Consider the following 141,662-nt stretch of genomic DNA (forward strand, 5'->3'; position numbering starts at 1 on the left):
GTATTGCCATTAACAAGTAACTTGCAATCCAATAAATGTCAGTGTGGCTTTCAGTTAATTAAAGGAATAGATATTATATAGTAACGCAGGGTGGCACTTAGATCCCAATTGCCACAGTCTGCAATTTACAGTCTGAGCTTTATTTGAAGGAAACCACAAATAATGACCATTAAGCTGTCAGCCAATGGACAGGAGATCACATTAATGAAATTAGATAAGGCGAGCGCTGATCTACACAGCCATCCAAGAGACGAAGAGCCCGGAAAAAAAGGGTCAGGACCAATTAACTAACAAAACAATGCAGGGCCCTGCCGCTGTCTTCTGTGTGACGTCTGTGTGTCTGTGAGCCGTTGACTTCTGGGATGATTTGACTTTCTGGACCTCTGTGTGTCACTTTAACCTCCATGACAAAGAGAATCTCAAATCCTTTCATTCACATGCAGCTGTGCACATAGATGCATACATCTTGCTGTTAAAGAACTAGTTCTGTCATCATTCACTCGCCCACATGTCATTTCAAACTATTACGACTTTCTTACTTCGGTGGAACAGCAGGGAACGTTTGAAGTATGTCTGAGCAGCTATTTTTCATAAAAAAAATCTTCAAAAAGGACTTCCAATGCCATAAACACAGAATAAAAGTAGTCTATAAATCATGATTTATGCATAAATTACCATTCAGAAGTTTGGAATAAATAGGATTTTTAAAATAAGTCTCTTCTGCTCACTAAGGCTGTGTTTATGTGATTAAAAATACAGTAAAAACAGTTTATTGTGAAATATTATCAACATTTGAAATAACTGTTTTCTATTGTAACAATATTTTGAAATGTAATTTATTTCTGTGATGTGATTCTTAAACCACTAATAATAATCATAATATTAATAAAACTAAATATTACGGACCACAAACTTATTCTGATGCTGCCACTTTGGTCTCTTTTAAAACTTGATAGTCTCTTGCCATTATGCTTTGTATGGAAAGAGCAGCTTGAACATTCTGTGAAACATCTTTTGTGTTTCACAGAATTAAGTCAATCGAATGCATTTGAACAACATCTGGCTGATATTTTTTATTTTTATTTGTTTTTTTGAGCTATGCTTTCCAGCCCCTTTTTTTTACACCCCTTTCCAGCCATGAAAATGCCACATAGCCCCCATGTTTACATGTGAAACAAGTCCAGGGAGTCAGCGCTTGTTTTGGACCGACCCTGACTCTAGAACACACAGCCTTGTATTCCTGTGTATGTGCCCCCCGGCAGAATGCCATGGCTGGCACTAAATTAGTGATTAGGGACCCTCTCCCCCCTCTCCCGCCTCTCTCCAGAGACGCCCTCAGACTGGACAGCTGGATGCATCAAGAACTGTCACCTTGTCAGGGAAAGTTTTCTCTCCGTCCGCCAAAACTTTCGTCAGTCCGTCAGGCGGTGGTGAGGGGCCGTGTGCTTCCAGTGAAGACGGATCCAGGGCGGGTGACATTTCTGACGGCTCCCCCTCAAATGAGCATCTCTGCTGCTGTCAGTGCAAGCCTCGCCCCCCGGCAATGACTGTCAAGCGACATGCTCACAGCCGCACGGAGAGGGAGCCTATCACTGGCCACACACACACACACACACTAGCGGTTTTGTTGATGACTTCTGTGGTCAAATGTTTACGCCGAGCAGGCTTTAGGTTACAAGGCTAATCATGTGATCTGTTGCAAATGCCTTAACCCTGGTGAAGCCGTTTTACTGGAAGCACTTTCACAGGGTGTTAATTCCACACATCTCTGCTCGAAAGCTTGCCTTTTGTCTTGATAAACGGCCGAGATGACATCCGAGAAGATATTCCTTCCATTGTCATGCAAGTTTAAGAGTGAGACGGACAGCTAAAGAGTCTAAACTCAATATTCAGCATAAAGACACATTCTGAGACACATTCCAGGTTTAACTGAGATTTAAAGGGACAGTTCAGCCACAATTAAACTTCTGTCATCATTTAATGAGCCTCATGTCAAAACTGTGTGAATTTCTTTAGTAGAACACACAGAATAATTCGTTTTGGACCACACAATGGAAGTCAATGGTAACCAAAATTTTCGGTGACCAACATTCTTCAAAATATCTTCTTTTATGTTTCACAGAAGGAAGCAAGTTATACTTCACAACTCATATTTTGGAACAACATGAGGTTGAGTAAATGAGTAACTAATGACAGATTTTTATTTTTAGTGAATCCTCCCTTGAAGCTCTCTTGAATGTGTCTGTCAGTTACCGCAGAAATTATCTTGACAGTTGCAAACGGATTGAGAATTATGGAGGATTTAATATAGCAACATTTTTAAGAAACTGTTAATTATTTTCTCTGTGAAGTTAGCTGAACTGTCCTCCAGTACTACTTTTCTAGGTGGATGAATTTCTAAATTACTAGTCATGAGTTACCAATGTATGTATGTATTTTTGGCCGTTTGCATTTACTTGCCTGTATCATGTCAAACTTACCAGCTTTTTGAAACTGAAAGACTGGATAACTTCATACTTTAGTGTATTTTGATGTTTATATCACATTCTTAAATAATAATAATAATAATAACAATAATAAAAAGATGAAAGCTAAACTAATGTTCTCTTGTAATCAGCATTATGGCACAATTGTTAAAATGTCTGAAACATTCCTTTAATTCAAAAATGAACAAAATATAGGTGTCTATTAAAAAGCATATTTGGGGATCTTGTTAATGGTTTATTGATTGTGAATTGTTATAGTTTTCAGGTTGCTATGATGTAATACTGCCCCCCAGTGTCTATTTACTGAACTAACACATGTTTTGTGAAATACAGCCTAAAACATAAGGTCTATCCCCTCTTCAACGATGTGTAGAAAGTGATCCTCATAGCTGACCAAAAGCACACATTAACACTGAAGGATGGGATACAGAACAAGTGTGTATGTTCCATTAATGTTTGAAAACATTTTCAAATTCTTGAATATTTATAACGTTTTTTTTTTTTTTTTTTTTTTTTTTTTGTCACATCTGTATTTGGACCATTTAGCAACAATTCTCACAAAAAATAAAATAAAAATAAATAAATAAAAACCTTTCTCTAGATCAATATTCTTGATGTTAGCCTAAATAATAATAATAATAATAACAATAATTTTACATATCGATGATTAACAATAACTACACTTGTTATGCAAGATAGATAGATAGATAGATAGATAGATAGATAGATAGATAGATAGATAGATAGATAGATAGATAGATAGATAGATAGATAGATAGATAGATAGACGAAGGTTTTATATGTGTGAAGGAGCGATGCATTACTTCTGGAACAGGAACAGTGTCACCCCGAGAGTCAGATCACAACCAGAAGGAGATTTAAGACTTAACATATAACATAAAACTGTTATTATAGTAGTTGTGGTAATTCCTCTAAAGGCCTGTCGGATGTAGGATGTATATTCAGACTTTAACGCCAGCAGAATAGCTCACTGTTTTCTGCAGCAAGCAGGCTGAAGTGCTCTAATGTGGGACATTTTTTGCATTTCAGATTTCTGTGAGATATGTGTAGCCAAAACATTAAATCCACACCTAAAACCATTTAAAAAAAACCCAGGATGTGTCCTTAATAAATCAAAAGAGTAAATGCAGATAAAGAAATTATAGACATATTAGCTCTTAGTGCAAGTCGTCTGAGAAAATCTGCAGCTTCCACAAGTGGGACATTGGTAAGTCTATGATAAAAGGCCAAAATCACCTTTCATGTAGAACAGTTAGATTGATTAAAATATAAAATACATAGTTTATACATACAATGTTATACTTTTTTTTGATGGACAAACATTTAATAAGCACATTAGGCCAAGAAGTAGCAGGATTGTTTTGTTTAGAATGAATTTATGCTCCATAATATCAAGTTTGTCTTTTGGGCCGTCTTCACACAATGTGCTTCCAGTCTGATGATTCCTCCAGCCTCATTTATGATTGTACATTTGAGAGGTGATGTGATTTTGATCACATGACACCACGGCTTTGGTAACCCAGAGTTTCACTGGCATTCATGTGTTAATGGGGGAGCTACAAACACCAAACCTTAAGTGTCCCACTTTAGGTCAATTCACCCGTGTACTCCATTCTGATTATAGCCCCCCAAAAGACGGTATATAATAATAATAATAATAATAATAATAATAATAATAAATACTACAATTATGTATTTATTAAGTAGCATACCTATGTGCATACGTGCTAATTCATATGATTGTGCTTTATATAGGTAGGTTACTGCACACATGTAAAAACATGATGTTCAGCCATTTCAGTGCCACCTTGTGGTCGATTCACGAAAAACGTTGAAATATGACCCTGTTGATAAATAATGTTTAATTTTACTTTTCAGTTTATATTAGCCCCTTATACCTAAATATGATGAACGTCTGCTGCATCCCAATAAAGCATTTCAAGTTATGAGGGTCTCCTTGTTGCAAGGCCACACAGTAACTTTAACACTCTTCTGGCTGAAGATTGCAGGAAAGATATATTACATGTTAATATTTCCTGCATCTGTTCAGGGTTTTCTTCGCCTGTGGCCCAAGACACTACAATAAGCTCCAGTTTCCCCGCGAGAGGACAGAGCAATTGAAGAATGGACGGATAATTCCTGCCACACGAATCTAATAATAATAATTAGATAAAAGCAATAATATGTTTTGAATCTTAAGCAGTGCATACTAATCTTTCTTTGGAAAGTTTGAGTGTATATTGTAATGTTATATAAAATTGTGTAGAGTTTGATAAACGGTCAGACTTGTAAACTGTATGTACAAAACGCAAACATATCGCAGGAGCAGAAGCCTCATAATATCAGATTACAGCTGATCACCGTGTGAATGAATGACGCGTATCATGTGACGTAGCATAGATCCGCCTTCGTGTGTTCAGTTAGGTCCTGTAGGCCAAGATAAAAGTCAACAGATTTTTGAATTAGAAATTTAGTTATACGACATTGCTTGAAGCGCGCATAGTTGCTATAATGTCTGGAAGAGGTAAAGGAGGTAAGGGACTCGGGAAAGGAGGCGCTAAGCGTCACAGGAAGGTTCTCCGGGATAACATCCAGGGCATCACCAAACCCGCCATCCGTCGTCTCGCTCGCCGCGGCGGAGTCAAGCGTATCTCCGGTCTGATCTACGAGGAGACCCGCGGTGTATTGAAGGTGTTTCTGGAGAACGTGATCCGCGATGCTGTCACCTACACCGAGCACGCCAAGAGAAAGACCGTCACCGCCATGGACGTCGTGTACGCGCTGAAGCGACAGGGACGCACTCTGTACGGCTTCGGAGGATAAACTCATCTGTACACTCACAAACACCCAACGGCTCTTTTAAGAGCCACCCACATTTTCAGAAAGAGCTGTATTCATAATGTTCTCTGAAGTATTTTGTGATCAATTTAAAGTGTAGTCCAAGGTTTTTTTTAAGGTAAACATAGCACACTAGATTTTGTCTTAATCTCGAGAATTGAGTAACGTTACATCCTGTTCTTTCCAAACATTTATTAAATTGTGCACAATAGTATGTAAATAAAACCGCGTTTTTTTCGTGATCGTCAGCCCAAAAAAATTGAGCGGGAAAATCAGAGACTCATGTGTGGGGGAGGGGTGCTGGAAACATTCAAATTTAGAAGCCTGTGATTGGTGGATGTGTCTGTCGAGCAGGCCATTTCTAACCAATGAAATATGTTTTCTCCATTCGGTGTCCAAAAACACCCAATCAGGCAATCTCAACACAGACGCCTAAATTAGCATGAGCTCTCCATAAAATACCCAGTACGCTACCAAACGGAAAGCTATTGTGTTTTTTCGACACTTGTATCATGCCTGAACCAGCGAAGTCTGCTCCCAAGAAGGGTTCCAAGAAAGCGGTGACTAAGACCGCGGCTAAAGGAGGAAAGAAGCGCAGAAAGTCCAGGAAGGAGAGCTACGCTATCTACGTGTACAAAGTGCTGAAGCAGGTTCATCCTGACACCGGGATCTCCTCGAAGGCGATGGGGATCATGAACTCTTTCGTCAACGACATCTTCGAGCGCATCGCCGGTGAGTCGTCTCGTCTCGCTCACTACAACAAGCGCTCCACCATCACCTCGAGAGAGATCCAGACCGCCGTGCGTCTGCTGCTGCCCGGAGAGCTGGCCAAACACGCCGTGTCTGAGGGCACCAAGGCCGTCACCAAGTACACCAGCTCCAAGTGAAGCGTGATCTGACTCCGACAACCCCAACGGCTCTTTTAAGAGCCACCCATCTTTTCAATTAAAGAGCTTTATGTAGTTATTTGTGGTGGGTTAAATAAATAAACCCAGAACTACACGTAATTTCTTTCTCAACTCTTGAGGAAACAAAGGATCAGATATGTTACAACTGCTACTATGAGTTTAGTTAACGCTTAAACCGCTTTTGGTCTTTAACGTAATCAGGCTTCTGAAGAATAGAAAGAACAAAAGAACAGTATTTGCAATGGTTTACAACTACACAAGTCTTTACTATTATAATTAAATGCATCCTTGCTCAATAAATATTTACATGTTCACACCCAGCACATTAGCTGCTTTCTAAACACACAGACAACTTCACAGACTCAAAGTTACCAAAGTCATAAATTTAGTTTAGATTTGTAACTTTTGTAGATTGGCAAACAAAACTCCTTCAGATAAATGAGTGTGAGGATTTGAAATGTTAAAATGTGTTCGGTCCCTGGCCGTGTCGTGTGGCTGGACTGCTGCAGTCACTCGGAGACTGAGAAATCAGAGAAATTCAGGAAAGGTTAGAAACGGAGACTAAAGTCTATCAAAGCGTCTGCTGCTAAAATACTTCCTCTGTCAAGATTCTCCAGGTCAGCACATGCTCATCCAGCAGAGGTATTCGTTACTCTCTGTTGCTCAAGACGTTTTGTAACTTGTCAGAATGGGTTCATCAGTTGAGACACAGATGAGTGGCAAAACATCTAGAACAGGGTTTCCCAAACACGGGTTCACCTGATGAAAAGTCAATCATTATATCACATGTAACATTATAATATATAAATGGGGCTGCATGATAATTGCAATACAGTTTAAGGAAATTATTAAATAAAAAGTTGCGTTTTAATTAAAAAAAAAAAACTGTTTCAGAGTGAAGCTAATTAACAGCCACAAAGTGAAAATAAAACGTACTTAAAAAAAACTAAAACTAATTATATATATATGTATTATTTGTTTTAGTTTATATATATATATATATATATATATATATATATATATATATATATATATAATCTACTTCAGATGTCATGTGGCTATTAAATGTGAACATGTCATTAATTATTGAAATAGTAACTTAAAATCTCAGGGGGTACCTTGAGCAAATATTTTACATCTAAGGGGTTTGGCAGACAACAGCAACAAAAGAGTTAAGAAACTACTGATTTAGAGAAACAGATCCAGCTTACAAAAATAACTTTGTTAGACATCTGAACAAGACTTTTTAAACTCACCTTTAACAGTCACGCTAAGAAATACATTTGCGAAAAAAAATAAAATAATTATTGTTAAAATTGTGTTCCTGACACCACACTGAGCAACTTCTCAGTTTTTTTCCAGGTGACCCATTCACTAAGCAGATACACAAGTCAGCTAGCCCATTTAGGGTAACTCGGCATGAACTAAAAATTATGATGCATTAATGGAATTTTTGCGTATTTTAAACTGTTTATTTATTATTTTTTATAAAAACCATTGACTGTTTAAAAACATGGACGTAGTGCCCGTGAAGTCACCCATAGACTCCTAAAGAGTGTTTTTGAAGCTCAAAGACTCCGTCTGAGCAAACCACCTGTCACTCAACTTTAACTTTAAGGCTTAATATAATTTAAATGGATGAGTTATAAAAAAAAAAAAATCACCCCCCTCACAATTGTCATGAAGGGCAAAATTAACTATATAGACCAAACTCATTTTTTGCACCAGGCTGTAAACATGTTGTATAAAATGTAAGGTAAAAGGCAAAGAGTCAATGCAATATAATAGAATAAATTATTGATATGATGTTCTGTGATATGCAACAAATCATTGGTTTTTGTTCAGATAAAGGAACAACTTCATCTATGATTTTGCGCAGTGCTATTTAGTTATGATCGTGTTGCTGAGTATAGCTTGCATTCAGTTCATTTTACCCTAACTGGTCAACTCAACCAAGCGGTCGAGCACATTTTCTCACTATGTTTCTGCCATTTAACTAAATTTACTGTTAGGAGGTCTAGAACAAGGAAATCCAATTAAATTGTTTTAATCTTAATTTTTGACGTAACTTGCAGTTAGTGTTTGAAGAGAGGCGTTACATCAATACATTCCGGTTTTGTCGCAGCTTTTCAGCAACAATATATTTTTTCTGCAGTGCCACACCAGTGGATATAATTGCCATTACACACTCTATTCATTGAGAGGTTTAAGGACAAACGGCCAAAAATGGGTTTGGCGAGTTTTAATTACAGTAATTTGATCGCAAAAAAGGTCAACAGTGCGGTTACAATGCACGTTAAAGGGTTAAATACACTTTCCCTTTTTCTGGAGTCATTGTGTCTGCACTCCAACAATGACAGAATCTGCAACATACATAAAACAACTCCATCTACAAAATGATTTTCTGCTGATCTTAAAACAAACCGGTTTGCTCCACGTTATAAAAGACCCAACATGTTTTCAGTTTCGTTTTAGCCTAAATGATTTCGTTTTGGCTTGTCGTTTATATAACTTCTGAAAGGCCTACATTTAATTCTTGTTCTTTTCTAAATACTGTTAATTGAAATGATTTCTTGTGGAGTGAGTGGAACTTAAATAGCCTAGCTATGTTTACAGTTTATTATAGTGTTTGTAAACATTTCACATTGGGATTAGGCCTATTTCTGAATGAAATGATAAAATGCGACGACTTACAGGTGACATGATTTTTTTTTTTTTCTCTAAAAAACACAATATTTTATATGCATACCTGTAGCATATTTTAACCATGAATCAAGCCTTTTTTAATGTTTTTAACTGATTGTATTAATCGGTCAAAATTCTTAATGTTTAACCGGTTAAAATGAACATCCCTAATGTGACTAATCTAAAAGACTGAGACATGTAAGATTACCTTTATTTAAGTCACCTTTATTTATATAGCGCTTTAAACAAAATACATTGCGTCAAAGCAACTGAACAACATTCATTAGGGAAACAGTGTGTCAATAATGCAAGATTATAGTTAATGGCAGTTCATCATTGAATTCAGTGATGTCATCTCTGTTCAGCTTAAATAGTGTCTGTGCATTCATTTGCAATCAAGTCAACGATATCGCTGTAGATGAAGTGTCCCCAACTAAGCAAGCCAGAGGCGACAGCAGCAAGGAACCGAAACTCCATCGGTGACAGAATGGGGAAAAAAACCTCGGGAGAAACCAGGCTCAGTTGGGCGGCCAGTTCTGCTCTGACCAGACGAAACCAGTCGTTCAATTCCAGGCTGCAGCAAAGTCAGATTGTGCAGAAGAATCATCTGTTTCCTGTGGTCTTGTCCTGGTGCTCCTCTGAGACAAGGTCTTTACAGGGGGTCTGTATCTGGGGCTCTAGTTGTCCTGGTCTCCGCTGTCTTTCAGGGATGTAGAGGTCCTTTCTAGGTGCCGATCCACCATCTGGTCTGGATACGTACTGGATCCGGGTGATTGCAGTGACCCTCTGATCTGGACACAGACTGGATCTGGTGGCTACGGTGACCTCGGAATAAGAGAGAAACAGACTGTGATGTAGTTCGGCTCAGTTATAAGAAGGAAGGAAGAAGACAGGGGTCGGCTTGAAGCTGGGACTCTTGTTTTATTAACAAAACCAAACAATGGTGCGCACCAAGCGCGATCAGCGTGATCTTGCACAATAATACTCAATAACTCAGACTTCTTTTTGTCGTCACTCCCAGCATCACCCACGAGGTCCCAGCATGTCCCTCTCTCTGTCGCGCTCGGCTTATATCCGGTCTCTCCACGCCAATTACTGAAATCCGACACACATGATCATCATTTGCACTTGACATACTTACGCCTCGCTCTGCTCCGTCGTCTCTCTCCCGTTACAGACTCTGCCATACCACGCCCCCCTCGCCACACAGACTAATATTAGCGTAGATGCCATTCTTCTAATGATGTAGCAAGTACATCGGGTGTTATGGGAAGTGTTCCCGGTTCCAGTTTACCTAATTAATGCAGCCTTAAAATCCTTTAATGGATTTGGATATAAGAAGCATATTAGTGTGTTATGTGTAAGCCAGGTTAAAGAGATTGGTCTTTAATCTAGATCTAAACTGCTAGACTGTGTCTGCCTCCCGAACAATGTTAGGTAGGTTATTCCAGAGTTTAGGCGCCAAATAGGAAAAGGATCTGCCGCCTGCAGTTGATTCTGATATTCTAGGTATTATCAAATTGCCTGAGATTATAATGTAACAAGAGCTCATTCAAATGCTGAGGTGCTAAACCATTCAGGGCTTTATAAGTAATAAGCAATATTTTAAAATCTAAACGATGTTTGATAGGGAGCCAGTGCAGGGAAGGGAAGTCGGAAGTCGTGGGGGAAGTCGTGGCCTAATGGTTAGAGAGTCGGACTCCCAATCGAAAGGTTGTGAGTTCGAGTCCCGGGCCGGCAGGAATTGTGGGTGGGGGGAGTGCATGTACAGTTCTCTCTCCACCTTCAATACCACGACTTAGGTGCCCTTGAGCAAGGCATCGAACCCCCAACTGCTCCCCGGGCGCCGCAGCATAAATGGCTGCCCACTGCTCCGGGTGTGTGCTCACAGTGTGTGTGTGTGTGTGTTCACTGCTCTGTGTGTGTGCATTTCGGATGGGTTAAATGCAGAGCACAAATTCTGAGTATGGGTCACCATACTTGGCTGAATGTCACTTCACTTTCACTTTCAGTGTTGACAGGACCGGGCTAATATGGTCATACTTCCTGGTTCTAGTAAGAACTCTTGCTGCTGCATCTTGGACTAGCTGTAGTTTGTTTACTAAGCGTGCAGAACAACCACCCAATAAAGCATTACAATAATCTAACCTTGAGGTCATAAATGCATGGATTAACATTTCTGCATTTGACAATGAGAGCATAGGCCGTAATTTAGATATATTTTTTGAGATGGAAAAATGCAGTTTTACAAATGCTAGAAACGTGGCTTTGTAAGGAAAGATTGCGATCAAATAGCACACCTAGGTTCCTAACTGATGACGAAGAATTGACGGAGCAGCCATCAAGTCTTAGAAAGTGTTCTATATTAATACATGCAGAGTTTTTATGTCCTAAAATTAACACCTCTGTTTATTTCAGAATTTAGAAGTAAGAAATTACTCGTCATCCAGTTTTTTATATCGACTATGCATTCCATTCTTTTTTCAAATTGGTATGTGTAATATGTCTCAGTTCGTGTGAATGAGAAGGAAGGAGTTCGGGGTCGGCTTTCTGAGGCTCGTGGGTACTTTATTCATAAAAAGAAAAATGGAAAACGGCGCCACATGCGCACGCACTTCAAATTACTTCATTACTTCTACAAAACTCTGCAACGTTGATTTCCTGTACTTCCTGTTCTCTGCTTCTCCGAGTCCCCACAAGTCCTCAGCTTTCTTGCTCTTCGTCCGTTTCCGACCGGAGTAAATATCACCTCCCCATGCCAATCACTGCAACGAGACCCAGGTGTCAGTTGTTTTGCACTTAACACACTAACCGCCGCTCGTCTCCTCGCTCTCTCTCCCGCTGAACCACGCCTCCCCCGCCACATACCCCTACTACCCAACTCTGGCTGGGGAGCCAGCACCGGACGGTCCTCCCCCTCCACCTCCTGGGAGAGGACAGCGCCCAGCTCCCTCTCCGACGCATCAGTCTACAACAGAAAAGTTAGGAGAGTGCAGGAGCGGCCCACCACACAGGGCAGCCTTAACCTGGGTGAAAGCCTGTTGGCACTGCTCCGTCCACTGGACCGTATCTGGTACCTCCTTTTTTTAGTAAGGTCAGTCACGCCTGTTTCACATATAATCTGTCTGCAGTGCGTCTGCAGTCCGAGTGCGTTACGTAAGTGGTGCTGAAGCAACACGGACTCATTGTGCTTTCACACAGGATGCGTTTGCAGTCCGCTACTGATCCGCGGCTGCTTAAGCCACAAAAAACAACATTTGTCCATTATTTTGATATCAAATCATGTAAAAAAAAAAAAAAAAAATCAAAAGCTTTTTCAGCATTGTGATACTCTTTCATCACAGTACAGTAACAATCTTTCATAGACATATTTAAATTTAAATATAAACAACGTATTTCTCATGCATTTGACTGTTAGGTTTTTATAATACATTGCTGAAACAAGCTGCAACACATTTAAACACAACATTAGCCTACTTTTCTTGTTAGGATATCACAAACATTTAAAATTAAAACTCACCACTGACAGAAACAGTCGACTCTCGTGCCTTTTGCATTTAAATCTTTATTAGACGCAATCCAACAGGTCTTAAATCACTTTGTTTTTCTGCCTCTATAAAAGTGCATATATAATGTTGCCTTGTTTCTCTAAAGTTGCTCTTTTTCTTGTTTTAAATCTAGTCAAAACCCATGTGTTGCGTGTGACACACAGTACAGTAGGCTTTAATTAGTATACATTTATTGTGAAATGACTGCATGTTCATTTTTACCGCGAACAATGCGCTGTCACTTTAATTCAGCGCATGCAGCACAGCAAAAATAGACTCGGTACGTAAATGATCGCTGCACTGCTGCAGACGCACTGCTCCTGGAACGCATTAACGGACCGCAACCACGTGCAGTGTGAACGCTGGAATCCGTTAACATGGGTGCATAAAAAAGTACGCAACGCATACGCACCGCAGACGGAGTATGTGTGAAACGGGCGTCAGCGGGCTGGTGAGGTCCGAATAAACAGGAATAAACCTTCTGTAATATCCCGCCAGCCCCAGGAACTGCCTCAGCTCCTTTTGGTCTTAGGCCTGGGACAAGTTGCAATTGCTGCAGTCTTATCAATTTGGGGACGCACCTGCACATGGCCCAAGTGGAAGCCCAGATACCTTCCTTCAACCTGCCCAACTGCGCACTTCTTCAGGTTGGCCATTAGCCCCGTCTGTCTCAGCACTCCGAGGACGGCCCTCAAATGCTCTATATGCCGCTGCCAATCTCCACTGTATATGATGATATCGTCCAGGTAGGCAGCGGCATAGGCAGCATGGGGTCGCAGAACTCTATCCATGATGCGCTGAAACGTGGCTGGGGCACCGAACAAGCCGAAAGGAAGCGTCACAAATTGGTGTAATCCAAATGGCGTGGTGAAGTCTGTTTTCTCATTGGATATGGGAGATAAGGGGATCTGCCAATATCCTTTTGTTAAGTCCAATGTCAAATAAAAACAAGCAGTACCTAACCGATCAAGCAGCTCGTCCATCCGCGGCACTGGATATGTGTCAAATTTTGACACTGTGTTTACCTTGCGATAGTCCACACAAAATTGCACAGAGCCGTCCGTTTTAGGAACCAAAACTATCAGGCTCGCCCAATCACTGTGGGACTCCTCGATTACACCCATCCCCAGCATTGCTTCTAATTCTGTCTGAACCACTTTTTTCTTGTGTTCAGGTAACCTGTATGGCCGGCTGCAAACCACCATGCCTGGCTCTGTCTCAATATGGTACTGAATCAGATTAGTACGACCAGGCAGGGGTGAAAACACGTCAATGTCAATGTCAATGTCACCTTTATTTATATAGCGCTTTAAACAAAATACATTGCGTCAAAGCAACTGAACAACATTCATTAGGAAAACAGTGTCAATAATGCAAAAATGATAGTTAAAGGCAGTTCATCATTGGATTCAGTTATGTCATCTCTGTTCAGTTAAATAGTGTCTGTGCATTTATTTGCAATCAAGTCAACGATATCGCTGTAGATGAAGTGTCCCCAACTAAGCAAGCCAGAGGCGACAGCGGCAAGGAACCGAAACTCCATCGGTGACAGAATGGAGAAAAAAACCTTGGGAGAAACCAGGCTCAGTTGGGGGGCCAGTTCTCCTCTGACCAGACGAAACCAGTAGTTCAATTCCAGGCTGCAGCAAAGTCAGATTGTGCAGAAGAATCATCTGTTTCCTGTGGTCTTGTCCTGGTGCTCCTCTGAGACAAGGTCTTTACAGGGGATCTGTATCTGGGGCTCTAGTTGTCCTGGTCTCCGCTGTCTTTCAGGGATGTAGAGGTCCTTTCTAGGTGCTGATCCAGCATCTGGTCTGGATACGTACTGGATCCGGGTGACTGCAGTGACCCTCTGATCTGGACACAGACTGGATCTGGTGGCCACGGTGACCTCGGAACAAGAGAGAAACAGACTAATATTAGCATAGATGCCATTCTTCTAATGATGTAGCAAGTACATAGGTTGTTATGGGAAGTGTTTCCGGTTCCGGTTTACCTAATTAATGCAGCCTAAAAATCCTTTTACGGATTTGGATAATAAAAGCATATTAGTATGTTATGTGTATGCCAGGTTAAAGAGATGGGTCTTTAATCTAGATTTAAACTGCAAGAGTGTGTCTGCCTCCCGAACAATGTTAGTTTAGGTTATTCCAGAGTTTGGGCGCCAAATAGGAAAAGGATCTGCCGCCTGCAGTTGATTTTGATATTCTAGGTATTATCAAATTGCCTGAGTTTTGAGAACGTAGCGGAGTAGAGGATTATAATGTAAAAGGAGCTCATTCAAATACTGAGGTGCTAAACCATTCAGGGCTTTATAAGTAATAAGCAATATTTTAAAATCTATGCGATGCTTGATAGGGAGCCAGTGCAGTGTTGACAGGACCGGGCTAATATGGTCATACTTCCTGGTTCTAGTAAGAACTCTTGCTGCTGCATTTTGGACTAGCTGTAGTTTGTTTACTAAGCGTGCAGAACAACCACCCAATAAAGCATTACAATAATCTAACCTTGAGGTCATAAATGCATGGATTAACATTTCTGCATTTGACATTGAGAGCATAGGCCGTAATTTAGATATATTTTTGAGATGGAAAAATGCAGTTTTACAAATGCTAGAAACGTGGCTTTCTAAGGAAAGATTGCGATCAAGTAGCACACCTAGGTTCCTAACTGATGACGAAGAATTGACAGAGCAACCATCAAGTCTTAGACAGTGTTCTAGGTTATTACAAGCAGAGTTTTTAGGTCCTATAATTAACACCTCTGTTTTTTCAGAATTTAGCAGTAAGAAATTACTCCTCATCCAGTTTTTTATATCGACTATGCAATCCATTAGTTTTTCAAATTGGTGTGTTTCACCGGGCTGCGAAGAAATATAGAGCTGAGTATCATCAGCATAACAGTGAAAGCTAACACCATGTTTCCTGATGATATCTCCCAAGGGTAACATATAAAGCGTGAAGAGTAGCGGCCCTAGTACTGAGCCTTGAGGTACTCCATACTGCACTTGTGATCGATAGGATACATCTTCATTCACTGCTACGAACTGATGGCGGTCATATAAGTACGATTTAAACCATGCTAATGCACTTCCACTGATGCCAACAAAGTATTCAAGTCTGTGCAAAAGAGTGTTGTGGTCAATTGTGTCAAACGCAGCAATAAGATCCAATAAAACTAATAGAGAGATACACCCACGATCAGATGATAAGAGCAGATCATTTGTAACTCTAAGAAGAGCAGTCTCAGTACTATGATACGGTCTAAATCCTAACTGGAAATCCTCACATATACCATTTTTCTCTAAGAAGGAATATAATTGTGTGGATACCACCTTTTCTAGTATCTTGGACAGAAAAGGGAGATTCGAGATTGGTCTATAATTAACTAGTTCTTTGGGGTCAAGTTGTGGTTTTTTGAGGAGAGGCTTAATAACAGCCAGTTTGAAGGTTTTGGGGACATGTCCTAATGACAATGAGGAATTAATAATAGTCAGAAGAGGATCTATGACTTCTGGAAGCACCTCTTTCAGGAGCTTAGATGGTATAGGGTCTAACATACATGTTGTTGGTTTAGATGATTTAACAAGTTTATACAATTCTTCCTCTCCTATAGTAGAGAATGAGTGGAACTGTTCCTCAGGGGATCTATAGTGCACTGTCTGATGCGATACTGTAGCTGATGGCTGAATGGTTGCAATTTTATCTCTAATAGTATCGATTTTAGAAGTAAAGTAGTTCATAAACTCATTACTGCTGTGGTGTTGGGAAATGTCAACACTTGTTGAGGCTTTATTTTTCGTTAATTTAGCCACTGTATTGAATAAATACCTGGGGTTATGTTTGTTTTCTTCTAAAAGAGAAGAAAAGTAATCGGATCTAGCAGTTTTTAATGCTTTTCTGTAGGATATGTTACTTTCCCACCAAGCAATACGAAATACCTCTAGTTTTGTTTTCCTCCAGCTGCGCTCCATTTTTCGGGCTGCTCTCTTTAGGGTGCGAGTATGCTCATTATAACGCTTTGCAGGTGTACTGCACTCACGGAAATAAAATAAAAGTGAACGATCAAAGTTAATCTGATAAGATTGATCGATAATATCAGAAATATGGTGTGAATTAAGTTATATTTTACCACTTTAAAAAACAGAGAGTGATAGTAAGATAAAGATTCTAGAGAAAAAAATAAAATAAAAACAGCTACACGGAGCTACAATTTGCTACAGAAGGCCAACAGGAAGTAGAGAAAACACTGTCCCAACATAGGAGAATACATCATGCTATGTCTGAATATGCCATGTGTTGTACATCACGATTTCAAAATAAAAGCCTTTTGCCTGTGGCCAAATATAAAAATTTAATGGATTCAGACATTGTTTAATCACGCTGTAAAGGTAAACGTCACGAGGCCGTTGGCGCCCTCTGCAGGTATTTGTTTTAATACATAATGTGCCATGTACTTACATTATGTATGTTGTTCAATACAATCATGTATTTTTTTTTTATTTGAGCCAATTATTATTGCCTCATTGTTAGTTTATATATAAATAATCTTTCTACAAACCTTGTTTACTTAGGTTAATAAAAAACGTCAGATTACTCAGTTGTCAAAATAATCCGTAGATTACTTGATTACCTAAATAATCATTAGTTACAGTCCTAGATTAGTTAAAATATTTTTTAAATACAACTGCTTTTTACTTTTTGTAATTAAAAGACAAATATTTTGTCATTGAAAATTTCTTAAAAATAGTATTCAAATATTGTCTTGTTCTAGTGAACCAAGTATCTGTATTTTGTCTCATCTCATTAGCTAAGTGTATTGTTACACATTGTCGATAAACAGTGATATAGCTCATAATTTTCCAAGTGTATGATGCAGCTTTCATTTCTTCAGGGCAACCATCTATTCATGAAGAAGAAAATCAGTTTGAATAAAGAAAGCGATAACTTTGCCATAGTATCCTTTCAAATGTTAAAGTTGCCACAGTCACTGCTTGCTTTGCATGTGCTGCCCCTTCAGAAAAAAAGTTCAGGCTCAGGATGTTTTTTTGCTTTTACTCCTGGATAAGTATATTAGCGTTCACAACACCACACAACAACGTTCTGTTTGTTATTAAGTGTGTGCTGTCATTTTGTTGTTTGCCATTTACTCAATTAGAGCTGAAACAACGAATCGATTTAATCGATAAAAATCGATTATTAAAATAGTTGTCAACTAATTTAGTCATCGATTCGTTGCTAAATAACTTTTATTTGCCGTAAGCGGCTCATTTCGTGCATATTTCAAATCTGCAGTGACCAAAGTGTGGCAGTAATGAGCCACCGGAGGTTTTACTCAGCCAGTACAGCTGGAGAAGTAGCGAATAGCCAATAGCTGGCCTCGTTTTATGTCACGTGCTTCCCGAACAGCGTCTCTGCAGCATTTAGCGGGATGTGGGAGACTGGGAGTACTTTACTTTGAGCCTTCAAAAAAGAAGAGTAACCTGTAAACTCTGCACTACTGAACTGTTTAAGGGGACGTTCACATATCGCGTCTTTTGCGCGCTCAAGTTCGTTATTTCCAACACCGCACCGCGTCGAGTTAAAAACATCTCAACTTTTCAGAATGCTGCAAGCGCATCGCGGGTCATGTGACAAGAACTAACCAATCAGCTTCATCCTTTCCCGTAACAACGTTAAAAGCTCAGTCAAGATGAAAGGAACAGCTGATCATAGCTGTATATGGATTTCCATTTTGAAATAAATTTAGTAGCAGAGCTACTGCAAGCGATTTTTAGAGCTGCAAATCCATTTATCCTTTGCTGAAATTTCCGCGTCTTCAAGGAGAGAGCACGTCATGGTTGCTTAGCAAAGGCAGACGCGCTTCTGCCAGAGCGCTTTGGAAAGAAGGAGAAAGCGGCGTGCCTAGCGTTTTCCACGCGTTTTTAGGCACGATATGTGAACGGCCCCTAAGACTTTTATTTGTGCAGATTCTCCAGTACAATGTTGTTTGCAAATGTTTAGTCGTAAAAGCTGATAACATTGCTTTTTAACAGTTAACAATTAAAGCTTTACAAACATGTTCTGTGATCAGTTTGTCGTTTAACAGTTCAAAATTCAGCCGTGCAGCCTAATTATGACTGAATGAGAGAGGTAAATGTTTAAAGATATTTGAAATGCACTTTTTTTTCTAAGTATTCACTGCTCTTTTTCACACAGCAGGTTTTTTGTGTGTGACTGTCCAATTTTTTTTTCTGGACAACCTTCTGATGGATTTTACTTTAAATTGTGATTTCCATTCAGGTTTCATGCCATTGGCACTTTTTTCGAAGGATTGTTTACAATTTCACAGCAAAAGCTATAAAGCTGTTTCCCAGTAAATAATAAAATACAATGCACTGCAATTTTATTCTGTTTTATCCTTCTTCTTCGTGAAAATATGTTCTGAAAGATTCCTTAATAAGCTTCGTTCGGGATGTTAAACTACTTTAGGAGCTCTAAGGACTGCCATGGTGAAAACATTATTTGAAATCTCCTTGTGAAAGAGTATGGGTCAGTGTTCTGATTGCAGAAGAGTTCGACAAAGGATTACAATAAAACAACTCCAGGTTTATTTTTGATTAGGATATGACAGTGCAAAATTGTTAAAATCTCTTAAAAATCTATGCTGAAGGATAAAGACCATTTATTAATAATTTACTTGGGGGAAAAAATGGGAAAAACTAAAATATAAGTACATAAACCGATTAATCGTAAAAATAATCGACAGATTAATCGATTATCAAAATAATCGTTAGTTGCAGCCCTATACTCAATACCTTTAAAGTCAGGTGGACTCTAATTGGCTGTCAATATTTTTTATCATTCATCAGTTAGAAAAATAATTCTCAAAGTGATTCCAAAAGCTATCTTTCATCTGTGGCGTTATTATTATTGCTGTAATGTGGACTTTGCTGTTCTCATAGCATTAGAATGATAATTGCAACTTCATAGTTATCGTTTAAGATGCACCAATGTATCAGCCATCAGTATTTATCAGATGTTTTTTTATTTATTTATTTAATTTAATGCCATCAGCAATAAACTAGCTAATATACCTTAATGCATGTTCTTTAGAACTTTGCTAATGCAAAAGCATGATCAAAATAAAATGTTTTAATGATAAAAGTTAAATAAGTGGGCAAGTGACATATACATTATATCGGTATCTTAAGTGTACAATTGTTGTTTGTTAAAGATGGTATCAACATCGGCCAGAGTGCATCCCCGGTCAACGTTGTTGTGGTTGTTTTTGCTATCTTTATCGTACTCGCTGTGATTTTAAGACTACAGTTTATTTCAGAATTAAATTGCAACTTTTTTTATTTTACAATTCTGACTTTTTTCTCGCAATTTAAAAAAAAAAAAAAAAAAAAAGTCAGAATTGTGAGAAAAAAAAGTTGCAATTTAATTCTGAATTTTTTTTATTCCGTGGTGGAAACAAAAACCGAATTGTGAGATGTAAACTTATTCTTACAATTCTGACTTTTTTTTTAATCACAGTTTTCAGAATTGTAAGGCCGGTGACACACTGGCTGCGTGGCGTCTCTGCTGCGTGCCAGAAGCGTCCCAGAAGCGTGGCAGATGCTTCGCGTTTTCTGTGTCTTTACACACCAGAATCGTGCCTGACGCGGCGCTGGCGCGCTGCTGCTGCTGTAGGTGACATAGCGGGAGACCACCGACAGACCAGGCTCTTGTCTTCATGACAACAATATCAACTTTTTTTTACACACCTACGCCTACTGATAAAGGACACCGTCAACAGTATTGACGGGAAAATGGACAGGTGAAATATTTAAAAATTGATAATTATTTATTTTTAAAATAACATTTATATCTGAATTTCTATCAACCTACAGACATTTAAAAATCAAAATGTCATGAATTAATATGTATTTGTGTACAAAATTACATAAACATATTTTCCTATTATATTTTGCCTGGAAACGCTTCCAACACGCGCGCGTGTCACGGTAAAAATAGGCGTCGGTTCTATTTCTAGCATGCACACGTTTTCCGCGCGGCTCGAGCCGCGCCTGAGGCGCGAGTCTCACGCAGGCAGTCTGCAAGCTCTAACCTGTTAACATGGGAGTCGAATTAAAAACTGACACGCCACGCGTCTGAGACGCTTGCGCCACGCATCCAGTGTGTCGCCGGCCTAAGACTTTTCTCAAAGTATGTGAAACAACAGTGTAAACTTTCAAAATTAGTGTGTATACTATCTACATTATAACACATAGTCCACACGGTGGAAACGGCATCATTAATGTGGTAGCATTCAGTTTTGAACATTACCTAGGACTCACAACAGTACTGTCTATTTTAAGGGAATCAAATGATCTCTCTGAACACTGCAGGTACTACAGCGCCACCATACTGCAGATGTCTGGAGTACAGAATGATCAGATGGCCATCTGGCTGGCTTCTGCCACAGCCTTCACCAACTTCCTGTTTACTCTATTAGGCGTGTGGCTCGTGGATAGGGTGGGCCGCAGGAAGCTGACTCTGGGCAGCATACTAGGTGATGATTCAGACACAGCCATGAACACAGGTTCTGACTAACAGACTGAAGTATGTAGTGCTGTAATGGCGATGTGCTGTGAATCACTCAGGTACTGCTGCAAGTCTGATGGTTCTCGCTGCGGGTTTCATGCTTACGGCTCAGGCCTCTCCACCCGTGACCTTTCACCCCAATGACCCCTCCCTCCACAACTCCACCTGCATTACATATGGGTGAGTTTTGTCTTTTAGTAGTCTAGATTGACCTATGTATTTTTACCAGAATAAGGACTATGCAAATAAGAAAAAATAAAAGACAATGAAAATACTATACAATATATTTGAAGATAAGTATATGCAAATACAAAAGTAGTTAGAGACTGTAAGAGACTTAATTATATCATCTAAAATACGCTGCTGAGCTCTTCTGGCTTTTTCTGTTTCTGTGGTAACAGCAAGGGATTATGGGAAGTGTAGTTATTTAGCGGGACTTACACTATTAATCAGTAAATCACACTTACTTGTGGCTCTTACTGAAGCTTATATATTCGCTTAAAGGGATATTCCACATGAAAATGTTGTGAAGTTATATAGTAGTTTTAGTGTGAGTAAATGACAGAATTTTCATATTGGTGTGAATCTCTTTAACAATCTCTGAGATGTGATTTTAAAGGTTTATATGTAACTGTTTATTAAAATGAATCTCTCTGTGGAAAAATGAAAGGGATTTTTTACTTCAGGAGTCTGACAGCCGCGCTCCATAAACTCTGGATGTATATAAATCTAGCGCACAAGTGTGACTGGAGTTTGTTTCTGTCTCTACACTGAAGGTTCTGTGAATCCTGCATGTTGAATCCAGATTGTGGTTTCTGTTATGGGAAGAATGGCACAGTGGTGATTGAGTCCTCATGTATGCCTGTGGATGCGGCCAACACTGGGGCAGCTGCAGCGGGCAGGTAATACATCTATAGATATCTCTGCCCTTGTGAAAAGAAGTGCACTTAATTGTATTGAATGTGCATTTGTAGTATACTTCAAATTTTTAACTTGCAGGTAGGGCTGCATGATTATGATTAAATCCTAATTGTCGATTATTCACTTGAAATTGTGATTATTAATTACGATTATCACATTTTACACTCAATGAGGTTTATACCAATGTTTGAAGCAACTGCATTCCATATTTCTATATAAAAAATGAACAAGCTGAAAACTCTGAAACTGAAAAACTTTTATTGCTTCTCTGAAGCATTAAGCCTCAAATGTTAACTATACAGGTGCTGGTCATATAATTAGAATATCATCAAAAAGTTGATTTATTTCACTAATTCCATTCAAAAAGTGAAACTTGTATATTATATTCATTCATTACACACAGACTGATGTATTTCAAATGTTTATTTCATTATTAATTTTGATGATTATAACTGACAACTAAGGAAAATCCCAAATTCAAAATTAGAATATTACTTAAGACCAATACAAAGAAAGGATTTTTAGAAATCTTGGCCAACTGAAAAGTATGAGCATGTACAGCACTCAATACTTAGTTGGGGCTCCTTTTGCCTGAATTACTGCAGCAATGTGGCGTGGCATGGAGTCGATCAGTCTGTGGCACTGCTCAGGTGTTATGAGAGCCCAGGTTGCTCTGATAGTGGCCTTCAGCTCTTCTGCATTGCTGGGTCTGGCATATCGCATCTTCCTTTTCACAATACCCCATAGATTTTCTATGGGGTTAAGGTCAGGCGAGTTTGCTTGCCAATTAAGAGCTCTGTGAACAGCCAGCCTCTTTTGCAATGACCTTTTGTGTCTTGCCCTCCTTGTGCAAGGTGTCAATGGTCGTCTTTTGGACAACTGTCAAGTCAGCAGTCTTCCCCATGATTGTGTAGACTAGACTGAGAGACCATTTAAAGGCCTTTGCAGGGGCTTTGAGTTAATTAGTGATTAGAGTGTGGCACCAGGTGTCTTCAATATTGAACCTTTTCACAATATTCAGATTTTCTGAGATAATGAATTTGGTACTTTCCTTAGTTGTCAGTTATAATCATCAAAATTAAAAAAAATAAACATTTGAAATATATCAGTCTGTGTGTAATGAATGAATCTAATATACAAGTTTCACTTTTTAAATGGAGTTAGTGAAATAAATCAACTTTTTGATGATATTTTTGAGGTACCCATTTCAACCGCTAGCTTACAGTTTCCATAATAAGGAATGGGTTTTTTTTATGCCAAAGTGCACTTCTTTGCTTATGATTTATAAATATAATTTTAACCTAAATGTTCCATTAAGTCTCGTCTTGTTCATGTTCATTGAGGTGTTCCAATGGCACACAAGAGAGTTTAGGTGTATTCTGGGCCTATAACTATTGCCCAACATCTTACTCCTGGATTGTTCTGCTGGGTCTCATTCTGTATCTGGCCTTCTTTGCCCCAGGTGAGAGTTCACTCAGTTCACCGGAGCTTAAAGTAACTGTTAATGACCTTAAAGCTTGATGTCTGATGTGAGGTTGTGTGTTGGAGCAGGTATGGGTCCTATGCCATGGACAGTGAACTCTGAGATCTATCCGCTGTGGGCTCGGAGCACAGGGAACGCCTGCTCTGCTGGAGTCAACTGGATCTGTAATGTCCTCGTGTCCCTGACCTTCCTCCATGTGGCCCAGTTCCTGACATACTATGGTACAACACAGCACACACACACACAACCCTGATCACCATAACAGTATTTACTGTACAGATTCCCAGTGGTTTGTACTCACTAGGCCAGAGACGTCAAACTCAATACCTGGAGGACGGGATATCTGCAGAGTTTTGTTCCAACCCTGCTCCAACACACAAACCATTGCCTAGTGGTTAGAGAGTTTGACTCCTAACCCTAGGGTTGTGGGTTTGAGTCTCGGGCCGGCAATACCACAACTGAGGTGCCCTTGAGCAAGTCACCGAACCCCCAACTGCTCCCCGGGCGCCGCAGCATAAACGATGCTCACTGCTCCGGGTGTGTGTTCACTGCTGTGTGTGTGCACTTTGGATGGGTTAAATGCAGAACACAAATTCTGAGTATGGGTCACCATACTTGGCTGAATGTCACGTCACTTTCACTTTCATGTAGTTTTCAAATAAGCCTGAAGGACTTGATTTCAGATCAGATGTGTTAAGCCTGGTTCACACGGCAGGATAATTAGGCCGATTTTAGCCCCGATTGACACCTTCCGACAATCTTAAGGATGCTCCGATTATCGTAAAATAATCTGATCAGATATTCCTGCCGTGTGTGGTGTGTTAAGACTGCTCTTCTCTGCTCGGAAGGACGTCGGGACCGCTCCGATCTCAAATCGGGGATATCCAACATGTTGGATTTATTTGGCCCGATTTCATCTCGTGTGTGGTGTCCCCCGAGGACAAACGATCACGCAGCTTGTGGACTGTGGCGTGTAGCCAATCAGAAAGCGAGGTGACGAGGTGGCGAGGAAGTACCGGGAAACAAAATCAAAACAGCTGGCGGCATGGCGCACCAGAAAGTCCGGTGGACGTCGGAGATGGAGGACTTTGTCTCCACCTCTTTGACCATCGCCTTTTCTTGTTTTTCTTATGTTTTTTTTTCGGTTACAAACAAAGCACAAATTATGGCCACTGCATCCTCTTCGTCCGCCATGATTATTTACTCTGAAGTCACATTTGATCTCGAGGGATTTTGCGAGATTTCCCGTCTGACCTGGGAATGCTCGGGAGTCAAATCGGTTCGTGTGTGATGTGTTGATTTTGCCGTGTGGCTGCACACCACACACTGTACGACCAACACTGTTAGACCCGGGATTTTTTTATCGCCGTGTGTGGGGTCTCTCAGGTTTGGAAAATCGGCCGACAATTTTAAAATCGTCCCGTGTGAACCAGGCTTTAGAGTTTGGGTTGATGCAGTTGCAAGGTTGTTCTGGGTAGCTATGCATTCAATAGGGTGTTACAGTATGTAGTATGTCACCATGTATGGGATTTAAATCCTGCCATGATTCAAAACTGAAAATACAGTTCTGAAAGGTTGAAACTAAGTGTTCGAAAACTCAAAATCTTACAAAAAAAAGTTTTGCAAGATCGAAAAATAAGATTTGCAAGCTTGCAAAATGTAAAAAAAATAAAAATATCTATGCAAACATTTTGTTGTTTTTGAGATTTCCTTCTTCAGAACTGCAAAAAAAAAATTACGATGTTGTGCAAAGAATTTTTCAGAGTTTCAAATTTGTCAGTGTTCTCCCACTGTATTAGATTGTTTTCCAGGTTTGAAACCTTGTAAATAGTGATCTGAAAACTGGTGTGCGAATGTGTGAATTTTTTTTTTTTAAACTCTGAAAACAGAGCTTTGCAGGCTTGCAAAGTGGTAAAAAAATTACATCTCTTCAAACATAATTTTGTTTTTGAGTTTTCCCTCTTCAGAAGTGCAACACTCTTTTTTATGGTGTTGCGCAATCATTTTTTCTGAGTTTCGAATTTGTCACTGTTCTCCCAGTGTATAGTTTGCTTTCAAGATTTGAAACCTTGTAAATAGTGATCTGAAAACTGGTGAGCGAATAGGTGAAAAAAAGTTTTGAAACTCTGAAAACTGAGGTTCGAAAGGGCGAAACTTATTACATTACATTAGCACTCCTATTGCACCCACTTTGCGGAGATACGCCCACACAGTTGCGAGCTTGCGTCTCACGTGATTTGTGGCAGCGTTGTCACGCAGCTCTGCTCTGAAACTCTGAAACTCAGACTGAGCGAAAATGAAGCTTCGCAACCTCGCAACTAAAAAAAGCCTGGAGGGAGGGCCTTCTGCTCTTGGCCAATGCTTTGCTGTCTGCTGACGTACAGTCCAATCACAAGTCGTATTTACTGGAAAGGTGGGCTTGACCGACTGCTCCGCCAATGACAAAAGCGCACAGGATACGCAAAATAAACGGTCCTAAAATTTAAAAAAAGGTTACCGACTTGTCGCTGAAATTCACCATACAATTGCCAGTAGCCACTGAGTTTACCACTGATAGACCGGCGGTGCATCAGTATACACACTCACCTCACTTTCCTCAGAGAACGACTCACTTTCCTCAACTCAGTTTCATTTTTGGGGGGCGGGGGGTTGGTCCTGTAGCTAATTTCACATAATGATTACAATGATTTTTTTTGTGCTGGTAGTAGGCTAGTGCTTGCACCTTGTCTGGTTTAGGCCTGTCATTGATAAATAATGATGACAATAAAAACGCCAGTAGGTGACAGCAAAACCATGGTTTTAAGTAGGCTATTTATTGAATCGTTCAAATCAAACTTTTCGTTCAAAACGGCTGATTCTATTAGAAAGGAAACAAAAGAGTCCTTTTGAATGGACTGTTGAATCTATGGCTCACTTGATTCGTTGAAAATCTGATGAATTCAAGGAACAAAACACCGTGTTAAGGGCCGTTCACATGTCGCGCCTAAAAACGCGTAGCTTTCTCCTTCTTTCCAAAGCGCTCGGGCAGTTGCGCTCCTATGCACTGTTGTAGCTATAAAATTAATAGCACATTTGTGCTCGCGCACGTGCTGATACTCAATAATCAATGTTCAATGAATATAAACGTACACCATTTTTTTTCATGGCTTAAATTATAAGGACATTCTAACTGTATTTATTAATTCTAACAAGCTTCATTGCGCAGTAAATACTTTTGGACTCTTAGGACGTGTTTTTGTTGGGTTTTTGCAAAGTCGGTGACTCAAAATGTCAGCTCTGTCCTCTCTCAATCCGTCACAAACAGCGTATGAGGACAATGGAAGCAATAAAAAACAACAAATATACAAGTGCTATAACAAGTCTCAGTTAGCTTACATGTAACAAAGGATTTTAAATAATATAATAAAGAAATACTGATAACAGATAGAATAGAAAAAGAATAGAGCAAGCTAGAGAGGTCATTTTTTGCCTTTGTTAATTGTATAATAAAAGAAAACCGATAGAATACAAAAGAATAGAAAGCTTAATATTATTCTTTTTTTTAAGAATAGTGAGTGTTAAAGTTAGAAGGTCAAATACATTTGGAAGAGATGTGTTTTAAGCTGATTCTTGAAGATGGATAAGGATTGAGTACAGACAATCCAGTAAAGATTTACCCAAACGAAGGTCTGAGACTACAGAATATCCTCAATGCAGAAAGCACTCTCTTTCACCCACACACAGTATCAATTTTAGCATGTGGTGCAGAACAAATAGTTTATCATATGTTTTAAACATTATATATTTATTATATATATATTTATGTTATATATATATAAGTGTATATATATATTATATATATATATATATATTTTATAATTCAGGTTTATTTTTTATTATTTTTTACAAACTATAGATTTTAAAATAAAGTCTCAATACAAATAGCCTATAGTGATGTCAGTTGTAAACTCAGTGGCTACTGGCAATTGTATGGTGAATTTCAGCGACAAGTGGGTAACCTTTATTTTAGAACTGGACCGGGACGGGACCGCCTTGTGGCCAGAAATCTGTGCATTCTCTGTTTGCGTATCCTGTGCGCTTTTGTCATTGGCGGAGCAGTCGGTCAATCCCACCTTTCCAGTAAATACGACTTGTGATTGGACTGTACGTCAGCAGACAGCAAAGCATTGGCCAAGAGCAGAAGGCCCTCCCTCCAGGCTTTTTTTAGTTGCGAGGTTGCGAAGCTTCATTTTCGCTCAGTCTGAGTTTCAGAGTTTCAGAGCAGAGCTGCATGACAACGCTGCCACAAATCACGTGAGACGCAAGCTCGCAACTGTGTGGGCGTATCTCCGCAAAGTGGGTGCAATAGGAGTGCTAATGTAATGTAATAAGTTTCGCCCTTTCGAACCTCAGTTTTCAGAGTTTCAAAACTTTTTTTCACCTATTCGCTCACCAGTTTTCAGATCACTATTTACAAGGTTTCAAATCTTGAAAGCAAACTATACACTGGGAGAACAGTGACAAATTCGAAACTCTGAAAAAATGATTGCACAACACCATAAAAAAGAGTGTTGCACTTCTGAAGAGGGAAAACTCAAAAACAAAATTATGTTTGAAGAGATGTAATTTTTTTACCACTTTGCAAGCCTGCAAAGCTCTGTTTTCAGAGTTTCAAAAAAAAAATTCACACATTCGCACACCAGTTTTCAGATCACTATTTACAAGGTTTCAAACCTGGAAAACAATCTAATACAGTGGGAGAACACTGACAAATCTGAAACTCTGAAAAATTCTTTGCGCAACATCGTAAAAAAAATGTTGCAGTTCTGAAGAAGGAAATCTCAAAAACAACGTTTGCATAGATATTTTTATTTGTTTTACATTTTGCAAGCTTGCAAATCTTATTTTTCGATCTTGCAAAACTTTTTTTTGTAAGATTTTGAGTTTTCGAACACTTAGTTTCAACCTTTCAGAACTGTATTTTCAGTTTTGAATCATGGCAGGATTTAAATCCCATAACCATGCAGTTTTCTAGTTCTTGGTGGTTACTTGTATGTTTTGTGTTGAATGTATGTTGTTACTGTATGTGGTTGCTGGGTTGGTTGGGATTGTTGCTTGAATGATCTTGGTGGATGCTAGGGCATTATTTTGTCGGTGCTAGGGTGTCCTGGGTGTTTGTCAGGCAATTTCTAAGGTTGCTAGGTGTTCTGAGTGTCTTTAAACGTGGTGTTATACCGTTGCTAGGTTGTTGAGTTGAGTAGCTGTGCATTATATAGGGTGTTGGGGTTGTTACTAGAGTGTTGCTTAACCGTTAACGGGGTTCTAGTTAGGTTGTTCTTTAAGTATGTTTGGATAATAGCGTCTGCTAAATGATTAAATGTAAATCTAAGTGTACTGAGTGGTTGAGAGGGTGTTGCTAGAGGTTGCTACAGTGTTCGGGTTGTTGACAGAGTTGCTTTGGGGTTGATAGAGGGATCAAGGTACTGTAGGTGGTTGATAAGGCGATCTCATAGTTTTTAGTTTTCAGATTTCTTTGGTGATTTCAAATATGAAATTTAATAATAAGCGTAGTGAACAGTTTTGAAAAATTGGATGTTTCACCATTCAAAGAGATGGGAGTTGCACTTGCATCCCCGAGAGGTGTTTCAAAGATGGCCGCCGAGTGACATGACTTGTCTTAAAAGGACTTTGGTTCTAGTTGGAAAATTTCTAAGGAGTTCTGAGTGTTTAATGTACATTGATATGCAGTTTGTAGAGTTTTAGGTCTGGGTGGTTCAGTTTCAGTTCTGGGTGGGTTGACTGCATGCTTTTATTGGTTGATGATAATAAGTTGTTGTTACAGTGTTTGAGTGGTAGCATTTGGGTCATTGGTTCTGATACCAGGTGGGAAGTTACTAATGTGTTTTGAGCATGTTGTCATTCAGTTCTTAGGTTTTTCTGAGTAGTTGCTATGCACTTGATGGGATGTTTGGGTGGTTGCTAGCGTGACGCTCTAGGGTTGCTAGGGAGTTGCTAGGCTTTTCTAGAGTTGTTACCAAGGTCTTCTAAGTGTTTTTGGTGAGCTGAAAGAGCATTGTTTTGGGGTTAATATGGTGTTCTATTTGGTTGTTCATGGATAATTTATAACCATAGCACAAATGGTGAGTACAGACTCACCGATGCTTGATACTTAGGTTTAGGGGTTTGTTCTAATCAAAGGAAGCTAAAACCAGCCTGGCCACAATTGAACAATAATCAGGAAATAAATAATCAGAACATTATCTACATGTATATGTGGACTATTGCCAAAATGTGTCTATAGAAAATGAGAAAATGGTATAATTATTATTTATTTCAGTGTGAATGTCTCTTTTGCCCAGGTGCGTTCTTCCTGTACTCCGGCCTGGCTCTGCTGGGCTTTGTGTTTGTGGTGGGCTGTCTGCCGGAGACCAAGGGTCTGCGTCTGGAGGAGATCGAGCCTTTGTTCGGGAGACAGCTGTGCAGCTGTGGAGCCGGCGGCACTCCGAGCGTTCATTACACCCGGGTAAACGGAGGAGACTACCGCTCTGAAGAAGACCTGACTGATGATGAATAGATACTGATGAAGATGATTCATGGTGCGAGGGGTGCTGTGGTTCCCATTCCAGAGATTCAACGTTCTAGTTGACTCGTATCAAAAATGTAAACGTGTCAATTTAATTATGTTGATGCTTGATAAGCACATGAGATATTTCTGCGGTGATTATATTTGCACATGTACAGATGAGTAGTGTTAGAGACAAACGTGTTGTTTACTTAAGTAAAGGCTGTCTGGCTTCATGAGATCAGGAAGTGAGATTGCTATCCAAATAAGTGCTCTGGAGTGCGACCCATGTGCATACACTTTATTATACTATTGGGAGACAGAGCAAATAGAGTTTGATCTTTTCAAGGTGTACAGAGCTTTACGTTCATCTTCTAGAACTTCTGTTACTAACCTCCGAATGAATGTTTTACACAAAAGTGAAAATAATCTCATGATTAAAACTCCTTAAAACCTTAACTTTTCTTTTTTTCTTTAAAGCCCTTGTGCCTCACATTAAGATTCCTTTTAGACACACGCTGTCTGACCCTGGAAGTAAAGGAATAATTCACTCACAAATTCTGCCCTCCTCCTCCTCCTTCCAAACGTGTGTGTGTGTGTGTGTGTGTGTGTGTGTGTGTGAGAGAGAGAGAGAGAGAGAGAGAGAGAGAGAGTAAATAATGACAGAATTTTCATTTTTGGGTGAACTATCACATTTTGCTTCCATGCAGTGACAAAAAACAAAACAAAAAAAGCAACAAACTGCTCATAAATAATGGCAGAGTTGTGGCTGAACTATTCCTTCAGGTGGACTTGTGATGTGGTTTGAGGATGCAGGCTTGTGGTGGTGGAGACTGATGATGATGATGTAGATCTGGTATTGTTGAATGAAGCTGGCAGTGTTTGATATTTTAGCCCCGTTTGGAGTTGGGAGCTCTGCACTGTGCCACTTTGGAACCAGAGAGCAGAATTTCCTACATTTCAGTGAGTATCCGTGATATCAAGAGTGTGGCTTTTCAAGATTACATAACGCTTTATTATGTGTTTTCATTTTTATAAACTGGGGAACAAGTTAAAATAATTTTCTGCTGTAACTGATAGATTTTAGTAGAGCTTCCGTCTACTTTGTGTTGTGCGGAGAAAAAACAACTAATTTTTTTTAATACTAAATGTTATTAAATGTTTTTTTCCGCTGCAGTTGGAGTAATGATGACCTTGTATGTGGACTTGAAGATTAATTTTATGGAAATAATCAAACTGTAGAATCACATGATGATTTTACATTATAAAGCAGCTTCGTTTTGTGATGTTTTTTCTACTTATTTAGTAGTTTTGATATCTTTTTCTCTGGCACTACACTCTAAACATTTATGAACCTAATGATATAGATATTATAGTTAAGACGGACAATTATTAGAGAATGTTTTACAAAAATAAAACCACCTTTCTACTTAAATATATCATGTTTAATTCGGTGCATTACTTGATGTTTCTCTGTGATTAGTGGAATCATACACTATTTGTTTTTTCAGTGTACTTTTCTCATTACTTCTGTTCTCCGTATCAAACTGTCAATAATTGAGGCAGTTCAGTCACATTTAATGTTTAGATGTTGTTCCTGAGAAGACTTTGAAGCTGAAATTGCTGATGATAACTGTGCAATGCTGTATTTGTAGATTTTCAGATGAATAAAGTTTCTGAAGCCGGTTGTGTATGTCTCTTGTAGAGTTGTCTCGGCTCCGTCTGGCTGAAACCTGTTCAGCCTTGTCCCAATCTGACCCTCTTTGACATCTTACCCCTCATTTAGACCAGAGCTGGACACTGGTCCACCACCCTCTCATTCAGTTTTCTCAGTTCATTTTATTAGATTTTATTCACTTTGCTTAAAATCATCTAAATTTCATACTAGGCTTATTTTATGGTCACTTTTACATTTATATATTCAGCATGATACAGTCGCGGCCAAAAATATTGGCACCCTTGGTAAATCTGATCAAAGAAGGCTGTGAAAATTCAGCTGCATTGTTAATCCTTTTGATCTTTTATTAAAAAAAATCACAAAGATGTATCCTTTCATTGGATAATAAGAATTTAAAATGGGGGGGAAATATCCTTATGAAATAAAGGTTTTTCTCAAATACTCGTTGGACACAATTTTTGGCACCCCTAGAAATTCTCATGAGTAAAATATCTCTGAAGTATATTCCCATGATTCATATTCACAATTTTGAGCACTCCAGCGTGATTATAAACATGAAATTATCCAGCCATGGACAACAGAAATATAGAGGAGGGAAAACAAAGCCCAAATTCCCTTAATCATCCATCACAATGAGAAAAACCAAATAATATATTTCTGATGTGCAGCAAAAGATAATTGAGCTTCACAAATTGGTGAAATGGCTTTAAGAAAAGAGCTAGACCAGTGAAAATTCCCATTTCCAATCAACATAAAATGTTACGAAACTGCCTGGAAGAGGACGTGTATCTATATCGTCCTAATGCACGGTGAGGAGGAGAGTTTGAGTGGCTAAAGACTCTCGAAGGATCACAGCTGGAGAACTGCAGAAAATAGTTGAATCTCGGGTTCAGAAAACTTGTCAAACAGCACCTACATCATCACTTGTTGCTTGGAAGGATTTCAAGTTTAATCCAAAGAGCTCATCCAAAAACAAACTAAAGCATATTTAGTTATCAGACATGACTGGAACTTCAAATGGGACAAACCTAAAAAACAGCAAAAATGGGTCACTGAGCACAAAACCAAGCTTCTGCGATGGCCATATCAGTCCTCTGAACTGAACCCTAAAGAAAATTAGTGTGGTGAACTGAAGACTAGGAGAAGCTGGGAATCTAAAGGGTCTGAAGTGATTTTGGATGAAGGAATGGTCTCTGATCTCTTGTGAGGAGTTCTCTAACCTCATCAGACATTAAAGGAGAACATTTAGACCTGTTAAACTGGCAAATGGAGGTTTCAAAAAGCATTAAATAAAACGGTGCCATTGTGGCCAATGTGTATTAGAGAAAAACATTTCATGATATTTCCCCCCATTTTAAATTCTTAATATCCAATGAAATGTTATACTTTTGTGATTTAAAAAAAAAAAAAAGCTCAAAAGGATTAACAATGCAGATACATTTTCACAGGCTTGTTTGATCATATCTACCAAGGGTGCAGATATTTTTGGCCGTGTCTGTCTCTCTCTCGCTCTCTCTCTCTCTCTCTCTATATATATATATAAATAAATAAACATGCACCCAGGCTGCTGTAGTGATTGCTGCAGGCGTACATTTTAATTTTTGATAAAAAAAATTGCTTATTGCTTTTTTGATTCTGTATAACATTTTCCCCCACTCAATTAAAATGTAAATAAAAGCACAAAAATAACAGTATACTAAACAATGGACTGCAGATCCCAATCAATTTGTTGCAGCTGAACATCTCATGCTTTCCCTGGGAAATAAACCCACAAACTCAGTTCCTGATTTCAATTTAAAAAAATGATCTAAAAAACATGTATGGTGTAACACCACACAGTGCCTTGAAAAAGTTGTCCATATACAAAAACTAAAGCATTTAAAAAGGAACTATTGAAGGTTCCCAAGAGCAGAGTGGCTTCCATAATTCGTAAATGGAAGAGGATTAGAACAACCAGGACTCTTTCATGTTAATATCATGGAAACAGGGCAATAACAGGCCATGCATACTTCTCAGTCTTTAACACTTTAATGGGAAAGCTAATAGATGTCTCGCTCTCCCTCTCAACCGATAACTTGATAGATGAATGCACTTTGAAGACACACACTTCATTTACCAGAACATTTTCTTAAAAAAAAAAAAATAGCAAAGCTTTAATAAATGCTTGTAAGACATAATGCATTCACAGACAGCACAGTGACATCTACAAGTGCTTGGGAATTTAAAAGCATGCATCTTAATCTTACTTTACATAATTGATCATAAATAATGCAGAATACATCTATAAATGTAACTACAACAAACATGAAATAAAACCCACTATAACCAAAAGACAAAATTACCACACACAAAGAAGTTAAGAGAAAAGTGCACCAGCATCCAGTGAACATTCTGCAAACAGAAATGGATTCAGCATTTCTTGTCTTCTAATGGACTTCATTTCTGAGTCGACTGTAGGAGGTGTGACCACCTTCATGTAATCTACAGTAGTCCTGCCCCACCAGAGCCCTCTTTTTGCACGGCTGACCCAGCCGAGTGATACCGCTGCACAGCAGGCGACCTGAGAAAGAACTTCACAAAAAATAAAAAGGTTTAACACTGCACTTGTCTGAGGTCTCTCTCATCTGACATGCGTGAGGTCTTGAATCAGGTGTGTTTGATTAGGAGACATCTAACATGTGAAGGGTTGGGGGTTCTGCAGGACCAGGATTGGGAACCACTGGCATGAAGGGTCAACTATGAATTGGTTTTGACTTTAATAAGACTGTTTTAAAGGATACCTGTTGCTGGCAAGTGAATGGTTGGGGCTTGAGCTTCTGGGGTGGTTCACGGTCTCCAGCACACCTACTAGGTTCTTCTGAGGAACATAGTCCAGCATGGCCTGCCAATCAGACAATGACTTCAAGAACAGGCTCAAAGAATTGTGCAGTTTGCAATTCAGTTTATTTATTCAATGCATTATTAATATCACAGTTAGTTAGGGGTGGGGGCGGGGATCGATTTACATATCAATTGCGATTCTGCCAATTCAAATTGATACACACTGTTAACAGTGATCCAAGAATTGGTAAAACTGTAGTATAGTGAACAATTCTCAATTTTATTTATGTACTAAGAAGTTTGTCTCAGGGCTGCATTGCTTTATTACAGATGACTGCTACTCATGTGTAATAATTGCAGTCAGTTAACTGAAATGGGAAGAAAAAATAAAATTACATTTAAATCAGTTTTTTTTTTAAGACCAATTACATTTCCTATTTGATTACAGTTGACCAAGTAACAAAACAGAGAATCAAATCTATGCATAAATTGAATCCAACAACAACTCACTGCTCCAATGCTGTGGCGACTCTTGAGAGAGTTCATGGATTCAAATGACTGATTTAATCTTAGAGTTTGTGTGGATTTATTTTATTATTCAAACCTACAACCTATGTTGAATAAATGCAGGAATTTCCCTCATTGTAAACTTGAAAGCTGCGAGAATTATTAAAACCATGCGACACATAGTCCCCCACAGAAATTTAGGACCTGATTAAATATAACTCTATTAGGCTTTACAGAGATTTGAACTTTTTCAGAAAAGTTTTTAGGCCTGGAAATTGTTGTTTTAAAATCGCATGTTATCGGCATTTCCATGTTATTCATGACCTTACAGACCCTATAAAAGCAACGGATGCACGCTCTTAATCACTTAAACTGGTCCACCAATGTGATTGCGCGAGTGCTCCGTTACCTGTCCCTTCTGTAATCGCGTGCCGGATCCGTTACCCCGCTTTTTTTCCGGGACCTCACAATTTACAAATTAAGCACTGGGTATACTGTCCATGTCCAGAAAGGTAAGAACCAGTTCACCAAATCGAACTGAATCGTTTTAAACGGTTTGCGTCTCCAATACGCGTTAATCCACAAATGACTTAAACTGTTAACTTTTTTAATGTGGCTGACACTCCCTCTGAGTTCAAACAAACCAATATCCCGGAGTAATGCATGCACTCAAACAGTACACTGACTGAACTGCTGTGAAGAGAGAACTGAAGATGAACACCAGCCGAGCCAGATAGCGAACAATAGACTGACTCGTTCACGAGTCAAGAACCGGTTGCATCGGTTTTCGGATCACCAGTAGTTTTTTCGGACAGATCGACTCGGTTCACCGGTTCTTTTGCGCTCGACGTAATGGCGTCATTTGCGATGATTGCCCTTGATTCAAGCCTTCGGTTTACCTGGGCTCATAACACTAGCACAGAATCAGTTCAGAATCAATCACCAAAAGAATCAGTTCGGTTCAGACGCCCTGTGTGTCAGTCTGCTTCACGCTGAATCACACATGCGCAGTGTCATCAGCTCCTCGGTTCTCGAATCGGACGCGTCTGACAGAAATGGTTCTTGACTCGAGAATGAGTCAATCGTTCGTTCGATATCTGGCTCGGCTCGGTGTTCATCTTCAGTTCTCTCTTCACAGCAGTTCAGTCAGTGTACTGTTTGAGTGCATGCATTACTCCGGGATATTGGTTTGTTTGAACTCAGAGGGAGTGTCAGCCACATTAAAAAAGTTAACAGCTTAAGTCATTTGTGGATTAATGCATATTGGGGACGCGAACCATTTAAAACGATTCAGTTCGATTTGGTGAACTGGTTCAAAAAGATCCGGTTACATCGAATGATTCGTTTGCGAACCGGATATGACAAACTGCTTTGTTTTGATCTCTCTCACAACAGACACGGAAGCTGAATAAAGTCGTAGTTTTTGCTATTTTTGGACCAAAATGTATTTTCGATGCTTCAAAAAATTCTAACTGACCCTCTGATGTCACATGGACTACTTTGATGATGTTTTTCTTGCCTTTCTGGACATGGACAGTATACCGTACACACAGCTTCAATGGAGGGACTGAGAGCTCTCGGACTAGATCTAAAATATCTTAAACTGTGTTCCGAAGATGAATGGAGGTCTTACGGGTTTGAAACAACATGAGGGGGAGTTATTAATAACATAATTTTCATTTTTGGGTGAACTAACCCTTTAATCTGTCAATGGAGGGATAGAAACCTCTCGGATTTAATTGAAAATATCTTCAACTGTGTTCAGAGGATGAACGAAAGTATTGTAATGTAATTACTTGCGTGAGTAGTTTACATACAAAGTCAATGGAAAGACATGAATAGAGGCTAAATTCATGCCAGGTCGATGCTTATGATGCGAAATGAGTGATGAATTTGAAGTGAACACACAATACTTGATTCTTTCACGTCTTCCGCTCAAGTAAAAAAATGTCAACTCGAGCGGTAAATTAGCCTGATGCATTCTCACACAAGACCATCAGCGAAGAGCAGTTGTATCAGAAAATGGAGGAGAAAATTATTGTAGCCATCTGGAGTTGTGTGCGGCTCTGTATGGTGCTGTGAACCTAGACATGTCTGCGTTTGGCTTTCTGGCATTTTTGGGACTTCCACAACAGGTACCATGGTTGATTACTGTCGGGATGTTATTTCACATCACTCGAAGCGAGCAATCATTGTGGAAAAAACTATGATAGTTGTTTTAACCTGTTTTTGTGGAAGTCCCAAATATGTTGAAAAGCTAAACACAGACATGTCTGGGATCGGGGCGCAAAAAAACTGTGAATTTCACCATCTTCTCCAGGAACTGTGCCTGGATGACAGCCGCCTCCAGCGCCGATTGGCTTAACCTTTACGTGAAAATACATCATGCAAATTTTACAAGATTGAGGCGAATATAGGCAAGGCAAGTTTATTTATAAAGCACATTTCGTACACAATGGTAATTCAAAGTGCTTTACATAAAAGAAAGTAAAATAATCATGACTAAATTATATAGTATGTGTTTGTGGCAAATGCGTTGTGCATTTTGCATTATCCACCAAAAATTCTCCTATATTCGCATCTTTGAATTGACTCTGTATGTACTTTGTATCTACTTGCGCAAACAATTAAATTCGCATTTGGTGTGAACCCACCATTAGAGGATCGGAACAACATGGGGTGAGATATTAATGACAGAATTTTCATATTGGGTGAACTGTCCCTTTAAGGAATTGAGGTTTATGTATCACACCTGATATATAAGTGAATCGCTCTTTGTTTTCTTGTTGATGTCAGCACCCAGCTGGATGAGACATTCTGCCATGTCCACATCACCGTCCTCACACGCTCGGTCCAGCAGCGTGTACAGGATCTCACTGTCCGCCACCATCTTAGACAGGCACAGGCAACTCATTCCCTGCAGCTGAAGCACAACAAAGTCTAGGGTTAATCAGGGGTTCTTGTCTTGTTTAAGAACTGTTGGTTTAACTTTCTTACTGGATCTCGGCGCTGGTCTGTTGTACTTTCCTGCAGGATCTGGAAGATTTCTTTCTCGAAGGCTTCTTTCTGCAGCCATGCTGCGGCACTCGAGCAGGTGTCCAACAACTTCCACACCGCCCGAAGACCCTATCGACAAGAACAAACTGTTAGGGAAAACCTCAAAAACAACAAACCTTTTGACTTTGAACTGGTATTACTATAAACTGTTTTGAGCTACCTTTAGAAGCATGACAGTGTCCTCTTTGTGTTGCCGTACAGAGCTGACCAAAACTGAGGCCAGTACAGGCACCACCATACGAGAGAGCTTCTTCTTAGAGATGAGGTGAAACAGAAGACTAAGGCCCCAGTAGTGAACTTCTACAAAGGGTGAGGATTTTCAGTTAATATACAGCCGGGCGATGCTTACATACTCAACAGAGTGTTGCAGGGATGACATTTGTGTAGGCTAATATGCAGAAAACAAGTTTTTAGCACTCCCAGTTCCATGATCCTGAAGTTAATGGGTTTTTTGTTAAATGCTTGAAATACGGTGTGTGTTCAAGTTAATAGACAATAATATACACAAGTAATACCGCATTGTGATTTTTAAAATTTAATTAAACATTAAATATCATCACACAATATGTGTCACAAAAGCGCAATGAACATGTCCGTGTAGCACAGAGTGTAAGACAGAAATGCATTCTGTGTGATCTCCTGAATAGTGGGTGGATTTGGGGCAGAATAAGCACCCCCAAATGTCGCCATTCAAAAGTCTGCCTGGGATTAGAAGCAGAGGCATGGACTCACCGCGCTCCTGTGGAAACATCTGCAGCGTATGAAGAACCGTATCTATCGCTCCCTGCTGGCACATGAGGTCAACGGCTCCAGAACAGTCAGCTAGCGCCGAGAGCACACCAAGTCCACACTCCTGAATCTCCTCACTACTGATAAACTAAACACACATCGCAAATGAAACACCCACTACATTTACAGTACTTCAAAAAAAAAAAAAAAAAAAATTGCAGTATTGGGATTTCAATTGTTGACTTCCATTGAAAATTAGCAAGGAGAAGTGAAGGTATCTTAAAGATATATATTAAAGGAACAGTTTAACCCAAACAATGAAAATTCTGTCATCAGTTGTGGTTCTCGTCCTCATGTTGCTTCAAACTCATTCAAGATTTACGTTCACTTCATTCATCAATAGAAATAAAGAGGTTTAATTTTCTGTCTCTTCATTTAAAGCCTAATCCATCAAACCTTTCAAGCTTCAAAAAGAGTTTAAAGACACTGTAAAAGTAGTCCATAAACAGCAGTTTAGCCGTGAAAGCATACATGAACTTCTGTTTCCCATATCTGATTTGTTCTGTGTGTCCATCACTGTTTATGTGTATTAAAGCCTAAATTAAAGCGGATTAAATCGCTCAATTCATATGGACGACTTTTACAATGCCTTTGAAAGCATTGACATTTCGGAGGAATGGACAGAAAACTCTCAGGTTTCATTAAACATATCATCATTTGTGTTTTGAGGATGATTACAAAAACATGACTAAATGATGACAGAATTTTCTTTTTTAATGTACTATCCCTTTAATCTTAATCCATTTTCAGTTGTAAAAAGCACAATTTTGTGGCGATACGCTAGTTGTCTCTCCATATTAAGCAAAGATTCTTGAAGACACTTCACCTTTATTACGCATTTTGGTTATGCTTTCCTTTAGCATTAACGTCCATGCTGAATTACCCAGCTATTCTAGCTTGTAAGAAATGTACCCTATTAAGTGCCTGTAGATAGACAGTGTGAGCTCCCTCTAGTACACACTGGTTCTTCAGCACTCGCAGGGACACGTCCACCGTGTCAGGATCCGCCACCGAGGTGCCATGCTCTCTTAAACTCCTGTCTGCACACACAAGAAGACATTATAGATGGAGGCACCTTTTCTGTCATCATTTAGTCGTGAGGGTGGAACAATATGAGGACGAGTAAATATGTCATTTTTTAACTATTCCATTAATGAAATAAAAACACAACTCTTGTAGATTCAGCAGACTGATTTCCTACCTGGACTGAGGAGAACTAAACTGGCTCTGAGACCCTCCAGCTGAACTTCAGGAATGAAGTTATGTGTCCTGAGAGCAGTCAGGATCTGACCGAGCATCAGGGTCCCGTCATCTAGACTGGCCCTCCTGGAGTGACATAAAATTAAGATTCCAGCTGTTTGTTTTTGTCTGTCATACATCACATATGTTGACGTCGTGTGTGCTTACGCTCCCTGGAAGAGTGTGTGAAGCAGTTTGCAGGCTCTTTCACACACAGCGCTGGAGTTTGCGTGTTTCTGCATCAGATGCACAATGTTGACATGAATGCCATGTGACAGCAGCAGGGCCCTTATCCTACCTGAAGTACATAAACACATCTACTACTTAGTAGAGATTTTTAAAAACATACTTTTTATATTTACTCTACACCCACACGTCTCTGTAAAAGATGCAATTTTTCATTGTTTTGTGTAACTCATCTCATCTCGTTGCATGTATCTAAGAGTGAACTGAAGAGAAGTGAACTGCTGAGCTTACTGTGGCGCTGTATTAGTGTGAGTAGTGTACAGGAAGCAGCTTGGAAAACCTCCACACTGGATGAATGCAAAAGCATGGCAGCCATGATGAGAGAATGAAGGGGAGGTCTGTGGGACGGAAACAAACCAAATCTACATAAATACGACATCACAGCCTGAGCTCATTAACATAAGACCGAACAATAAATTTAAATATCATCACATATTCAGTATTCAGCAACATAAGACCTGCCTGATAAGAACAGTTTTAAGAGGATTGCCAATCATAACTAAGGACATTTATTTCAATAATATTGGTCTCCATCTCTAATTATAAGAGGACTTTTGGACAAAACATGCTACAGTAGATTGCACAGAATATGAAGGAATGCTAACCTTCCTTCCAGTTCCACATGGTTGAAGGAGTTGTAATGAAGCAGCAAGCTGTTTAAAGCCCAACATACAGTTTCCTGATTGGACCAAGAGAGAGAAAAAGTTACATATTCACTAAAGTAAAAGCAAAAGAATGAGTTGATAAGATCATTTCTGTATTGCAGGTTTCAACATGTGCTGTGTCACCTGCACTGCAGGATTGTCAGCATGTCTCTCTAAAGCAGTATAACAGGCCTCTCTCCAGATAAGCATTTCCTCCCCTTGGGTGGCTTCTTTCTGTTTTGCCTCGTCCTCCTCCAGCCCTACATTTTGTACAATACACTCGGCTGAGTGACAGAAAAACAAAACATTAACACAGAGCCACGCACATGACACGCAGGCAGAAAATAAATCAAATAAAAAACATGACACACAGCGGAGGCAACAAATCAGGTTCATGATTTTTTTTAGGTTGCCTTTTGATCAATCAAATGCATCCATTCCTTACTAAATAAAATTATTATTTTTTCTTATTTTTTAGTCTTACCCCAAACCTTTGAATGGTAGTGTACCACAAAAAATATTATTTATTAATAATCAGAAATCAGAGAATCTGGCGCAGCAAATCAGCATATTAGAATGATTTCTGAAGGATCATGTGACACTGAAGCCTGGAGAAATAATGCTGAATTTATGATCAAACTGAATGTTTGATCTGGAATAAAAACTGTTGAAATAAAACACTTATTTTTAATTGTAATAATATTTCACAATATTACAGTTTTATATCAAATGAATGCAGCCTTTGGGAACACAAGGGACTATTTTTTTTCACTCTATCCTTAATTACCTCAAGTTTACTCTAAAGAATGAGCACTTTTGCCGAGTCACTTTGCCAACATCAGCAGAAGGGCTTTTTGGGTTAGTTTGTGGCATAATAAAAATAAAAACATTATGTAAATGAGAGCGTCAAATTGGACATACACTGGTCACTTAAAATAACCAGGTAACACTGTCAGTCATGTATTCAAAATGTATGTCTGGAAAATAACAATCATAAAAATAAAAATAAATCATAAAAAATAGGGTATTGATCCACCTTATATATGGGCTCTAAGGGATCCAGTGGAGAGCCAGGTTCTAAACATATATAGTACTATCATGTTCATTTTCGTGTTCATATTGACTCACCGAGTGCGCTCAGGCAGGAAAGGCCAGTGGTCTGCACTGTGGCATTCTTAGGATAAGAGACACATGCTTTCACCACCACCTTATGGACACCATTCAGCACCAGTATGTTATAGTAACTCTCTGTTAAATGGCAAACAAACATAACATAACTAAAAAATAAACCACTTTCTAAAAGTTATGAGAAAAGCATAATTTCATCATGACCTTTGACCTGGGCCCACCTGAAGTAAATTTCCGTAACAGACAGCAACCAGCCTCCTGTATGGGCAACATTTGACTATGGTGGCTGGTGTCTCTATATTCACGTTCCGTACAATAGAATCACCAATAACTAGAGCACTTTCATCAGGTTTCTCAGTGGATGCATCACTGAGTGGGGAGAACCTGTTTAATGTTTTGATCGGAACAGAAGAGCGGTGTTTTGACCCAAGACTACGCTGCCTCACCGTCACCCAGTTGCCCTGCTGCTGGGGCTCTGTTTCCGGAACCGAACAATGTACAGGAATCCCTGAGCAAGACGCATCCAAAGCCGTATCTAGAGCCCTAACATTCTTACTGTCCTCAATTAAAGTTTGGATGCGTGTCTCTAATTCTGAAATCTTCTCTGTCAGCCTAACTATTTCCCTGAATTTATCACATGTGAATCCCTCATCTGCGACAGAGATAGATAAACTGTACATGTGGCAAGAAGTGCAAATAACAATAGCAGGAGAAGCCATCACTCACCGTGCTTGATGAAATATTCTTACCACAGTTGTTTAATGAACTTGTGGATAAACATGTTTCATGAAGTTATGAATGGAAACGTAACCTATGTTTTTTCTCAATTGAATGGTCTCGTGTGTGTGATAATATCGTAAGTAATATATTTAGATCAAGTGAACAAATTATGATGAATTTGAGCTCGTTTTAATCTGGAAAATTTTCTGAAAAAAATGACGTATGATTTTGCATGATCTATGAATGTTTCATGAAGTTATTAATAAAAGCGCAAAGTGAAACTAAAGTTATTTGTCGTGCTGTGCCTGTTGGGTTTGATGTGTTATAGCAATATGAGTAATATATTTGGATCTCATCCATGGATTACAGTACCTCTGGACTCATTTTAATTGGGATAATTATCTGAAAATAATGATCTATGCATGATTCCTGAAGCTATGAATGAAAACGAAACCGAGCTGTTTTTCTTTGCACCCTCAGTGTGCCAGTCTGCTTTCATGTGTCACAGCTCTATGAACGAAATCTGTCGATCTGATCAAAGGATCTGTGCATGTTTGGTGAAGTTAAGAGCTAAAGCGGCACGGGACTGAAACCTGATTTTTTTTTTTTTTTTTTTTGCTAAGATACATTACCTAATTTTTTTCTGTGTTATAGCTTTATGAAATATATATTTATATCTAAATGATGTTTTATGGTGAGTTTCAACAGTTTTTAATCTGCAAATAGTGACGTGTCTTTTTTATGATATGGCATATGCTTTTTTCATGAAGTTATGAGTGAAAAGCCTACATGATAGCTACCATAGATTTTTGGCTAAACTACATGTTTTGAACACAGTTTTATGTGTGTTATAAATCTTTAGATATAAATGACAGATTTGACAGATAGTTTTGGGCTCTTTTTAATCAGGAGAATCTGCTCTAAATGATGGTGCATAATTTTACACTGAAATCTTGTTTTATGAAGTTACAAGTAAAACGGTGACATCAATAGGCCTATTATTATTATTATATGGTTCTGGGGTTGACTTCTTGTACAAAACTCGCTCCAGTTTATTCAAAGCCTCAAACAAGTTCTCAATGGTGCGACTAAAAAAACTCTGAGGTCACACCGGTGCAACGAGCCATTCAAGGGGAAAAAAGTCTCTGCCTCTGAAGGTCTCCCTGTGGTTCAACAACAGACACTACAATCCTGCATTTTAGCCTGAGCCCGAGCCCGACGGGCCCCGACCTTTTTTACCCCCTCGAGCCGGGCTTCGATTGTTCAGATGTGGGCCGGGCCTCCAGCCTATTTAGACTTCTTCTTACTTTTATATTTTAGACATTCATCAATTAGCAATGAAAAAAACTTGCTGCGCTGGTGGAAACAACACGAGACCGTGAAGCCACGACTGTAAAGAGCGGCTCGACGGTGTTTTGTGTCCCGCAGCAGCGCAGCTGAACAGTTCTGCGTTCAAATAATAGGCTTAAGAAGAAGATATTTTAATTATTTACTAATAAACTAGTGTTTTCTGAATCTGTGTCACAAGGATGAAGTTGAAATCCCGCCTCGTCATCTCCTCATTAGACGCGCCTTTAGAGATAAGTACATCTTTATGGGTTATGATTATAATGAAAGAGTTTTTTTTTTTGGGATTTGTTTTATTTCGTTAAATAGTTATTTAAAGCGTTTTATATATATATATATATATATATAGGCCTATATATATATTTTTTTTTCGGTTCATTTTTGTACTCCTATTAAAGACAACATGGCAGAACGAGCAACTGTTTCGTTGATATTGTGTGGCAGTTATGAATAATGTATTACTCTTACCTTTACGAGCAAAAATGATGGCATATCCACGGGAAAAAATGCAAGTGATCACGCTGCCGTCTCCCTGTCCTGAAGCATCTCTACACAAACTATCACAAACTATTGGATATAGCTTACATTATCTGGGTCTAACGTTTAAACATTGTCATATGCTTCAACTGTTTTATATCTATAGATTTTATTTTAGGCAAGTCGTGATGATTTGAGAAGGCTAAATTGATCAAACATAGGCTCACTGTCTGCCACTGGCAGCTTGGTCATTACTTAAAAAACCCTAAAACTTATATTTAACAAACATAAAATGTTCCAAACGCTTTTCTAAATTAACTTAAATTATGAAAAAATATATAATCACTTTGCTACAAAACTTAACTATTTTAATAGCTGATCCAATAAGCTGTTTAGGGACTGTTCACCAGTTCAAATCAGACAGGTTTGTCTGATTTGTCCCATTTTTTCAGACACAGTGGAAGATCTGATAAGAATCAGTGTAGAGGGCCAAGTCTGGAAGATTTTGATGCTAGAGAGAGTGTGGCCAGCTGGATAAGCCAAGGCCAAAGATCAAGAAGGCCAAACTACAGGAGTTGGCCATCTGAGGGGCATGTGACTGCAGTGGAGGATAGTCCATAAGACATTGAGCCATGACATGTTCAGTTTGAAGCCCTTAAAACCCTTAATTTAGATTTTCTTTTTATTTCATATATCTTGAGATGTTTTAAGTTTAAATTCCACCTCAGTGAAACACTTTAAGCACCAAATCTTTTTTCAGTAAGTTACCTTTCTTGTAGAATTGTGCTTCAAATAAAGAACATTATGTTGACCAGATTGTTAGTTAATCATAGGCTACAAGTCAATATTGTTTATATGGACAGCTGTTTAAAAAAAGTGGACTTGTAAGAAAAAAGTTAGGTGCACTAGTGTAACAAGTGCAAAAAAATAGCCTAGAGCCCTGTTGTTTTATTCTACTTCATGAGACCTTTCAGATGACATATGGCACATGAGTATCCGAGTTGTGTGATATTTTTATAAATATTAGAGTACATGGCAAAATTATTATTATTATTTTTTCTCAGCAAATAACTTGGCACTATTTTGGAGTTGATCAACATGCTAAATGCATTGTAATGCTCAGACTCTAAGCTTTCAAATGATATCTATTTTTTCTTGATTTTAATTAAGCAGTTTGAAAAATATGATTAGTAATACTGATGCGATGGGGGGTTGGGGGGGTTCACGGTGGTATTATAGCCGGCAGGCAGCCATATCACCCTGGAGCCCAAGACCGGTTTCCCACTGAAGCTAAGCAGGGCTGACCCTGGTCAGTACCTGGATGAGAGACCTCCTGAGAAAACTTGCTGTGTGATGGGGACACTGTACTGTCAACAAGCACCGTCCTTCGGATGAGACGTTAAACCGAGGTCCTGACTCTCTGTGGTCATTAAAAATCCCAGGATGTCTTTCGAAAAGTGTAGAGGTGTGACCTCGGCATCCTGGCTAAATTTGCCCATTGGCCTCTGACCATCATGGCCTCCTAACAATCCCCATATCTGCTGATTGGCTTCATCTCTCAGTCTCCTCTCCACCAGTAAGCTGGTGTGGGGGGCATTCTGGTGCAATATGGCTGCCGTCGCATCATCCAGGTGGATGCTGCACACTGGTGGTGGATGAGGAGATACCCCCTTGTCTATGTAAAGCGCTTTGAGTGCCTAGAAAAGTGCTATATAAATGTAATTAATTATTATTTATTATTATGGTGGGAGTAGTAGAATACTTCTGTTGTCCTGACCCTAGTACAAGCTCTCCTTCTAATCCTGAAAGTCTTAAATGCTTATGTCTTATAACATCACCTGTGTACCTAATTATTGATTGTCTGATGAGTGTATAATCGCTGAACAAAAAGATGTTTCAATAAGTGCCACCTGCTGGCGATAGCTGTAAATGTAAGCACAATAAAAGCTGTTGATTACTAAGATGATTGTTTTCTAAAGACAGATATTGATTTCAATGGTTTGTATCTTAAACCTGAATTGATTGCTTACCTCCGTTGTAACTATTTCCCCGACACAAATGTTAATGCTTGATGCTAACTTAAGTCTTATACTATCACCAAAACATTTGAAACAGATACACTTTAACTTACCTTATTTATGTCCTGAGATATTGAATATCAAATAAGACGGATATAAATAATTTCTCTTGAGCACTAAATTTTTTCTTACATTTTTATCAGTTATTTCTCAGTAGGAGAATGTCCAAATATATATATATATATTTTTTTACTGAAAGTCAGAGTTGAGCAGTAAGTAGTTACTAATAATTTAGTTATTTTAATAATATTACTTTTGCAGTAACTAGTAGTGTAACTAATTACCAATTATATTTCAGTAATAATTTTACAGTTACCATCCATAAAACAGATTTGTTGCTTTACTTCTAACCCTTTAAGAGTGACCACTATTAAAGCTAGAATGTCCACTAATGTGTTTATTTATAAAAAGGCATGAGTGGTAAAAAAATAAGTTTTTCATAAAACTGAAACAAATATATTATTCCTATAGGCTATACAAAAAAAGAAAAGAAAAAAAGACAAAATAATAAGGCTGAATAAGCTGATCTATAGCATGTTAAAATTCACGTGTATTTGACCCTCTTGGCCTTCCATACATATCAAATATATAAAAAAAAAAAAATCAAACAAATTACATATTTTCAACAGTCTATGATTTTGAGCCATTATAGTGCAACATTGTGGTCACTAAGTTTGAGTGTATATTTTAATGTTATATAAAATTGTGTAGAGTTTGATAAACGGTCAGACTTGTAAACTGTATGTACAAAACGCAAACATACCGCAGGAGCAGAAGCCTCATAATATCAAATTACAGCTGATCACCGTCTTCTTCTTCTTCTTCTTTTAGAGTTTAACTGGCGGTTGGCAGACCAACTTAAGGTGCATTTACCGCCACCTACCGGATATGAGTGTGGTCGTCGAGAATAGTCAGAGGGAATTATTCACCTATGCGCATTCTTACGATATAAATATTTACATATTAAATTCGGTAGAACAACCCCGTATTTTTGAGAAACCTCATAACTTGATTTTTAACACTTTTAGATACATCTCCTAATAGATTAACTAAAGTAAGCGCTTTCCCTTCTTTATATAGGACTGATGTTAAACAACTACGCTCTTCCATGTAATTATTACACTCTATTAGGACATGTTCAGCTGTTTCTGGCTGTCCGCAATAATCACAAACTCCTGTCTGATGTTTCCCTATACGGAACAAAGATCTATTGAGACCTGAATGGCCAATCCTTAAACGTGTCAACACTGCCTCTTCTCTCCGACTTCCATCCCTAGATCTACCCCCTCCCACATTTCTTTGCACACAGTAAAGATGTCTGCCAGTGTCATTACTATCCCACTGCTCTTGCCACATCCCAATCACTTTTTCCTGAATAATAGATTTTCCTTCAGCTTTGCACATAGGGACATTGATGTTAACCACATCCAATTTCAAGGCCTGTTTAGCTAGAATATCCACCTCTTCATTTCCATCAACACCTACATGGGCAGGGACCCAAACAAACTGAACACAAACATTCTCACTATGCAGCTGAAACAACATATGGTATATTTTGTATAATAGATCTAGTCTGCATGACTTTCCAGTTTTTATGCTCAATAATGCAGCTTGACTGTCCGAGGCAACTACTGCTCTGTTTATGCCCCCAATACAACTCATAAGCAACCAATTAAGAGCTAAAACAATGGCAGTGAGTTCCACAGTATACACTGAAAGATAGTCAGATGTTCTTCTTTTAATTTTGATGTTATACTGTGGAATACTCACTGCCGCTCCTGTTCTGCCATTGTTGGGATCTTTAGACCCATCAGTATACAGTACAAGGTGTTCTTTAAACTGCTCAAAATAATTTTGAACAACAAGCCATTCTGGGGTACCGCTACTTTCCTTTTTCAATGCCAGTTGTAGCTGCAAGTCCACTACTGGCATAACAAACATCCATGGAGGTATAGATCAGGGGTTTTCAAACTGTGGGTCGCGACCCACTCGTGGGTCACGGAATGGAACAAGGTGGGTCGCACAAAGTCACTTGGCTGCAGCTAATTTTGCGTTTCAATGACACACAGACACTAACACAGTTCAGTCTAGGGCTGCACGAATGTGACGAGTGGGGCGGGGCCTAGTGCCATGGGAACAGAGCTAGGCCGGTGGAGTGATTGGGAAATGAGCAACACTCACCGGTCTCAAGAACCACGGAGGAGATCGGAAAGATACAAAAGAGGAGCGATGACAGTGAAGGACGAGAGAGGACCAGGCCTGGGTTTTATTTTGTGTTTGTTTTTTATTTGTGCACGGCAGTCATCCGAGAGGGGCTGTCGCGCTGTTTTGTGTTTATTTGGTTATTAAAACTTTGTTTGATTGTCCGCCGGTTCCCACCTCTTTCCACGAAGGAGTCATCGAGGCGGTGGGCTGGAGTGAGTTCGCCCCCCCCCCCCCCCCCCCCCCCCGGCAACTCACTCCAGCCCACCACATCGAGCACCCTCGGCGGCAGACTCCTTCGCCCTGCTCGATGGCACTGCGGATTCACCCCAGCGGCGAAGGATCTTCGGCAGCGCGCCCCTCCTTCCTCCCTGGCTTCGGCACCAGTGTAAAACATTAAAATCTTCACAATCACAGGAAGAAGGAGGCGGGAACTGGGAACCCACTCATCACAACGATATAGCCCACCAACATTAATAATGAACTGCAATATCCTTAGTGTGATTTTCAAATTGCAATTAAGTCCGTGTGCGTTGCGTGTTTTGAAGGTCTCAGAGCAATGTCATTAAAAGGTTCAATCGGTCTTTTTTTACCTATTTCACAATTATTTTAATCTCCAAACTGTTTTAGATAGTTCTGCTTTGCTTCTTATGCTTTTCTAAAAAAGTGTTGGATTGTGCTCCGTTCTCGCCGACACACACGGAAGGATCATGAATGCAACAAAACACAGCAGCGCAGATCACACTTCACTGGAGTGAGCCTGCTTCACGTTTTTATGGACACTACATATTTTAACGCCAGTAAACAAAAATTAAAACTTGTAAATTTGTAGTGAAATTTTCAGTTGTACTCTAAAATAAAATGGTTATTTTTCTTAAATACTTAATTTCTGTCATAAAAATTTTAAGTAAGATTAGGTTTAAAGTAATTTCACTCGTTGTTTTTTTTTTTTTTTTAATATTTTGGTGGGTCGTGAAATATATTACACTTGTCTAGGTGGGTCGTGGAATGGAAAAGTTTGGGAACCACTGGTATAGATGAACATGGTACAGTCGAACTGAACTTAAATTGCATCAGGCCTACATTCTGGGCTTTAATATCTCCAATCCACCCAAAGCTATAGTAGTTAGACTTCTGATGTTCCCAACAATCCTGCAACACAGCTTTTGCTGGGTGAACACAGCTATGACCCTGGAGATTGACCCAGTACGCATACATTAGCTTAACTCTCCTTAACCGCATCGGAAGTTCTCCAGACTCAACCTGCAAAGCAGCAACAGGAGACGTTCTAAAAGCTCCACAGCAAATACGCAACCCTTGTGATTGTTCTCTGTCCAACCTAATTAAGTGACTTTCAGCTGCTCCCATATATGATAAACAGCCATAATCAAGTGAAGACCTCATGAGAGACTGATAAATCCTCAACAATGCTCCTCTTGCAGCTCCCCAGTTCTGACCAGACAAACACCTCAACAAATTATTAACTTTTTTACACTTACTTTGAACATACTCTATATGCTGCTTCCAGGTAAGTTTCTCGTCAAATATAACTCCCAAAAACCTCACAACACTCACCTGTTCCAACTTTTGTTCATAAAGTTTTAATGTAATGTCTTTATGTCGTCTTGAAAAACAAATAACTTGAGTTTTAGTAACAGACATTCTGAAGCCCCACTTATTAGCCCATTCCTCCACCACCACAATTGCATCCTGCATCTTCTTTCCCAGGTACTTTAGATCAGTGGTTCCCAAACTTTTCCATTCCACGACCCACCTAGACAAGTGTAATATATTTCACGACCCACCAAAATATTAAAAAAAAAAAAAAAACAACGAGTGAAATTACTTTAAACCTAATCTTACTTAAAATTTTTATGACAGAAATTAAGTATTTAAGAAAAATAACCATTTTATTTTAGAGTACAACTGAAAATTTCACTACAAATTTACAAGTTTTAATTTTTGTTTACTGGCGTTAAAATATGTAGTGTCCATAAAAACGTGAAGCAGGCTCACTCCAGTGAAGTGTGATCTGCGCTGCTGTGTTTTGTTGCATTCATGATCCTTCCGTGTGTGTCGGCGAGAACGGAGCACAATCCAACACTTTTTTAGAAAAGCATAAGAAGCAAAGCAGAACTATCTAAAACAGTTTGGAGATTAAAATAATTGTGAAATAGGTAAAAAAAGACCGATTGAACCTTTTAATGACATTGCTCTGAGACCTTCAAAACACGCAACGCACACGGACTTAATTGCAATTTGAAAATCACACTAAGGATATTGCAGTTCATTATTAATGTTGGTGGGCTATATCGTTGTGATGAGTGGGTTCCCAGTTCCCGCCTCCTTCTTCCTGTGATTGTGAAGATTTTAATGTTTTACACTGGTGCCGAAGCCAGGGAGGAAGGAGGGGCGCGCTGCCGAAGATCCTTCGCCGCTGGGGTGAATCCGCAGTGCCATCGAGCAGGGCGAAGGAGTCTGCCGCCGAGGGTGCTCGATGTGGTGGGCTGGAGTGAGTTGCCGGGGGGGGGGGGGGGGGCGAACTCACTCCAGCCCACCGCCTCGATGACTCCTTCGTGGAAAGAGGTGGGAACCGGCGGACAATCAAACAAAGTTTTAATAACCAAATAAACACAAAACAGCGCGACAGCCCCTCTCGGATGACTGCCGTGCACAAATAAAAAACAAACACAAAATAAAACCCAGGCCTGGTCCTCTCTCGTCCTTCACTGTCATCGCTCCTCTTTTGTATCTTTCCGATCTCCTCCGTGGTTCTTGAGACCGGTGAGTGTTGCTCATTTCCCAATCACTCCACCGGCCTAGCTCTGTTCCCATGGCACTAGGCCCCGCCCCACTCGTCACATTCGTGCAGCCCTAGACTGAACTGTGTTAGTGTCTGTGTGTCATTGAAACGCAAAATTAGCTGCAGCCAAGTGACTTTGTGCGACCCACCTTGTTCCATTCCGTGACCCACGAGTGGGTCGCGACCCACAGTTTGAAAACCCCTGCTTTAGATTACGTCCCCGCACCCAAAGGGCTCCATCATCTGCATATAAAGACTTGCCTATACTTCCGTCAATTCTATCAAAAATGTCATTTATCATTATGTTAAAAAGTACTGGACTGCAGACGCTCCCTTGCGGTGTACCGTTCTCTACAGCATATGTACTAGAATATGCCGTGCCAACTCTAACCTCAATTTCTCTTCCAAATAAAAAATCCAGTACCCAATTATAAAGCTTACCTCCAATACCAAGTTTCTCAAACTTCATCAACAATCCCTCCTTCCACAACATATCGTAAGCTTTCTCTATATCAAAGCTGATCACCGTGTGAATGAATGACGCGTATCATGTGACGTAGCATAGATCCGCCTTCGTGTGTTCAGTTAGGTCCTGTAGGCCAAGATAAAATTCAACTGATTTTCACATCTGACATTTAGTTATACAACATTGCTTGAATCGCGCATAGTTGCTATAATGTCAGGAAGAGGTAAAGGAGGTAAGGGACTCGGGAAAGGAGGCGCTAAGCGTCACAGGAAGGTTCTTCGGGATAACATCCAGGGCATCACCAAACCCGCCATCCGTCGTCTCGCTCGCCGCGGCGGAGTCAAGCGTATCTCCGGTCTGATCTACGAGGAGACCCGCGGTGTATTGAAGGTGTTTCTGGAGAACGTGATCCGCGATGCTGTCACCTACACCGAGCACGCCAAGAGAAAGACCGTCACCGCCATGGACGTCGTGTACGCGCTGAAGCGACAGGGACGCACTCTGTACGGCTTCGGAGGATAAACTCATCTGTACACTCACAAACACCCAACGGCTCTTCTAAGAGCCACCCACATTTTCAGAAAGAGCTGTATTCATAATGTTCTCTGAAGTATTTTGTATTAAATTAGAAGCACAAAGTCATAGTTCTTCGATTAAAATTTTCATGAAGTAATAGTTTTAGCACACTAAAATATAAAGACGTTTTTAACCTCGTTTGACCCTGTTTGGCTAACGGTAAGTCGTGTTCTGCAATATTTAAATCATGTGAACATTCATATGGATCGTTATCACAAAAACATTTTGAGCGGGTAAATCAGAGACGCGTGTGTGGGGGAGGGTACGGGAAAGCATTCAAATTTAGAAGCCTGTGATTGGTCTGTCGAGCAGCCCATTTCTAACCAATGAAATTTGTTTTCTCCATTCGTTGTGCAAAAACAGCCAATCAGGCAATCTCAACCCAGCCTCCTAAATTAGCATGAGCTTTCAATAAATATTCAGTTCTCTATTGTCAAGGTAAGTATTGTGTTTGTTCTAAACTCGCATCATGCCTGAACCAGCGAAGTCTGCTCCCAAGAAGGGTTCCAAGAAAGCGGTGACTAAGACCGCGGCTAAAGGAGGAAAGAAGCGCAGAAAGTCCAGGAAGGAGAGCTACGCTATCTACGTGTACAAAGTGCTGAAGCAGGTTCATCCTGACACCGGGATCTCTTCGAAGGCGATGGGGATCATGAACTCTTTCGTCAACGACATCTTCGAGCGCATCGCCGGTGAGTCTTCTCGTCTCGCTCACTACAACAAGCGCTCCACCATCACCTCGAGAGAGATCCAGACCGCCGTGCGTCTGCTGCTGCCCGGAGAGCTGGCCAAACACGCCGTGTCTGAGGGCACCAAGGCCGTCACCAAGTACACCAGCTCCAAGTGAAGCGTGACCTGACTCCGACAACCCCAACGGCTCTTTTAAGAGCCACCCATCTTTTAAATTAAAGAGCTTTCAGCATTTAAATATGTCGTTAAAACAAGTGTTGCATATAAACTAAAGTTTCTTATTGGAAAAAAAAAAAATATTCTTATACCATAAATACATCACGCAATCCTGACCTGAATCAAAATCTTTGAAATCCTATTTAGGGTTGGATTTCTTAGTCTTATTACACAAAAAATAATGAAGCCATCAACAGAATTGTGTTCCGTATTATATATTGTTCAAACTTTTTGAAACTATTTTTTATAATTGTTCGAATAGAACGTAAATAACTTTTATCATAGTGTTTACTTCTGTGCATGTGTTTTCTATTAATCAGATACATGTACACGACTACGCGGACCAGACCGTTGAAGATAAATGTTTGCAGTATTTTTTTCCGAATATTATGATTTCTGAAGAATCATGTGACACTGATATACTGTAACGATGCTGTAAATATATAATTCCCAGCGCAGGAATTAAATTAATAAGGAATAAATTGAGTTATGAATATATTAATGTAAAAATAAGTGTATGTGTGTGTTATATATATATAGCCTACTTTGTTTAAACGGATCGTCAGGTTTGCGCGCGAAAATCTGTGGAGCTGGTTATTGAGTCTACACGGTTCTCATGTGGCAGTTAAATTCCGCTACGCCGCTCAGCAGCGTTTCATTGTATTCCGCCTATCGACGTGCAAAACTCAGAGACATGGCTGAAACCGCTCCAGCTGCCGCTGCCCCGCCGGCTAAAGCTCCCAAGAAGAGATCGGCGTCTAAACCCAAGAAAACGGGCCCGAGCGTCAGGGACCTGATCGTCAAGACTGTGTCCGCGTCCAAAGAGAGGAGTGGCGTGTCCCTCGCCGCCCTGAAGAAGGCTCTTTCTGCGGGTGGCTACGATGTGGAGAAGAACAACTCCCGCGTCAAGCTGGCCATCAAGAGTTTGGTGACCAATGGAACCCTGGTCCAGACCAAAGGTACCGGCGCCTCCGGCTCCTTCAAACTCAACAAGAAGCAAACCGAAACCAAGAAGAAACCTGCTAAGAAAGCCCCCGCGAAAGCAAAGAAGCCTGCTGCCAAGAAACCCACCGTCAAGAAATCCCCCAAAAAGGTGAAGAAACCGGCCGCCACCGCTGCAAAGAAGGCAACAAAGAGCCCCAAGAAGGCCAAGAAGCCTGCAGCTGCAAAGAAACCAACCAAGAGCCCCAAAAAAGCCAAAAAGCCTGCAGCTGCTAAGAAGCCCGCCAAGAGCCCCAAGAAGGCCAAGGCAGTCAAACCCAGAACGGCGAAGCCTAATGCAACCAAGCCTAAAAAGGCGGCTCCCAAAAAGAAGTAAGTGTCAGTGATTCTTCACAAAACAAAACGGCTCTTTTAAGAGCCACCCACTTGCTACAATTAAAGAGCAAAGTTTTAATATTTTTTATTTATTTATTTATTTTGAGCACTTAAGGTACTTGTATAATCTATTAACACACTATTATTGATAGAACGCATGCAAATAAACTTGATTTGAAAAAATCTTGTGGACATTTCAACTTGCAATTTTGTACCTGTTATCTTACCTTCTTCTGCATTTAAACCCATATTTTATATATAATGCATGTACATTTTCTGTTAATTCATTCATTCATTATTCAAATGCTGGCAGAAAGAGGAGGGGGTTTGCAAGCGTGTACGTCTGCGGACTGCAAGACAGGGGCGTAACTTGAAAGAGGCGTAAGTTGGAAGTTGTCCAAATCACACAGAACCACGCGAGATGTCAAAACGATAAGTTGTTGGCAATATGGCCGCTTTAAACAGGGCACAAGAGTAGAATATCGATTACGTTCTTAAGGAAAGCAGGCGTTTTAGCCAGGATTTGATGCATGATGTGTGAGTGGATATTAATGTTAGGGGACAATGTGAGTGATGTTTTAGTAGGAAAACCTATTATGTGATCCACACTCCGGAACATAAGAGGGCGGTATAATGCACCAATAAGCTGGATGCCAACCGCCAATAAACTGGAAAGAAGACGAATGACAGATTACTGTGAGAGACAACGGTGAGAATATATTTTTTCCCCCGAAATAATTCTTTAAATTGAAGTGTATAGGTCATTTTCATAAAGTGGTATCGTTTTGTGGTTAATAGTCTATTAAAACTAAGGTGTAAAGTCAGCAAAATATAACCAAAAGACGTAAAGACGCTATCCCCGTTTCACAGACAAGTCTAGTCAAGACTAATTGAACTATGGCCTGATCCTGGCTTAATCTAAACCCTGTCTGTGACCTACATACAGTAATATAGCATATTTGTGATTTTGCTGTAAACACGTTTTATAATGCATAACTTACAAGGGAGCTCCATTAAGTACACATCTCATAAGTGGATTTACATAAACCATATACATCTTGAAGATTATTACTAAATGTCTATTTATCATCTGACTGGATAGTCTTTGATAAGTATTGCAGATGAGCTCATCTAACAGACATGAAACATGCATCTGAGTGATGTCTGTGTGATATTGTGTAGAATTCACTTTTGTCAGCACTGCTTTAGATGAGTGTAAGTGATGTACACAAATCTACATACAGTAACTAAACAAAGGTTATCTATTTTATTTGTCCATTTGCAATATTGATAATTTAAGGAACATTTGTGTTAAATGAAAAGTGAGTTACACCAGCTAGCTCAACATGTAAATGCAGTATATCACAGATAATTGAAAGAGGAGACTGACTCTTGACTGGTTGTTACAGGGACAGATGAGACACACGTGTGTTTATCTGCCACAGAGAGACTGATGAAGAAATGCTGCCATCAAAGGATTAGTGTAGGTACACTACATAAATAAATGAAACATTTTAAATCTTAAGTTGTAGTTTTAATTTTTTTTAATTAGTGTAAATTTAAACCACTATTACACCTCTTTTCTTATTCTTGATTTCTGTGCATTTGCTGCAGATCTTCTGTGGTGGAGCAGGACCTGCAAGGAAAGGTGAAAAAAAAAGGGAAAACCTGAAACAAAAGAATAAAGTAATGACTTTTTGTATTGTGTGTGTATGCATTTGTGTAGGATATGAAAATGCTTGCAGACTGGTGTGTGCACTGAGGATGGAGAAGTCCACAGCATCATCCTGGAAATGGTCCAGAGACACAGATGAGACGCTCCATCACTCCTGCTCTTACTGTCTCATCAGGACCAGATGCTGCTGTGGTCTTTTCATCCTCAGTGACCCCAGAGCAGCGAGAACATCTAGAGAAAGACCTCGAGACACTGAGGATGTGATTTTGGCAAAAATGTGATGGAGCTTTTATCTGAAGTGGTTGACGGTGCTCTTATTACAGAGGCCTACAATCTCCTGATCAACCTGGAGAAAAGAGCTGAGGTAAACTACTTTTGAGTTAGTTATGCTGTGAGGTGTTAGCCTATCCCTCTTTTTTGTTATTATTGCCAAACTTATTACATAAAAGATCAGGGTAAGATGGTTGTATCTAACAATGAACAATCATAATGCCATACAACGGTAAATAAAAATAGCATGTGTTCATCATAGTAGGAGATACTATACAAGAAAAAATAATAATTATGAGGATTTTGCACAAAGTAATTGAAAAAATATTCAAGAGATAACGAGATTGGGTTTTCTTAATAAAAAAAATGACTGAAGGATAAAACTTGATCACATGTGTGGAGTTAAAAAAAATAAAAACTTAAATTAACAGTATTGGCTATATTAAAATCACAAAATAAAAAGTCAGCAGTTTCTTCAACAAGACAACAACATGGGCAATTTTCTTCATTATCAAGATACTTGCAAATACATTAATTAAACCTGTCACTCATATCTTTTACGTTTTTGCGCTTGTTTTAACTTTGATCAACATAGCGGATGATTATATCCAAATCCCATTCAGGCTGAAGAGTATGCACTCTTTTAACGCTCGTTAAGTTAGTACTTGTTGAAATTAAAGTGTAACTAAACCCCTGCTCAGAGCCTGACTCCACCCACTGACAATATTTGAAAAATGCTGAAAAGTGGGCAGATCACAGCGGAGATAGAGGGGATGAACCGAGGGCGGGGCTGAGCGAGTGCAGCATGAACCTGAGACCCGCAGTGACGGATTGATTGACAGCTGCTGTCAGAGACGCTAAAATGGAGAGTGACTGTAATGACGCAAGTAGCTTTGCAACAGAGCGATCATTTGAAGTAGAGTACTTTTCTCCCCCACTTTTACCTGAAGTGGAGGGTGTCGAGGTGTCTGTTCATATCAATTTGAGCCGCTGGCTCAAACTGCGGTCTTAACTCCCGCACCGCGTCGCTTTTCAGCGCGAGCTGTGTGGACAAGCCCATTTCCACCTCCATTGCGTTGGAGAAGCGATCCCGTGTTTGCACACTCGAGCTCTAGGCGGGAACTTGCGGTCTTCCAGGCCAAATGCATGCAACCACTGGCGCTTAATTTTAAAGTCTGCTGGTAAACTATGCAGTCCAGCAGTGCTGTCGCAACCAGCAACACACCTCCATACCATCCTGACCACCAGTGTTGCCAGATTGGAAATGTCCAAGTATCGTACCAGAAGTTCAAAATTATCGTATTTGGAAGAAAATTATCGTACACGAGTCAAAAGTGTTATTTATCTATTCTAAACCAAGAACATTTTGACACGACCTGCAAATTACCAGAATAGATAACAAGGCGTATTGTTGGACAGAAGCAGTGAGAAAAAATACATACCATTATTTGCAGTGACTGTCTGCATCGCGGCGCATATTAAAACATATTAAAATGATTTTTAACCCTTGCTTTGTCGCGTCCAGTGAAGAAAAAATTTAGCTGTTGCTGCGTGGTGCAGTTAACTCCACATCTGAGCCGCTGTCATCGGAATCCTGCGTGTTGCCAGATGTTGATGTTCATGGACCGCAACTAGTTCTCATTGGCTTTAAAGCAGGGCACTCTCCTACATTCTTAACACACCCTCAGGTGCACATGAACGCATTTATAGTGTCTGTAATGAGCCGATTTCTTGTATGAGTAAAGAAGCCCTATGACTGCAACTACTATCATTACAATTTTCACAAAATTCTAAAATTATCGTACATTACGGGATTTTTTTCATTATTGATCGTACATCGTACAGAGGTAAAAATTATCGTACAAATACGATAATTATCGTACGTCTGGCAACACTGCTGACCACTGTACTAAATACAGATAAATCTACGCTAACTTGAAGATTCTCGAGGTCGGACAACCGGGACTTTTACTCCCATAATGCACTGCGCGCGCATAGCAACCGCGGCGAAGGGTAAAACAAACAAGCGTTCGCCATTAAGCAACACGAAGCGGAAGACAAATGAGCGCAGATATGTCGAGAAAACTGCCGAGAATCATGCCTAAAAAATTAGCAATGATTCAGCAAATCAAAGAATAACAAAATAATACCACTGCAGAGATGGCCACTCAATTTTCTGTTGCTATGTTATGACATTGCTATGCATAATGGTCGGCAGCTCTACACTGATAAGCAACAATGAAATGCACTAGTTGTGTGGGGAATAAGATACGTTTCTGCAGTTAGTCTATTTTTGCTTTTTTGAAAAAACCGTGTCCCTCACTGACACTGTACAAGCTGTGCCACTGACAGACTGAGCTCATTACAGCCATTGTGTAACACAGTGCTTTTGAATAAACTTTTTTTTTTTTCTAAATGAACAGTTAATGTAATCGATGCTTGATGGGTATTTAAACATGACTGCAAGTGTAGGACACATGGTATGTACACATGGTGTTCACACCAGGGGATTTGATGAGGTAATTGTATATGTCTGGATACTCGAGCCTGGGCCATGCCTTTGGGTTGTTCTCCCAGGACTCAGCTGGATGTCGATAGGGACAAGATTGTAACGTTAAACCTACAAGCGACAGCTTTCTGTGGTACCTGGTCAATGCAGGCGCAAGTAGACTTTCTATATATTGATAAGACATTCTGTAATAGAAGAAAGATCTGTATTTGTATAGCTGCTAGCGCCTTTCACATACATGTAACGTTAGCTAACGTTAGTCACAAAGCGCTTTACATGAGTGTTTTATTACATTCACTTCACTTCTCACCACCGACATACATTCGCATACACAGATATCATTCATCATTAATACAAAGTAGTCCGTTAGTATCAATAACTGACATAATCCACAACAAAACTTCTGTGAATAGATACCTTTTTGATTTTCCTCGGGCTTTGCCTTGATTGCCTTCGGTTTGTTTTACCCTTCAAACACGGCGGCGGCTTGTTGCTATGCAGGTCACATGATTTGTGACGTAAACGCCGACCAAGAGAATCTAAATAACTATATAATTGCTATGCTAAATAGATGCTATATTAGTCTATCCTGATCTTTACCAATATTGAATACTCGCAATTCCAGCTCCTGACTCACTACAGTGATTTTGATGGTTTTATACTGCCAAGGGCGTGGTAGCTCGTACCAAGGGGCGTGGTGAGCTGGAAACTGCTTACTAAGTCCACAAAATCAGGCGATCGTCGAAATCGCGACGGCCCGTAAAAACGCCATCCCCTATCGGGCCGAGCTCCGGAGTCGCGGGCGAATCCCGACGCTGGCCGGGGACGAGGCACCTTTCGCGGCCTGCCCCGGAGCCTCGGGGAGGGTGGATGTCTGGCCAAGGCCCGCGTTTTCGACTTAGTCATTTTTCCTACCCCGAATTCCTCCAGGGCCTCCGACCTGCCGAGGAAGGCCGACGAGGGCGAGGGTCGGTCGTCACCTGCCACCCTTACGTCACTTGCCACCGCAACATCCAATAGGAAAAATCAACTGCAGTAGCCACCGTTCAACCTGAAGAGGGCAGCACTCAGACGTTTTTACACCATATATTGTAGAATTAAAACACTTTATACTCAAATGTCAAAAAAGTTACTTGAATCAATGAACAGCACTAATAAAGCCCCATTCTTATAGATCATTAACTAAAAAAAAGGGTTTAGTTACTCTTTAAGTGCCTAATTAAAGGGTATGCGGTTTGGAACGCAGCCCGACAAAATCTCGTTTTGACATCTCGCGTGGTTCTGTGTGATTTGGACAACTTCAAGTTACGCCTCTTTTGTCAAGTTACGCTCCTGTCTTGCATCGGGGTTCGGAGTTTTGGAGGGATTAGCAGTGATTGGTTTTCATCTGTGACAGCTTCTGGCCAATGGACGACGAGCACTCTCTATTAAACTCTGATTCTCCCCGTAACGTCTATTATATACATTTACAGTGGTTACTGCGTAAGCTCCTAAAATGAGCGGAAGAGGTAAAACCAGCGGTAAGGCCAGAGCCAAGGCTAAGACCCGCTCCTCCAGGGCAGGACTTCAGTTCCCCGTCGGTCGTGTTCACAGACTCCTCCGCAAAGGGAACTACGCCGAGCGCGTCGGTGCCGGTGCTCCGGTGTATCTGGCCGCTGTGCTCGAGTACCTGACTGCTGAGATCCTGGAGCTGGCTGGAAACGCCGCCCGGGACAACAAGAAGACCCGTATCATCCCCCGTCATCTGCAGCTGGCGGTGCGCAACGACGAGGAGCTCAACAAACTCTTGGGCGGAGTGACCATCGCTCAGGGCGGCGTGCTGCCCAACATCCAGGCCGTGCTGCTGCCCAAGAAGACCGAGAAGCCCGCAAAGACCAAATAAACAGGAATACACAACTCACAAAGGCTCTTTTCAGAGCCACCCACTTCCTCGAGAAGAGCGATTTGTATTTAGAAAACAAACAAACAAAAAACTGAATTTCTATATCTGTGTGGGTGTGTGTGTGTATAAGCTTTTGATGCGTCTACTGTAGACATGAGGGGTGCGAGCAGAATTAATTATAATGAGCATAACAGTAAAAACGTGGAAAAGGTGTTACACTAAAATAAGACAACAGAGTAACACATTTAACGTTAATGGAAAGTACACATCTATTGTAAATACTAAAAGTACCTATATCTTAGCTCTGAATCTTATAGAGCAGCCTCCCGACAAACATAAATGATTAGAAAAATAAACATTTGAGCTGGAAAGACTTCCTCCACGCGTTCGAAAACAGGAAACGCACTGTCATTGGATGCCTTGCCCTGTGACGTAACCACAATAGCCAATCAAATGCCTCTGCTGAAGCTCCGCCCAATGCGGCAGGATAGTTTAAAAAGTTGCTGCAGACCGGAACAAAGTCATTCTCTGTTTTAGGAAGTTAGACAGAAAGCTAGGTACAATGGCAAGAACCAAACAAACTGCTCGTAAGTCAACCGGAGGTAAAGCCCCGAGGAAGCAGCTCGCCACCAAAGCCGCCCGTAAGAGCGCTCCGGCCACCGGCGGCGTCAAGAAGCCTCACCGCTACAGGCCCGGCACCGTGGCTCTGCGAGAGATCCGTCGCTACCAGAAGTCCACCGAGCTGTTGATCCGCAAGCTGCCCTTCCAGCGTCTGGTGCGAGAGATCGCTCAGGACTTCAAGACGGACTTGCGCTTCCAGAGCTCCGCCGTCATGGCCCTGCAGGAGGCCAGCGAGGCTTATCTGGTCGGTCTGTTCGAGGACACCAACCTGTGCGCCATCCACGCCAAGAGAGTCACCATCATGCCCAAAGACATCCAGCTGGCCCGCCGCATCCGTGGAGAGCGCGCCTAAACACGACTGATCCACACCGTCAACACCAAAGGCTCTTTTCAGAGCCACCTCAATCTATCTAACAGAGTGAAATTTCCAGGTTTCTGTTGCCGTGCTCATTGAAATACTCAAATTCTTGACGATATGACACATATGACTTCTATGTGTTGAAGCAATACACTTCCGTAGCTGAAGATGGTAAATAACTTTTACTGCAAGTGAATGTTAACTTAATCTTTTTTTTTTTTTAATTTTGTATTTTCCTTCCGCAGCTTTATTGATTCCAAGTGTAGCAGAATGATTCATACTTTCGTTTTTGACCAGGAAGACCGTCACCGCAGAGACCGCAACGGACTTCACTGAAACTAAAATTAAAGTGAATTTTTTTTTTTTTTTTCAAAATAATGTAATAGAATTAAGTTTGTAACTAATCTCATTATTTTGTATACTTTCCATTTGTATTTTATATATTGTCTCTAACTGTCTGGTTCGTGTCAGCCAGTAAATAGAGAATAAAATAAGACTGCACCGGACTGAGAACAGCTGAAAGATGGTGTGTCTTCAGCACTTGTAGCTCCAGAGAGAAGAGACGACAGCTAACACCATCACAGACCCTCTGGAGTCATCATCGGGTAATGGGCATGTTTGGGTGAACTATACATTAAAGTACTACAATATAATTCCACGTTTAATGACTTTTTTTTTTTTTTTTTTTTTTTAATTGTTAGTAACAATTTTACACACTCAAACAATATGTATATTTTTTACTATATTTCGCAACCTATTGATTTTCCCTCCAATAGTTAATTTAATGTTTAAAAAAATGGTGTAAAACAGAGACGCTTGGGATAGCTGATGAAATGAACATCAGGAATGTTACTTCTGGCACGCAGACACTACATCTCTCATCTGAAAAAGAAAACTAATCTAGTTATTCTCATAGACATACAGTTACTGACAAATGGAATAATAAAAAATCTCTCAAATTTAGGCCTACTATATGCATTTATATTCAGCTCCATATCCAAACAAATTAAATATGTTTAACCATTATAGTGGCAGAGTCGCACAAAAAAAGCTGATATATATAACTACAACACTGATACATGACATTTGATCAGTTGATATTTAAATCAACGGTTGCTTAAATACTGACTAGTAGCCTTTTCCTTAATCGGTTTAATTTCTGTTTTCAGTTTATATTATTACCTTGCCTAGTTATGATAGCACATCTGTGCTCTGGAATTAACAAAAAATAATAATCATCATTTATATATATATATATATATATATACTTTGATTTTCATCAACCTAAGAGATTTAAGGAATGTATCCGTTTAATTTAAGAAATGTGAAAAAAGAGTGCCGTGACTTTATACAATGTGATTCTTCTAAGTGGCCCGAGGGTACGGAGAGAGCTTGTGTATGAGGTAGATCTAAATAGCTTATCGGCAAACGTTAGATTTGTAAGTTCGTGGAGTCAGCAGTTTGCTTTACAAAAAAAAAATTAGGATTAAAGAGCATTGTATAACGTTGGTGGAGTGTTATTTTGGTTTCCAATCACTTCACCGACTGAGGAGAGGCTACGCAAGGTACTAAAGATGGCGGCCGCACCAAAAATATCACGTGACTGAAACCCATAAACAGTGTGTTGCTGCATAGCTCCGCCTTCGTGTGTTTCAAGTAGGTCCTGTAAGCGATTGTAACGTTATTTTTGTACTTTCCTACTTTCTATAGACGATTTCAACGGCAACAACATAAACAAACGTTACTTTGCATGCGCGCTTTTGTGGACCTAACTTAACTTCCGGTAGACTTCCAAATAGTAACAACTCAATAACAACAGCCAAGTCCCTCTAGAGTAGATATTTTTTGATAAACAAACAAAATATGTTTGCCGCGTGGATCAGGCGGACTTAATGAAAATGCAAATTCATTCTTTGCCAGCCGGAGATGTTTTAAAGCATAGACATAAAGGGCGAGACATAGAGGTTTCCCCAGTAACAGCTGTAAACAAAGCAGAGCTGGTAAGCTCACACGCTGCTTTATCAGGCATATAACATGCAAGTCTTCCTTCAGAAATACAGCGATATAAAAACACCTGTGCTTTGTTTTGATATTTAAACATATAAATGTAAGGAATTATTATTATTAAACGTGCAGTACATTACTCATGTTTATTCAACGAAGCCTTTTTGAAAATCGATTAGTTTTAAAATTGTGGCGAGTCTCCAAAAATAAATAAATGTATGGGAAACACATCCCGCAGCACAACCACCTGACCCCAACTTCAGTCTACTCATCACATTGACTTTAACTGCGTTCGTAGAAGGCACCGCTGCCAGACCGATATACACAACACAGCCCGATTAAACCGTCTATAAGCTCGGCTGTGCAGTGTGTAGAATTGGAAAGTCGTAAACATGTCAGGGAGAGGTAAAGGAGGTAAAGGGCTCGGGAAAGGAGGCGCTAAGCGTCACAGGAAGGTTCTTCGGGATAACATCCAGGGCATCACCAAACCCGCCATCCGTCGTCTCGCTCGCCGCGGCGGAGTCAAGCGTATCTCCGGTCTGATCTACGAGGAGACCCGCGGTGTATTGAAGGTGTTTCTGGAGAACGTGATCCGCGATGCTGTCACCTACACCGAGCACGCCAAGAGAAAGACCGTCACCGCCATGGACGTCGTGTACGCGCTGAAGCGACAGGGACGCACTCTGTACGGCTTCGGAGGATAAACTCATCTGTACACTCACAAACACCCAACGGCTCTTTTAAGAGCCACCCACATTTTCAGAAAGAGCTCTTTTCATAATGTTCTCTGAATTGTGTAATAAAAAAGCACACCGAGTTCTTCGATTAAAATTTTCATAAAGAAAAAGTTTTAGCGCACTAAAATATAAATACTTTTTGTCTTAATATAGATATTAAATTGATTGACTAACGGTAAATCGTGTTCTCTCCAATAATTATTAAATTGTGTGCAAAATAGTATGTCAATAAAACGATAAGGTCAGAGACGCGTGTGTGGGGGAGGGTGCGGGAAGCATTCAGATTTAGAAGCCTGTGATTGGCGGATGCGTCTGTCCAGCTGTCCATTTCTAACCAATGAAATATGTTTTCTTCATTTGTTGTACAAGAAGATCCAATCAGGGAATGTCAACCCAGCCTCATAAATTAGCATGAGCTTTCAATAAATATCCAGTTCTCTATTGTCAAGGTAAGTATTGTGTTTGTTCTATACTCGCATCATGCCTGAACCAGCGAAGTCTGCTCCCAAGAAGGGTTCCAAGAAAGCGGTGACTAAGACCGTGGCTAAAGGAGGAAAGAAGCGCAGAAAGTCCAGGAAGGAGAGCTACGCTATCTACGTGTACAAAGTGCTGAAGCAGGTTCATCCTGACACCGGGATCTCTTCGAAGGCGATGGGGATCATGAACTCTTTCGTCAACGACATCTTCGAGCGCATCGCCGGTGAGTCTTCTCGTCTCGCTCACTACAACAAGCGCTCCACCATCACCTCGAGAGAGATCCAGACCGCCGTGCGTCTGCTGCTGCCCGGAGAGCTGGCCAAACACGCCGTGTCTGAGGGCACCAAGGCCGTCACCAAGTACACCAGCTCCAAGTGAAGCGTGACCTGACTGCGACAACCCCAACGGCTCTTTTAAGAGCCACCCATCTTTTCAAATAAAGAGCTTTATGTCCTGTTGTTTGTGGTGGGTTGGGTTAATAAACCAAATAATTTTGGATGGATCCATTTTTCCTACTTCTCGAAACCCAAGCAAATCCTGAAGAACCGAATCAATCACGGACAGCGTTCGCTGCTGACGCATGGATCGCAGCTTTTTCTGATATTGGGGCTGCTATTCCCAAAAGCATCAGAGACCTAAGTACATCTTGAAGTACACATTAAATCAAAGTTGACCATTTTGTTAGCGCACAATGCTGTTTTTGTGGTGAATTTGTGCTGCTTTCATCATGCAATATTCCGTTTTTCTCGGAAGTATATCAAAATACGGAAGTAAAAGCGGTCTCAAACTTCCGGTTCACGCCATAACATTACATTACATATCATTGTTACTATACAAAATTGTGTAAAAGTATGCATCACGGTTTCCACACAAATATAAAGCAGCAATAATAATGTTTCGTGAGCAGCAAATGATCTCTGAAGGATCATGTGACACTGAAGACCGGAGTAATGATGCTTAACATTCAGCTGCGCATCACTTTTAAATTACATTTTTAAAATATATTAAAGTTATTTTTAAATTTGTTTGTTTTGTTCACAAGTTGCAGCCTTACTGTGCATGAGACTTAAAAAAAACATTACAAAATCTTACTGACAACATACTTTTGTGTACATGTAATATTTATTTTAAATGGCAAGTTAATGCAAGTACATTTATTTAAACTGGTTGTTAAAAGTTCAAATGGATTGTATGTTCTGTAATTGTTGTTAATAAATATGTCAGAAAAAACAAGCAAACATGGTTTTATTACAGTTATCACAGTTTACCACAGCATTTGTATTAAAACTTGCAATAACCACAATTTACCATGGCAATAATAATAATAAATTTTAGTACTAATGTAACACCATGAGGTACCCTCAAAGGTGCACCTTTGTAACTTAAAGCATGCATACTTGTCTACCCTTAAAGCATGCATACTTGTAATGCTCCCTTTTAGGGATATAGTTGCACCTTTAAGGCTATTGCCCCAGTAAGGGGCAATAGGGTCAGCTGTGGCCTAATGGTTAGAGACTTGGACTAGTTACCAGAAAGGTCGCCGGCTCGAGTTGTAGGTGTGAGGGAGTGAATGAGCAGTGCTCTCTTCCACGCTTAATACCCATGGCTGAAGTGCCCTTCACCGAACCCCCAGTTGCTCCCCGGGCACTGGATCTATAGCTGCCCACTGCTCCGGGTGTGTGTTCACTGTGTGTTCATTTCTCACTGCTGTGTGTGTGTGTGTTTTAGAACATGTTTGTTTGAGCTCTCGATGTCAAATCAGTGTTGCCAACTAATTTTCAGAGAAAGTTACTTAAGGAAAGTTCATTTGTTGCTAAAAGTTACTAAATAACGTTGTGATGTCATTGCGTAATCACGACGCACTATTGTGTCACAACCTCAAATCTCAGCAAAAAACTTTTATATGTGTTAATTTTTTATTTTTGTTTGTAAAATAATATGCATAATATAGTATTAAAATATAAATGACTGCATTTTTAAATTCATTGAATTATTGAACACTAACACATTTTTTGAATGATAACAATTTAAGTTTTTTTAATAGCTAGTAAACTAGTAATACTACACTTTCCCAACAATGATGCTTTAAGCAGTGTAGTAGTTATTAGTGTGCTACACTCTCAGAAAAGTCTGTAAAAATAGGGCACAATCTACTATGTTCATATGAAAGAATTTTCCATATTGATTTTTTATTTTTATCTGCATTTTAAATTACGCCTTGTTCTTTCTGGTTACAGGGTGATAATGGATGATGTTCTGGAAAATTACCAGTATCTTTTCCATTTTTCTTACGGAGTACTCATTGATCAACAATCGCAGTTACAGGCTACTAGTAAACTGTATCATAAATGAACAATTATGAAATTATTAAGCTGAACAATTACAAACAGCAGCTCACGTGATGTGACATCTTTGTTTTCCTTTTGTTGTGTGTAATTTGGATGGAAAATATGTGTGCCTTTTTATTGTCTGAGTCACTTATCAAAAAATGCTAAAAGTTGCCAAATAAATGTAAAAAATTTGCGCAATTTGTTGCTATGTGCTGTGGGGGAAATAGTTCCTAGGGTAGTCTGAAAAGTCAAAATTGCTAAGTTGGCAACACTCAGTGTTGCCAGATTGGAAATGCCCAAGTATCGTACCAGAAGTTCAAAATTATCGTATTTGGAAGAAAATTATCGTACACGAGTCAAAAGAGTTATTTATCTATTCTAAACCAACAACATTTCGACACGACCTGCAAATTACCACAATAGATAAGGCGTATTGTTGGACGGAAACAGTGAGACAAAATACTATCCCATTATTTTCAGTGACTGTCTCGGGCGTGGCGCATATTAAAACATATTTAAATGATTTTAACACTTGCTTTGTCGCATCCAGTTAAGAAGGAATTTAGCTGTTTCTGCGTGGTGCAGTTAACTCCACATCTGAGCCGCTGTCATCGGAATCCTGCGTGTTGCCAGATGTTGAAGGGGTTCTTTCTGTCATGGACCGCAACTAGTGCTCGTTGGCTTTAAAGCAGGGCACCCTCCAGCATTCTTAACACACTCTGAGGTGCACACGAATGCATTTAGAGTGTCTGTAATGAGCCGATTTCGTGTATGAGTAAAGAAGCCCTATGACTGCAACTACCACCATTTAAATTTTCATAAAATTCTGAAATTATCGTACATTACGGGATTTTTTTCATTATTGATCGTACATCGTACAGAGGTGAAAATTATCGTACAAATACGATAATTATCGTACGTCTGGCAACACTGGCAACACTGCGAATGAGGACCGAGAACCGCCGAGGACCCGTGCAGAGAAGAGGGGCGGGGTTTGGAATTTCGAAGTACTTGCAGTGATTGGTTTGCAACTGTAGCAGCCTCGGACCAATAGAAGACGGGCACGGTCTCATAAAGCCGGTTGTCAGGCCAAAACATTATTATTTTTCTGCTTTAGACACTTGTGATAGTTACAACAATCCAACAATGAGCGGAAGAGGCAAAACCGGTGGTAAGGTCAGAGCCAAGGCTAAGACCCGCTCCTCCAGGGCAGGACTTCAGTTCCCCGTCGGTCGTGTTCACAGACTCCTCCGCAAAGGGAACTACGCCGAGCGCGTCGGTGCCGGTGCTCCGGTGTATCTGGCCGCTGTGCTCGAGTACCTGACTGCTGAGATCCTGGAGCTGGCTGGAAACGCCGCCCGGGACAACAAGAAGACCCGTATCATCCCCCGTCATCTGCAGCTGGCGGTGCGCAACGACGAGGAGCTCAACAAACTCTTGGGCGGAGTGACCATCGCTCAGGGCGGCGTGCTGCCCAACATCCAGGCCGTGCTGCTGCCCAAGAAGACCGAGAAGCCCGCAAAGACCAAATAAACAACAATACACCACTCACAAAGGCTCTTTTCAGAGCCAACCACTTTCTCGAGAAGAGCGATTTTAACTTAAAAAAATCTAAATATCTGATTCGATTTTTTTTTTAAAGGTTTTGATGCGTTTTATGAGGGGCGCGAGCAGAGCGAATTATAACGAGCGTTACAATAAAAACGTGGAAAAGTTGTTGCACTATAATAGGCAACTGCGTAACATCTTAGACGTTAATGGATAGGAACAACCTCCAACCCAATTTCACGTCCATTGTAAATCTTAAAAAAAAAAACTAATCTTACATTAGCTCTGATTCTAGTAGAGCAGCCTTCCGATGAACATAAATGATTAGAAAAATAAAAACAGCATTTTCCGGTTGCAATATTGGGACACTGAACGGACAACATTTGAGCGGGAAAGGCTGCCTCCACTCGTTCGAAAACAGGAAACGCACTGTCATTGGCTGTCTCGCGCTGTGACGTAACCACAATAGCCAATCAAATGCCTCTATTGAAGCCCCGCCCAATGCTGCAGGACAGTTTAAAAAGTTGCTGCAGATCTGAACAAAGGCATTGCGTTTCAGAAAGCGAGACTGAAATCTAGGTACAATGGCAAGAACCAAACAAACTGCTCGTAAGTCCACCGGAGGTAAAGCCCCGAGAAAGCAGCTCGCCACCAAAGCCGCCCGTAAGAGCGCTCCGGCCACCGGGGGCGTCAAGAAGCCTCACCGCTACAGGCCCGGCACCGTGGCTCTGCGAGAGATCCGTCGCTACCAGAAGTCCACCGAGCTGCTGATCCGCAAGCTGCCCTTCCAACGTCTGGTGCGAGAGATCGCTCAGGACTTCAAGACAGACCTGCGCTTCCAGAGCTCCGCCGTCATGGCCCTGCAGGAGGCCAGCGAGGCTTATCTGGTCGGTCTGTTCGAGGACACCAACCTGTGCGCCATCCACGCCAAGAGAGTCACCATCATGCCCAAAGACATCCAGCTGGCCCGCCGCATCCGTGGAGAGCGCGCCTAAACACACGACTCCAACTTTTAGACCAAAAGGCTCTTTTCAGAGCCAATTCAATGTATCTAACGGAGCAAAATGTCTTTATCCCTGCTTGGAAAATATGCTGTGCTCCTTCGAGCCCATTCACACTCCTATTGTCTGCTCGTAAGAAATTAGCAAATCGATGGTAATGAATGGAATTGTATTTTCGAACTTGACAGCATTCTCCATCACACAGGTGTAAGAATATACTTTTGAGTGTTAGAACTACATTTTTAGGTCTGACTTCAAACATCAATTTAGTCTGAGGGTGCAAAATACAGTCTACTAACAACACACGCATAAACACTTGCTTATGCCCATGATTGTCATTGAATTAAAATGTTGCGCAAATGGACAGCTTTAGTTTTACTTATCCTTGTTTCACCATAATTTATTTATGTCAAATGCAGATGTCAAGAGGGAAAAGTCAGGAGAAACTGCATTCAAAGTTAAATGAGAGAGAACGTATTCTTAGAAAGAATATAAGGGTGCTGTGGGATTGCAAGTGATGGGAAGTTCGGCTCTTTTCAGAGAGCCGGCTCTTTTGGCTGAATGGCTCTTAATTTAGGATTTTTTGTAGGCCTTTGTTTTACCATAACTTTGTTCTACCATAACTACCAAAAAGTAATGGTTTGTGTGTTGAAAACCCTTTCATGTGCAGTATTTTTATGAGAAAAAATTATTTTGTTTAATATTTTAATAAAACATTTTATTGCAAAAAATTAACAACAAAACCGCAAATAAATCTATGGAATTAGAACCGAAATCAAGCAAACAGTATTAATGTCCTCAGTGAAGATTGGCATTCAAAAAAATCAGATGCCTCAGCTTTGATGGACTGATCCTATTTCTTCTTTCTGTGATTATCTGCCCTGTTTTTGAGAAGATTCTCTCTGAAGGAACCGAACACACAGTCTCCCCTCCATTAACGTTGTTACGACTCGTTAACTTGCAGTGGAGTGCTGCTTCACTTCATCCCCCTCCGTTACATAATGTTGTGATCCCATATACTCACATCTGATTGGCCACGATACGACTGCTGACCAATCAAAACAAAGTTCTGCCTTGAGGTAAGCAGCCAAAGGAAAAAAAAACTGGGAGCCGGCTCTCACTCATTGCGAGCCGGCTCTTCTGATTCACTACAAAGCATCGGCTCTCAGAGCCGCATCTTTTGCGCATGACCCACCATTGCCGTTTCAGCAAGGGAAAAATGCTTAGGGTTCAAGAATAACTAAATATATATGAATGAGAAAAGATCCTTTTGATCTTATATATAAAAAAAATAATAACAAAAAGCTAACCTTTCATCGGATAATAAGAATTAAAAATGGGGAGAAATAGGCCTATGCTTACGAAATAAATGTTTTTCTCAAATACATGTTGGACAATTATTGGCACCCCTAGAAATTCTTATGAATAAAATATCTCTGAAGTATATTCCCATTCATATTTACAATTCTGAGCACTCTAGGGTGATTATGAACATGAAATTATCCAGCCATGGACAACAGAAATATAAATAGGAGGGAAAACAAAGCCAAAAATCCCTTAATCATCCATCACAATGAGAAAAACCAAATAATATATTTCTGATGTGCAGCAAAAGATAATTGAGCTTCACAAATTGGTGAAGTGGCTTTAAGAAAAGATCTAGAGCAGTGAAAATTCCCATTTCCAATCAACATAAAATGTTACGAAACTGCCTGGAAGAGGACGTGTATCTATATCGTCCTACTGCACGGTGAGGAGGAGAGTTTGAGTGGCTAAAGACTCTCGAAGGATCACAGCTGGAGAACTGCAGAAAATAGTTGAATCTCGGGTTCAGAAAACTTGTCAAACAGCACCTACATCATCACTTGTTGCTTGGAAGGATTTCAAGTTTAATCCAAAGAGCTCATCCAAAAACAAACTAAAGCATATTTAGTTATCAGACATGACTGGAACTTCAAATGGGACAAACCTAAAAAACAGCAAAAATGGGTCACTGAGCACAAAACCAAGCTTCTGCGATGGCCATATCAGTCCTCTGAACTGAACCCTAAAGAAAATTAGTGTGGTGAACTGAAGACTAGGAGAAGCTGGGAATCTAAAGGGTCTGAAGTGATTTTGGATGAAGGAATGGTCTCTGATCTCTTGTGAGGAGTTCTCTAACCTCATCAGACATTAAAGGAGAACATTTAGACCTGTTAAACTGGCAAATGGAGGTTTCAAAAAGCATTAAATAAAACGGTGCCATTGTGGCCAATGTGTATTAGAGAAAAACATTTCATGATATTTCCCCCCATTTTAAATTCTTAATATCCAATGAAATGTTATACTTTTGTGATTTAAAAAAAAAAAAAAAGCTCAAAAGGATTAACAATGCAGATACATTTTCACAGGCTTGTTTGATCATATCTACCAAGGGTGCAGATATTTTTGGCCGTGTCTGTCTCTCTCTCGCTCTCTCTCTCTCTCTCTCTATATATATATATAAATAAATAAACATGCACCCAGGCTGCTGTAGTGATTGCTGCAGGCGTACATTTTAATTTTTGATAAAAAAAATTGCTTATTGCTTTTTTGATTCTGTATAACATTTTCCCCCACTCAATTAAAATGTAAATAAAAGCACAAAAATAACAGTATACTAAACAATGGACTGCAGATCCCAATCAATTTATTGCAGCTGAACATCTCATGCTTTCCCTGGGAAATAAACCCACAAACTCAGTTCCTGATTTCAATTTAAAAAAATGATCTAAAAAACATGTATGGTGTAACACCACACAGTGCCTTGAAAAAGTTGTCCATATACAAAAACTAAAGCATTTAAAAAGGAACTATTGAAGGTTCCCAAGAGCAGAGTGGCTTCCATAATTCGTAAATGGAAGAGGATTAGAACAACCAGGACTCTTTCATGTTAATATCATGGAAACAGGGCAATAACAGGCCATGCATACTTCTCAGTCTTTAACACTTTAATGGGAAAGCTAATAGATGTCTCGCTCTCCCTCTCAACCGATAACTTGATAGATGAATGCACTTTGAAGACACACACTTCATTTACCAGAACATTTTCTTAAAAAAAAAAAAATAGCAAAGCTTTAATAAATGCTTGTAAGACATAATGCATTCACAGACAGCACAGTGACATCTACAAGTGCTTGGGAATTTAAAAGCATGCATCTTAATCTTACTTTACATAATTGATCATAAATAATGCAGAATACATCTATAAATGTAACTACAACAAACATGAAATAAAACCCACTATAACCAAAAGACAAAATTACCACACACAAAGAAGTTAAGAGAAAAGTGCACCAGCATCCAGTGAACATTCTGCAAACAGAAATGGATTCAGCATTTCTTGTCTTCTAATGGACTTCATTTCTGAGTCGACTGTAGGAGGTGTGACCACCTTCATGTAATCTACAGTAGTCCTGCCCCACCAGAGCCCTCTTTTTGCACGGCTGACCCAGCCGAGTGATACCGCTGCACAGCAGGCGACCTGAGAAAGAACTTCACAAAAAATAAAAAGGTTTAACACTGCACTTGTCTGAGGTCTCTCTCATCTGACATGCGTGAGGTCTTGAATCAGGTGTGTTTGATTAGGAGACATCTAACATGTGAAGGGTTGGGGGTTCTGCAGGACCAGGATTGGGAACCACTGGCATGAAGGGTCAACTATGAATTGGTTTTGACTTTAATAAGACTGTTTTAAAGGATACCTGTTGCTGGCAAGTGAATGGTTGGGGCTTGAGCTTCTGGAGTGGTTCACGGTCTCCAGCACACCTACTAGGTTCTTCTGAGGAACATAGTCCAGCATGTCCTGCCAATCAGACAATGACTTCAAGAACAGGCTCAAAGAATTGTGCAGTTTGCAATTCAGTTTATTTATTCAATGCATTATTAATATCACAGTTAGTTAGGGGTGGGGGCGGGGATCGATTTACATATCAATTGCGATTCTGCCAATTCAAATTGATACACACTGTTAACAGTGATCCAAGAATTGGTAAAACTGTAGTATAGTGAACAATTCTCAATTTTATTTATGTACTAAGAAGTTTGTCTCAGGGCTGCATTGCTTTATTACAGATGACTGCTACTCATGTGTAATAATTGCAGTCAGTTAACTGAAATGGGAAGAAAAAATAAAATTACATTTAAATCAGTTTTTTTTTTAAGACCAATTACATTTCCTATTTGATTACAGTTGACAAAGTAACAAAACAGAGAATCAAATCTATGCATAAATTGAATCCAACAACAACTCACTGCTCCAATGCTGTGGCGACTCTTGAGTCTGGGGGTTGAATGGTTGGGTGTGCCTGTGATTAGATGCCTGAACTTTGGACCATGAGACTGAGATGGGGACATGGACAGTATGTCTGGATCACCTAAAAATCAAGAAAGTGAGAAAGGGAGAGAGATGGAGTGAGCGGTAATATTATATAAATGTGCTCCGAGAGGATTTTAGTGTGTTGCTATTTGGATTCTTGGGTGTTTTCTAAGTTATTTGGTCTCTACTCTAGATCAACAGAGTCCACCCCAAGTCTTCAGGGCATTGCAAACAATGCAAGGTTTTTTGAGGCGAGGTAACAAATCCAAATCTAATGTGTAATATACAGTCGTGGCCAAAAGTTGAGAGTTACATAAATATTGGAAATTGGAAAAGTTGCTGCTTAAGTTTTTATAATAGCAATTTGCATATACTCCAGAATGTTATGAAGAGTGATCAGATGAATTGCATAGTCCTTTGCCATGAAAATTAACCTAATCCCCAAAAAACCTTTCCACTGCATTTCATTGCTGTCATTAAAGGACCTGCTGAGATCATTTCCGTAATCGTCTTGTTAACTCAGGTGAGAATGTTGACGAGCACAAGGCTGGAGATCATTATGTCAGGCTGATTGTGTTAGAATGGCAGACTTGACATGTTAAAAGGAGGGTGATGCTTGAAATCATTGTTCTTCCATTGTTAACCATGGTGACCTGCAAAGAAACGCGTGCAGCCATCATTGCGTTGCATAAAAATGGCTTCACAGGCAAGGATATTGTGGCTACTAAGATTGCACCTAGATCAACAATTTATAGGATCATCAAGAACTTAAAGAGGTTCAATTCTTGTAAAGAAGGCTTCAGGGCGTCCAAGAAAGTGGATTCAGCTGCGGGATCGGAGTGCCACCAGTGCAGAGCTTGCTCAGGAATGGCAGCAGGCAGGTGTGAGCGCATCTCCACGCACAGTGAGGCCAAGACTTTTGGAAGATGGCCTGGTGTCAAGAAGGGCAGCAAAGAAGCCACTTCTCTCCATCAAAAAGGATTGATCTTCTGCAGAAAGTATAGTGAATGGACTGCTGAGGACTGGGGCAAAGTCATATTCTCCGATGAAGCCCCTTTCCGATTGTTTGGGGCATCTGGAAAAAGACTTGTCCGGAGAAGAAAAGGTGAGCGCTACCATCAGTCCTGTGTCATGCCAACAGTAAAGCATCCTGACACCATTCATGTGTGGGGTTGCTTCTCATCCAAGGGAGTGGGCTCACTCACAATTCTGCCCAAAAACACAGCCATGAATAAAGAATGGTACCAAAACACCCTCCAACAGCAACTTCTTCCAACAATCCAACAACAGTTTGGTGAAGAACAATGCATTATCCAGCACGATGGAGCACCGTGCCATAAAGCAAAAGTGATAACTAAGTGGCTCGGGGACCAGAATGTTGAAATTTTGGGTCCATGGCCTGGAAACTCCCCAGATCTTAATCCCATTGAGAACTTGTGGTCAATCCTCAAGAGGCGGGTGGACAAACTCCAAGGACAAACTCCAAGAAGTGTTTATAAAAGAATGGGTTGCTATCAGTCAGGATTTGGCCCAGAAGTTGATTGAGAGCATGCCCAGTCGAATTGCAGAGGTCCTGAAAAAGAAGGGCCAACACTGCAAATACTGACTCTTTGCATAAATGTAATTGTCGATAAAAGCCTTTGAAACGTATTAAGTGCTTGTAATTATATTTCAGTACATCACAGAAACAACTGAAACAAAGATCTAAAAGCAGTTTAGCAGCAACTTTTTGAAAACTAATATTTATGTAATTCTCAAAACTTTTGGCCACGACTGTACATCATGTATTACGCATGCAACTTTACAGAAATGAGTGTTCAAATAAACACGTATGGGTTTGGAATAACATTGTGACTATTGACTTTTTTATTTTGGGGTCATCTCATAAATTTTGGCATTTTTTTTTTTCTTATTGACTTCCATTGTAGTTTTTGTCCATACATAAGGGGGGTTGATAAGAACCAAAACTCTTTGGTTCCACAGAAGTCAGTCATACAGGTTTGGAACAACATGAAGTGAGTATATGACAGAATTACAATTTAGTTGTACTTTGCCTAATTATCATTTTAAGAAGTCTTAAATCTGGGAAAGGAAGAAACGGAATTGAGATGCTGCCTTATGTGATAAGTTTACTTCTCACTTAAGTGTAGTGCTGGTGTGTTCTGGTGTTAGTGGTTTTTAGAGCAGTTCAATAAATAAAGTGCATTTATGCAAAACCATTGCTTATGATAGACTGCTGAAGAGCTGATCAGGTTTTCTTTATGGTTTTAACAGTGCAATTACACAACCACCTACAACACATGTACACTCTTTTGTAGTTTAATGTATGCCCATTTAATAAAAAATAAATGCATTATATTGAGATTGAATGGTATTAAGTTTTAGAAATCCCGCTAACCCTAAATATGAGCAAACACCATTAACTGCATGTATCAGACGGAGATGTTTAAAATGCATGGAACAAGAGACACCAGAGGAATTCACCCATCATGAAACTCTCAACCTCCAAATCACAGCCTGGATCATTCCTGCAACAAGAGAAGAGTTTGAAGAAATGTTGCTAGTTAACGGTTGGTTCATCACTCTCCTCCAGAATCTTAAACTCACAGGACAGGAGTGGACGAGGACACCTGCCAGTTCTCAGTTGATCGGCTCCGTTTTCCTGGAGTCTTCTCTTTAGGAGGGCCAATAGGGAGAGGAGCAGGACTGCAGGTCTGGCCCTTTATTTTAGACAACGCCCAAAGCATCTGCAGGACAAACCAGTGACCTGGATCAAAAACAAGAGGTAAGGAGGACAGGCATAAACAATTTAAAATGTTTAAAAGTGCAGTGATGCATCATTTGTTCGCAATACAGATACACTACCTAAAGAAAGTGTGAACAGCAGCATAGTGAGCGAGAGCAAGTCGAGCGCAGACTGCTGGTTGATCTCTGCAATCGCATTGATTGGCACCAGGAGGAGCAGAGAGACGCGGGAGAACGTGGCACACTGCAGGAACGACAGCAGCACCGCAGACAACAGGAAGTAACCAGCATGCATCACACACGTCCACAGAGCATGCAGACTCAGGCCTAGGAGGACAATTACACATTTATCCAAAACATACTCTAATATTTTTCTTCTTGTTTATTCATTTGCAGACAATCAAAGCACCTGCCCAGCCAAGATAGCCTTGGATCATCAGCAGTCTGTCCTCCAGGCGATGCTGCATATTGTCCAGATATGTCAGCATGTATCCCAGAGTGCCATTCATGCGCTCCAGCTTCGTCATGAGCTCCGAGTAGAACCGAGCCGTTGTGTTCTGCTGCTGCAGGAAGCTGTTCAGATTGAGCTCTGGATCACAGACAGGACCATTTCAGTTTAGTTGCTGAAATAGTGCTAATGTGTTTTGGATATTTGCAAAGACATCGTTCGGTGGATGCAGGGTTATTTCTGGAGAATTACTATAATGTTCTTAAAGATTCAAGATTCTTATTCGTCACATACAAAATTATATAAAGCATATATAACCAGTAGTGAAATGTGAGTTTCAAAGAAATGTTTAGTCCGAGAGCTCTCAGTCCCTCCATTGAAGCTGTGTGTACGGTATACTGTCCATGTCCAGAAAGGCAAGAAAAACATCAAAGTAGTCCATGTAAATTCAGAGGGTCAGTTAGAATATTTTGAAGCATCGAAAATAAATTTTGGTCCAAAAATAGCAAAAACTACGACTTTATTCAGCATTGTATGGCCTTCTCTTCCGTGTCTGTTGTGAGAGAATTCAAAAAGCAGTTTGTCATATCCGGTTCACGAACAAATCATTCGATGTAACCGGATCTTTTTGATATGCACTCAAACAGTACACTGACTGAACTGCTGTGAAGAGAGAACTGAAGATGAACACCGAGCCGAGCCAGATAATGACTCGTTCACGAGTCAAGAACCGTTTCTGTCAGACGCGTCCGATTCGAGAAACGAGGAGCTGATGATACTGCGCATGTGTGATTCAGCGTGAAGCAGACTGACACACAGGGCGTTTGAACTGAACTGATTCTTTTGGTGATTGATTCTGAACTGATTCTGTGCTAAATGTTATGAGCACAGGTAAACCGAAGGCTTGAATCAAGGGCAATCATCACCAATGACGTCATTACGTCGAGCTCAAAAGAACCCAGAACCGGTCAACCATTTTCTTCAACTGGTTCTTGACTCGTGAACGAGTCATTATCTGGCTTGGCTCGGTGTTCATCTTCAGTTCTCTCTTCACAGCAGTTCAGTCAGTGTACTGTTTGAGTAAATGAATTACTCCGGGATATTGGTTTGTTTGAACTCAGAGGGAGTGTCAGCCTCATTAAACAAGTTAACAGCTTAAGTCATTTGTGGATTAATGCGTATTGGAGATGAGAACAGATTAAAACTATTCAGTTCGATTTGGTGAACTAGTTCAAAAAGATCCGGTTACATCGAGTGATTCGTTCGCGAACCGGATATCACTAAACTGCTTTGTTTTGAACTCTCTCACAACAGACACGGAAGAGAAGGCAATGCTGAATAAAGTCGTAGTTTTTGCTATTTTTGGACCAAAATGTATTTTTGATGCTTCAACAAATTCTAACTGACCCTCTGATGTCACATGGACTACTTTGATGATGTTTCTCTTACCTTTCTGGACATGGACAGTAGACCGTACACACAGCTTCAATGGAGGGACTGAGAGCTCTCGGACTAAATCTAAAATATCTTAAACTGTGTTCTGAAGATAAATGGAGGTCGCACAGGTTTGGAACGACATGAGGGTGAGTTATTAATGACATCATTTTGCTATTTGGGTGAACTATCCCTTTAAAATGGCCGTTTTCTATTGTAATAAGGTAAAATGTGATTTTCTGTTGTTAAAAGCTAAATTTTATGCATCATTACTCCAGTCTTCAGAAATCATTCTAATATGCTGATCAAGAAACATTTTTGATTATTATTAATGTTGACAGTTGTGCTGCTTCAAGTTTGCTGGAACATTGACACACCACCAAATGTTTTAAAATGAGATTTCTTTAAAGAAGTTAAGTTTTTAGAGAAGTTAATTTTTAGAAATGTAAAAGAAATTACTTTTATTCTGTAGTAATTTTATTGATTAAAAGTGACATTTATTATTGCATTTATTTGACACTTATTGGTCAACAAACCCTGTACAAAAGCGTCACTGTTTACATAAAAAAATAAACAAATTGATTAGCTGTAAAAAACAGTTTCCAATAATTGTTTCCCATGTTCCCAACATTGATAAGAACAGTTATTAACAATAAAGCAGCAAATCAGCATACTAAAATTACTTCTGAAGACTGGAGTAATTATGAAAATTCAGCTTTGATCAAAGAAATAAATTATATTTCAAAACGCATTCAAATACAGCAGTTGCTATAAATTTTAATATTTCACTATATGATTGCTTTTACCATGTTATTATGAAATAAATGCAACCTTGGGCTCCCCCAAGGAGAGACTTATTTCCAAAACCAAAACCGATCCCACTTTAAATTTAAATCATTTAATTAATAATTTGGTACAATACAGCTATTGTGTACATGCAGGTATTTTTTTAAATATTAGTACAATGTAAAAACATGTAATTACATCAGTAATTAATTTCTGTAACTACATTTATAATTACACTGTTGAGCCATCCCATACCTACCTTAACCCAAACTTAAACCTACCCATACCACCAGACCGGTCCCTAACCTTAACTGTATCCCACCTCAATATCAGCAAAAGTGTTTTTTTAATATGTTATATATATATATAAAACTGTAATCCTTCAATGTTTGACTGGTAATGTATGATTTCAGAAGTAATCACCCATTTTCTCATGGATGTCCTGAGCACTTCCTCGGACCACAGCCAGGTCCTTAAGAATGGCCTGATGTCCTTCCTGCACTTCTGCACTCTGATCCTTCAGCTGCCCACTTACATTCTCTTCAGACGTGTAATGGAAACGAAACAAAGATACAAAACATTCTAACAACTGGCCATCAAATATGACTAATGCTATCAGTCACTTAACTCCTCATATGTTAAAGGATTAGCTCAGTTCCTGAATAAAATAAAATCACTCGCCTCCACGTCATCAAAGATGTTCATGTCTTACATTCTTCAGTCACAAACAAATTAAGGTTTTAGAGGAAAACATTCCAAGATTTTTCTCCATATAATGGACTTCAATGAGGACCAAAAGGCTGAAGGTCCAAATTACAGTTTCAATGCAGCTTCAAACAGCTTGACACGATCCCAGATGAGGAATAAGGGTCTTATCTAGTTAAACCATCAGACATTTTCTTAAATAAAATCAACTGAATACTTTAAACCACAAATGCTCATCTTGCACTAGCTCGACTTCACGCATGACGTAATCACTTTGGAAAGGTCTCGAGCGGTTAGCTCTTCGTCTGTGTACTCCGGTTCAGAAAGGTAGGGTGAAAAAAAAGCCATCTAATTTTCTCCTCCAACTTCAAAATCGTGCTACATTGATTTACCTTTGCAAACAGTGGGTCAGTACTTCTGCCTACAGTATGCGTGACCTTACACGTGTGAAGTCAAGCTAGTGCAAGACAAGCATTTGTAGTTAAAAAGCATATACAGTTTTATAAGAACATGACGATCGTTTTACTAGAGAAGACCCTTATTCCTCGGTTGGGATCGTGTCGAACCCATTGAAGCTGCAATGAAACTGTAATTTGGACCTTCAGCCCACTGATCCCCATTGAAGTCCATTATATGGAGAAAAATCCTGGAATGTTTTCCCTCAAAAACCATGGGGCAAGTAAATTTTCAGGTCACTTTTATTCTGGAAGAGAGCTAATTCTTTAACCAAGTTACTATGCAGATATTAAAACAACTGATAATGTGAGAATTCACAGGTCAGCTTTGAAGCGAATGCATTAATCTGTGACTGACCCATTCTCTGTGTGATGCCCTGAATTAACTGAGCCACCAGCTGCTGCCCGGTGCTGATGAGGGCTTTCTCCTGCGCCAGTCTCCGCAGGTTTTGACTGATGGAGGCATCCAGCTGCCCCTGCCCTTCCTTCAGGGCCCCTTGCTGGAGCTGTAGGGCGCTGTGACCCTCAAGCAGCTTGTCCAGTGACACAGCAGTCATCTCCTTCAGCTCTTTCTGACCCTCCTGCAGATCACCAAACACAAAGAGCCATACAACAGTGAAGTCAACATGAACGTGCATTCACAACCCATATTACCCATAATGTCAGACTTCAGAATGAGACCGAAGCACCCATGCGACCTTTCTTTGGAATAGACATGACCTGAATGTGCACAGAAAGACCAGGCGCAAATGAAACATGAAATTCAGATCTTCATAACACACCTTTAGATCTTTCATAGCATCTAGTTGGTTAGTTGCGGTGGAGATCAGGGCGTTGACAGTAAGCTCGGCTCGCTTGCGGAAGTGCTGCTGGCGCGTGGCGTAACACACAGAGCGCGCTCGGTTACTGACAATGTGATACGCGCTCCATGTGTCTGAGTCCATGTCCATGGTGCACTCTTTTATAGACTGCGGGGAGAGATAATACGTTTTATCAGACTCAATGAATTTAACATGTAAAGCACTACATAACTAGAAATGGTTGTGTTGACTGACAATGCCAAGTAATTCACTTGCAAATGGTTCAGCAGATTTAGGACCTATAAAACAGCAAAGTTGTGCCCATTGTCCATACCATTTCTTCAGTGCAAGGGTAAGTCCTGCGACCCTCCACCTCTGATTGGCAGTTGAACAAAGCCACGCCCAGTTTGGCCAGCTGCTCCTCTGACAGGCCGCTGCAAGCAGCTTTGAGCCGAGCAACAACCTGTTTAAAAAAAATGAACATACATGTGTCTATAAAAGGCAGAATAACCGCTTAAATGCACCTTTTTAAACATATTTCCAATTGAAAGAATGAGTCATGGCAGGACATATCAAAAAGAGCTCAACCCTTTTTTAAAATAGCCAATAGCTTAAATTGTTCACCATCCTCCATATAGTGCACCATGCGCTATTCAACACCAAAAAAAATTAAGTGTGTACAATGCAACCCAATTCAAACGCAGCTTCAGCATTTTTTTTTTTTTTAGAAAGTAGAGGGTGGGACGATTTAGATGCTAGATTTGATCAGACATAAAATCTGATACGAAGATGAAGTGCAGAATACTGTATACATCCATCCGGGAGCCAACTCCAAAGTTTTTAGTGCGTTAGAGACGGCTCACCCTGATGATCACCCTGTCATTCAGACAGGTTGGGGGGGGGCTTTTCAGAGCAGTATGCCAGACACTTTGGACCCCCTGCAGTAAACAAACCAGACCAACAGGTCCACCTCAGACACCATTGCTGCTGCCCTCCAGATTTCCCGCTCTCACCTGGAAGATGAGGACACCTGGACACTCAGCACCACCCAGCTGGTTAAGGCGGCACAACAGCGGCTGTACTTCCTGAGGCTGAGGAAATGTGGCATGTCACCAAAGATCCTCAACAACTTCTACAGCTGTGTTGAGAGCGTCAGCTGCATCACTGCGTGATATGGCAGCACTACAGTGATGGATTATCGCAGAGTCCACAGAAGAGCTGCATCAGTCCTTAAAGACCTGACACAGACCGTCCACACTCCTTCCCTCAGGACGGAGGTACAGGAGTGTGAAATGTAGGACTTCCAGAGTAAGGAAATCCTTCTTCCCCTCAGCCATTAAGACTTTTAAATGGGTAGCCAGTGGACAGAGGCTAGTCTCAATCATCTCTCAGAATAGGTGAACTGAACTGCTACATTTGTAAATGTTACTGCTGCTATTTCCTATCAAGTAATTTGATCTTGATTTGCACATTGTTTATGTTACAGCTGCTATTATTGTTATGTAGTTGCACACAATTTGCTATAGGCTAGTGTACTATTGTTTTGTACATAAGTCAATATTGCACACTCGCACAAAAGATGTACATAGTCTATATTTCTTTACATTATCTAGATTTCTACTTCTGCAAAATAGCTATAATTTATATTTGCTGTATGTGTATGTCTGTTTTTACATCTGTTATCTTTTTTTTACACAGTTTGCACTTGTCTTGGCATTCAATGTGGACAGCAAAGAAAGAATTTCATTGCACAGGGAAACTTGTTTTCCCTCACTGTGCACATGACAATAAATGCTTTGAAACCTTGAAGCAATATGTCTTGTATATAGTGCTATATCAAGAAAACTGGCTTGACATGGTTGTTCTATTGCCTGTAATTAACTTGTTGTTGATTGTGAAATTCTTAAAAGTAACATGCCATATACACGGTGCAGTGCTTACCCGGAAATGGCAGCTATCCAGTGGACTGAGTTCCATCTGCTTTGCTTCTGCCAAAAACTTCTCATCAACGACACTCATTTCAAAGGCAGGAGTCTCTCCGTGGAGCAGAATGGGGGCAATAGTTTCCTCTGGAGGAGCAGGAGCAGGATCTGGAGCTTGGGCAGACTTCTTCAGCCAGTCAAAGAAAGCATCCACCTCACCGTACTGCATACTGAACACCCACAGCATCACGAACCAAAGCCCCATCCTCAGCAGCGACCTGCACACAGACGACCAGGACAGGTGTAAAACATCACACACAAACATTGTCCTTTTGTTCAGTTGCTCATGAAAACACCTAGTAATTGGCAACATGTGCAGCATTAAATGTGTGCAGCATTCTGATCATTTAAAAATATCCTTTACTCTCAGGTTTTAAAATAAACAAAAACACTGCCGTTCAAAAGTCTGGGATCAGCAGGACTTGTAATGTTTTAAGAAGTCTTTTCTGCCCATTAAGGTGGTATTTAAAAACATTAATATTGAGAAATATCATTACCATTTAAATAATGGTTTTCAATTTTAACATACTTTATAATTTATTTCTGTGATGTGCAGCTGTATTTTAGGCATCATTACTCCAGTCTTCAGTGTCACATGATCCTTCAGAAATCATAATACTATGCTGATTTAATATTGATATTAGAGAACATTTTTAATGCTTAATATTTATTTGGAACCTGTGACTCTTTTTTTCAGGATTCTTTGATAAATAAAAAGATAGAAGAACAACATTTATTCAAAATAGAAAGTTTTTGTAACAATAGACACTACCGTTCAAAAGTTTGGGGTCAGTATTGTATTTATTTTTGAAAAAAAAAAAAAGTAAAATAATAATGCTTTTATTTAGCAAGGATGTATTCATTAAGAGAACGTGATGGTAAATATGTCATTGTTAGAAAATATTTATATTTTAAATAAATGTTGTTCTTTTGAACTTCATTCATCAAATGCTCAGATCTTACTGTGCGACTCTGGTTTACCGAACTGATCTGGACTTTTACAGCGTGCATTTTATTTGGAAATACATGCTATAAAATTAATGAATTAATTAATTTATTAATTAATTTAAGATAGACATTCAAATGTACAATTCAACTCTGACTGCATTGGACGCCCGTATTAACACACTCTGCACTTACCTCAATACTCTCTACAGAGTCTGCTATATAAAAACTTACTGAGATTAATCCCAATACTTCCACCAAACACTCACCTAAACGATCCAGTAGGATTCGTTGGGTTTAAATGGACTCACAGCAGCCAATCAGCGGGAGGCGGGGTGCTACAGAAACATCGCGATATTTGCTAGTTAAAACAGGCGTGAGATTTGATCCTCGATTGCTGAGCTGAAGATAAACAAAATACCAAACAAAGGCCATTTGCTGTCGTGTTTATTAGTGTTTATTATGTAAGAATCCGTTGTAACGCCATCTCGACCCCACTCGTGCACAGCTTCAGAGGTCGGGGCTATTCACACTATTGTGTGTTTGGGACTCTTCTGACTTCATAAACTTCACAGAGCAAAAAGAAAACGCACTTTCACACTAACGTTAGTCATTTAACTTGATATTATTGGAACTTTTTATTATTATTTTAATTAATTAATTAATATTTATTTATAGCAATATTAAATGTTTTATGTATCCTATGTGCACGCCTTGTGGGTCAGTAAATTCAGTTTCAGATATCAAGCAGTGTTATCATTCAGAAACTAGCCTGATAACGTTTTTTTTTCATATGCTTTCTTGTTAATTTTAGTTAAAGTTTTAGTAATTTTGTTGTTAATTTTTCTTAGCATTTTATTAGCTTTTGTTGTTTTTAAATTTGTCTAAATATTATATATATTTATATTTTATAAATATATATATATATATATATATATATATATATATATATATATATATATATATATATATATATATATATATATATATATGGTCCGTGTATCTTTTGGTCATTTGATTTTCTATTTAAAAATAAATAAAGATAAATGAGAAACGGTTTGATTTTCGTTTTTTCGTTTTGTTTAAGAAACGGAAAACGAAAATTTAGCTGGATTTTTCGTATTTTTGTTTGTGGGTAAAAAATGAGATTATGCTTTAATATTTGTTGAATGTGTGGGCGGCGCTGAAACGCCCCTTTCATCCCTTCTGTACTGCACCGACAAGCGGCAACCGCAAACTCAGTTCATTTTCACCAGGAGAGAAGCGGCAGACAGCAGAGCATATTAATCCCGCGGATTCTTTGCTAGTGGTGCTTGCAAGATAAAATAATAATAATAATAATAATAATTAATTAATTAAATTAATAATAAAATAAAAAATAATATTATAATTTTCCAGCTGCTGCATGTTATTGACAAAGCAGACTTGACAACTTTATTATTTTTATTATTTTTATTTTTATTTATTTTATTCTAGGCCATTCATAAAAAAAATAAAATAGGAAAAACCCAACCCCACATTTATAATAAAATTTATATTAAAATAAGTTAAGTTTTCCCCATAATTAGTCTACTTTAAATGTTTTAATTATAGGCTATAGGCTACTTAGAATTATGAACTGAATTCAAGAATTCTGTAGATGACAGTATGAATATAGTGATGGTGTGACATCATTACAGATAATGAGTTCAGACGGGAAACACTGCACCTCTCGTTGGTTTCATTTGAATTACATAGGCCTAAATATAAAATTATGATTATTTTTTTTCTATTTAAATGGATTATTTTATGTCCAGCTAGACATGGTTCGTCTGATGCATGAGCCTGGTTCATTTCTGACGTTTCAGAAAGAAGTTAATGTAGACTGAGATGGCAGAAAGTACATCGTGTTGAGTTTTGTAAGGTTTTCGTGTTATTTAGGGTGTTTTACGCAGGGGCGCCCCCAAGGGGTGACCAGGGGTGGCCACGGCCACCCCTGTATAAACTCTGGCCACCCCTGTGGCCACCCCTAGGATTATTTGCATTGGGTACTATTAATTTAAATGCAGAATGTAAATTCACAATAGTTTAAGAAGTGAAAAAAAGTGCAGCAGCTACTGCAGCCACAGTTTTGCGTCTCTGAGCAACATTAAAGTGTTTCGTTCCTGAATGAATCAACCGTTTAAATGATTCGGTTCAATCGCAATGACTCACTTATTAACAGTGACTCGCTGCCACCTATTGGCGGTTTTAATTTCACATTTTATGGAACCTTTTCATTTTTTAAATAATTTCAAACATCAGTTTTCAATGTTTTATCTTTAAAATATCAAAACATTATTTATTCATCTGTAACTGCAGGTTAAAGTATTTCTGTCACGGTTCGTGAATGCACCGTCTCCAGCTGTAGTCATGTTATGTCATGTTGATTGGTTCATGTGGGTGTTGCCACTGATCGCCTGATCAGCGGCAGGTGCATCTCATTCCAACCGCCTATTTAACGCCCTGTCTTTCGTCTCCTGTTTGTCAGATCGTTGTTTGAGGTCCTCGTGTCGATGTCTGTTCGTGCTCCTGTGTTCCTGTCCTTGCTCAGCTTCCTGTTTCGGTCTTCATTGGATATTCACAGTCACTCACGGATTATCACCGCCGATCACCGATCTACCATCACCGCCATCACTACCAACGCACTCAAATCACCTACCCACCTGTCTGTGCTGCCATCGTGGTTCCTGCGTCACTCACCAGCATTCATCCATCACTATCCTGTCAATAAACTACCTTTACTTGCATCTGCCTCCTGTCCTCCATTGTTAGCGTCACAGAACGATCTGACCAACATGGAGGCAGCGAGTAATCAACCCTCCTCCCTCGAAGCTTTCCTCAGCGCCAGTGTTCGGAGGATGGACTCCCAGGAGCGGACTCTTAACGACACTGGTCGCGCGGTTCAGGCCTTAGTGACGCAGGTGTCCGAGCTCACCCAACAGTTCCAGCTATTACGAGCTCCCACTGCGCCACTCACACCGCCTGTTCCACCAGCGCCATCGGAGGCCCCCTCCCAGCCGGAACCACGCCTCCCGATTCCGGAAGCGTACTCGGGTGAGCCCGACTATTGTAGAGCTTTCCTTAACCGTTGTGATATGCATTTTGCCCTCCAGCCTAGAACGTTCGCCACTGAGAGGGCCAAGGTGGCCTTCGTCCTGACCCTGCTCTCTGGGAGGGCGGCTTTGTGGGGAACAGCGGTGTGGGAGAACCAGGACCCATGCTGCGCCTCGTTCCAGGCGCTCTCCGCCGAGATGAGACGGGTCTTTGATCGGGCCGCCGCAGGACGGGAGGCGGCCAGGAGGCTGGCGGAGTTACGCCAGCACGAGAGATCCGTCTCGGACCATTCCATCGAGTTCCGGACCCTGGCGGCGGAGTGCCATTGGAACGAGGAGGCGCAGGGGGACACGTTCCTGCATGGGCTGGCTAACCGCGTCCAGAGGGAGATCTACGCCCTGGACCTTCCCCCGTCGTTCAATGGACTTATTGAGCTGGCCCTTCGGGTCGATGCACGTCTGGCACGGATGGAGAGGAGGGGGCTACTCAACACCCCATCCAGGGGACCGGCAGACGTGCGGTTCAGCGGCGGGGACGTGGCCAGCCCCGTCTACGATCACGAGCCCATGCAGGTAGGGCGAGCTCGGCTTTCCCGGGAGGAGAAGGAGAGGCGGAGGTCCCTGGGCCTTTGCCTTTACTGTGGGGGAGCCGGACATCAAGCCCACGCCTGTCCGGTAAAAGGTCAGGCCCGGTAGTACGTATGAGGCTACTATCGGGTGGGATCTCCGCCGAGAAGACCTCATCATCATCATCATCATCACCATCATCTTCTACGCTCCTCCCGGTATGGCTGCGGTGGTCAGCACAGACACATCACTGTCAAGCACTACTGGATTCCGGGGCGGAAGGTAACTTCATGGACAGCACATTAGCCCACAAGCTCCACATTCCCCTCAGACCTCTGCCGCACCACATCACGGTCCACGCCCTCACTGGTCAGCAACTTCCCACCATATCATACATCACTGAAGACATTACACTCATCACCTCTGGCAATCACTCCGAAACCATCTCTTTTCACATCCTTGACTCTCCCCTGGCACCCATTGTCCTCGGACACCCTTGGCTCCTCCTCCACAACCCTAGCATTGACTGGCTCTCTAACTCCGTTTTGTCTTGGTGTAAAAGGTGTCATGAGTCTTGTCTAGTGTCTGCCTGTCCGTCTGTGTCTGTGTCTGTGTTGCAGGAGGAGGCGGTGGATTTGTCTAACGTGCCCGCTGAGTACCTCCATCTGAAGGAAGTGTTCAGTAAGTCTCGGGCTGCTTCTCTTCCTCCGCATCGTCCTTACGACTGTGCCATAGATTTACTATCAGGTAAGTCTCCGCCTAAGGGCAAACTCTATTCACTTTCTGTTCCAGAGAGGGAGGCTATGGAGAAATATATTTCTGATTCTCTAACTTCTAAATTCATCCGCCCTTCCTCTTCTCCTGCGGGGGCGGGGTTCTTTTTTGTGGGAAAGAAGGACGGATCTCTGCGACCTTGTATTGATTACCAGGGACTGAACAACATCACGGTAAAGAATACTTATCCTTTGCCGTTGATGTCTTCGGCCTTCGAGAGGTTGCAGGGAGCGTCAATTTTCACAAAACTGGACTTACGCAATGCGTATCATTTGGTTCGGATCAGGGAGGGGGATGAATGGAAGACCGCTTTTAACACCCCCAGAGGGCACTTTGAATACTTGGTTATGCCTTTTGGGCTCTCCAACTCCCCAGCGGTCTTCCAGGCACTCGTCAACGACGTGCTGCGAGATATGATCGATCAGTTCATTTATGTCTACCTGGACGACATATTGATTTTTTTCTTCTTCTCTCCAGGAACATGTGCAGCACGTCCAACGAGTGCTTCAGAGGTTGCTAGAGAATGGGCTTTTTGTCAAGGCGGAGAAATGCGAATTTCATGCACAGTCAATTCCATTTTTGGGGTATATCGTGTCGACTGAGGGAATACGCATGGATCCCGAGAAGGTTAAGGCTGTGGTAGAATGGCCAAGCCCAGATTCCCGTAAGGCCCTACAGAGGTTTCTGGGGTTCGCTAACTTCTACCGGCGTTTTATTCGCAACTTCAGCCAACTAGCCGCACCTCTGACCGCCTTGACCTCCGCCAAGACTGCGTTCAGGTGGTCGGACACAGCTGAGGCTGTGTTTGCCAAACTGAAGAGCCGTTTTATTTCAGCCCCTATTCTGATTACCCCTGACCCTACACGTCAGTTCGTGGTGGAGGTCGACGCATCAGAGGTGGGGGTAGGAGCGGTGTTATCTCAACGTTCTCCCTTAGACGACAAGGTCCACCCTTGCGCGTATTTTTCATATCGTTTATCTCCGGCAGAACGAAATTACGATATTGGTAACCGAGAATTGTTGGCAGTTAAGATGGCATTGGAGGAATGGCGACACTGGTTAGAGGGATCGGGGGTTCCTTTTATAGTATGGACTGACCACAAGAATTTAGAGTACATTAGCACCACCAAGAGGTTGAACTCCAGGCAGGCTCGGTGGGCACTTTTTTTTGGACGTTTTGACTTTACTATCTCGTACCGCCCGGGTTCCAAGAATATCAAACCCGATTCTTTGTCGCGTATTTTTGACCATTCCGAACGCCCGTCCACTCCCGAGTGTATTTTTCCTGAGACATTAGTGGTCTCCACTCTCACATGGGAGATCGAATCGAAGGTCAGAACGGCCTTAGAAGGGGTAACGCCTCCGCCCGGGTGCCCACCGAATCGTTTATTTGTGCCGGAGGGATTAAGGTCCAACGTTATCCAGTGGGGACATTGCTCGAATGTAGCTTGCCATCCAGGGGTTAACCATACTAGATTTTTAGTCAAGCAACGATTCTGGTGGCCACTTATGGCTCGCGACATTCACAGTTTTGTTTTGGCTTGCTCGGTTTGTGCCACTGGTAAGACTTCCAATCGGCCCCCTGATGGGTTACTCCAACCGCTGCCGGTTCCTTCGAGACCCTGGTCCCACATCGCTCTAGATTTTATTAAAGCCCTCCCGCCCTCCCGCCCTCCCAGGGCAACACGGTAGTTTTAACCGTGGTGGACCGGTTCTCGAAGGCGGCCCACTTTATTCCCTTGCCCAAATTACCCTCAGCCAAGGAGACAGCGTTGACCGTCGTAGACCACGTCTTTCGTTTACATGGCCTCCCGATAGACGTGGTTTCCGACAGGGGACCCCAATTTGTGGCTAAATTTTGGCAAGAATTCTGTAGACTACTGGAAGATGGAAAGTCTGTCCTCAGGGTTTCACCCCCAGAGCAATGGTCAAACCGAGAGAGCCAACCAAGATTTGGAAAGGGTGTTGCGATGTTTGGTCTCCAAGAATCCTTCCTCCTGGAGCCAACAATTGTCTATGGTGGAGTACGCCCACAATACCTTACCAGTATCAGCTACGGGCCTATCTCCTTTTGAGTGTAGTGTAGGTTACCAGCCACCTATTTTTCCCAGTATGGAATCCGAAGTTGCGGTCCCCTCCGCTCACGCCTTCGTCCAGAGGTGCCACCGCACTTGGACCAGAGCCCGTGAGACTCTACTCCAAGTGGGGGCGCGCACCAAGGCCAAGGCCGATCGCCACCGGTCTAGGCCTCCCGTATACGTCGTGGGTCAAAAGGTGTGGCTTTCAACCAAGAATATTCCTCTCCGGTCCGTATCTAATAAATTGGCTCCCAAATTTATTGGCCCGTTTACTGTCACCAAAATCATTAGTTCGGTGGCAGTCCGCCTTAAACTCCCTCCTACGTACAGGAGAATTCACCCCGCCTTTCATGTGTCCAAAATTAAGCCCGTATTTCATTCTCCCATTAATCCGCCTATCCCGGTCCCTCCCCCGCCGCGTCTCGTAGATGGGGAGACCACCTATTTGGTAAATCGTATTCTGGACTCTAGAAGGAGGGGACGCGGATTTCAGTACTTGGTGGACTGGGAGGGTTACGGTCCGGAGGAGAGAAGTTGGGTACCTGCTAGGGACATCCTGGATCACTCCCTTATCGATGATTACAATCGACAGGTAAGAGATCCTGGGGACGCCAGGAGGCGTCCTTAGGAGGAGGGGTACTATCACGGTTCGTGAATGCACCGTCTCCAGCTGTAGTCATGTTATGTCATGTTGATTGGTTCATGTGGGTGTTGCCATTGATCGCCTGATCAGCGGCAGGTGCATCTCATTCCAACCGCCTATTTAACGCCCTGTCTTTCGTCTCCTGTTTGTCAGATCGTTGTTTGAGGTCCTCGTGTCGATGTCTGTTCGTGCTCCTGTGTTCCTGTCCTTGCTCAGCTTCCTGTTTCGGTCTTCATTGGATATTCACAGTCACTCACGGATTATCACCGCTGATCACCGATCTACCATCACCGCCATCACTACCAACGCACTCAAACCACCTACCCACCTGTCTGTGCTGCCATCGTGGTTCCTGCGTCACTCACCAGCATTCATCCATCACTATCCTGTCAATAAAGTACCTTTACTTGCATCTGCCTCCTGTCCTCCATTGTTAGCGTCACAATTCCATGTTCCACGGAGCTGCATTAAACAGTGTGTAAAAACATCTAAATAGCACTTCAGATGCAGCTTCTGTTTTATCTGCATTGCAAAGATCAATTTTGTTGATACTGATTGCATTTGCTTGGTAACAGCCCAAATGCAAGTATTTGACCTAAAATATGGTGCACACTTTTAGAAACAATGGTGTAAAGGTAAATAAAAAAAAATCAGGTGTCAGCACAATTAAAAATAAGATATCAGCACAATAACACTCAGCAAAATAGTGTAATTATCGTTATCGATAAAATCCAAGAACTCACAGATATAACTTTTTGTCTATATTGCAAAACTTATTTTTTTCTTTATTTTAATGTGCCACCCCAAAATTTACTGTGGCCTCATTTGGCCACCCCTGTTAACATTTTCTGGGGGCGCCACTGGTTTTACCATCCAAACTGACGGAGCTGAAGCTCTTTCCCCTGTTTTCGGGATGGAAGGTGTGGATCGGGATCCGCCGATCAGAGAAGTGCAGCAGACTACACTCTACAAGATAAAGCTTCAGTTGCTGTTGTTTGTAATAGCAAATGAAAACATAGGCTACTTGTGAGGTTTTTCTTAAATAGGTATAGAATAAATTAGTAGGCTAAAAATCCGCATATTTCATGTCATTGTAGATCATATAGGCCTACAGTAAAATTCAAATGTCATTGAATAAATTAATTTCTGTTTGATCAAAATTGATATATATATATATATATATATATATATAAAGCTTGCAAGCACCACTAGTATAGAATCCGCGGGATTAATATGCTCTGCTGTCTGCCGCTTCTCTCCTGGTGAAAATGAACTGAGTTTGCGGTTGCCGCTTGTCGGTGCAGTACAGAAGGGATGAAAGGGGCGTTTCAGCGCCGCCCACACATTCAAACAAATATTAAAGCATAATCTCATTTTTTACCCACAAACAAAAATACGAAAAATTCAGCTAAATTTTCGTTTTCCGTTTCTTAAACAAAACGAAAAAACGAAAATCAAACCGTTTCTCATTTATCTTTATTTATTTTTAAATAGAAAATCAAATGACCAAAATATACACGGACCATATATATATATATATATATATATATATATATATATTTTTTTTTTTAGTTTTTATGTTTAATGAAAATGATAAGTGTTGTATTGGAAGCCAGCTTATAATATTTACATTGCTGAATGAATACTTTGTGGTCTGGGCCTGGGTTAAACAATACATTACCCAGACCTAGGAAAAAAAAAATCAATCAACAACCGAATCTAGACATTAGTAAACATTAAAAAAAAATGTAATAATATCTGCAAACTTCTGTCTCCGTAATTAAACCTGCGTCCTTTATGTGTCTGAAAGTGATTTGGTGACAGGAAACAGCTACAGGAGGAATACTGTCCTGATTCAGAAATGTAAAGCTCTGATCAGATTGTGATATTTGGGAATTTCACAGAATCTTTTATTTTGTGATGATTTATGGTCAAATCATGGCTGCTTTAGGCCAGTCTAAAACCATCAGAAGTTTATCCCTCTCTCAATGAGTGATTCATTGAAACGATTTGCTAAAAATGGTTGATTCATTTAGAAATCAATCAAATGACTTTTTTATGAATCGGATCATTTAACCATTTACTCAAATGCGCAGATTTTAGTTTTGCTGTGGCTTTTTTGAACAGTTTTCGTTGGCGAATCCAGAGCAGAAACAGACAATGTAACTCACTCAGTAACTTATCATTTGTTGAACCGTTGTATAAAAAAATCTGTATCACTTTCGCAGTAACACTCATGCACTGATATTCGGGAAATATCAGTGTTCATCCAGAGATCCTAACATGTGTCCTCTGCAGGTTTCTGGAGTCTGGTTCAGGACATCCCTGGTGTTGGAAAGATGAAGGCCATGCAGTTCCTCCAGCGATTCCCCAGCATCCATCAGCTCAGAGGAGCTTCAGTCCATGAGCTGGAGCCCATCGTGGGACAGGCCACAGCCCAGCATATCACTGCATTCTTCCACAAGCACTTCACAGAGGAATACATGTGACCAATAGAAGCAAATTCAGCATTTCAGCACATTTAACTATGCCTTGGATTTAATTGTGCTGATTTTCTCTGTGTATTTCTATGAAACTGCTATGTTTTATGAAGTAGTAAAATAAACTGTTGTATTGTAGAATTTTGCCACACGTCATATGAATTTCTGCAATTAACATTAGGTCTTCAACAAAAAGACAAAAGGTGGCGCTAAAGACTCAGCCTCATCGCACTTCAACGCGGAGTTGTTCTGTTCCTACAGTTGGGCCTGAGGACACACAGATCATTTAAGATTTTAATTCAAACTTTGCAATTAAGTTATTATTGTTATTGGACTTCAAAATAAAATAAATATAAGGATAAGGACAAAATAAAAAAATTGATAAATACTTAAGATTCTGCCCTATTTGCACGTCTCATTAGTGGCATTGACGATGTGAACAGTCAAGGTCGGATTGGTTTTCTTCCAAAATGTAAAAAAGATAAAAATAGATAATCCAATATTTAACAGCATTCTTATGGAAGCATATGGGTAGCAATATTCAATTTGGGATGTAATATGCAAAGAGTCAGTGTGAGTGAAGCACTGTAATGTCTGAAACTACACTCACTGTTAATTAACATAATATTTGAATCAGATGTAGCTGGGCATATAATGAACATGTTATACATATCTAATAATTTCTGTAATACATTTTCATTTTAATTTTGCAACTTATAAAGCGTTACAATTAGTATTAATTTTACATATTAAAACTAGTGTGTGAAATGGCAAATGAATCATTTTCATTTTGCACCAAACGTTGCACAAATGTATTGGAAATGTAAATGTAAATACAGAAATGCATTGTCATTTTACATATTGCATTGTCATTTTGCATATTACATCCCAAATTGAATATTGCTACCCATATGCTTCCATACATTCTCACTTGGGATGTCAAACTTTTAAACTAAGCCATACTTTTTAAACAGAGCCAGATTTATAAATTCAGAAAGTAAACCTGCTTATTGGTTAATCATTCACTTTTATACACAGATGAAAACCTGTGTGTTTTTTGCAATTGTGTGTTTTACAGTAAAACATGAGTTTGTTTGTAGGTAATGGCACTGTGCACTCGCACACAATTATCCAAAAATGTTAATGTTCTTTATAGTTGGTATTTACTGTGGATAAATATATTTGTGATGCATTTCTTTTTGTCACCTGTGATTTAATGTAAAACCATAGGCTGTATAACAAACAATTTTAGTAATTTGTTATACAGTACTTTTTTCCTGTACCTATATCTGAAGGTCTTTTATTGTGATGATCACTTGGGGTGTATAATCTGGTCTCTGTCTCCCTCTGTCAGTGCATGTTTCTTTCTGTAGCTCTTGTGATCTATTGGTTTTCTGCTCGACTTCCTCTCTTAAGGTTCGCACACTGCTGGCAGAGCTTCAGCCTTCCTGCTGGACTACAAAGCAGCTCACTCTCAGGCTTTCCTCCGGGAGATCAGCTGAAAACGGGCCTCCTTTATCTGCATGCAGTGAACAGCTACAGCCACAGATTCACGACTTGACTTCTTAAATTCCACACTGGGGATCCTTTCAGGACGAACGAGGAAACCTGTGCGTTGCAAACACAAGTGTGTGTGCATGCGGGATCACCCTGTACCCGTTCTTTCAGCTGCTCTTCTATAGGTCTTTTATTGACTGAAACTGCGTCAGTAAACGTGCCATAAACTATGTTTAACCACGTTAACTTTCTCTGTTGATGCCCTTTTGAGAGAAAAAAAGTTATTTTAGTTTATTATTATTATTTAAGTGCAAATGTCATAATTGTGTATGAATTGATGGTTTTGTGTAATGCCAGCCCTGTTGTGCACCGCGTGTGTGGATCAGTGCCGCGCGCTCGTTAACATTCTGGCCGGAGAGCGCGCGCGATGCGGCGCCTGCGCGGCCTTTTCACCGTGTTTCAATCCTCTGAAGCGAGCTGAAGAGAGGAAGCCCAGCTCTCTGTTCGTGGGCGAGCTGAAGTGGTTGGAGTAGAGAGGAAAACGACAGAAGCTCAGAGGAGCATCATGAAAGACAGCGAACTTAAACGAGACTCGGGCATCCCTGAGCGCGTGACACTCAAGAAGGAGATTGGACTTCTGAGCGCCTGCGCGATCATTATTGGTAAGGGAACTTTATCACTTGTTTTCATTTTGATTGTGGGCCATTCTTCTAACATGTAAACGTATCAAGACTTATAAAGACAAATGCATCACAGATATTCGCCATTTTGTTTGTTCATTCTTTTTTCTGGACATTTATATTTTGGTGATTTTAAGCACAATAAAACACATAATGGACTTTATGCCCTTTTAATCCCTGTTAAATATTTCTTACCATAGATAAGCTTGTGATTGCTTTATCTTTCTTTATTAAAGACTATTAATTGATTTTTATTTTTTATATGGTTATTAGTTTTAATTGTGTTTATATTAGATTTATTTTTTATATTATATTATATATATATATATATATATATATATATATATATATATATATATATATATATATTAGTATGCATAGCTTTAGTATATGTAGTAAATAGCATCATATATTTTGTTATTGTATTACCAAATACAACAGAATACCTTGAAAGGACTTACATGTTATGTATTTTATTTATTTATTTATTTATTGTCTGTCTTGTAATCTATTCTTAGATAACAGAATACAATATGAACAATTAAGTCTTATAAAACAACTTAAGTTTGCAGATATTTTTAATTTATTTATTTTTTTTAATGTTTACTAATGTCTAGATTTGGTGTTGGGGAAAGTTACTTTTAAAAGTAATGAATTACAATATTGCATTATTTTCTTTAAAAAAAAGTTGCTAAGTTACTTTTTATGGAAAGTAATATTACGTTACTTTCATGCTACTTTTTCTCATCTGCCTTGGCCTCATTTTTCTCTCTTCAAAAAATGCTTATTTTTTTGCTTTATTAGTATGGTTGAACTGGATCATTGAAGGTCAGCAGCAAGGATACTGGTTAATAAAATGGAATTAAATACATAAAGTATATTTGTGTTAGTTAACACGTCTGCATTTGACTGTTTGTATTCATTTTGAGGAATACTGAATCTGTTTTTGTGCAAGTGAGATGATAAATGCATGTTCACATTTAGTCTTGATCTACAGTATCATCATGTTCACACACGCACACAATGCCTCTGAACTCACTCGATATCTCTCAACACGAGGACAGGGGAGATGCCCGTCAATAAATTAGAAAGTAACTGCCATTAAAAAAGTAACTCAGATATGTTCTTGTAAATTAAAAAGTAATGCGTTACTTTACTAGTTACTTGAAAAAAAGTAATCTGATTACGTAACTCTCGTTACTTGTACTGCGTTACTCCAAGGAGCCGAATGAAAGCTAAAGATTGTTCCCCACGCCTGATGGCAGCCGGCTCTGTGATGGGGAGCAGTTGATTATTTATGCCTGCTGTTACGTAATCTCGTTGTGCGACACTTGGGTGCTTGAGAGAAGAGCTGCCAGGAAGTGGGTTAGTGAGGGGGGTGATCATTGTGTGCCTATGAAACTCTCACATGTACTACAGCAGAGCCACAGGGCTGACGTTCACTGGGCGAGTAGTTTTGCTTGCTGCTGTATGTTTGTGTTTGGTATTGGGTTAGTACTTGTTCTGTAGTAATGTAGTACTCTAGTACTCTAAATATCAGCTTTGTTACATCATCTTAGGAATCACTGGGCAGCAAGTGATTATATATGTGTGTGTTCTGTGTATATTTGTTATGTATATATAAATACACACACATGCATGTATATAAAAAAGATATGTTTATATATTTAATATATTTATTTATAATATAAATTACATGAATGTGACTATAGACAGGTAAATACATGTAAATATTTTTAAAATATATACTGTATCTGTGTGTATTTTTTATATACATAACATATATACACAGGACACACACATACATTATGCGAACAAAAACTTATTGCGATAAAATTTTTGACAGCACTAATATATATATATATATTCTTGCCACCCATTGATTACTATTACTAGTATATACTGAGTGTGAGAGGAATCCAGTGATCTCAAAAGATAAATATTGTACATTTTAAATGTAAAAATCAGATTTCAGGGGTGTGCTATAGCATCAATGGCTAGCAATAATTTAACAAATTAAATAAAATGTAATTAAATGCATAAAGAAATACATACATACCAGTGCATTTTTATTGTGTTCACTAGTTTATCAAGAGCGTTTACTCGTGTGCTTATGTTTATAAAGTGGCATTCAGATGGGCATGCAAATGTAATCATCATCATCATCATCATCGTCGTCGTCTTTATTGGTTAGTAAAATATAAAGCTTTGAAAGTGAAATATTTGAACACTGAGAACAAGAGACCAGGCTTGCACTGTCACATGCTTCTCTCTCTTGTCAGGTAACATTATTGGCTCTGGGATCTTCATCTCTCCTAAGGGTGTTCTGGAGCATTCAGGTTCGGTTGGCCTGGCGCTGGTGGTGTGGGTGCTAGGAGGAGGCGTAGCTGCCCTTGGCTCTCTTTGCTATGCTGAACTAGGGGTCACCATCCCTAAATCTGGGGGAGACTATTCCTACGTCACAGAGATTTTTGGTGGTCTCATGGGGTAAGACAAGTCCATACATGATCTACTAAACATTGAATGGAAATCAAACGTCCATCATTTGCTGAATGTGTTGTGCTGCTCTCCAGGTTTCTGCTGTTATGGAGTGCAGTATTGATCATGTATCCCACCACACTGGCAGTCATCGCTCTCACGTTCTCCAACTATGTGCTTCAGCCTGTTTTCCCATACTGCATTCCTCCATACATAGCCACACGCATGCTTTCCACTATCTGCATATGTGAGTGCTCGACGTCTCTGTGTCTAAACGGTTTAGTTCTTGATAACATCTCGCTGTAGAAAGTGGGCAGAGTGAAATGGCTTTAGTGAACCCGATGATTCAGCTGAATTAAACCACGAGACTGAAAAAGAATTTGAAGCAGAAGTGTGTTTTTTTTGCTCAACCAATGGAAACCGCAGATATAATGACTGTTTTCAAACAGGTTTCGCTAACCTACGAATGCTTGCAATTAGATAGGAGAACATATGTCATGTCATTCTTAAACCTGTTAAATAAATACATACATACATACATAAATAAAAGGGAATTTTTGAAGAATACTTGGCCACTCTTTTCAATATAATAAAAATTAATGAGGACTGCTGTCATAAAGCACTAAAATAAAAATAAGCAGCATAAAAGTGTGCGTAGGTATCATTTATGTGTCGTAAAAGTAGCCCATTGGTCTAAAAACCATTGATTTTTTTTTTTTTTAACAAAGTCTCTTCTGTTCACAAAGGCTGCATTTATTTGATCAAAAATACAGTAAACATGGTAATATTGTGAAATTACAATTTAAAATAACAGTTTTCTATATGAAGATATTTAAAAATGTAATTTATTCCTGTGATCAAAGCAGAATTTTCAGCATCATAACTCCAGTCTTCAGAGTCACATGATCCTTCAGAAATCACAATAATATACTGATTTAATGCTCAAATATTATCGGTGATCAGAAAATAATAATGGTCCATATTATTATCAATGTAAACAATATTTTTTTGTAGAAATCATGATACGTTGTTTTCTGGATTCTTTGATGAATAGAAGGTTTAAAAAAAGTTGATGATCACCGCTTAATTAATGAATTAACAAATTAATTAATTAATTATTTTTATTAATATAAATACACACACACACATACATATATATATATAGTAATATATATTATTACTTTTTTTTTTGAATGAATGACACATTAATTTAACATTTGCCTTTTATTTTTTAATGTACTTTTAATTCTGGTTTTAAGCAAATACTTTTTTTTTTCTTGGACCCGTGCCAGCAGCACTTGACGGCTCAGTGATGGATCGGCGTGGCTCTATAGCATGTGATTGCTGCATTAGCTCTCATTATTCAAGTCTGTTATGTGGAGGCGTTCCCACATTTCTGTCATCAGTATTTCCTGATGGCAACAAGTCATATTTCTAACATGACACTTTAGACACATAGAAAAACACTGAATTTGAAGTCATTGAAGTTCAACACATGGAAGTGAATAAGTCAAGGCATTGTATTTTTTTATGTTGTGTGTGTGTGAATGTTTGCAGTGTTTTTGACATGGGTGAACTGCTACAGTGTGCGTTTGGCCACACGGATCCAGGACACCTTCACCGTGGGGAAGCTTCTGGCTCTGGGGCTCATCATTACTGTCGGTTTAGTGCAGATCTGTGGAGGTGAGAGCGTCACATGTGTTGATATGGAAGTCTAGAGACCCAGATGTTAATACAGTATGATTAATTGATTAATTAAATGAACAAGCAATAATCAGTTAAATCCCCTATTTGTAAATAAAGTAAATGCCTTAAAGGAAGAGTTCACCCAGAAATAAAAAGTAGTGTTATTGTTAAAAAATAGTGTTTTTGGATGAAGGATCCCTTTAATAAGGAATTTTTGTGAATGCTGCATGTTATGGATAGATGTGGCTCCAACATAATGGAGCTGAGCAAATTGGACTCAAAAGAAGTCTAAAAATCTTAGTTATGTATTCTGTTTAGGCTTTCATGGCGTATATTATATGAAATAGCCAGAGTATGGAGATCATACTCAGGGTGGAAAAAAAAAAAGATTTATAGGACCAACCGTTAAGGCAACCGACAAGACAAATTATGTTATACTGATAAAGCAGTCTGTTAATACATGTAATTAGTCACGCTTTTCAGTTATTTTAGTAGAGCTGTTCTGTTTCTGTCTCCTCAGGTAACTATGAGAGCCTGACTCCACAGGTGGCCTTCATGTTTAATAAAGCTCCTTCCGTAGGACAGATTGCTCTGGCATTTCTTCATGCCTCCTTTGCCTTCAGTGGCTGGAACTTCCTCAACTATGTCACAGAAGAAGTGGTGGATCCAAGGAGGTTAGGTTGATACCACTTTTAAAACTTGGCTGGACTGACAAAATCAGCTGGAACAGTTTTACTGGCGCTTTCTGAGGAACTGAATATTAATCGCATTACATGGCATAAGCTATTTCAAAAATGTACATGTGCAATGTATACATTCAAATCCTGAAATTTCAGGCACAGATAAGATTTTTGACTCAGCTGTTGTCGAACCTATGATTATTATCTGCTGCACTGTTTTTACCCTTTTAACCAGGACCTTTTATTCACACATGATCTGTGGCTGGATATACAGGTCCTTCTCAAAAAATTAGCATATTGTGATAAAGTTCATTATTTTCCATAATGTAATGATACAAATTTAAACTTTCATATATTTTAGATTCATTGCACACCAACTGAAATATTTCAGGTATTTTATTGTTTTAATACTGATGATTTTGGCATACAGCTCATGAAAACCCAAAATGCCTGTCTCAAAAAATTAGCATATTTCATCCGACCAATAAAAGAAAAGTGTTTTTAATGCAAAAAAAGTCAACCTTCAAATAATTATGTTTAGTTATGCACTCAATACTTGGTCAGGAATCCTTTTGCAGAAATGACTGCTTCAATGCGGCGTGGCATGGAGGCAATCAGCCTGTGGCACTGCTGAGGTGTTATGGAGGCCCAGGATGCTTCGATAGCGGCCTTAAGCTCATCCAGAGTGTTGGGTCTTGCGTCTCTCAACTTTCTCTTCACAATATCCCACAGATTCTCTATGGGGTTCAGGTCAGGAGTCAAAGTCAAAGTCAAAGTCACCTTTATTTATATAGTGCTTTAAACAAAATACATTGCGTCAAAGCAACTGAACAACATTCATTAGGAAAACAGTGTCAATAATGAAAAAATGATAGTTAAAGGCAGTTCAAAGGCAGTTCATCATTGAATTCAGTCATCTCTGTTCAATTAAATAGTGTCTGTGGATTTATTTGCAATCAAGTCAATGATATCGCTGTAGATGAAGTGTCCCCAACTAAGCAAGCCAGAGGCGACAGCGGCAAGGAACCGAAACTCCATCGGTGACAGAATGGAGAAAAAAACCTTGGGAGAAACCAGGCTCAGTTGGGGGGCCAGTTCTCCTCTGACCAGACGAAACCAGTAGTTCAATTCCAGACTGCAGCAAAGTCAGATTGTGCAGAAGAATCATCTGTTTCCTGTGGTCTTGTCCTGGTGGTCCTCTGAGACAAGGTCTTTACAGGGGATCTGTATCTGGGGCTCTAGTTGTCCTGGTCTCCGCTGTCTTTAAGGGATGTAGAGGTCCTTTCTAGGTGCTGATCCACCATCTGTTCTGGATACGTACTGGATCCGGGTGACTGCAGTGACCCTCTGATCTGGACACAGACTGGATCTGGTGGCTACGGTGACCTCGGAACAAGGGAGAAACAGACAAATATTAGCGTAGATGCCATTCTTCTAATGATGTAGCAAGTACATCGGGTGTTATGGGAAGTGTTTCCGGTTCCGGTTTACCTAATTAATGCAGCCTAAAAATCCTTTAACGGATTTGGATAATAAAAGCATATTAGTATGTTATGTGTATGCCAGGTTGAAGAGATGGGTCTTTAATCTAGATTTAAACTGCAAGAGTGTGTCTGCCTCCCGAACAATGTTAGGTAGATTATTCCAGAGTTTAGTCGCCGAATAGGGAAGGACCTGCCGCCCGCAGTTGATTTTGATATTCTAGGTATTTATAAATTGCCTGAGTTTTGAGAACGTAGAGGATTATAATGTAAAAGGAGCTCATTCAAATACTGAGGTGCTAAACCATTCAGGGCTTTATAGGTAATAAGCAATATTTTAAAATCTATACGATGCTTGATAGGGAGCCAGTGCAGTGTTGGCAGGACCGGGCTAATATGGTCATACTTCCTGGTTCTAGTAAGAACTCTTGCTGCTGAATTTTGGACTAGCTGTAGTTTGTTTACTAAGCATGCAGAACAACCACCCAATAAAGCATTACAATAATCTAACCTTGAGGTCATAAAAGCATGTATTAACATTTCTGCATTTGACATTGAGAGCATAGGCCGTAATTTAGATATATTTTTGAGATGGAAAAATGTAATTTTACAAATGCTAGAAACGTGGCTTTCTAAGGAAAGATTTCGATCAAGTAGCACACCTAGGTTCCTAACTGATGACGAAGAATTGACAGAGCACCATCAAGTCTTGGACAGTGTTCTAGGTTATTACAAGCGGAGTTTTTAGGTCCTATAATTAACACCTCTGTTTTTTCAGAATTTAGCAGTAAGAAATTACTTGTCATCCAGTTTTTTATATCGACTAAGCAATCCATTAGTTTTTCAAATTGGTGTGTTTCACCGGGCTGCGAAGAAATACAGAGTTGAGTATCATCAGCATAACAGTGAAAGCTAACACCATGTTTCCTGATGATATCTCCCAAGGGTAACATATAAAGTGTGAAGAGTAGCGGCCCTAGTACTGAGCCTTGAGGTACTCCATACTGCACTTGTGATCGATAGGATACATCTTTATTCACTGCTACGAACTGATGGCGGTCATATAAGTACGATTTAAACCATGCTAATGCACTTCCATTAATGCCAACAAAGTGTTCAAGTCTATGCAAAAGAATGTTGTGGTCAATTGTGTCAAACGCAGCACTAAGATCCAATAAAACTAATAGAGAGATACACCCATGATCAGATGATAAGAGCAGATCATTTGTAACTCTAAGGAGAGCAGTCTCAGTACTATGATACGGTCTAAATCCTGACTGGAAATCCTCACATATACCATTTTTCTCTAAGAAGGAATATAATTGTGAGGATACCACCTTTTCTAGTATCTTGGACAGAAAAGGGAGATTCGAGATTGGTCTATAATTAACTAGTTCTTTGGGGTCAAGCTGTGGTTTTTTGATGAGAGGCTTAATAACAGCCAGTTTGAAGGTTTTGGGGACATATCCTAATGACAATGAGGAATTAATAATAGTCAGAAGAGGATCTATGACTTCTGGAAGCACCTCTTTTAGGAGCTTATATGGTATAGGGTCTAACATACATGTTGTTGGTTTAGATGATTTAACAAGTTTATACAATTCTTTCTCTCCTATAGTAGAGAATGAGTGGAACTGTTCCTCAGGGGGTCTATAGTGCACTGTCTGATGTGATACTGTAGCTGACGGCTGAATGGTTGCAATTTTATCTCTAATAGTATCGATTTTAGAAGTAAAGTAGTTCATAAAGTCATCACTGCTGTGATGTTGGGAAATGTCAACACTTGTTGAGGCTTTATTTTTTGTTAATTTAGCCACTGTATTGAATAAATACCTGGGGTTATGTTTGTTTTCTTCTAAAAGAGAAGAAAAGTAATCGGATCTAGCAGTTTTTAATGCTTTTCTGTAGGATATGTTACTTTCCCGCCAAGCAATACGAAATACCTCTAGTTTTGTTTTCCTCCAGCTGCGCTCCATTTTTCGGGCTGCTCTCTTTAGGGTGCGAGTATGCTCATTATACCATGGTGTCAAACTGTTTTCCTTAACCTTCCTTAAGCGTAAAGGAGCAACTGTATTTAAAGTGCTAGAAAAGAGAGAGTCCATAGTTTCTGTTACATCATCAAGTTCTGAGGTTTTGGATATGCTAAGGAATTTGGATACATCAGGAAGATAACTTAAAAAGCAGTCTTTTGTGTTAGAAGTGATGGTTCTTCCATACTTGTAACAAGAAGTAGGATTTACAATTTTGGCTATATGAAGTTTGCACAGAACTAAATAATGATCTGAGATGTCATCACTTGGCTGAATAATTTCAACACCATCAACATCAATTCCATGTGACAGTATTAAATCTAGAGTATGATTTCGACAATGAGTAGGTCCTGAAACGTGTTGTCTAACACCAATAGAGTTCAGAATGTCTATAAATGCTGAACCCAATGCATCTTTTTCATTATCAACATGGATATTAAAATCACCAACTATTAAGACTTTATCTGCAGCCAGAACTAACTCGGATGTAAAATCACCAAACTCTTTAATAAAGTCTGTATGGTGCCCTGGTGGCCTGTATACAGTAGCCAGTACAAACATAACAGAGGATTTATCATTAACATTTGTTTCTCTGGATAATGTTATATGAAGCACCATTACTTCAAATGAGTTATACTTGAAGCCTGCTCTCTGAGAGATCCTGAAAACGTGGCTATAAATTGAAGCAACACCTCCACCTTTGCCTTTTAGACGCGGCTCATGTTTATAACAGTAATCTTGGGGGGTGGACTCATTTAAAATAATGTAATCATCAGGTTTTAGCCAGGTTTCTGTCAAACAGAGTACATCTATATTATGATCAGTGATCATATTATTTACAAAAAGTGTTTTCGTAGAAAGGGATCTGATATTCAATAAGCCAAGCTTTATCATTTGTTTATCCATATTTCTTCTGTTTTTTATTTGTTGAACCTCAATTAAATTGTTAATCTTAACTTGGTTTGGACGTTTTTTGTTTTTTCTAGTTCGGGGAACAGACACAGTCTCTATAGTGTGATATCTAGGTGAAAAAGTCTCTATGTGCTGAGAATTAACTGACCTCTGTGATGGGAGAGTTGGCAGGCCAATTGAGCACAGTAATACCATGGTCAGTAAACCATTTACCAGTGGTTTTGGCACTGTGAGCAGGTGCCAGGTCGTGCTGTAAAACGAAATCTTCATCTCCATAAAGCTTTTCAGCAGATGGAAGCATGAAGTGCTCCAAAATCTCCTGATAGCTAGCTGCATTGACCCTGCCCTTGATAAAACACAGTGGACCAACACCAGCAGCTGACATGGCACACCAGACCATCACTGACTGTGGTTACTGTTATGTGTTTTATAGGTACACCGTAACCTTTATAGGAGGCTTAACACAAGGACCACAGCTGCACATCCATTGAACCCACGGCTTTATTATCGTTCCCCCCTACAACAACAACATACACATGGTTCCTACCCCATTAGTTAACCTGATACTACATCCCCCTTTCTAAGCAAAGGATAATCTTTGTGCAGATGCAAAAATAACATTAAGGCATTTCTAAACTATAACAGAAGGCTCTTCCGATTACTTATACTGAAAATATAACCCATACCATCATTAAAATGATAATCAAGTTCAGTAACAGTAATAACACACATTTATGGTTCTCTAATTTTTCCATACTGTTCAGCTGTGAAGTACTATAAACATGTGCTTCTGTAAACACTTTATCAACAACATTAATTGGCGACAATCAACTACTCCCTGCCCTCCTCCATAACTCAGGTGCCATTTCTAAGACCGAACAAAGTCTTTCAAGTAAGATGGAGGATTCCTTATTCGGGCTGGGAAATGTCTTTCACACACAGGAGACTGCTGACTGGCTACACAATGTGCTCCGGGTGTGACAGGAGTGTGTGTGTCATCAAGAACTGTGCTCTCGGGTGCTGGTTCAATTAAGTCAGCAGGTTCTCCAGGAGCCACAGGGGTTGGTGAAAGATGGTATCTGTTCCTTCGCAGAGCAGTGTTGGGAAAGTTCACTTTCTACATGAACTAGTTCAATGTTCAATTCACAAATTTTAAAATGAACTAGTTCAGTTCATAGTTCAAACTACAAAATTTTTAACTAAAGTTCACAGTTCCAAAAATGAACTAGTTCATAGTTCTTTTTTTCCATACGTTGCTGCGAGCTATTATTTTTCAAAATTATTGCCACAGCCCATATAGAATCACAGCAATTATTTTATCAGTTTTAACAATGAAGCTATGCGTCAGATTTCATCTTCATATCCAATTTTGAATCCTTATCCAACCAGGGTTTACATTAGCATTGAGGGGAAAGCATTTCCCCATGGTTGCTTTAATGCTTTGTCTCCCATTCTCACCGACCTTGTCATAAACATCATAAAATTCTTTTAAATGATCATACACCTTCTTGCTACATGCTGCTGTCGTTTGCTGTTTTTTTTTTGATGACGCGTCACGCATGCGGCGGACGGCGGTGCGACACTGGTGGCTGGTGTTGCCAGATTGGGTGTTTTTCCACTACATATTAAGACCCGTTTATGGTGTGTTTTAGCCGGGGTTTCGCCTGGAAGGCTCTATAGAAATCTGGCACCCTATTGAACGAAGTTAACCTGAGAGAGCGTGCCGTTCACAGACACCAGAATGAACGCGTTCACAATAACGTTCATCAGGCAGCAATACAGCACGTTCAGTTCACGTTCGCCCAAAATATGAACGAGTTCATGAACTATCGTTCAATGAACGCGTTCAGGCACAACACTGTCGCAGAGTGCCCCCGGGCGTCTCAATGATGTATGACCTCGGCGTGCCAGCAGTAGACACCACCGTGCCTCTTTCCACTGTATCTTTGACCCACACATGATCCCCGGGTTGAAGGAACGGCATGTCGCGTGCTCTGTGTCTTTGGTCAAAATTCTGTCACAGTTTTTGTCTGTACCTTTGCTCTGTTCTTTTCAGGTTATCCATGTCTGCGCACCCTGGGTTGAGCTTGGATGGAATGACAGGAACTGGCGTTCTTATTTTCCTCCCCATCAGAAGGTCAGCGGGACTGTATCCATTCGCCAGGGGAGCAGCTCGATAGGCCATGAGGGCGAGGTAAGGGTCGCTGGATTTCTTGAGAAAACTTTTGATCGTCCTCACAGCGCGCTCCGCCTCCCCGTTGCTCTGTGGGAAATGGGGACTGGATGTCACATGACTAAACCCCCAATCCTGTGCAAACTGCCTGAAGATCTCAGATGCAAATTGTGGGCCGTTGTCTGAGCGGACCACTTCAGGTATACCATGACGAGCAAAGATAGACTTGACATGATCAATCACAGCTCCAGATGTTGTGGATGTCAGTTTTGCTACTTCAAAATATCTGGAGAAATAGTCCACGATGACCAGGTATTGTTTGCTGTCTATCTGGAATAAATCCGCTCCTACAGTGGACCATGGTCTTGGCGGAAACTCAGTAGACATCATCTTTTCTTTGAAATTGACTCTTTCACGGCTGCACACATTACATTTCTCTATCATGTTTGTCAGCTCTCTGCTGAGCCCTGGCCACCACACTGAATGCTTAGCTCGCTCTCTGCATTTTGTTATTCCCAGATGGCCCTCGTGCAGCTTGGACAGGATGTCTGCCCTGAGTGACACTGGGATGACTATTCTGCTGCCATACAACAGTAGACCCTCTTGAATTGTGAGCTCACCTGAATATTGCAGATATGGCTGGAAAACTCTGTTAATTGAGAATTTATCTGGCCATCCTTCGACACAGAATTTCTTCAAGTGCTTGAGTATGGGGTCATCATCCTGGTGTCTCTGAATTTCTCTTAACCTATTTTCTGTAGCTGGGAGATTCGCTACAACAGAGTCAACATAGAGGTTGATTTCCTCCTCCTGCAATCCTTCTGCAGTGTGACTGACGGGAGCTCTGGACAGCACATCCGCAGTTGCAATGTCTTTGCCAGCCACATGCGATATGGTGTAGGCAAACCGCATTAGTCGCATGCGCGGGCGCTGTATGCGTGGAGGAAGTTCATCTAAGCTCTTTGAGCCTAGTAGAGGAATCAGAGGCTTGTGGTCGGTTTCAATGTGAAAACTCTTTCCAATTAGGAACTCTGCGAACCTCTCACAGGCCCATGTTGATGCTAGCGCCTCCTTCTCGATCTGGGCGTATTGCTGCTCAGTGCTGCTGAGGGCTCTCGAGGCATACGCCACAGGTTTCCACTCTGAGTCTCTTTGCTGCTGGAGAAGAACGGCGCCCATCCCATATGAGGAAGAGTCAGCGGAGACAAGCGTTTCAGCATTCGGGTCATACAATGCAAGCCCTGGGGGTGTCGACAAATCTTCTCTTATGTTATCGAAGGCCTGCTGTTGTTGCGGCCCCCAGGCCCACATACTGGACTTTTTCAGCAGGTCTCTGAGTGGTCGTGTTTTCTCAGCCAAGTGAGGCAGGAACTTCCCCAGGTGGTTTGTCATCCCCAGGAAGCGTCTCACTTCGCTGACGTTACTGAGTGCTGACATAGCTTTTACAGCGCTCACTTTATCAGGGTCAGCACTGACGCCTGATGCCTCAATGACCTGCCCCAGGAACTTCATCCTGCTCTTAGAAAACTCACACTTATCGTTGAGCGTCACTCCTGCCTCCTGCAGTCGTGACAGTACTTTCCACAGTCTCTCATCATGCTCCGTCTGTGTGGCTCCCCAGATGAGCACGTCATCCATCTGACATAGAACACCCACCAGCCCCTCCAAGATGCGTGACATGCGCTTTTGGAAATGTTCTGGTGCTGATGAGATCCCAAAACACATGCGATTATAACAATACCGCCCAAACGGAGTTATGAAAGTGGTTAGCAGAGATGACTCCTTGGACAGTGGACTCTGCCAAAAGCCTGCGTTGGCGTCTAGCTTTGAAAACACTTTGGCCCCAGCGAGCTGTCCTAAAGTGTGTTCAACTGAGGGGAGGGGATGCTTCTCTCTCATAACTGATTTGTTCAGCTCTGTAAGATCGGTGCATATTCTCACCTTTCCTGTGCGTTTCAGCACCACCACCATAGGCGCACACCATTCAGTGGGCCCCTCCACCAATGAGATAACTCCCTGCTGCTCCATACGGTCCAACTCCTCTCTGACCTTTGGCAGGAGTGGGAGGGAGATGCGCCTGGGAGTTGAGAGGGAGAAAGGCTGAGCGCCTGGTTTCAATACTATGTTGTACTCACCCTCCATTTTACCGAGTCCACAGAAAAGCTTAGGGAACTCCCTTTTTACTGTCTCTTTGGAGTCCAGGCTGATGTTATTTATTCTGGCGACCAACTGCAGTGCCACTGCAGCAAGCCCGCCTAGCAGTGGTGTGCACAGCCCCTCCACAACATAAATTTCCTCTTTAGTACGTTTACTGTTCTTACTGGTGGCTGTGAACTTGCCCTTCACGTTCAGACGAGTCCCTCCTGGCCCCAGCAGAACCCTCGTTGACTTCTCCAGCCTGCTGAACTGGCCCTGGTTATACAGCATTTCCGATATAGCGGTGACGTCTGCACCAGTGTCTATTTTAAAGCGTGCATTGAGATTCTCCACATGTATGTCTGTCATCCATGGGCTGTCATTTGCGTCCGCTGACAGTGAACCCAGAAATGCAACTTCCTCACCAGTGTCCTCAACCACTGTAGCTACATGCATTTCACACATTCTTTTAGTTTTGCACACTCTGGCGTAATGTCCTTTTTTTCTGCAGTTATTGCATATTACCTCTTTACCTGGACATTGTTGTTGGCTATGGCATCTTGAATCACCGCATCTGTCGCATTGTACCTGTCTTTCCTTCAGTTTTTTCTCTGTTTGCTTGTATTGTGGCTTGAGTTGTTTTGCGCGTGCGCCGCTGCGCTGTCGCGCACAGCGTGCACGCTGTCAAGCTGAGCGTTGGAAATATCTGCTTTAAAGTTCATTTTTAGCATTTCTTGTTGCTTCTTCACCTGCTCGCTTTGTCTAGCTCTGTTAATTGCTTTCTCTAGAATCAGTTCGGAATCGAGTTGTAGCTGTTCTGACAAGCGTTTATCTCTCAGACCCACAACAAGTCTATCTCTCACCATTTCGTCATGCAGAGCCCCGTATCCGCAGTGCTCCGCTAGACAGTGCAGCGCAGTGTGAAAGCTGTCAGCCGACTCGCCCATTTCTTGCTGCCTCTGGTTAAACTTTGCCCTCTCGAAGATCACATTTCTGCGTGTTACAAAGTGAGCATCCAGCTTTCTCTTAACTGTGTCGTACTCACTTGCTTCCTCTGGGCTGAGGTGCAGAGAAACCAGTATATCCTCCGCCTCCTCCCCCATTGTGTAAATCAGTGCATTAACTTGATTTTCGTCCGCTTTTTGTCTCCAATCCAGATGCGATGCGGAATCTGTCGAAGCGTTTAATCCATTTAGTCCAGTCTTCGGCTTTAAATGTGAACTTTTCTGGTGGGGAAACTTGAAACTGATTCATTTTGCCGTCTGTGAGCTCGCTAGCATTAGCGTTAGCCCCAAACTTTCGTTAATCGGCAGAGAGAAAGCAAATAAACAACTAGCCTGCGTCCTGTGTTATCTCTTATTTGTTCGACGTCCGTTAATATTACTTTTTTGCTTCTGACACCATGTTATGTGTTTTATAGGTACACCGTAACCTTTATAGGAGGCTTAACACAAGGACCACAGCTGCACATCCATTGAACCCACGGCTTTATTATCGTTCCCCCCTACAACAACAACCTACACATGGTTCCTACCCCATTAGTTAACCTGATACTACAGGTACTTGACACTGGACTTCAGGTATTTTGGCATTTCCTTCTCCCCAGTCTTCCTCCAGACTCTGGCACCCTGATTTCCGAATGACATGCAAAATTTGTCCAAATGTCCAGTGCTGCTTCTCTGTAGCCCAGGTCAGGCGCTTCTGCTGCTGTTTCTGGTTCAAAAGTGGCTTGACCTGGGGACTGCGGCACCTGTAGCCCATTTCCTGCACACGCCTGTGCACGGTGGCTCTGGATGTTTCTACTCCAGACTCAGTCCACTGCTTCCGCAGGTCCCCCAAGGTCTGGAATCGGTCCTTCTCCACAATCTTCCTCAGGGTCCGGTCACCTCTTCTCGTTGTGCAGCGTTTTTGACACACTTTTTCCTTCCCACAGACTTCCCACTTAGGTGCCTTGATACAGCACTCTGGGAACAGCCTGTTTGTTCAGAAATTTCTTTCTGTGTCTTACCCTCTCGCTTGAGGGTGTCAATGATGGCCTTCTGGTCAGCAGTCTTACCCATGATTGCGGTTTTGAGTAATGAACCAGGCTGGGAGTTTTTAAAAGCCTCAGGAATCTTTTGCAGGTGTTTAGAGTTAATTAGTTGATTCAGATGGTTAGGTTAATAGCTTGTTTAGAGAACCTTTTCATGATATGCAAATTTTTTGAGACAGGCATTTTGGGTTTTCATGAGCTGTATGCCAAAATCATCAGTATTAAAACAATAAAAGACCTGGAATATTTCAGTTGGTGTGCAATGAATCTAAAATATATGAAAGTTTAATTTTTATCATTACATTATGGAAAATAATGAACTTTATCACAATATGCTAATTTTTTGAGAAGGACCTGTATATGTGTGTATTTACTTATCTATCTGTCTTTCTGTGTATCATCTGTCTGTCTATATGTCTATTTTTCTGTCTGTCTGTCTTTCTGTTTATCTTTCTGTGTATGTCTTTCTATCTACAAACCCAATTCCAAAAAGTTGGGACACTGTACAAATTGTTAGGAAGAACGGAATGGAATAATTGGAATTCTCATAAACTTATATTTTATTTACAATAGAATATAGATAACATCAAATGTTGAAAGTGAGACATTTTGAAAAGTCATGCCAAACATCGGCTCATTTTGGATTTCATGAGAGACATGAACATTCCAAAAAAGTTGGGACAGGTAGCAATAAGAGGCCAGAAAAGTTAAATATACATATAAGGAACAGCTGGAAGACCAATTTGTAACTTATTAGGTCAATTGGCAACATGATTGGGTATACAAAGAGCCTCTCAGAGTGGCAGTGTCTCTCAGAAGTCAAGATGGGCAGAGGATCACCAATTCCCCCAATGCTGCGGCGGAAAATAGTGGAGCAATATCAGAAAAGAGTTTCTCAGAGAAAAATTGCAAAGAGTTTGAAGTTATCATCATAAGGGTCAAGGCCGGAAAACCATACCGGATGCCCGTGATCTTTGGGCCCTTAGACGGCACCGCATCACATACAGGAATGCTACTGTAATGGAAATCACAACATGGGCTCAGGAATACTTCCAGAAAACATTGTCAGTTAACACAATCCACCTTGCCATTTGCCGTTGCTGGCTAAAACTCTATAGATCAAAAAAGAAGCCATATCTAAACATGATCCAGAAGCACAGGCGTTTTCTCTAGGCCAAGTCTCATTTAAAATGGACTGTGGCAAAGTGTAAAACTGTTCTGTGGTCTGACGAATCAAAATTTGAAGTTCTTTTTGGAAAACTGTCATCCGGAATAAAGCGGACAAGGACAACCAAAGTTGTTATCAGCGCTCAGTTCAGAAGCCTGCATCTCTGATGGTATGGGGTTACATGAGTGCGTGTGGCATGGGCAGCTTACACATCTGGAAAGGCACCATCAATGCTGAAAGGTATATCCAAGTTCTAGAACAACATATGCTCCATCCAGACGTCGTCTCTTTCAGGGAAGATCTTGCATTTTCCAACATGACAATGCCAGACCACATACTGCATCAGTTACAACATCATGGCTGCATAGAAGAAGGATCCAGGTACTGAAATGGCCAGCTGCAGTCCAGATCTTTCACCCATAGATAACATTTGGATCATAAAGAGGAAGATGCGACAAAGAAGACCCAAGACAGTTGAGCAACTAGAAGCCTGTATTAGACAAGAATAGGACAACATTCCTATTCCTAAACTTGAGCAACTTGTCTCCTCAGTCCCCAGACATTTGCAGACTGTTATAAAAAGAAGAGGGGATGCCACACAGTGGTAAACATGGCCTTGTCCCAACTTTTTTGAGATGTGTTGATGCCATGAAATTAAAAAATAAACGTATTTTTCCCTTAAAATCATATATTTTCTCAGTTTAAACATTTGATATGTTGTCTATGTTGTATTCTAAAAAAAATATTGAAATTTGAAACTTCCACATCATTACATTCTGTTTTTATTCACAATTTGTACAATGTTCCAACTTTTTTGGAATCGGGTTTGTATCTCTCTGTCTGTCTGTCTAGCTATCTATCTGTCTGTCTGTCTTTGTCTATCTATCTGTCTGTCGGTCCATTCGTCCGTCCGTCGGTTGTTCGGTCGGTCTGTCTGTCTGTCTATTATCTGTCTGTCTGTCTATTATCTGTCTGTCTATCTGTCTGTCTGTCTGTCTGTCTCTATCTATCTATATGTCTGTCAATCTTTCTGTCTGTCTGTCTGTCTGTCTGTCTATCTATTATCTGTCTGTCTGTCTATTTATCTATATCTGTCTGTCTGTCTGTCTATCTTTCTGTATGTCTATATGTCTGTCTGTCGGTCTGTCCATCTTTCTGTACGTCTATCTGTCTGTCTGTCTGTCTGTCTATCTGTCCGTCCATCCGTCGGTCTGTCTGTCTGTCTATCTTTCTGTACGTCTATATGTCTGTCTGTCGGTCTGTCCATCTTTCTGTACTTCTATCTGTCTGTCTGTCTGTCTGTCTATCTATTATATTTCTGTCTGTCTTTCTATTTATCCATCCATCCGTCCGTCTATCCGTCTATTATCTGTCTGTATATCTATCTGTCTCTCTGTCTATTATCTGTCTGTCTGTCTTTCTGTCTGTCTGTCTGTCTGTCTGTCTTTCTATCTGCCTGACTGTCTGTCTATCTATCTCTCTGTCTGTCAATCTGTCTGTCTGTCTCTCTATCTGTATGTCCGTCTGTCTGTCTCTCTCTCTATCTATCTATCTATCTATCTATCTATCTATCTATCTATCTATCTATCTATCTATCTATCTATCTATCTATCTATCTATCTATATGTCTGTCTATCTATCTCTGTCTCTGTCTATCTATCTGTCTGTCTGACTGTCCATCCGCCCGTCCGTCGGTTGTTCGGTCTGTCTATCTATCTATTATCTGTCTGTCTGTCTATCTGTTTATCTATTATCTGTCTGTCTGTCTATTATCTGTCTGTCTCTCTGTCTGTCTATCTATTATCTGTTGATCTGTCTGTTTATCTTTCTGTCTTTCTGTCGGCCTGTCTATCTGTCTGCCTGTGTCTGTCTGTCTGCCTATCTAATCTATCTATCTATGTATTTATCTGTCTATCTCTGTCTTTCTGTCTGTCTATCTGTCTGTCTGTATTTCTGTCTGTCTGTCTATCTTGTCTGTCTGTCTGTCTTTCTGTCTGTCTATTATCTGTCTGTCTATCTATCTCTCTATCTATATGTATGTCTGTCTATCTTTTTGTCTGTCTGTCTGTCTATCTTGTCTATCTGTCTATCTATCTATCTATCTGTCTGTCTGTCTGTCTGCCTGTCTGTCTGTCTGTCTGTCTGTCTGTCTGTCCGTCTGTCCGTCCGTCCGTCATTTGGTCTGTATGTCTGTCTGTCTGTCTATCTGTTTATCTCTCTCTCTTTCTGTCTGTCTGTCTGTCTGTCGGTCTGTCTATCTTTATGTACGTCTGTCTGTCTATCTTTCTGTCAGTCTGTCTATCTGTCTGTCTGTCTGTATGTCTGTCTGTGTGTCTGTCTATTTATTTATTTGTTTATTTTCTTTTAGGAATCTGCCTCGAGCAATATACATCTCCATTCCACTGGTAACATTTGTCTACACGCTCACAAACATTGCGTATTTCTCCTCCATGTCTCCTGAGGAACTGCTGTCCTCCAACGCAGTGGCTGTTGTAAGTGCAGGCCTTTGACTCACTGGATCGCAATTTTTTTTTTTTTTAAGCACCAGATTATTAATATAATTCTAACATTCAAGGATGGATCCACTAACCATTTGTGTGCAATAATCACACTATTACAATTTCCAGACAACAGTCAGAATTGGATTAAATGGAGATAGTTGTGCTTGTATGAATATACTGAATTAGTTTTTATATTTGTATTTTCTATTTTACTTTTAGTGCAAATATTTGTCTTTTTTTTGTTTGTGTCATTTGTAATTTTTTATTTTTTTTAAATAATAATAAAATAATTAAATAATAATTTTTTTTTTATTTAATTTTAATTTTAAATTTAAACTAAATTAAAATTAAAAACGTTTCACTGGAAACTATACCTGAAAGAAAATACATTTATTTTAATTCCATTATAAACAATTTTAGTTTTAGTTATCTATAATAACCCAAATGATGGATGGAAATGTATAAGCAGGGATACTGTTGATTGAGATGTCTGGATTGTGATAGTGGAGTGATGCTGTACCGGATCAGTAAATTATGTGAGATTGTGATAGTCTGCTGCTTCCTCCTCTGAATGTTTTCATTCTGTTAATAATATGCTAAGGCTTTGTTTCTTTTGCCTTAGACTTTTGGTGAAAAGCTTCTTGGGGTGTTTTCCACCCTCATGCCGATCTCGGTGGCACTCTCCACTTTTGGGGGCATCAATGGTTACCTCTTCACCTCTTCCAGGTGAGTGAATTTCTATTTAATTTTACTGTTACCTTACCTCATGAGTTAGTGTATAGTGACTCCTTATGATTATACAGTATCTTGTTATGTGCACAGATGTTATACTCAAAGAAGGTGACTTCTGTAAAATTAATTAATCTTAAAGACAAGATTAAAGTTCAAGTTTACATTGGCATTTTTTCCACCGCTTTAAAGGAAAGAAACGCAATGCAGCATCATGTTTTCATAATGGTTGGAAGCCAAAATCAAAAACAAAACAAAAATTTTATAAGCCCTAGTCATAAAATCATCTTTGAGGGCAAGGGGGCCCCCTGGTGGTGACCTACGCATCTTGTATACTGGTATGTGTATTGGAAGAATGCAGCAGTGCCGGTTATGACAGTGATTCTTTGTTATGCATTTACTGTTTGCATGTGTATTTGTTTGACTAAAAAAGGTTGTGTTTCTCCGGGGCACGGGAAGGACATTTACCCAGCCTTCTTGCTATGATCCACTTTAAGCAGTGCACGCCGATTCCAGCTCTGCTCGTGTGTGTATGTGATTTTCAGTTTTTGTTATCGCTAAAAGCTTCTCATGTTGCTTCTCAGAGTGCAGCTTGTTCTATTTTTTCATTTATCTTATTCTTTCTTTATTTTCCCTCTTAATCTTATCTTTCAGTGCACTGCCACAATTGTGATCTTGTGCATTGGAGAAACTCACAACCTGATAAACTATGTGTCTTTCATCAACTACCTCTCTTATGGAGTCACTATTTCTGGCCTGCTCTACTACAGATGGAAGAAGCCAAACTTATACAGGCCCATCAAGGTATTCAATTACATACAAATAATATAAACAGCCTTTATACAGTCCGGTGCATCCAGCGGGTTCATGTAGTTTGCCGCAGTAGTCAGCAGTACAGTCACTGCCACATCATGTTTAAGATTCAGCAGCTGGGTGAATGTGAGTTTTTTTTTTCTCTTGTCAGGTGAGTCTCCTAGTGCCTGTGTGTTACCTGCTCTTCTGGGCTCTACTGCTGGGCTTCAGTTTGCACTCGGAGCCGCTGGTGTGTGGAGTGGGGCTTGTCATTATGCTGACTGGAGTGCCTGTCTATTTCCTGGGAGTTTACTGGAAAAACAAGCCAAAATGTGTATATGACTTCACTGGTAAAGAGACTTTTGTTGTTGTTGTTGTTGTAGAAAACAAAACGAGATATTTTGTAGAACGTCCATACTGCTCTTTTCCATTCAGCTGCAAAAGTACAAGCAAGTGGCAAAGAAGGATTATAAACTCTCTTACATAGAGTCATGTGGACTACTTTATAATGCTCCAAGTCTTCTGAAGTCATATAGCTTTGTGAAATGAAGTGTGAACTGTTTTCAGACACATAATTGCATGTTATTTGAAATAACAACAAATAGAAATAGCATGGCGGCAAACACATTAAGTTTGTATTAAATGGCATTAGATATTAATTGAGTTTTTTTTAAGCTTATTATTTTTTTAATTTGACATTATTAAAACGTGCACTATGATATAGTAGCTACGAGTTAAGTTTTAGGGGAATATATATATATATATATATATATATATATATACACACTTTCAGGATTTTAAGTACACTAGTAATTCAAATAGGTGCACTGATGAAAGCAGTTTTTTGTAAATAACTTAATTTGGTAATGCTTTAGAATGAGGTTCCATTAGTTAATGTTCGTTGATGTTTTATTTAACATGAACAAATAATGAACAGTACATTTATTACTGTATTTATTAATCTTTGTTAATGTTAGTTAATGAAAATACAGTTATTCATTGTTAGTTCATGCTAATTGACAGTGCATTAACTAATGTTAACACACACACAATTTAAATAATGCATTAGTAAATGTTTAAATTAACATGAACTAAGATTAATAAATGCTGTAGAAGGATTGTTCTAGCTCAGTTCTTGTCAACTAAAGTATTTAACTAATATTAACTAATGGAACCTCATTCTAAAGTGTTACTCTTAAAAGCTACCATGCAACTTCAGAATAGTTAGATATGATAGATATGACATGAGTCATATCATTTATAATGACATACGGATGGGTAATTTCATGTCATCTTTGTTACAGAGTGGGCTACATATCTGGGACAACGAGTGTTTTTTGTCGTGTTCCCACAAATCGATCCTATTGAAGCGGCAGAATGGACTGACAGATCTTCCTTCACAAGCAAAGCTTCTGGACCTCTCTGAATTTTGCATTACTTTAATTTGGCAGCTCTTTACTTAAAATCCACACTTTCCAGGCTTGTAGTTGTAGTAAAAGGAAATGAAACAATAACTGCCTCATTTGTTTAAATGGGCACTATATTTGTATGATTCAGTGGGTTTGATTGGTTCTGTTTCAGCTATTATGGATTGTGTACTGCACTGGGTATTTCTCACTTTTTGGTTAGGTATGTTATTTCTACTGCAGAAACTGTTTTTAAATCCTATAATTTGCTACTGGGGTTTATTTGCAAATGGCCTGTGTTGATACATGTACAGAATCTCTCCTCTCTTTTGTATGATACTTCACCTGTGATGTCTTTCCAAACACGTAACATTTTATACAGGCACTGCATGCCTCACTGGTGTAAATACATTTAAAGTGCTTCTAACAATGCTCACCCTTCACTTTTTTGGTTTTGGTCTTTATTGGTTATTAGTATAACTTTATTGTAACCTGCAGGCATTTTATTTTTCTTTAACCCCCTCGAAGAGCTATGAAATCATATATAATAGAATAAATAATACATTTATTTAGGTTTATGCTTAAAAGGTGAAAAGTAAGTTTGGATAAAGACAAAAACAATTCTCGTAGTCTTAAACAATTTTACTGCTAAGGTACATTTATGTTATTTGCCTCCGTGTATATATATATATATATACATACACAAACCCGATTCCAAAAAAGTTGAGACACTGTACAAATTGTGAGTAAAAAAAGGAATGGAATCTCACAATAGAATAAATATAACATATCAAATGTGTGTGTGTGTGTATATATATATATATATATATATATATATATATATATATATATATATATATATATATATATATATATATATATACACACACACACACATTACTGTGCAAAAGTCTTAGGTCATTCGTATTGTATAGTTGTAATAATCCAAAGAGAATTTTTTTTTTTTTGATGCAAACAGAGATCTGATCCCCCCATCATTCAGCCCTTCTGGAGGGACGTAAAGAAACAGAGACAAACTGAGACAGACTCGGTCCAGCAGAATTGTGCCAGCGTCTACAAAACAGTGAAGAAACCTTCCTGCAAAGCTAACATTACCTGAAAAATAATATTGATCCTCTAGACAGACAGACTTTAACCAACTAAGCCACTGTGACATAGCCGGCAAAAAACAGGGTTCTAGTGTGCACATTTTGAATAATTAGTGGTTGATTTAGTAATACCTCCTCGTCTGGTCATTTATTCATTTAACACACACCACTGTCCGTTTTGGCGTTATTTTACCTTCATATTCTTACATAACCCAAACTCGACTACCATATTACTCCACTGTTAACACGTGGAGAATAATAGAATACACGGTAATAATTTAAAGCAATTGTGGAATTCAGCCCGTGATTAGCAGTTTCCCAATCGAAATAAATCTAATTTTCTGGGAAATTCGTGTCGCGCGGCGATGACGTCAGAACCGGAAGTGAGTGCCGAACACGCGTGTTCGCCGCAGCTGTGATGTAAACCGAAGTTCGGTTTGATGCTCGTAAGTTCAGTTTTGCTGTCTAATAAATGTCCACAAAACTGACATAATATCATTCCAACGTTTTCCTCGATAGTTGTATATATTCAGGATACTGAATATAGCTGTATTAGGCTGTGTAAGTGTCATTGCTAATATATTTCTGAAAACAAGTTGGTCGTTGTATGCTTGTTGTGTATGATAATAATGATTGACAGACTCCAGCAGACAGTACTGACAGTTTCAGCTCTGAGAAGGTCGTGAGGCTGATGTGTAGTGTTTCTCGGTGTGTTGTGTTCCTCGTGAAGAGCTGCTGGCCTGCTGTGCTCCGCGGAGGGAGGCTGAGGATGATGATGATGAACAGAGAGGAGGGCTTGTGTTTCTCTCGGAAGACGGTTCTGGCTCCTATGGTACGGGTGGGCACTCTGCCCATGAGACTGCTGGCGCTGGACTACGGAGCAGACATCGTGTACTGTGAGGTGAGATGAACATGGACACCCCTGCATCTCACACTCAGTCCAGCTCAACCCCATGCACTTGCTCTCTAATATACTAAATGTTGTATTCAAGGAGCTGATTGACATCAAAATGGCCCGGTGTGAGAGAGTGGAGAACGGTACGTCAGTTTACATTATATCTGAGCATGCTGATATATAACATACTGTCAAAAGTTGATTAATAAACCTTCTCGTGTGTCTTCAGATGTTTTGGGGACGGTTGATTTCATTGCTCCAGATGAGCGTGTGATGTTTCGCACCTGCAGTAAAGAGAAGAGCCGCGTGGTCTTTCAGATGGTCAGTATGTGAGCGTCCTGAACATTCATTCATTTACTGCATAGTGAGATTTATATTTGTGCGACTGAGTTACGTGCTACGTTTCAGTACATCTGGGCATCTCTGATTGAGTATATGCCGTGTTATCAGCTTCATTTATAAAGAATAAGTGAGTTTGTTTTCTATGACGATTAATAGTTGAACGCGATCTGATTCTGTTCAGGGAACGGCTGATCCGGAGAGAGCGCTGGTCGTGGCTAAGCTTGTGTGAGTTTGATACACGTACTATAGATCATGGATGACTGCTACCTGTTGCTTTGCTCAAACAGCAGCTCTAAGTTAATACACGTTTAAACCGTTTAAGCTTAACCTGTCTGTTTTATCCTGGACAGAGAAAACGATGTGGCAGCTGTTGATGTGAATATGGGCTGTCCCAAAGAATACTCTACCAAGGTACAGGTTACAGTAGGGTTCGAAAAAGATGATGCTAGCAATCCTGTAAAATCATAAAATACTATTTAAAACTAGAAATAAACAATATCATCTTGAATCTGAATACCAGAGTAGCACTGGTCTGAAATGAAGAAGAAATATTTTTGAGTATCGTTAATGTTCTAAACTTTCAATTTAACTTGGCATAATGATAACATGTTAACTTGTTAAAAAAAGAAAAAGAAACATCTGCATTAGTGTTGTAGTAGTGTAGGATTCTGATTTGCTTGTTATTAATATAGTTCTGCTGCTGTTATTTATCTATTTACCTTTCGTTTCACTCAGGGAGGAATGGGTTCAGCTCTTCTCTCTGACCCTGAGAAAATTGAAGCTGTAAGTTTCATTTAGTATTATATTAGTATTATAAAGTCATTTTCTTCTCCACTCTTTACATCTCAAACACTCGTCTCTTGCAGATTCTACGCACTCTCGTGAATGGGATTTCAAAACCTGTCACATGTAAAATCAGAATCCTTCCTACAGTAAGTCACTTTGCTCTATGTGTCTTATCCAAGTACTTCATTACTTTGTGTAAGATCTTGAACGATGAAAAAATACTAAACCAACCCTGATATGAATCAGCTGCTCCTAGTAATGAAGGGATGTTTTCTCCTAATGTGCTCTCTCAGCTTGAGGACACGGTGAGTTTAGTGAAGAGAATTGAAAACACAGGAGTGGCAGCAATAGCGGTGCACGGCAGGTGAGAGGTTTTCTTTAAACATGTGCTTGTGCATTGGTTCTTGTTTTAAAGAGCGTCTTTATACTGTGTGGTCAGGATGAGAGAAGAGAGGCCGCGGCATCCAGTCCACTGTGATTATATCCAGGCTGTGGCTGAGAGTGTGTCCATACCCGTCATCGCCAAGTCAGTCTTCATCTTACATTTATCCCACGTTTACATATTTGTGCAGCAGTTTTGTTGGTTCGTGATATCTTAGTGTTTTCCTCTGTTGGTTTGTGTTTAGCGGAGGCTCGTCAGACATCGTGAAGACATTCGAGGACATGGAGAAGTTTCGCGAGGCGACAGGAGCGTCGTCTGTGATGCTGGCTCGGGCCGCCATGTGGAACCCCTCCATCTTCCGCCAGCAGGGGGCGCTGTCTGTGGAGGAGGTGATGGAGGACTACATCAGATATGTGAGGGGCACAACCATTGCTATGAATTATTATGGCAACAATCATAATATTTGTAAGGACAATAGCTATTTTGAACAGGGATAATAAAATAACTCTGTAACGTCAAATTAAAACGATAATATTGTATGATTTTTAAAAAATATATATATGTGTATTTTTAAAAGTAAATGTATCAGATGACACATTTTGGTAATAAGTGCAAAATATGTTGTTTATGAGCCTCACTGAGGGTTTTTTGTTTTTGTTTTCTCCTCCTGTATTTATCTACAGGCTGTTCGTTATGACAATAACCCTTTTAACACCAAATACTGCTTATGCCAGATGCTCAGAGACCGAGTCGAGTCTCCATTTGGAAAACGGCTGCATGCAGCTCAGACCAACGAAGAAATATGGTAATGTCATGCATTGTACACCAGGAATTTTATTTTAGGATTGTACTTGTCAGACTGTATGAACATGATGATAATGTCACACTGTGGGATCTCAGTTGCGGGCTGCGTGCAAGAAAACTTGTCCGGAGATCTACATAATCAATCCATACACGTTCAGGGACTGCGAGCTGCACTGCATGCGGGGCTGTAATGCTGGCTATCATTAAAAGTATACGAATGGTGGCAATACCGGTGTATTTATGCAGAATAGTGCAAGCAGCACTAGTACACACGCACATGAAACGGCAGCGCAATCTGTGTTTATCATAGCAATGAATTCAGTGAGCGGTGGACGAGAGCGCAGGAGTTTATGAGCTTAGAAGAAATCTCTAGCATTAATTCTGGTCATGGCTTGTCTTGAAAAATGAATCGGAGAAGTCACACTACAAGATTGTGTGCCAAATCTTTTGACACTGGCAGAAGTTCGTCGGAGCAAAAATTTGATCGCAGTGGCCATTAATCGGCTGTCAGTTAACATGTTAAAATAATGATCAAAAACTACAGATTTCAGGAATTTTATAGGAATCTTTTTAAGATTTTCAAAATTTGTCTCCGATGACCAAATCGTGGCCAAACTCGCACAATGTGAGCCGGGCTTAAGGACTGTTATCAGTGTTGCCAAGTCTGTGGTTTTCCCGTGGAATTGGACTACTTTACACTGCTGCTGTGGGAGCTTTTTTATGTCTGTGGGTTAAAGCGAACCCAATAACGTAATATTTAGCCCCTGGAGTGCGACTTTTACTAGTGCCGCACAATTAATCGCAATTAAATCGCAAAGGCTTAATATTGTGATTAGGCAGAAGCTGTCTATCTTTCAGTGAAGCACAGTTCTGCGATCAGCACTAAACCTCCATCCAAAGGTCAGAGGGCGCTCTCGCAATGAAAACCAAATATTTCCCCCAGGAAATGCTCTTGCTGAATAAACAAGATTTAACTGCTTTCATAGATTCAACGTGACTAAAAAAAACACACAACTACGACAATATAGGGTTTATCTGAGTTCTTATTATTATACTTTTCATCATAATAAAGGTTATCTATAATGAAATGCCAATCAACACAACCTTTATCGCTGCGAAGAATACAATGAGATGTTGTGTGCCTTAATTATTCAGTGTAAGAAGCCACATCATCTCACATAAGGGTATATTTTAAAAACTCGACTCACGTTATGAGGTGAATTTGCAGTTAAAACGTTATTAAATGTGCTCTCAGATGGAGCAGCATTTACTGCACAGAGCCGTAGTTCACTGAGAAGATACGCAAACAGCTGTCATTCTCAAACGATTTCTTCGATTTCATAATCCTAGGATTATATCGTCTGCAATTATGAATGTGATTTTGCATAGCTTGTCAGAGAACAACGTACGTTTAGTTTAAATTAGTGCTGTCAAACGATTAATCACGATTTTTTTGCATCCAAAATAAGTTTACATAATGTGTGTACACTGTGTATAATGTGTACAGGTGCTGGTTATATAATATGAATATCATCAAAAAGTTGATTTATTTCACTAATTCCATTCAAAAAGTGAAACTTGTATATTATATTTATTCATTACACACAGACTGATGTATTTCAAATGTTTATTTTTTTTTATTTTGATGATTTTAACTGACAACTAAGGAAAATCCCAAATTCAGTATCTCAGAAAATTAGGATATTACTTGAGACCAATACAAAGAAAGGATTTTTAGAAATCTTGGCCAACTGAAAAGTAAAAAAAAATGAAAAGTATGAGCATGTACAGCACTCAATACTTAGTTGGGGCTTCTTTCCCCTGAATTACTGCAGCAATGTGGCGTGGCATGGAGTCGATCAGTCTGTGGCACTGCTCAGGTGTTATGAGAGCCCAGGTTGCTCTGATAGTGGCCTTCAGCTCTTCTGCATTGCTGGGTCTGGCATATCACATCTTCCTCTTCACAATACCCCATAGATTTTCTATGGGGTTAAGGTCAGGCGAGTTTGCTGGCCAATTAAGAACAGGGATACCATGGTCCTTAAACCAGGTACTGGAAGCTTTGGCACTGTGTGCAGGTGCCAAGTCCTTTTGTGCTCTAAAACTTCCTGGTATACAGCTGTGTTGACCTTGGACCTCAGAAAACAGTGGACCAACACCAGCAGATGACATGGCACCCCAAACCATCACTGACTGTGGAAACTTTACACTGGACCTCATGCAACGTGGATTGTGTGCCTCTCCTCTCTTCCTCCAGACTCGGGGACCCTGATATCCAAAGGAAATGTAAAATTTACTTTCATCAGAGAACATAACTTTGGACCACTCAGCAGCAGTCCAGTCCTTTTTGACGCCGTCTGTTGTTCATGAGTGGCTTGACACCAGGAGTGCGACAGCTGAAACCCATGTCTTGTATACGTCTGTGTGTAGTGGTTCTTGAAGCACTGACTCCAGCTGCAGTCCACTCTCTGTGAATCTCCCCCAAATCTTTGAATAGGTTTTGTTTTGCAATCCTCTCCAGGGTGCGGTAATCCCTATTGCTTGTACACTTCTTTTTTTTTTCTACCACATCTTTTCCTTCCCTTCGCCTCTCTATTAATGTGCTTGGACACGGAGCTCTGTGAACAGTCAGCCTCTTTTGCAATGACCTTTTGTGTCTTGTCCTCCTTGTGCAAGGTGTCAATGGTCATCTTTTGGACAACTGTCAAGTCAGCAGTCTTCCCCATGACTGTGTAGCCTACAGAACTAGACTGAGAGAACATTTAAAGGCCTTTGCAGGTGTTTTGAGTTAATTAACTGATAAGAGTGTGGCACCAGGTGTCTTCAATATTGAACCTTTTCACAATTTTCAAATTTTCTGAGATAATGAATTTGGGATTTTCCTTAGTTGTCAGTTATAGTCATCAAAATTAAAAGAAATAAACATTTTAAAAATACATCAGTCTGTGAGTAATGAATGAATATAATATACAAGTTTCACTTTTTGAATGGAATTATTGAAATAAATCAACTTTTTAATGATATTCTAATTATATGACCAGCACCTGTATATGTAAATACAAACACATGCATGTGTGTGTGTGTGTGTATATATACATATCTATCCATTTATCTATACACGGCAAACGTAAATAAGTTAATAAAAGCTTTTATTTTGGATGCGATTTATCATGATTAATCGTTTGACAGCACTAATTTAAATATGTTTTGGTTAAGTTTCTCTCCTTTGCTTATGTGTGATTTGCAGTGAGGTGTTTGGAATGACTGACTTCTACAACAAGACCAAAGCTGAGCTGGAGGCCAGACGAGCTGCTCTTCAGACCAGCTGCGATCAGTCAGAGCAACCCAAACTGGAGGATGATGTCATCACGATGCCTGTCCGCTTCGAAAGGTGAAGTGACCCTATGTGTCCCATTAAAATAGTAAGGACTCTATCCTGTTCACATCTGCTGTATTTATGCATGTGTCTGTGTTCCCCAGGCGAGATTACCCTCCTCAGATCTCGCCAAAGATGTACCTGCTGGAGTGGAGCCGCAAGGAAAAGCTTGATCAACCCGTTTATGAGACGGTCAGTTTATTTATTTATTTTTCCATATCCAGTCTTGATCAACTGGAAAAGTGTTGTGGCCTTGGAATATTAATATCAACCTATTAACCTCTAAAATGTTTGTTTACATCTCAGGAACAGCGAACTCAAGATCGAGCTTTTCAGTCTACAGTTATCATTGACAATAAAAAGTACCGCTCAGCCATGTGGTGAGTTTGGTTTTGATGAACTTACGTCCACACTGTAGGACACAAGTGTAGAGATTGACTGTACTGTGTTTCTGTCTGTTTTCATCTCGCCGTCCTCAGGGAGAAATCAAAGAAGTTTGCAGAGCAGGCCGCGGCTGTGGTGTGTTTACGCACACTCGGGCTTCCAGAGGGTCGAATCGGAGAGGAGCACAGTGGACTGGTAAATAAACGCAAGAGGGACGTCAAAAAATACACCGTGCTAGATGACAATGAGTCAGCAGCACGAAAGAGACACATGAGTGAAGTCCCACAGGAAGAGGAAGAGGAAATGATCTGCAGGACGAAAGTTGTGAATGGTGTCTGTGGTCCGACCACACGTTAACACTGGCCAAAAACACACTGTCAGCTCGCTGTAACAGACTTTTCATTCCTTTCATTACAGTGTAAAGTGCAGTCTTATATGACAAATAACTGTGCACTTTGTAGTTGCCTTTAAGTTTGTTAAATCCAGTGTTCCTTTATCAGGTGCCATCTGTCTTATTGCTCACTAGTAGTGGTTTGTAATTTGCTTTATGCAACTTTTTTTTTTTTGCATGGAGGAATGAGATTTTTTTTAAAAAAAATTTAATTTTCAATACACTTTTAAAATACAATAAAATAATTTCCATGCTTCAGCAGAACGATACATTGTATATCCAATATATATTATTATTATATATGCATTGTATATCCAAATACTTACAGTACAAGGAAGTACCAGAGGTACCATAACATGTCATGAAACTGGATTTATTTTAAGTATTTCTTTTTTTTTTCAGCATTATTGCGAAATAAACCACTTTAACTATGCATTTTCTACCTTTTTTTCCACCCATGTAAAGTGCAAGGAAATCTTCAAAAACTCACAAATGTCAAAACCTTGTAAGTTGCATAACTAGACAACATGCTGGGCATTATTATGCACAAATGATGGCCAAAAATGCTGTATAGCATACACAAACCAATTGTGTATTAACCGGAATATTTTAATAATGCATGTACATTGACAACAACAGTGTCATAGAAGTCTCTCTCTCTCTCTCTCTCTCTCTCTCTCTCTCTCTCTCTCTCTCTCTCTCTCTCTCTCTCTCTCTCTCTCTCTCTCTCTCTCTCTCTCTCTCTCTCTCTCTCCCCCCCCCCCCCCCCCCCCTGAATTGTTCGCTTCCTCTGCGAGTGTTTGCCGTCTGTCAGATGTCGTGACGTCACGTCTGGAGTCGCGGGGTGAAATGTAACTTTACTCTCTCCATCATCTACATGTGCGCGAGACTTCAGATCAACACCAAACCCAGCATGGGATTATTAAACGCAGCGGGAAGTCGACAAAGTCCGAGAAGAAACTGCATCAAAGGCTCGGTCTAACCAACTTCTGAGAGCCGTGTGTTCCGGGTTTTCGAGCTGACACCATCTCGTTTTGTCAACCAAAGTAACGCTTGTAGAAAGTTGGGAGTGTTATTGCGTTTGCGCACGCATGGACTTGTTTGTTTTTGTAAATTAATAGGAAGTAGAGCTGAGGTCTCTAATGCAATGAGTGCTAACTACAGAGAGGAGCTGGACTTCAGGCTGATGTTCGGGGAGAGCAGCTGCACTCATCCGTCCCCGCTGGGACACTCAGGTCTGTGTGCGACTTTCAGGGTCACTTGCGCTCCGATCCTAATCAATGAAGCGCGCGCGGTTAAAAGGGGAGTTGCGTGTCTCTGCGTCGAGAATGTTTTTACAGAAGTGGCCATGTTCGGATATGTTATGAGTTAATTAAACTGTGTTTCTAAATACTAAAGACACTTCCTTATCTCGCAACATCAAATGTAGTAGTTCGTGTAGTTGACGCGCATAAAGAGCAAGGTCAAAGTATAATAATCATGCCAAACATTTATATATTTATTTATATATATATATATATATATATATATATATATATATGCAAACATTTTCTGTAAAGTTCCTTAGATTCCGTGTGAATTTTCGAGAAGCATATGTAAGCATATGTTACTACTACCCTACATACTGTATGCGGTTATAATTGTTAATGCAAGTTACAATGTCCACTGTAATAAAACTTCCCCAATCTGTAGGTAAACACGACTGATATAATGGTTAGACTCACAGTTAATCACCTTTCAAGGTTTTATTGCTGTACATTTGACTGTTGAAGCTTGAGTGCAATGAAGGTGTATCACATAATGTTAGACAGATAGTCTTATCAGTGTGACAGCATCCCTAGCTCGTGTGTGTGTGTGTGTGTGTGTAATAGTTATGGTTCGCTACTAAGGATTATTTTTAAAATGAGTACATTTTGCTGCACGACGTCACTGAAATAACAGCCTACTGTAGATTGGATATAAAAAATATATAATAAATAAAATGTACACAATTCATTAGTGCACATTATCATGGAAAAAATCATAATCTTTTAAGTAGCTTCATCTTGTGTTTAGTCATATAGTCAGAGTTGACTACAGGATAAGATTAACCAAGGTGGACACCAATGACCTGATCGCCTGTCATTTGGCACAAAGGAAAGCTTTACAGAGTAGAGTCTGGAGTTGAATGAGTTCTTATCTCCTCTACAGATCACTATGGTGAATGTCTTAATATAATAAGCCATTTTTAGAAATGCAAGCAATTCCCAATGCACAGAATCAAGCCACACCTCATTACAAAAATGAGGGGAAATAAATCACTTTATGTGAACGGAGTCATGTGATTTCTTGTTTAAAAAAAAAACAACAACAACACATACTGGCTCTGACTTTCACCAGATAATGTCCAGACTGCAAATCGCGGCAAAAGTCTGTAGTGTAAAAAAGTTAAATGACACATGGCATGAGCCAGGATAGGCATAGTAAGTGGTCTTGTGTTAAAAATAACCCTTTCCCTGTTACTCTAGAATCCAGAGCGGATGATGATGCCAGCTGCTACCCTCTCTTTCCTCCTGGACCTTACCATCCCACAGAACAGCAGGAGAGCTGTGCAAACCCATCTTATTGCACCCCTCACCCTGATCCCCTCCAACCCATGGAGTCTCCCAGCTGGGTATTTGACTGTCCTAGCATCCAAATCACCTCTATCCCAGCCAACTGCCATCAGGACCTGGGCATGCACCAGTTGGACCAGTCTGCAGGTGCTTGTGGAGAAACTGGTGCTGGGTCCCTCTTCCTGCCATTGGATGCATCGTACAGGGACACGTCCTCACTGTGTCCCAGCCCCTGCAGTAGTTTGTCCTCCCGCAGCTGGTTGTCTGACGCCTCGTCCTGCGAATCCTTCTCGCACATCTACGATGACGTGGAGGCAGAGTTGAATGAGGCAGCCGCTCAAGTTCTGCTGGCTTCTCCTCTAGTGTCGCCGCTGCCGTCTCCTCTGCCGTCCCCACTTACTTCTCCCCAGGCATCTCCTCAAGTGTCCCCGCTTGTCTCTCCCTTTGGTTCTCCGGGATGTATGGCTGCATATGGAGATGATCCTTGGTACCGTTACCAACAACATCATCAGCAACCTCTACAATATCATTGTGCCCAGTCGCTGTCGCCATTTCAGTCGCCCCGCACCAGCGTCACTGAGGAAACATGGCTCAGTCCCCGTCCACACTCCTCCTCCTCACGGCCCTCTTCTCGGCCAACCTCTCCATGTGGAAAAAGACGGCATTCCAGTGCAGAATTCATTCCTGGTTCTGCATCTCCTCACCTTTCCCCCAACATAACACCATCTCATTCTCCTCGGGGGAGTGTCACTGAGGAGACATGGATGGGAGGAGCCTCATTTGCACCCTACCAGACCTTCCCATTAGAGTTAGACATCCCATCCAAAACAAGAAGAACGTATCAGGCCAACCACAACCAGGATCAAGTGGCTCGGTTGCCTGGACAAGAGGACTCAAGTCTTCAAGACCCAGGCCTTGCAAATCCATCGCTGAACTCAGCCATAACCATGTCCCTCCCCAGTTTAAAGAAAGAGGATATAGTGGAACATTTCTTAGCCGTCCCAACACAGTTCCCTTGGGTTAAACCCAAACAAGTCAGCACCCCTTTATACAGGTAAATTGCATGTACATATAGGACTCAGTTGTTCACCTTTTGGTTTTGAACAAGTGTCGGTTACATAATAGTTTTCGGCCTTGTTGTTCCATCGTTTATGAACCTGTTGGGGCTATAACAAAGGGTGTCCTTCTTTTTCTTACTCAGGTCCACATCTTTACCTCCTCTGGACTGCCCTCTGCCCAGTCAGTTTGGCCAGTGTGAGTTAAAGATGGAGATCCAACCTAAACCTCAACACAGAGCCCATTATGAGACGGAGGGCAGTCGAGGGCCCATTAAATCAGACTGCGGAAGACACCCTGTAGTTAAGGTCAGAGTTTGCACCAGATCTCAGATTAGCCTGTTATGATTTCCCCCACAGTTGAAAGTTCATCTGAAAATGGGAGTGAAAAACCTGTTTGAAAACAGTCATTTTTGCAATTCCATCTGGTGCCACTAATAAATTGTAAAGGGAATTTCTTACATATGATTTATTGATTGGGGTTAATTATTGAAGGAGTATTTCATCCATCATTAGCTACTTTTCTATGATGTTTTTGTTCATCACACAGCGTGCCATCTGTATAGTGCACATTTTGTTCACTGAACTTGAACAGCAGTTTTCATTGTCCTGAGAAATTAAGAAAGGTTTGGCTCCATACCTAAAGGTCATCTGACATCTGCTCTAGCACAAGACTCAAGTACCAGATTACTGTCCGGGTGTATTTAATTATTTGTGTTGATATTATAATATTAAATTGTATGTGATTAGATAGTTTAGATAATTCTGAATTAATAATACTTGAATTTACATATGCGAGAAGCAGAGATATATCTGATTCATGAGATAAATATCAGCCAGTCTTATGGACAGAAATTTTGATCCAGTCAGCTTGTGGGATTTTTAAGGGTAATGTTACATGTGTTGGTCTGTTTGTTTACCCTAGCTACCTATGACACAAATGGCAGACAATTTTTGCCATTAAAGGAGCTTCTCAGAGATAATCACATGTAAAACTAGAAAAGGAGAGTACATTTTTGAGTGTTGGTGTGAAATGGGCTGCTTTGAGTACTTAAGGAGCTATAGAGCGTTAAAACGGTGATGGATAGACAGATGCATCTAGGAACGATTCATTTGGAATCACCAGTTGTCTGTTTACTCATAACTTTTCTTCCTGCCTCTGTAGCTGATAGGTTATAATGAAAAACCCGTCAGCCTGCAGATGTTCATCGGGACAGCAGATGAGCGTTACATCAGGCCACACCTATTCTACCAAGTGCACAGGATTACTGGGAAATCCGTCGCAACGCCGAGTCAAGAGACAGTGATATCCAGCACCAAAGTTCTCGAAATTCCTCTCCTGCCTGAAAACAATATGTGTACCAGGTACCTGTCAACAAACAAACCTCTGATTTACATGCACCCAGCCCGGCATGCATCGTAGACAGAGCTTTTTTGCATAAATTATGCATTGACATGGCTGACAGTTTAGTCTTTAGTCTTCATATCATGAAGATGGCAGCTCTAAATTGAAAACATGTGAAATTCAGAACCGTTTTAAAGCTACCCTTCATTTTTAGAAATTTCAGAGATTAAAATAGTACTTTTAAATCATTTTAGATTTACACTCAATGATATAATTCTTATATCAGAACCCTATTAAGGCTTTTTTTACAAAGAGTTTATTACATCATAGAACCCGACTTGATGTGATCACATAAATGATTTTCATATCATTTTCATGAACATCATACCGGACCGGTGTTTAATAGAAACCATATTTGGATGGTACTGACTAGATGCAAGTCTCATGAATATACGGACAAAGTGAAATGGCTTAAATGGGATTTACAGCTAATAGTTAAAAGTTGCTCTGGGCCACTGTCAGCAAACAGCACCATTTATGTCACTCTTTGGTTTCATTTCAATAGATAACTGCACTTTTGTTAAATAAACAGAGGTTAACTGACTGTAATATTTAATGGTTGCCTTTTATCACGTTTCCTTGAAAGCATTGACTGTGCTGGGATCCTGAAGCTACGGAATTCAGACATCGAGCTGCGGAAAGGCGAGACTGATATCGGGCGTAAAAACACCCGTGTGCGTGCTGTGTTCCGTGTCCACATCCCTCAACACAATGGAAGAGTGCTGTCACTGCAGGTGGCGTCCATACCTATAGAATGCTGTGAGTTTTTTCTGTGATTATGTATTTGAAAGTGACGTGACATACAGCCAAGTGTGGTGACCCATACTCAGAATTCATGCTCTGCATTTAACCCATTCAAAGTACACACACACACACACACACACACACACACACACACACACACACACACACACACACACACCGTGAACACGACTTCCCCATTTTCTATGTAAACAATTTTGGTGGAGCATTTTTTGGATACAGAGTGAATATGCCCTGTGAAGATGATGTCAGTAAAATTATTTGTCCATTTCCTCAAAAGAAGAAATAGACATAATTTTCATTAAGCTAAAAAAAAAAAAACAATTGTCAATTTTTCCCTACATGACATACGATAGGACAATGACATTGATGATGATGAAGATTTAGTAGACTGACAGCTAAAAGCCTCAAAACATTATCAAGCCATATTGATAAACATTTCCTCAGCAACTGACTGTCATTTTCTGTTGACTAGCTCAACGATTAGCTCAGGAACTTCCCCAAATCGAGAGCTTTAGTCCCGCCTGTGGATCTGTGAATGGAGGAGAAGAGATGCTTATAACAGGCCAAAACATCAATCCAGAGTCAACAGTTGTCTTCCTAGAAAAGGGCTCTGGTACGTGAAATCATCTTTTACAATAACTATTCTCACAATTAGTTGCTCTGCTGTAATTAGGAGCTAGTTTTAGATCAGTAGTCTTGCGATTTGCTTTGGATGATAGTTTATGTAATAACAAAAGAGCCTTTGTATTGCCTTTTTTTCATTCCAGATGGTAAAACACAATGGGAGGTTGATGTGAGGGCTTTACAAGAAAAGAGTCAACATGTAAACACAGTATGTTTATTGATTTTGTAATAAAACACTGAAATCCCTCAAACTCTTCTAACAGCATAACATATGTGCTTTACGCTTCCCATTGAGATCTATTATTACAAGTGTTTCTGAAGTTTTCTCGTGTTCCCATTCCTGTTTAGACAAGCTTAGTGGTAAAGATTCCTCCATACTACAAGAAAACCACGGCTTCCTCCACCCAGGTGCAGTTCTATGTTAGCAATGGCAAGAGGAAGAGAAGTGCCTCACAGTTCTTCACCTATCTGTCAGGTAACTGCTAGCCAACAGCAAGAGGAATTCTGGGTAATACATAAACTTCAGTTAAAAATGCGGATGTACATGATGCAGTAATATCTACTAGTTCTAGTTCAACAAGATGTGATTATTCAATAATGAATAGTCTTTAGGAATGTTTGCACAGTTTGCCCAGAAGCAATTAGTAGAGCATTTATGTAGATCCAGAATATATGTTATTCTTAAAAAAAAAAAAAAAAGCTCTGATAATGGTTACTGACACAACTCAAATTGATGAAAGATACCCTGTTTCCACCTGGCGTTAAGATGCATCTTAAGTCAGCACTAACGGTGTAAAAGAAAGACGTAAGATGATCACTGAAACCACACATGGAGGTAGTCAAAAACGCACATGATCACATTGCTTTTGTAGTAGAAATACTGTCTGTCCAGATCACAGAGAAGTACCTAAAATGTGTTCGCCTGGGATGTGTTGTGAGGTACAGGTAGCGCCCCAAAACAAGCATTCAGTGGGGTGCGGTGGCATTCTGAAATCAGGAGGCCCTTATTTACTTATTTATTTTTTTATCACATGTAAATTCCTGTCCCAGGCACATGTTCTTGGTTAAATAAGCATTATTAGCACTACTAGAAAAGGAACAATGTAATTAATATTCTATTTATTAAAGCCAAGTATGAATCTCATCAAGTTTTACATTTATTTCAAAACAATAACTCAAGGCAGTAACACTTTAATCAATATATTTTATTTGTGAAGTATGTTCAGCCATACTTTTTTAGGAGTTAACGTTTAAATATTTTTTAATTATTCGGTTCATCTGTCATCAAAGCTCAGTAAATATTGGTCACAGACATGGAGATTTACTTAAAATTTGACCAAGCTAATTACTCACTAAAAACTCCCACAGATCATGTTTTCAGGCCATTTCAAGTCTTATTTTGAAATAACAATGTAATAATATATCTAAGTGTGTGAGTTGTTTACTTACTTTTTTAAATGAGTCTTCCCATTAATGATATTAAATTTTCATTTAGACTGATTCGTGAATGCAGGAACACAAGAGGCGGGATTAATCACATGAACCAATCACAGCCGAACATAACCAGTTATATCCAATCATATCGCGATGGAGGCATTCCCTCCTCTCAAGTGTCTCTACCCCACTCGTTCGGCATGCTTTAGGGGGTCTGTTAAAACTCAATGGGCTCCAGGGAGGCAAGCCTCCTGCTGGTGTTGTTGTTGGACAGTGTTTCTTTAGAAATGTATTTAAAAGTTATATTTTGCAATATTGGCGTTGTTTTATTTTATGCACTACATATTTTTTCCTCATGCAATATCTGGAGGAGGCACTGCCTCCCTTAACTCCTCGGAGGAAATGTCCCTGGCTGCATTGTACCAAAACATTGATCCTTCAGTAGTATTTGTGCGTTGTACCTGGCACTCGTGTGAAAGTGATGTAGAGTAATCAGAGGTGAGAGTCTCTGTGTAATCTGAAGCTAGTGATCACGGGAGAAACATGGTAATACCAGGTGGAAACGGTAAAGCATCTCGGTTGACCACTTATGATCAGATCATCTTAATAACGGTCTCAAATAGAACTCAGAGAGAATGTCCTGTGTAGCATTCATTGTAGCAGCCTGCCAACTTGTAAAAATGCCAATTTATAAGTGATACAGTGTGTATAGAAAAGAATTAGCTCCCTTTATCCCTTTATTTCCCTATCGGTAAGCCCCGCCCCCTTAGAGCGATCTCTGATAATCAAACAGTTGCTAACTGTCTTACAATGACAGCTGTCAGTGTGAAAACCTTGTCCCAAGATGTTTTTGATCAATTTTGGACACAGAAGCACCACCATTCAAGTAGGACTTAAATGTGCCATAGAGGGTCATCTAAAAGATTTTAAAATAAATATTGTGGGTATTATTTTGAAAGCGAGGGTTTATATATCACAATGCAAGTGGGAGAAGTCTCATGTTAGAATCGTCATAAGCGAATCACACACACCAGAAGCAGTCGAGGTGTTCAGGGTTTCTGAATACCAGGGTTGAAACAGAAGGTCTTCAGTAAGGTGGCCCTCCATGAGCAGGGTGTCTATCAGTGTAGAGGCGGACCCACGGGTGTCCAAACTTGTTCCTGGAGGGCCAACGTCCCTCAGAGTTTAGCTCCAACCCTAATTAAATACACCCCAGCCAGCTTATCAAGGTCTTTAGACTCACTAGGACCTTCCAGATAAGTGTGTTTAAGCTCAAAACTCTGCAGGACATTGACCCTGGGCTAACCAATCTTGTAGCTTGTAGTTAGGGAAATTGGATTCGTTTATCTGTATAAAGCACCATGTGCTCAGAGATCACTGTACAACTGGACTGATTTAGTTCTCGATTGGTCAAAATTGTATACCAATTTTTAAAAAAAAATGTTTTCAGAAATGAAGAAATGCTCATAAAGCTAATCTGTAATGTGCTGAACATCCTCCTTCCAAGCAGTGCAGGTGAAGCAAGAGTTTGGCATAAGGACGGACCTTAACACCAATGAACTTGGAGGGCAGCATCCTTCCTCCCCAGCAGGTCTCATCACCACCAGAGACCCGATTGCTTCAGATGAGGTCCAGCCTCTTGAGCAGTGGCTGCTGTCCGAAGGGACAGTTTGTGATCCGTCTTCCATCCATCTCAGTTACTCACCTCAGGATCCTTTCTATCTGAGCCGCTCTCATCCAGCAGAAAGAAGCCTTAACTCTGAAGCAGATCTTCACCCTATGTTTCACCCCTCGTTGGTGGATTTCAACAACCCTTTCTACCAAAAACCTCAACAGGATCTGTCTTACAAAGAACAACCTAGTCTTCCAATGGTTGGTGGCTCACTGCAAGGCTGCAAGTCATCCCAAATCTTAGCAGAGCAACCAAGGTCTCAACTAGGCAAAGGATACCAAGGCATACCTACAGAGCACAGTCAAAATCTCCACAACCTTGGCCCAGTCTCAGTGTCCAATACATCTGGTCTGCACACTGTGGATCCGGTGCAATTCCCACAGTCTTCATCTTCCCAGGTGCTTCCTCTTTCCCATCAGCCTACTCTTGCCAAAGTGCCTTCTAACTCACCGTCTGTCAGACAGAGTTTGATGGACCCTCAACCTTCAGGTGCATCTCTTCAGGAGTCCAACAAAAGTTTCAGTATGTCACAAGATGGAGAACGCCTTAACATTAAACCGGAACCAGAGGAAGAGAAAGAGCTAGCCTTTCAGTCCATAGGCCAACAGGATATCACTCTTGATGATGGTAAGACTCCAAGGAGAACCATTTTAAAGCAATGAAGTTAAGTGGGCAGAGTTGATTACCGCAGAAATGTATTTTGACAAGCAAAACTAGAAACTAGGGCAAGTGATTTCCCAAAATAAACAACAAAATATCACTTTTTCAAAGGTCTGGCCACAATAATTAATAGTAAGTCTGAAACAGCAATCCCAATTCTACAAACAAGATTTAGTCAAGTTTACTGCAGAAGCGACACGTTTTTGTATAGAGGACAAACACACCAGCTTCACATTTCTGCTTTTAAACTTGGTAATCAAGATTATGCCAAAGATGTTGACAAGTTCACTTTTAGTGATCCAGAAATAAGGCAAGCCATTAAAATTTTCAAATCACCAGCAAGTATTACTGTGATTGTATCAGTTTATTCCAGACAATGTTATGTTTATATGTAATACACACGTAATGTGTCTCATGCTGGGACAATAACTCACCCCAAGCTACAATAACAAAATATGTGCTAGCTTTGTTGCTAGCCAGGCTTTTTGTTTACTCTCAAGAAAAAAAACTAGCAGCTGCCACCCCTAGTGTCTGGAACCTGTTTAGTGTGGGCCTAATTATAGTCCACTGTCCCGCAGTGTGATGGGCAAGAGGATACTGGCATTGCATGAGTCACTGAAAGAGCTAAATATACTGCCAAGGCTAATCCAGCACTAGTTTTACACCGCTGTATCATGACAGTTTTACATTCTTCACATGAGATCTTGCTGCAATTAGCCTGGAAGAAGCACATGGCTTTGACTCAACTTGATCTTTGTTAATGAAGCTGTTTATTTTGCTGTGGATAGAATAGTATTGGATAATTGGTATTAAAGGCAGGGTAGGTAAAAAATGTATAAAAAACTTTTTTTCCAAATTTGTTTAAACTTTATTTATATATCAATACATAATTAAAATGTAAGTACTCTGAAAAAGAAAGTATAAAAATCGAGTGTCCGTAGACCTCTCACGACTGTTTTAAAGACAGCTCATTATTTCCATTCACTCCACCCCCTCCCTTCTGGGCTCCTTCCAAAGCGTATGTATGATACAAAATACAAAAAGAAAGATTTACCTGTCCAGCAGAAATAAAGCCATCAAGGAGCCCCTTGAGTTCCCTCAGTTCTCGCCATCGCTGGAAAGCCACGCTGATATTAACTCGCGTTTTATTTCTTTGTTTATCCAAAGACTTTTTGTTCATTGCCTTTTCTTGTACTGTTATTGTCTTCCTTTTTTTGCCTGGTCTGCCTTCACTAACTGCATAGGCCGGTACTGTGAATTTTGCTTGCTGTTTCTCTGCCATAGTTTTGGTATTCCTAGGATCCGTCCCTCTTGAATTCGTCAAATCAAACGTGCGCGCGCAAGTGGGCAGGTCATGTGTGGCAAAAGGGTGGTTGCCATGGTTGCGAGAGAGTGACAGTCGCCTAAACCAATCCTATGTTTCGTCCCGAATGGAAATAATGAGCTGTGTTTAATACAAATTAAACGGTCTAGAGTCACTCGATTTTTATACTCTTTTTATCAGAGTACTTACATTTTAATTATGCATTGATATATATATAGAAAGTTTAAACAAATTTGGAAGAAAGTTGTTTATACATTTTTTACCTACCCTGCCTTTAAGTTACTAGTTATTCGTTTTTAGCAGAATGAGATGCATAGTGTAATATATTTAGACTGTATAAATAAAATATATATTACATACAATCTAATAAATTACATTTAGTGTGTTTTATACATTTTAAAATATACATATTTTTAATATAATGGTTAATAAAATGTTGAATAATTATTTTTTTATTATTAAATATAGAAAGTTTGGGATTAGATTAAATATTAAATTATATATAATTTCTGTCCTAGGGTTTGGCTAATTATGAACATAAATATCAATCATTTAAATGTGCTATATATATATATATATAGCACATTTATATATATATATATATATAGAGAGAGAGAGAGAGAGAGAGAGAGAGAGAGAGAGAGAGAGAGATGTCTTTCAGCTTCACTCAAAAAGATTCTTGTCCAAATGCACAGCTTCCTTTTTTGACTGAGATATATTTATAGGCCACACTGTATACTGTGTTTCCCGTTTCATATGGTTAATGGATGTCATATTGTAAATAACTTCTTGTGTGTTTAAAGTGTATTAATAGATTTGTTTGGTTATTGGAAAGTCAAAGAAACACGGTGTATTTCAGAAACTAGTTGAAGATTGGGAAAGAGAGAGAGAGGTTCAGAGGTTCCCAAACATTTCATACTAAATTATTTGCTTTTTTGTTCTCCTTTGCAGTGAGTGAATTCATTGTAAGAGACTTGTTTGAGACTCCAGATTCAGAGAGTGCTGACAGTCTGCAGTAAGTCACCTCATGGACCAAGTGTCCCACCGTTAGAAGATCAATAGAAACTATGCATTTTTAATAGGACTTCAGTACAGCTGCTGAACTGATCGTCAGAGAATTGGATGGACATCTCATTGTAACTGTTTTGCTCTCAGCATCTCACTTTACTGCACATGTAGAAATGATTTTCTATAAGCCACCATGTACACAAAGCTTTCAGCCTAATAGAGGATGCATTCAATCAAGGAAATTATATAATTTTTTCCTCTAAACTGAGCATATCAAATGTGAATGTAAAATATTGACGAGTCAGTGTGTGCCTTAACCAGACCGGCCTTTTGGAAAAAAAAATGTCTTCAGTTTTCTCCTTTTGATTGTAAATGTAAAATCAATTTTTTTTAATTATGATAATCATAGGAAGCTTGGAATAAATTATTAAAATATGCATCAATGAGCATATAAAGCACAATCTCATGTTTGATCTGTTAAGTGTTCACTGTAGCTGTTAGCATTTCATTAGATACATTTCTCATACTTTTACCATTGCTTGATAGTCTTTTGAAATGTCTTTGTATTTATGAATTTTTACTGAACATAAAAGACATTTTGTGACAATCTTCAAGGACTCCTAGTTTTTATTATTATTATAAAAAAAAAATGAATAGGCCTAAATTAATTCATGAATTAAAAAATGAATTAGTTTTAAGCCAAATAGTGTGCTTATAATGAGCTTATGGTTAAAACATTGTCCATAATTTGTGTGCAGTTCCCCAAACAAGTACCACAGGCTACAACGGGGACTAAAATAGCACCAATATCTTTTATGTAATCAACAACAAAATAGGAATAACAATCTCTTTTAAATGTGGCTGTGGTTAGCGTGGCTGTGTTTTGTAAGGGTAATATGGCTTGTAGTCATAGGTGCTATTTATAATGTTTCACACTTGTTTATGATTACGTGAGAAGCCCCGCCTACTGTCACATAATCACCGGAAGTTCGCCCGATGACGTCAGAGGCAGCGGAAACAGGTACGAGGGACAGAAAGTACCAGAAACAGCCAGAGAAACAGATCTAAACCTGATATTTCACCGTTTTATTTAAACCAAGCAGATGACTGACTGATCGTCGAGCATGATGGGACGGTGTTAAAGACCGTCTGATGAGTTTCTGATACTGTGTGTCGTGTTTTAATCATTGCCTAGCTGAAGCAGGTTAGCTGTCATGCTAATGTAAAGATAGCCATATGTTCTGGAAATATAAGCATTTATTTTACGGATTATAAGAAGTGAACTGTATTCTCCGTAATGTGTCTTAAACACAATACATAACGATATATCGTCGTTTGGGGTTTGTTTAGAGTCTCATGCACGTAAACAGAGAAGGACACGTAGCGTTAGATAACGTCACACCAGACTCTTGTTTTTATAAACACAGCTGTTCTGAAACAGATCCTGATCTTTGTTTGTATTCAAGAGGAGCTTACATTGTGTTTGTGGAGAACTTGTTGTCATCTGTAAAAGGACCCTGTTCTATTCTGGACTGGACAAAAGTGTTTTCGTTTGGACCATTATCTCTATAAAGTCGACCCTGAGAGCCCGTCAGGATGCCTCTGCTGT

At 40.1% G+C, this 141,662-nt stretch overlaps 17 protein-coding genes across 23 annotated transcripts in view; 15 read left to right on the plus strand and 2 right to left on the minus strand.

Moving 5' to 3' along the window:
* Positions 1-4,962: 4,962 nt before the first annotated feature.
* Positions 4,963-5,462, plus strand: LOC132133578 (histone H4). The gene has a single exon (XM_059546465.1). It carries the CDS (start codon positions 5,019-5,021, stop codon positions 5,328-5,330), a length of 312 nt encoding a protein of 103 aa, XP_059402448.1. The 5' UTR covers positions 4,963-5,018; the 3' UTR covers positions 5,331-5,462.
* A 333-nt stretch (positions 5,463-5,795) lies between these two features.
* On the plus strand, positions 5,796-6,352 carry LOC132133620 (histone H2B). The gene has a single exon (XM_059546507.1). It carries the CDS (start codon positions 5,858-5,860, stop codon positions 6,230-6,232), a length of 375 nt encoding a protein of 124 aa, XP_059402490.1. The 5' UTR covers positions 5,796-5,857; the 3' UTR covers positions 6,233-6,352.
* A 14,353-nt stretch (positions 6,353-20,705) lies between these two features.
* Positions 20,706-30,460, plus strand: LOC132133370 (proton myo-inositol cotransporter-like; the record flags this gene model as incomplete). Its single annotated transcript, XM_059546157.1, has 6 exons — positions 20,706-21,024; positions 21,116-21,236; positions 21,833-21,958; positions 23,321-23,439; positions 23,529-23,681; positions 29,799-30,460. Coding segments are annotated over 6 exons (1,053 nt in total), but the record flags the coding sequence as incomplete, so codon positions are not given.
* A 3,359-nt stretch (positions 30,461-33,819) lies between these two features.
* Positions 33,820-85,369, minus strand: LOC132133485 (protein brambleberry-like). Of its 2 annotated transcripts, none has more exons than XM_059546334.1 (13): positions 85,242-85,369; positions 84,061-84,319; positions 82,454-82,582; positions 82,102-82,287; positions 81,678-81,900; positions 80,583-80,699; positions 77,901-78,080; positions 77,612-77,818; positions 77,354-77,513; positions 77,231-77,274; positions 74,683-74,804; positions 34,460-34,560; positions 33,820-34,250 (listed from the first exon to the last, which is right to left on the minus strand). In XM_059546334.1, exons 2-13 carry the CDS (start codon positions 84,304-84,306, stop codon positions 34,106-34,108), a joined length of 1,860 nt encoding a protein of 619 aa, XP_059402317.1. In that variant the 5' UTR covers positions 84,307-84,319; positions 85,242-85,369; the 3' UTR covers positions 33,820-34,105. The 2 variants fall into 2 exon arrangements, with proteins under 2 accessions (XP_059402317.1, XP_059402316.1); XM_059546333.1 differs by lacking the exons at positions 33,820-34,250; positions 34,460-34,560 and adding exons at positions 73,493-73,923; positions 74,133-74,233 and having other exon boundaries at positions 85,242-85,368.
* LOC132133294 (leucine-rich repeat serine/threonine-protein kinase 2-like) lies at positions 37,404-42,382 on the minus strand. Its single transcript, XM_059546097.1, has 12 exons — positions 42,331-42,382; positions 42,110-42,229; positions 41,126-41,265; positions 40,943-41,016; positions 40,569-40,675; positions 40,260-40,389; positions 40,054-40,178; positions 39,765-39,892; positions 38,796-38,940; positions 38,224-38,363; positions 38,004-38,132; positions 37,404-37,929 (listed from the first exon to the last, which is right to left on the minus strand). Exons 1-12 carry the CDS (start codon positions 42,380-42,382, stop codon positions 37,753-37,755), a joined length of 1,467 nt encoding a protein of 488 aa, XP_059402080.1. The 3' UTR covers positions 37,404-37,752.
* LOC132133106 (histone H4) lies at positions 52,376-52,771 on the plus strand. The gene has a single exon (XM_059545827.1). It carries the CDS (start codon positions 52,413-52,415, stop codon positions 52,722-52,724), a length of 312 nt encoding a protein of 103 aa, XP_059401810.1. The 5' UTR covers positions 52,376-52,412; the 3' UTR covers positions 52,725-52,771.
* Positions 53,069-53,703, plus strand: LOC132133104 (histone H2B). Its single transcript, XM_059545825.1, has one exon. It carries the CDS (start codon positions 53,248-53,250, stop codon positions 53,620-53,622), a length of 375 nt encoding a protein of 124 aa, XP_059401808.1. The 5' UTR covers positions 53,069-53,247; the 3' UTR covers positions 53,623-53,703.
* On the plus strand, positions 54,255-56,964 carry LOC132133101 (histone H1-like). 2 transcript variants are annotated; one of them, XM_059545821.1, is made up of 3 exons: positions 54,256-54,995; positions 56,408-56,481; positions 56,613-56,964. In XM_059545821.1, exons 1-2 carry the CDS (start codon positions 54,298-54,300, stop codon positions 56,415-56,417), a joined length of 708 nt encoding a protein of 235 aa, XP_059401804.1. In that variant the 5' UTR covers positions 54,256-54,297; the 3' UTR covers positions 56,418-56,481; positions 56,613-56,964. The 2 variants fall into 2 exon arrangements, with proteins under 2 accessions (XP_059401803.1, XP_059401804.1); XM_059545820.1 differs by lacking the exons at positions 56,408-56,481; positions 56,613-56,964 and adding an exon at positions 55,312-56,359 and having other exon boundaries at positions 54,255-54,995.
* LOC132133108 (histone H2A-like) lies at positions 56,442-69,429 on the plus strand. Its single transcript, XM_059545829.1, has 4 exons — positions 56,442-56,481; positions 56,613-56,646; positions 60,925-61,330; positions 69,007-69,429. Exons 3-4 carry the CDS (start codon positions 60,948-60,950, stop codon positions 69,392-69,394), a joined length of 771 nt encoding a protein of 256 aa, XP_059401812.1. The 5' UTR covers positions 56,442-56,481; positions 56,613-56,646; positions 60,925-60,947; the 3' UTR covers positions 69,395-69,429.
* Positions 61,605-62,379, plus strand: LOC132133102 (histone H3). Its single transcript, XM_059545822.1, has one exon. It carries the CDS (start codon positions 61,897-61,899, stop codon positions 62,305-62,307), a length of 411 nt encoding a protein of 136 aa, XP_059401805.1. The 5' UTR covers positions 61,605-61,896; the 3' UTR covers positions 62,308-62,379.
* Positions 64,670-65,253, plus strand: LOC132133107 (histone H4). Its single transcript, XM_059545828.1, has one exon. The coding sequence runs from the start codon at positions 64,710-64,712 to the stop codon at positions 65,019-65,021; it is 312 nt and encodes a 103-aa protein (XP_059401811.1). The 5' UTR covers positions 64,670-64,709; the 3' UTR covers positions 65,022-65,253.
* Positions 65,333-66,113, plus strand: LOC132133105 (histone H2B-like). Its single transcript, XM_059545826.1, has one exon. The coding sequence runs from the start codon at positions 65,535-65,537 to the stop codon at positions 65,907-65,909; it is 375 nt and encodes a 124-aa protein (XP_059401809.1). The 5' UTR covers positions 65,333-65,534; the 3' UTR covers positions 65,910-66,113.
* LOC132133103 (histone H3) lies at positions 69,734-70,469 on the plus strand. Its single transcript, XM_059545824.1, has one exon. It carries the CDS (start codon positions 69,994-69,996, stop codon positions 70,402-70,404), a length of 411 nt encoding a protein of 136 aa, XP_059401807.1. The 5' UTR covers positions 69,734-69,993; the 3' UTR covers positions 70,405-70,469.
* Positions 85,370-95,988: 10,619 nt separating the features above from the next.
* Positions 95,989-119,486, plus strand: LOC132133734 (asc-type amino acid transporter 1-like). 2 transcript variants are annotated; one of them, XM_059546659.1, is made up of 11 exons: positions 95,989-96,821; positions 99,122-99,326; positions 99,413-99,564; positions 100,875-101,000; positions 101,524-101,677; positions 115,984-116,107; positions 116,739-116,842; positions 117,279-117,375; positions 117,500-117,649; positions 117,810-117,987; positions 118,942-119,486. In XM_059546659.1, the coding sequence occupies exons 1-11, from the start codon at positions 96,725-96,727 to the stop codon at positions 119,061-119,063; spliced, it is 1,509 nt and encodes a 502-aa protein (XP_059402642.1). In that variant the 5' UTR covers positions 95,989-96,724; the 3' UTR covers positions 119,064-119,486. The 2 variants fall into 2 exon arrangements, with proteins under 2 accessions (XP_059402642.1, XP_059402643.1); XM_059546660.1 differs by having other exon boundaries at positions 95,991-96,821; positions 99,160-99,326.
* A 955-nt stretch (positions 119,487-120,441) lies between these two features.
* dus2 (dihydrouridine synthase 2) lies at positions 120,442-127,945 on the plus strand. The gene is made up of 16 exons (XM_059546084.1): positions 120,442-120,598; positions 120,883-121,053; positions 121,145-121,190; positions 121,277-121,368; positions 121,571-121,614; positions 121,740-121,800; positions 122,125-122,172; positions 122,256-122,321; positions 122,469-122,539; positions 122,615-122,701; positions 122,802-122,970; positions 123,241-123,362; positions 126,609-126,752; positions 126,842-126,929; positions 127,044-127,117; positions 127,217-127,945. The coding sequence occupies exons 1-16, from the start codon at positions 120,593-120,595 to the stop codon at positions 127,476-127,478; spliced, it is 1,551 nt and encodes a 516-aa protein (XP_059402067.1). The 5' UTR covers positions 120,442-120,592; the 3' UTR covers positions 127,479-127,945.
* Positions 127,946-128,300: 355 nt separating this feature from the next.
* Positions 128,301-140,379, plus strand: nfatc3b (nuclear factor of activated T cells 3b). Of its 3 annotated transcripts, none has more exons than XM_059546384.1 (10): positions 128,301-128,747; positions 130,020-131,160; positions 131,308-131,470; positions 132,327-132,526; positions 133,153-133,325; positions 133,804-133,944; positions 134,099-134,163; positions 134,304-134,430; positions 136,897-137,688; positions 139,997-140,379. In XM_059546384.1, exons 1-10 carry the CDS (start codon positions 128,660-128,662, stop codon positions 140,062-140,064), a joined length of 2,958 nt encoding a protein of 985 aa, XP_059402367.1. In that variant the 5' UTR covers positions 128,301-128,659; the 3' UTR covers positions 140,065-140,379. The 3 variants fall into 3 exon arrangements, with proteins under 3 accessions (XP_059402367.1, XP_059402368.1, XP_059402369.1); XM_059546385.1 differs by having other exon boundaries at positions 136,900-137,688; XM_059546386.1 differs by having other exon boundaries at positions 134,099-134,154.
* A 1,213-nt stretch (positions 140,380-141,592) lies between these two features.
* LOC132133525 (E3 ubiquitin-protein ligase AMFR-like) overlaps positions 141,593-141,662 on the plus strand; it is a 12,534-nt gene continuing 12,464 nt past the window's right edge. For both annotated transcript variants that reach the window (XM_059546387.1, XM_059546388.1), the window contains exon 1: positions 141,593-141,662. This exon is cut by the window's right edge and continues 206 nt beyond it. In XM_059546387.1, the coding sequence (XP_059402370.1) occupies positions 141,650-141,662 (13 nt within the window). In that variant the 5' untranslated portion in view covers positions 141,593-141,649.

Source organism: Carassius carassius, chromosome 50, assembly GCF_963082965.1.
Source record: "Carassius carassius chromosome 50, fCarCar2.1, whole genome shotgun sequence".
NCBI lineage: Eukaryota > Metazoa > Chordata > Actinopteri > Cypriniformes > Cyprinidae > Carassius > Carassius carassius.

Coding starts and splice junctions, on each gene's coding strand:
- LOC132133578 (XM_059546465.1), top strand. CDS start 5,019: ATGTCTGGAAGAGGTAAAGGAGGTAAGGGACTCGGGAAAGGAGGCGCT.
- LOC132133620 (XM_059546507.1), top strand. CDS start 5,858: ATGCCTGAACCAGCGAAGTCTGCTCCCAAGAAGGGTTCCAAGAAAGCG.
- LOC132133294 (XM_059546097.1), bottom strand. CDS start 42,382: ATGTTGCCCATACAGGAGGCTGGTTGCTGTCTGTTACGGAAATTTACT. Junction 39,893..40,053: donor TTTAGTTCTCCTCAGTCCAG/GTAGGAAATCAG, acceptor TTGTGTGTGCAG/ACAGGAGTTTAAGAGAGCAT. Junction 38,133..38,223: donor ACACTGTCATGCTTCTAAAG/GTAGCTCAAAAC, acceptor TCTTGTCGATAG/GGTCTTCGGGCGGTGTGGAA.
- LOC132133106 (XM_059545827.1), top strand. CDS start 52,413: ATGTCAGGAAGAGGTAAAGGAGGTAAGGGACTCGGGAAAGGAGGCGCT.
- LOC132133104 (XM_059545825.1), top strand. CDS start 53,248: ATGCCTGAACCAGCGAAGTCTGCTCCCAAGAAGGGTTCCAAGAAAGCG.
- LOC132133101 (XM_059545820.1), top strand. CDS start 54,298: ATGTGGCAGTTAAATTCCGCTACGCCGCTCAGCAGCGTTTCATTGTAT. Junction 54,996..55,311: donor AAGGCGGCTCCCAAAAAGAA/GTAAGTGTCAGT, acceptor AAATGCTGGCAG/AAAGAGGAGGGGGTTTGCAA.
- LOC132133108 (XM_059545829.1), top strand. CDS start 60,948: ATGAGCGGAAGAGGTAAAACCAGCGGTAAGGCCAGAGCCAAGGCTAAG. Junction 61,331..69,006: donor GAGAAGCCCGCAAAGACCAA/ATAAACAGGAAT, acceptor CAACAATCCAAC/AATGAGCGGAAGAGGCAAAA.
- LOC132133102 (XM_059545822.1), top strand. CDS start 61,897: ATGGCAAGAACCAAACAAACTGCTCGTAAGTCAACCGGAGGTAAAGCC.
- LOC132133107 (XM_059545828.1), top strand. CDS start 64,710: ATGTCAGGGAGAGGTAAAGGAGGTAAAGGGCTCGGGAAAGGAGGCGCT.
- LOC132133105 (XM_059545826.1), top strand. CDS start 65,535: ATGCCTGAACCAGCGAAGTCTGCTCCCAAGAAGGGTTCCAAGAAAGCG.
- LOC132133103 (XM_059545824.1), top strand. CDS start 69,994: ATGGCAAGAACCAAACAAACTGCTCGTAAGTCCACCGGAGGTAAAGCC.
- LOC132133485 (XM_059546334.1), bottom strand. CDS start 84,306: ATGGGGCTTTGGTTCGTGATGCTGTGGGTGTTCAGTATGCAGTACGGT. Junction 82,288..82,453: donor ACCCTTGCACTGAAGAAATG/GTATGGACAATG, acceptor CTCTCCCCGCAG/TCTATAAAAGAGTGCACCAT. Junction 74,805..77,230: donor GGTTGAGAGTTTCATGATGG/GTGAATTCCTCT, acceptor CTTGATTTTTAG/GTGATCCAGACATACTGTCC.
- LOC132133734 (XM_059546659.1), top strand. CDS start 96,725: ATGAAAGACAGCGAACTTAAACGAGACTCGGGCATCCCTGAGCGCGTG. Junction 96,822..99,121: donor CGCCTGCGCGATCATTATTG/GTAAGGGAACTT, acceptor CTCTCTTGTCAG/GTAACATTATTGGCTCTGGG. Junction 101,678..115,983: donor GAAGTGGTGGATCCAAGGAG/GTTAGGTTGATA, acceptor ATTTTCTTTTAG/GAATCTGCCTCGAGCAATAT.
- dus2 (XM_059546084.1), top strand. Junction 122,173..122,255: donor ACCCTGAGAAAATTGAAGCT/GTAAGTTTCATT, acceptor CGTCTCTTGCAG/ATTCTACGCACTCTCGTGAA. Junction 122,971..123,240: donor TGGAGGACTACATCAGATAT/GTGAGGGGCACA, acceptor ATTTATCTACAG/GCTGTTCGTTATGACAATAA.
- nfatc3b (XM_059546384.1), top strand. CDS start 128,660: ATGAGTGCTAACTACAGAGAGGAGCTGGACTTCAGGCTGATGTTCGGG. Junction 132,527..133,152: donor GAAAACAATATGTGTACCAG/GTACCTGTCAAC, acceptor TTTCCTTGAAAG/CATTGACTGTGCTGGGATCC. Junction 137,689..139,996: donor GGATATCACTCTTGATGATG/GTAAGACTCCAA, acceptor TCTCCTTTGCAG/TGAGTGAATTCATTGTAAGA.